The sequence below is a fragment of the Dipodomys spectabilis genome, unplaced genomic scaffold (genome assembly GCF_019054845.1).
Source record: "Dipodomys spectabilis isolate Male_0828 unplaced genomic scaffold, ASM1905484v1 ptg000234l, whole genome shotgun sequence".
In the NCBI taxonomy this organism is placed as follows: Eukaryota; Metazoa; Chordata; class Mammalia; order Rodentia; family Heteromyidae; genus Dipodomys; species Dipodomys spectabilis.
The window spans coordinates 15509333-15653511 of NW_024870911.1; the positions used below are offsets into that span (position 1 = coordinate 15509333).

At 40.0% G+C, this 144179-nt stretch overlaps 1 protein-coding gene and 1 non-coding gene across 2 annotated transcripts; both read left to right on the forward strand.

The window, feature by feature from the left end:
- The first annotated feature begins 34960 nt into the window (after nucleotides 1-34960).
- Lrig3 (leucine rich repeats and immunoglobulin like domains 3) lies at nucleotides 34961-90675 on the forward strand. The gene is made up of 19 exons (XM_042698812.1): nucleotides 34961-35532; nucleotides 41625-41696; nucleotides 41858-41932; nucleotides 67330-67461; nucleotides 68220-68363; nucleotides 69613-69756; nucleotides 70105-70248; nucleotides 70909-71052; nucleotides 71986-72066; nucleotides 72867-72938; nucleotides 75644-75715; nucleotides 76457-76620; nucleotides 80296-80616; nucleotides 82253-82534; nucleotides 83791-84243; nucleotides 85433-85591; nucleotides 87618-87761; nucleotides 87861-88136; nucleotides 90090-90675. The coding sequence occupies exons 1-19, from the start codon at nucleotides 35276-35278 to the stop codon at nucleotides 90332-90334; spliced, it is 3381 nt and encodes a 1126-aa protein (XP_042554746.1). The 5' UTR covers nucleotides 34961-35275; the 3' UTR covers nucleotides 90335-90675.
- A 53396-nt stretch (nucleotides 90676-144071) lies between these two features.
- LOC122124422 lies at nucleotides 144072-144178 on the forward strand. Its single transcript, XR_006150539.1, has one exon. It is a non-coding gene; the product is annotated as a U6 spliceosomal RNA (small nuclear RNA).
- The last annotated feature ends 1 nt before the right edge of the window (nucleotide 144179 follows it).

Below are 144179 nucleotides of genomic sequence, written 5' to 3' on the forward strand. Positions count from 1 at the left end.
CTTTACCACATGTCCAAAGACGATCCTGAAGAACAGCATCCTAAAGAAGTCTCTCTAGGGAGAGAGGCATTTCATCTTTAATCCTCACTTAGAAGAAAATACCTCCATGGTAAATTACACTGTTTGCAGTCCTAAAGTAGAAGAATCCAGAAAGATACAGAGGACCAGGGTTCATAAGTTTGAATATTCTCTTCTTTGCAAAAAGACATTGATCTGGCATTCCTTTGAAGGTATTCCTGGTACATTTTTATAGTTTTGTATTAAAAATAATCTACCCTTAGATGTCAATAGGTATCCCTTGTAAAAACAAAATCAAGAAACACTGTGTGAAGATTACACCAAAAATCCATACCTTTATCAAAGCAACAACAATGACAATTTTTAACAACTATATAAGACCAAAAATCATAATAAAACTTGAAAAACACTTGGCAGTTTTCATGAAATAGTAAGGAAATTAATAAAGAAAATAATTCAAGTCTGCAGATTCATGCAAAAGTTTGCTTTTAACTAAATCATTCATCCTATATCAGATTAAAAACACTTGCCAAGAAATTTTACAACATCATGTGTTTTCACAAGCCTATTAATTTCAAATGCTATTTCATTTTAAACATTAGAACTTACTTCATTAATTATAAATGATCACTGAAACATATTTTCCCAACATATATGAACTATAATTTAGTTATTAAAAGTAGTTATTAAATGTAGTATTAAAAGAAAATCACACTAAAAGTTTAAAGAAAAGAAATATGAGCACACGATATGTGTAGGCAAAATATACAACTTCATAAATCATGCATAAGTTAAAAATAAAATAAATACAGAGAGAGCAAGCAAAAATTAGAAAGTAATAGAAATTAATTACATTTTTACAGTATATACATTTTTCTTTTGTATCAAAGCAAAATAAAATGTAACTGTATCCAAGTCTGAGAATTATTCTCCCAGAGTGTAATAATTCTTTGTGATTCTGACTATCAAAGATTATCAAAAGCTAGCCGGGCACAGTGGCTCATGCCTGTAATCCTAGCTACCAGGAGGTTTGAGATTTATGGATCACAATTTAAAACCAGCCCAGGCAGGAAAGTTCATGAGACTCTTACCTCTAATTAACCACCAAAAAGCCAAAAGTAAAGGTGTGCCTCTGGTAGTAGAACAGGTCCCACCTTGGATGAAAAAAAGAAAAAAGCCAAGCAAGAGTTTGAGACCCTGAGTTCAAGTCTCAATACTGGCACCAAGCTATTGAGCAAAGCAGAATGCTTAGAGTATTTTACTCTCAACAACAATCCCTAAGTCTGGCTTAACATTTAGAAATGAATTAATATCAAAGCATTTAAATACTGTTCCATTTGAAGACAGTTCTATGATCACTTTCAACGAGAAGGACCTTCCTGGAATAAGGCATCCTTGTGTTGATTTGGTATTATTGCTTTACAATCTTCTTATACAGGATTTACTATGAAGCCATTCAACAGCTGCCTGGTCACACAGAAAACACACTGCCTGCCCAGTGCTGTGGTGAATCTGCTTTGGACCACAGGTGTCAAACATGACAAGTGACCACATAGTGAAGAGTTATAACATACCTACACTTGAAAATGGTGCTGGGGTGGGAACAACTGGTAAGTCTTTCACTAGTACGTAGACTTTTACTTCAGTAAACATTGTCATCCTGATCTGTATTTTGAATAACATTCTATCATGATTTTTTTGTATCATATGAGACATCTCAGTGGAAGGTTTACATTCTTAGCATCCCCAAAGCCTTGTGGTCAATCCCCAACACCCCAAAAATAATCTCTCAGAGATAGGCAACAATGTGTATGTATCTGAAGAAACCCAAAGCATGGTTTTGAAAGTTTTGTTGATCTTTAGAAAGGTTTTTTTTTTCTTTTTTTACAATTGACAAACAAGTTCACAACCCAGCTCAGAGACTGGGAAAACAGAATTCTGTTTGCTGAGTCAAAGTCTAAAATGATCACAAGTCCAAACATGGGCAAGTACAAGAGAAACACACAGCTAGGAGGGTGAAAGAAAATTCAGGAAGATCTCATGCCTGACGACTGTGTCCCCTGTGAGGGTAGCACTCCTTCCTGCTTGCCTGCCAATGAACCGTTGTCTTCCCTAGGTCTATGTTTGGCACAGCCCTGATGGCCACCAGTTTCCCTACAAGTGTTACAGATCCACAGTGCATTTCCAGACCACCTTGCTATGTATTCCCAATGGATGAAGGAGCTGAGCATCTAAAAGATCTCCCTCCATCAAATGGCTGGAGACAACCCTACCTTCATTTCGTGTGATTCAGTTTATTCACCACAAGGTGATCTTACAAAATCCAAAGGCGATCATTTTTTTTTTCTCTGCTGCTGGAAAACTTTAAAAGCGTCTCCAAATCGTGTATTTTTCTACCCTAAATATTCCATCCTTACCCTATTAGATGGTCTTGAGTGCCATGGACACTACCATGTGTTCCCTGTCACAATATTGATGATAATGTATCATTGACATTCATATCATACTTCATTGCCATTTGCCACTGCTAATTCAATGCTAGAGCACAGTTTCTAGCAGATGGTAAAGTACTCAGAATTAGTTATTGACTGAAGAAGTGGTATAAATATATCAATCTGGGCTACTAATGCTCGTTTCTGTCATATGGAAGTTATATTTTGGAAGGGAAAGGCAATACTATGAAGATTACTTTTCCACAAGTGTATGTAACATAAATAATATATCCTATTCTAGGTAAGCAAATTCATATACCAGGAATGGTAGGGTTTTTGCCATTGGGGCATCCATGGGAAACCAGAGCTTTTCCCTCTTGCCATTGTGGTCTTGTGAACTTGGCATAATAATGTAACCTTGATGAGGTATTACTTGGGCAAATGAAACTGCTGCGATTTCCACAAATTACCCCTGGTGGTATAAATTCACCTCAGTGAGGTTTTTATACCACTAAGAACTTTTTATAAAAGCAACATTATAACAGCATAAACACCCTTGCTTACAACCTTCTTTAGACTAATTCAAATTGCTAATACTAAACTGGGGGAGATACAAATGACTACATTTGTCAGCTTTGTAGTTTGGCTCCCCTGTTCCTTTTTACAACTACAAACAGAATTTATTTGTATTTGCCTTCCCACTCAAATCTCCTCTTTTTGCAAATCAATTTCCTTATGGTGCCTGTAGCCACAGGAAGACCTTCGGCTTCCCTAAGCATTCTGTGAGCTCCTGATTGGTACAAACTACTCCTCAGTGAACTACATTCTTTTGACCTTTCACTTCTTCCTGATCTCTGAACTGGAATCACTTACAGATGAAGCAAGGCTGAAAATTGCAAGCACTTGAGTGTTAGGACAGCAAACGCTCCCTCTGGAACAGAACTGTGCATCTGTGTTTTCCTGTCAACCACTTGATGGCTATGTGGTCAGAAGACTCAAAAGCAAAGCCTGGGACCTTATAGCTAAAAGTATCTTTTTTCTTAGAAAAGGAAAAGGATACTGTTGCAGTAAAAGTATTTCGGTTTGGAAAATTAATTCACATGCATCTACAGGTACAGAAATTAAAGTTCAGGTTTTTTTTAAAGCCTATTCTTATTTTTTTTAAGGAACTCAAGACTTCAAATAAACAAACTCTGACAGGGTCGCTAATGTGTGTAAATCGTTACACTGAGAACTGTGGAGTGAATGCAAACTAAATTGAACATGGTTGATGCTCTTTTGAATATTAGAGTCCAATAGTGAGGACAATTGAAGCCATTAAACTATTAAAGAAACTTATTTTTATTATTATTGTTGTTGTTTATATGTTTAATTTTCATGTTCTGTTGTCATGAGCATAGATGTATATAATTACTTAATCTTCTTGATAGACTAACCATTTAATCATTGTAATTGTTTTTATTGTTATTAATTTTCATTGTTATTGTTATTTAATTTTTAATTGTTATTACCAAGGTGATATACAGAGGGGTTACAGTTACATAAGTCAGGTAATAATTAACTTTTCTTGTCAAACTTGTTACCCCTTCCTTCCTTTTTTCTCCTATAAAACTTATCTTTTATAGAGCAACTACTGTATTGTAAGAGTGAGTATACTGGTAGACATACACACACACAAAATGCATGTATGAGTGCATATATAAAATTGTATTATATAGTCATTGTAGTACACAAATTATTGTTAAACCAGGAGGTTAAGACATGTGTCAAAGCCAAAAACAAGTAAACTACTCAGTGGCAGGCTAGCTAGGTTTAAGAGTTCAATCTCAATGTCAAAGTCCAGGCTTTTCACACACAATATCCAGTCGTTAGCCCAAACCAAGGCAGATGAAATTATAGAAGAAAACAACAAGTGGCTATCAATGTCAACATGAGGAAGTAATTGATGCTTATAAAAAATTAAAATACAAGAAAATCTTATAAGAAAGCAGAGGTTATTCTCACCTCTGTGTTTCAGCTTACACTTAGCATAGTTCTTCCTTCTGATTTAAAATGCAATGTTAACTAGCCACTGGTGGCTCATGCCTGTAAGCCTAGCTATTTAGGAGGCTGAGACCTGAGGCTCACTAGTTCAAAGTCAGTGGGGCAGGAAAGTCCATGAGACTCTTATCTCCAAGAAACTACTGAAAAACCCAGAAATGGCACTGTGGCTCAAATGGTAGAGTCTCACCTTGAGCAAAAGGAAGCTCAAGGACAGCACCCAAACCCAGAGTTCAAGCCCCAGGACCAACAAAAAAAGAAAAAAGAAAAAAAAAGCAACGTTAATCAGACATCAAATTTTTTATTTACATGTGACCCATTTTGGAATTATGTTGTATCCTATTGACACCTAACACCACAGTATTTTAATACCTATATTGACTCATCCTCTATGTTTTGGTATGGAGTAGGCTACTTCTTTTATTCTGTCCAAAAAAAGTCTCTTGTTGGATATTTTCTTTTTTATATCTGATGGGCTTTCAATTTAAATGAAAAGTGATTTTGAAATTGTCATGGGAATAGAGCTCAAGGGCATTGAAAGAATAGTTTGTGCAGAAACAGAGAAGTAAGAAGCAGCACAGAATGTTCAAAGCTCCAACTGAAGACGTGGTGGCAGGTAATGAATGTCAGGTGGTAAGAGTCAAGATGTAAGACAGGGTCAGCCCCCCCCAAGGTGGGCTTGGCCAGTTCCTCGTATTTTAATCATACTCTAGCTACTTGATTATTTGCTGGCACACATTTAAACCTAGAATCTCATCATTAGCATAAAATCACCATGAAAATATATTGCAGATGTGCTTTCAAATATAAAGATTCACAGTGCAGAACTGTGTTCTGGGTTAAGAAATCCACCCTAAGTAGGATGTGTAAATGAGCATTGTAAGAGAATAGAGAATGAATCCGGACAGACGGATAGGTTTTTCCATTGGTTGTAGAAATTAGGAAACAAAATGTTCACAAATAAGCCAAGGCCTTTTGATTTGTTTCGTCGGTGCTGGAGCTTGAACTCAGGGCCTACCTAGCACTTGCTCAGCGTTGTTGCTCATTGCTGGTGCTCTACCTCTTGTACCATTCTCCTAGCCCAGGTTTTTGTTTTTGCTGTCTATTTTGGAGATGGAATCTAGCAAGCTTTTCTGTTTGGACTGTCCTGGAACTCTGATCCTCCAGATCTTACTTAGCCTCTTGAATAGCTAATGATTTTTTTTTTTTACTTTAAGACTAAGACCAAAGAATAAGGGAAGGGCAGATTTCTCATTTCAAGAACAATTAAGGTAGTGGGTAATGTCAAATATGTCCAGTAAATTTGTTTTTCTTACTTCCTTCACCCCTGGGGAGAAAATGACTTCCTGTTCATCTAGCCTCCGTCTTTTCCTTACTCCAGCTGCTGCTGCTTCTGAAAACTCAGAGCTGAACAGCAGTTAAAATAATCATAAAGGGTTTTAATCAGGACTCTTCCTCTATTGTAGCCGAGGAAAAGATAACTTGGTGTAAACTGTCCTCAACTCTAATGTGGCAGAGACGAGGTGAAGGGGGCTGGGGATGTGGTTTATAGCCAAGGAGAAAGACAAGATATCTGAAAAGGAAGGGAGTTTCTAACAAAACCCCATCAATAGGAACTTTTCTGTTGCAGTGCAGTCCAGCCTCGAGCTCAGCTCCAGCTTCAGCCTCTCAAGTATGGCATTACAGGTACCTACAGAGAGCTCTTGGGCGAAAACAGATCAGGATCATCAGACATCCCCACGTGGGGATGGAGGAGGGAAAGGCACCAGACTGGGCAAGCAGATTTGGAGGCTGGGGGATCCTAGCTAAGCCAACTCAATTCATGAGGGTTCTTGCTAAAGAATGGATTTGACAAGGGATGCACAGGTGAACTAGGAGAGGCTGCCTCTGAGTTCAGAACGAAAAGCCCAGTCAATCAAGGAATCCTTCTTTATTTCTCCCCACTGCAGAAGGCCCTGGATATTGGCTGTACTCTGGGCTCCAAAGCAACCCAGGATCATCAAGTCACTTGATGAAATGGGCCCCAGAAGTGAATGGTTCCTTATCGCTGCTGCTACCCCTTGAGAGCTATTGTATCTCATCTCTGATCAAATGTGAAGGCTCAAGGACCTCAGGAGACAGTCTAAGCCAGGGAAGCTGTGAGCCTTTCTATAATCAAAATAAGCCAAAAAGCAGGGTGGCCCTAATAGGAACGTTTGAGGAGTAGTATTATCAAGAGGAAAAGACAAAAAAGCTGAAACATAAAACAGACACTGCCTTGCCTAATGGAGGACATCTGGTATCTTACCCTAATGCAGGCAATACATTAGACAAGTCCAAAGTACAGCAGGCTGCTGGCCAAGTGAACGTTGCCATAGGAGGCTTAACCGTGGAATTTCCTGTATTTGTATTACAATTAGAATTCATTTTCTGAGTTTAGTCTTCTCATTCTTCATGAAAAGAGCTGGAGAGGGAGTGCAGAGCAAAAGGGAAGGAAGGAAAGGAGGAGGAAAAAGAAAAGCCAAGGGGGAAAATGTCCAAAAGATTTCAAATGCTCCTGCCATGAAGATGGAGATGGGTCGATGATGGATTCATTCATTTGCTCTGTTGCAGAACCTATTTTACTATCTAGCTGTATGTACAACACCACATCCTGTAACTCAAATATGTCCAATAAAATATATTTTTAAAAATTTTCAATGCTAATATTTAAATGGTTGATCATTCTCACCCAAAATGAGGAAAAGAAAACCCGTAGCTTGAGGGAAAGGTATTTTAAATAGACATTTAAAAAATATTCGTCTGACAAAGCTTTATTTGTAGTTTGATTCCAGCAAACAACACGAAACAGAAGACCACCCTCAAAGAATTTTTTCCAATTCCAGAATTGTAGTTTTTCTTGCTCTTAGTTATACACATAACAAGTAAGGCTAAAATTAAGAGCCCAAAATTAGGAAGAGATCTGTCTATTCCAGAAAAGAGAGACAGACCAACAGAAACAGAGACTGAGTGAGCAGAGATAGAAAGGCAGTGACAGAAGTCACATTGTATAGTAAAGAGGAAGAAAGCCCTAGCTCTCCCTACTTTTCTTCGAAGTTGTAAGAAGCCGGGCTGGGTAAGATCTCCAGGCTACCCTTCATTCAAAAGTTAAGTAACAATCCATTCGTGGTAGTTTTATTCTAACTCATATTGCAGTGCAATCCTTGTGCATTTTCTAATTTTGTACAGGAGAATCCTTTATACCTATGTAATTTGGGATGAAAAATTACACAATTCGTAAGCACTCAGTTTTCTTAACACTGGCAGAAAAAAAAAAGCCTTATCAAAAAAGAATTAGAAGTTGATCTTAATCTGCTTTCCTACAGAAGTTATTCTTAGCCACGTTCAGCTATAAAAAATAAAATAAAAGGGTATGTCTGAAATTGCAGAGCTCGCCTGGCTGACCCAGGGAAGCAGGCATTTTTCTGTATGCTCATGGCTCTGTGGTCTTGAATTGCCACATGTAATGGGCATAATCAGTAGTATAGTAGAGTTGGCTAGCACTGGCTCCTGGGAGCTGCCCATACACATTTGATCCCATTTCATATGTAGGAACCACAGGAGCTTGAAATTAGCCATGGTGGAAGTATTTATACCAGAAGCCTGAGCAGACCCTACACATCTCTGTGTTTTAGCCTTCTAGCAATTAGTCCATTAGCAATTCATGGGTAGGGCTTGCTGCTAAATATCATCAAACAACAGAGCAAACCCACTGCATCCACAGTGAAATGTGTTGGAAGAATTATTGAAAAGCATGTGATTTTCCTGTTTTTAATAGATGATCATTGTTTTTACTTTTAATCAAGCAGTCCACTTAGTTATTTGAACACAGTTGATCATAAACCATTAGAAGGATCAAGACCATTGAAGACATATAAAGCTCAGCTCTCTGTGATTTTTAAAGAACAATTAAGCTCTAAATGAGATTCATTTCATTGAACATGTAGTGACATGGTCACTCATGACACATCTGGTCTATCACAAAGCTCCATTTATCTCTTGGTATATGGAAGAAAGCATCTCACCCTATAGTTTCAAAGGTTTGCTAGAAGGTACACAAAGGAGAAGAAGTCTGTGGAATGGAATTGGGGTTTGACTGGGTAACACACTCTCTCTTTGGTTGGCAAGGAAAATAGAATGAACTAAATCCTAGCAAACAGATACTGTTTTTGCTCAGAACTAAACAATAGCTACTTCTTTAGTGATCAGGGAAAATCTGTCAACAAGGCCTCCCAAAAAGAAGTGTGTACTTGAAAAACTACAGATCATACACTTGAGCCTGTTTCTATTAAGAAATTATTTTCCAGACATTATGTCACTTGATTTTCTTTTAATGTTGTTTGTGAACAGGCCTGCAGCTACAGGAAATATGTTGATTTTGCTTATCACAATGAAACTATTTTTCCAATATTTTACAACTTTCATGCTAATAAGATATCTTAGAACATCTTGGGCAGATAGACAATTTAAGCATCTAATTACATACATATTCATCGATGACATCATTTTTATTACAAATGTTACCAGATTCCACTACTAAGCTCTTCTCTCTGCTGAAACTAATGCAGTGATTTTTATCCAAATAAGAAATAAATAAAACAAAAGTTGGAAATTTTCAGAGAAATGATTAAACACATCATAAGATTTTTATAAGTTGCCTTTTAAAACAGTAGAAAAAAACAAATATTCTCTCCATTATCAAGGGAATTATCAGAAGAATGTATTTATAAATAGTAAATTAGTCATGTAGAATCAATTATTTTATGTATAGGCTAGCTGGAATCTCAAAAAATAAAATCAAAGAACTATAAAATTTGGAAAACAGATTCTTAGAAATCATGTCTAGTTTGCTAGTGTAACAGATAAAGAAGCCAAAAAGTGAGATTAACATGACTTGAGGCAGAAACTCTGGGACTAAAAGAGCCATCCTGTTCTCTAAAAGCATTTCCTATGACATCATAGGTTTCCAAGATAGGCAATGAACATTCCAACCCAGCATTTACAGAATAATTATGGTGCTACTATCTCTCCAGAGATACTTTGCCACATTTCTAATGAACTAGTTCATTAACTATCATTTTTTTCACCATTTATATAACAAAGCACTTTTATCATAGGAACAGTAGGCTGAAATACAGCATTTAGTCTAACCTGGTTACATTATATTTTGCCAATGGAAGGCATTTTATTTCTGGAGATACCTTTCGATTCCAATGTAAGGCAATATGATTATGATTCACAGTTACAGAAATTAAAGCCAACATAAAGATTACTTAATATATCCAAACCACAGTGATGGTTAGAGTGGGGTCATTACTTTCTTTCAAATTAGATTGCTTTCCACTTAATTACACATCAAGTTAATTTTTAGTAACAAAGAGAAAAACCACAAGAGCACCCAATGACTTCCATTACCCACAACAAACACTCTCTCAAAGTCTCTTAGGAAATACATAAGAAAATTCCATATTGAGGGAAGCTCTCGGCACTGTAGAGATATCACACTCTGAATGTAGTTTCCATCAGGAAAGCCCAAGAACTCTCTAAGATGAAGGTCACTTTTTGGGGGAGCTGGTTAGCTCTAAATGTTGGCCTTTAACAGATGTACGCCTGTGTCAGGTGTGACTTCCTATTTGTGATGTTCACTTGCTAGTTTGGGATTTCAGAATAGAAAGATGTCTTAAAGATCTCACGTGTGCAGGAATCCCTTCAGTGCTGCAGAGTCATTGGCTGTTGCCATTCATTTCATTAAAGATTTTCACCTTCACTGACAAACTGCACATCCCTCACGGCAAAAAATCTAACAAAGGCCCTTATGGAAGGTAGGGAGGGAGGGGATGGTAGGGGGGAAACAATGGAGGGGGTAACAATGTTCAAGAGGAAGTGTACTCATTAACTCACTCATGTAACTGTAACCCTCTGTATAGTATCTTTACAATAAAAAAAAATTAAAAAAAAAACAAAGGCCCTTATGTAATGCAACCAGAAGGGCATAACACCTCTGAAGTGTGTCCCCAATATTCAGAGTATCCATCTCACATGAGAATATGTGGACCACATATTCACAATGAACCACATGTCACAAAATACCTGGAAAATCCTTTTTTTAAGGTGTCGAGATGGGGCTAGAGGTATAACCAGAATGCTTGACTAGCATGAACAAGGTTCTGGGTTTGATCCTCAGCACCACAAAAAGAAAAAAAAAAGAAGGAAAAAGAAAGAGGAAAAGGAGGAAGACGAAGCAGAAAGAAGAAAGCAAACAAGCAAAAGAGAGAGAGAGAGAGAGAGAGAGAGAGAAAGAGAAATGGCCAACAGGTTTATGGTCTAAAGAGTGTTAAGGTTGGGATGGTAGGGGGGAAACAAAGGAGGAGACAACAATGCTTGATAAGAAATGTACTCATTACCTTGCTCATGTTACTGTAACCCCTCTGTACAGTATTTTCACAATAAAAAAACTTATATAAAGAAAAGAAAAGAAAAAAGAAAGAGAAAAAAAGTGTCAAAGTCATAAAAATCTAGAGAAAGAGTCACAGATTTGAGGAGATACAATGGCTATAAGCAATGTATTATCTTCAACTACATACTGGAACAAAATAGGTATCACATCTGAATGTGGCTCTCCCAACATTCATATGATGAACCCTAATGCCCAGTGCGAGAGTGTTAAGTGAAGGGACTTTTAAGAGATAATTAGGCCCTGAAGATACCTTCCTCCTGGACTAAGTTAGTGCCTTTCTGAAGCACATTGAAGGGAATCTCTTTGGTCCTTCCATACTATGAGACATAGAGAAGGTACTGTCTGTGAAGAGCACACGCATTGAACCTACTGGGGCCTTAACTCAGACTTCCCAGTTTCCTAAGTTGTCACCAACCCATTTGTGTTCTTTTATAAAGTATCAAAATCGAACAAATTGAGATAGTAGAAAATCTAGGCAAATCCCAAAGTTCATTTCTCCATTTTTATAAATATGCTTTGGTGACCCATATTTATCATCACTGCTACTTGGGAACTGAATTTCATTTGGTACCCTTCTAGTTTTGTATTACAAAGCAGTCTGTAAGGATTGTGATTAAAAACATTTCACATTGTTCATTTGTTCATTTTTATAAAAATGTTATGGTGATATAAAATGTTTATACCAGAGACAAAAGAGACAGTTTGGTTTAGGGTTCATAGAAACTCTACTGGCTTTATAACTGTCTTAAGCTTACAGTTATTTAAAAAATAAAGTTTGGCATAAAGATATAAATATGTGATCTCCACTTAATGAGGAAAAATAGATTGACTAAGATGCAAGTGTTGAAGAGGAAAGAGTATTTTTTATTATTTTTAATTGGTTTATTATTTTTGGTCATTATTGGTGGTGGTAGGGATCAAATTCAGAGTCTTGCACATACTAGGAAAGAACTCCACCAGTCCCAGCCTATCCACTATCCCTTTCCTATCTTAGTGCCTGAAGCAGCAACATTTTGTGAAGAGGTTTGCATAAATGCAAAGGTGTGGACTCTTGCTTGGAACTCTGTTTCTGCCACTCACAAACCTTGGCTACCACGCTCACATTTCCGTAAGTGGCACAATGACCCTCCACAAGAATGATTTGTCACCTACTGAATTCCTCTGAAAGCAGCAGAAACTAACACAGCAAATGTCCAGGCAGCCACTTTAACAGCAGCCAACAATCCTGGCTGAGCACCAAAATCAATTGGAGAGCTTGTGGAGACATAAATCCCCAGCCCTGTAGCATTTTTTTAAAATAAATCTCCCTAGGGGATTCAGCTGTGCCGCCAACTTTGGGAGACCACAGTTGCTTGGTATTTACAGACTCACCGAGAGAGAGTTCTTTCTGCAATGTTCCTTGAAAGTCAAGAATTTAAACCTTCGCCTCTGAATAAAGGACCAATAGATCCTTTAGAATAGGTAACATTATACATGGTTTTACCTTCCCCCAGGGAGCATTGGAAAGTGGGCATTTGAATGTTATTTAAGAGGAAGGTAGAACTGCAGAAACATAATCTGCTAGACAATCCTAAATGCTCTTCTATATTTATATATTCTTACTGTAATCAGTTTTTATTTAGTCCCCTGCTTTCATTTTTCAGCTTTTGAGAGCCAAGAATATGCCCTTTCCTCCAGCTTGAGTTTGCTCATTTGATTACTTAGCCATCATTTTATTTTATTTTATTTTTTGCTGGTCATGGGGCTTGAACTCAGGGCCTGGGTACTGTCCTTGAGCTTTTTCCTTCAGAGCTAGCAATCTATCAGTTTCAGCCACAGTACCACTTCTGATTAATTGGAGATAAGAGTCTCATGGGCTTTCCTGCCCCAGTTGGCTTCGAACCACAATCCTCAGATCTCAGCCTCCTGGATAGCTAGGATCAACATGCAAGAGCCACCGGTACCCAGCTTATTTTACTTTATTTTATTTTTTCATGACAAATTTAGACACAAGTAAGAAGAAAAACCTGTGGAGGATATCAGACAGCACAAACAAATAGAGATGACCAGAAATAACAAGAAGGCATTGGATAGTGATTCAATTAAAGGATTCAAATGATTCACATTTTCAGCCTGGAGCCAGGCCCTATTGGTTAATGAAGACCATACATTTATTACGTGCATATATGTGATTCTGACTCTTAGAGCCCCAGGAATTAGAGAACACAATGGGAATAATAAGAAAGCAATAAAAAAAAACAAACAGTAAGTGCAATGGTGTTAAAATTGGAGTTTGGTATCCCTAAACAGGAAGCCAGTGAAAACAGCTGGTTACTAAAAGAACCAAAACCCACTGAGTCTTGCCACAAACACCATCTTCATTTAGGTCCAGTCCTATCGCCAGTACTGGCTTCTACTTTGAGGATGGGGACATTTGTGGACTTGCCTTTATCTTGAAATGCCCTTAGTTATGATCACTGCTACTTGGGAAACAATTTCATTTGGTACCCTTCTATTTTTGTGTTGCAAAGCAGTCTGTGAGAATTGTGACTGCAAACAACATTTCAAGTTGCGCTTTTTAAGAGTCTGCGTGTGCTTTGCAATCTTTGGCCTAATTTGTCTCCTTGCTGTGTCCCCCCCCCCCCAACCCCCCCCCCCCCCCCCCCCCGCCCCTCTCCCGCAACTACCGCTCTGAGAACTCAGCGTAGTCACAATCGATGGGCACTGTGCTATGGATTAGCTCCAGGAGTTTCATCCAAAGATAAGGCGGTGGCCTACTAAAGGAACAAAGGTCAGTTGCGCATTAGAGAATCGCTTCCCTGTGGCTTAGCCTGCTGCCTTCTCTCATCCCATCATAAAAGTCTCCAGAGTTGCAGGTCCTCCCATTAACCCACTTTAGAAGAAGATTCCAAACTTGGGCATAGATGTATTTGTTTCAAGCAGACTTGTGCTCTCAAGAATTTAGGAAGGTGTGACATGAAAACGTCACCATAGAAGCAGTAGTTCCATCCTGTATATACAGATGTCTAATCTGGGAAGGGGAAGGGGAAGAACAAAATGCTGAAACAAGGACACAGGATGACCATCGCAACGAGGTTACGCACAGGACAGTATATTGGAAACGAACTTTACAACTTTGGGCGATGGGAGGGGAAGAGGGGGGATAGGAGTGTGGGAGGTGGGGGAAGGAAGGGAAGGGGTAATAATGATCGACAAGTAATGTACTTATTGCCTTACTCATGTAACTGCAACCCCTCTGTACAACATCTAAACAATAATTTTTTTAAAGAATTGTAAAAGAAATAAAACTAACTAAAATGGAATATTTCTGTCCCATTAAAAAAAAGAAGCAGTAGTTCTACTTCTAGAAATCTATCCCAAGAAAATAAATGCTAACACTGATGTAAAACTATGCATCAGAGTATGATTAGGATATCACACACTCTGCAAAGAATCAAAATGCCTGTTATGAAGGGACGAGGTATCAACAATGAACTACAACCCAATAAGGAAAAAAAATGGGCCCATTTAACTTGTGTTTATTAAAAAAGTTCTTAATGTAGGAAATTCTTAGGGCACACAGCTACACTGTTTCTAAAATACAGTTTGAGGTATGATTTAAATAATCAGTATGTATAATAAGTATTTATAAGGTATGATTTAAATAATCAGTATGTATAGAATTTACATTGAAATAATGTCCCACTTAACTTCGTGTGTTCTTGTCCAAGTCATTTAACGTCTGTGTCTCAGCTATCTATGGTTTAGGAAGAGCAATGCTACCTCCCACACAATATGTTCTGCTGAGAATTAGATGAAGACATTTATGTAGGGCATATGCAGTAGTAATTGATTTCATAGTTCTCCGTAAGTGTTAGTTAGTATTATAATTATTATACTATTGTTTTATTGTCAGTATTATATTGTTATTACTTTAGGTATCATTTTTATTGTTATTGTGAACATTCTTTACAACTTAGGGGGAATGGCTCAAGTAAAAGAATGATTATGGATGAAGTGTGAGGTCCTGAGTTTAATCCCCAGTACCACCAAAAGTAAATAAAAATTTAAAAATAAAACAAAGTCAAGAAGGAAAGAAAGCTCAAATGTCTACCGTGCTTACTTCTAGGTAGTGAATTCAATATTCGAGTGTTAGTTTCTAGCTATTACTTTTCTGTTGTATATATACAAATTTAGGTCAAGATGCAGACATGGCTTTTTTTAAGGAACTAAAAATACAATCACCCAATGCAAACATAAAATAAAAACTGCTGTGACAATTTTCAAACCTTAAAATAGCAGAGCATGCACACTGTAGGGATGCCCACAGCAAATAAGTGTCACATGTTACACTTCTAACACAATGGTGAGATTTCTAAGTCATTGACTTCAGCTTCTTAGATCAAGAAGAGTTTCTCCAACCTCTGAGCTATAATTTAAGCCTGCTCCTGCCCACATAATTGTTAAGATCAGAGGAACCCATTTGTATTTGATAGACTTCATTTATGTCTGGTCATTGAAGGAAGCTACCTACAACATAGTCAAGCCATGACTATCAGCTTATTTTTGTTGTTATGGTTGGTCTCTGTGTTTATCATCCACAAATATCATTGGAAATGAAAGACAAAAAGAAGGCCCAATGTATTAAGGAGAACTTCCAATTCTGAGACAAAATTGCATCAGCCTAAACTGAATCAGTAGGACAGTTAACATAGAAGAGAATTGGAAAACTATCCTGGGAGTGAGACACATCTTAATTTGTTTTACAAACTGCCACCTCGCAATTGTAAATACAACTTGATAAGACCTTTGTGCTTTCCAAATCTCTGATTTATTTGTCCCCTCTCTTCCCAACTACCTCACACTCTCTGAAGAGCTCAAATTTCTACCCTGGGGATCCCCATGTCATGTTTAATTCAATTGACATAGACTTCTTCTAAGGAAAGTTCCAAGGCTCAGTTTCAAAAGGATCTATCCATTCATGTGTTTTATATTTAAATCTATAAAACTTCATCTACCCAACTTCTGGGACAAATAATATACCAGTTCTAAGATAGTTTTGTTTGATTCTGATTTTGATTCTTTATTACTTAGGCATTATTTCGGACATGGTATATTGTGGCATGTGAATGTTCAAGCTGAAGAAGTCCTGCAAACTAATTCTCTTGACAAAAGAGATAATTACAAAATAAACCAATTATATTGGTTTGTAAAATCACAGATGAGGTAGGCGGAAACAGTGTTTTATTTATTTGGCAGCCAGAGCCCTGTTACATTTTCAGGTAGCAGAACTTTCAAACAGACCCAGATTAGATTGTCCAGTCAGGAAAGGAGGACCTGCTTGTGTGAAGACAGAATGACAAACTGCATGTATACATTAAAAGGAAAAAAAAGTGAGAAATACTCACATGCTTGCTGTCAATTGATGACTGCATGTAATGCTAAAGTCTCACATGAGGAAAGAATACCTCTCTTCCATTGTACTTGGCCAGTCCTAGGACCAGTCCTAAACTTGTTTCTTCAACCCTCTGGGCATTTTCTTTATTACAAAAACATGAAATTATATGGATAATCTATGAAAAGTAAGCAATATATGATTTAAAATGACAATGAAATTAACTCTTTTACTCTATTATTGCCTTATGAGTTAAGAAAAAACCTGGATATCAATGGCTCAGGCCTATAATCCTAGCTACACAGGAGACTGAGATCTGAGGATCATATTTCGAAACTAGCTAGGGCAGGAAAGTCTGTGAGATTTTTATCTCCAACTAAAAAGCAAGAATTGAAGCTGTGGCTCAAGTGGTACAGCACCAGCCTTGAACAAAAAAGCTAAGGGAACACCAAATCTTCAACAAAGCTCAAGTATTGGCATGCATATGCGCGCGCGCACACACACACACACACACAATCTAGGCCACCTTTTCTACCACCAAACTAAACAGGTAACACAGCTAAATAAATCTATACCCTACCTGCAGAATATTTTGAGGTGATTTCAAATGAAAGTTTCATGGAATAGTCATTTTAGGAGTCTGATAACAAAATAAGATCTTCTCCAACGCCAAAGGACTGAAAGAAAGTGAGCCAGTAAGATTATTTCTTTGTTGCTTTGTATGTCCCTCCCCCACGGTATAACCCCTGCTTTCACTGTATTTGATGTTGTTATAATTTGTGGAAAGGAAGGGAAAAAAACAAATCGTTTAACTAGAGATACAGGTGGACCCATTGCAACAATGAGACGTACAAGTCGTTATGTAGAAAACAAACTTTACAATTTGGTGGAGGGGGGGGAGGATGGGATGGGAAGGGTAAACAAAGGAGGAGGCTACAATGCTTGATAAGAAATGTGCTCATTATCTTGCCCATGTAATTGTAACCCCTCTGTACAGTATTTTCACAATTAAAAAAATTTAAAAAAGAAAAGAAAAGACAATCTAAAGTCTGAGGTCTGATTAGCAATGGAGCTCCTCCTTCCTCAGATAACTCCAATAGCTTCTAGCTCAAGGCTGAAGAGGAGTCGGAACTTATTAATTTGAAGATTGCTAATTATTTTTCTGGAACAATGCCAAACTTTTAAATTAAAAAAATAAAACCACCCATAGTGTGCTTACAGAGAAAGAGAAAGGGGAAGAACTATTGCTTTAATATATCTTTGCCAGACCCTTCTGTGTGGTCTTCTCAGAGCACTAGTGCTTGAGTAGCTCTTGCCAGCAATGGCTCCCAGCTCCCTCCACCTTGGTAGGACCTACTTTATCTTTTATTTCCATTGAAGGTCCTTTAAACCATCTTTCTTTGTTGGCTCTTTCTACATCTGAAAGACATGGCATGCAATTCTTTCCTACCCTAAGGAACTTTGCACCTTATTAGCTGTTATCAATGTCTACGTGTGTTATTGTCACTCTCAAAGAATCCTTTGTTCATTACCAGCCTGTTGCCATTGGGCTTTTGGTCCTATCTCCTCCCTAAAGTACTAACAGCTTCTTCTCAAACTTTGCCTTGGGCCACACCAGAGAAATTGATGGTAGTTGATCTACTCTTCCTTGGCATATGATACCTCTGCATGTTTTTCTCCCACCACATGGTTCTTTACTGCTTGCCCTGGGCCTCACATATGAACTCTAATCAGATCTACCAATGGATTGCCTATTTCTTTCTAGATGCACCGCAGGCACATGAGACTCAGAATCTAGACTCATGAATTTTCCTAAATATACTTTTCCTCTTGATCCCATGCATCAATCTGATGATTCCACCATCCATACTTAAACTAGTCGCCTAGAACTTATCCTCTTCTCTACCAGCACAGAGAAGGACTCAGAATCATAACCACTTGATTGACTTTTAGGGCAAGGTACACCCCAGCAAACAGAGGTTGACTCTTGTCTATATGACTCTCAAAAAAAAAAAAAAAAAAAAGAAAAAAGAAAGAAAGAAAGAAAGTGGAAAAAAGTGCCTATTTAGTATTTTACTCGTAAGTATTGAATAAGAGCTGTAAGAAATTACTTTGACTCAACATTATCAGATTGATCTTTCTTTAAATTCCTAAGCAAATTGACACCCACCCCCCACTTCTCTAATACTATAGTTTCTGTTGCCACTTATTTTCTCCCAGATTTGAAGTGAGAAAATACTATCATGAAATTTTTCTAGTGAGTAAGTTCTTTTTTTTTTGGGGGGGGGAGGTCCAGTAGTGGGGCCTGAACTCTGGGCCTGGGCGCTGTCCCTCAGCTCTTCAGCTCAAGGCTAGCGCTCTACCACTAGAGCCACAGCGCCACTTCGGTTTTTTTTTTTTTTCTTTTTGCTTATGTGGTGCTGGGGAATCGAACCCAGGGCCTCAGGCATGCAAGGCAAGTGCTCTACCAGTGAGCCACCTTCCCAGCCCCTCTAGTGAGTAACTTCTTATTTGCCATGAATATGTATCTGGTGTTTTCTTCTTCTCATTATTTATTTGAGTTGACATACAAAGAAATACCTACCCAAGAAGAACAAGAAAATGAAAAATTATAACTAAAGAAGAGTGAACTATTCTCACAAAGGAAAAAAACTCTGAAAAAGAGCTAACTATACACTTAGAAAAGCCTAACTTTTTGTGCTTTATAAAACACAGCAAACTAGCAACTAAAGCACAGGTTAATTTGGGGATTCATGTCTTACTATTAAAAGATTACAGTTACAGCATTTAATATATCACCTGCTTGATAAGTTGGAGAAAATAACAAGAGCTTTCTCTAGTTTCTACATAGAAGCAAAGTTTCCATCTTCTTTCCTTTAAATTTCCTTTTAAAATATTTCTAAGGTTAATTTCTTATAGTAGCCTTGTATAGCCCCAAGCTATAAGCCAGCTAATTCCAAAGTCAAGTAAAATTGAAATAGTAGCACCATAAAATATAATTAATAATTTAAAGGTAATATTTCAAGTCTCACCTTGAAGACTATATATGATTTTTTTTCTAAGGCAATGCATATTTTTAAAATCCTAAAATAATCCCCATTCATATAGGTAAGATATAACTTTATCATTTTTACTATTGAGTGAGAAAAAATAAGTTTTCACCTATTGAAGGTTGAATGTACTCCACAAAAAGTAATGCAGGAAATCTAATTATTCTCAGCTCAATTTGAGCTTGGAGCTGCTAAGGCAGTTGATTTTAAATTATTCACTCCAAACAGGGACATATTTCCTTCTTTTGTAAGGACTTGCAATTTCCTTCTACTCATTCACTATTTTCTTTACACTCCAAATTTCCCATGAGAAAAGGAGAAGTCCAAGAGTTAGAATTTAGATATATGTATGTACACCTAGATACTCTCTATCTACTGGTAAGGGGTATATGTTCAATTTTTATTTTTTCAAAGTATACATCTCAAATCATGGAAATAGGAGACAGGTTTTATAAGATCATTACTAACCTTACTGAGTGAGATTGCCCTTCCAAAAGTAGCAAAGTGGAAAGAAAATCTATAGAAGCATGAGCCAAACAAACAAATAAATAAGCAAACTAATAGATCCAACATATTACCCTTCATTCCCTTTGAAGTGACAGGAGACAGCAATATCAGCAATGTAAAGTAGAAAAGTCATGAGGTTCACATTTCTAAGACATGTCAAAACATTACAAATGGATCAAGAAAATATTCAAGGGAAAAAAAGCAAAACAAAACTTAGCTTAAATCAGGCTTCAGTGGCTCACACCTGTAATACCACCTATTCAGGAGCTATTATCTTATTATTAAAAAATATGCTGCTCAACTTGCCTTGCATATTTCTCCCACAAAATTTTGTTTTGTTTCTCCTAATTTGTGTTTGTTTAAGTAAACATAGACATGGGGTTAAGTTTTGATTCTTCAAAACTGAGATGAGACTATATTTTTAATGAAATGCACAGATTCCCTGAGCCCAAAGAACTTGACTGTGAAATGCAAGATATTCCACTTTTAGTCTACTTTTTTTAAAGGCAAAGAAATGGAGAGTTAGTAAAATGTAACAAAAATCAATTTAAAAGTGTTTTACATTGAGGTAAGACACATTTTAGAAAATCAGAGAACATAGATAAGGGGGGCAGAAATCTTCCAAATGCAATCAAACCCTCTATAGTCATCACTTGGATAGGTGTATTTTTAATCTTTTTTTTCATAGTTACTTAAACTAAGCATAATGAGGTTGGTACACATCTATAATGTTGAAGATTTGGGAAGATAAAATCATACTATGAAATAATAAAGATTTCCTTAGAGATCAAAATAGTCCTGCTGAGAAGGAAGAAGAAAAAGGGAAAGGAAGGAGGAAGGAGGAAGAAGAGAAGAGGAGGAGAGAAACGGGCATAGTGGCACACATTTCTAAGGGAGACAGAAGTAGGAAGATCAAAGTTCAAGCCTAACAAAAGCAAACTAAAAGGTTTGAGGTGTGGCTCAAGTGGTAGAGTGATTTCCAAATAAGGGCAAGACCCTAAATCCAATCTCCAGCACCACCAAAAGAGGAAGAAGAGGAGGAGGAGGAAAAGGAGGAAGAGGAGGAGAAAAAAGAGGAGGCTTGTAATTTTGTATATACTCAGCACTTTGCCTTGAATAAATATGTCTGGAAAAAGCCAAAACAAGTCATGCTGTTGGAAAGCAAATCTTCATTCCCACCACTATTAATGTAAGGCATTGTTCTAAGTTATTATTCAAGTGTAGTTTAAAGTCATTGAACCTTAGCTCTTTAATGCTATCATAAATCTCAGCTGTGTGAAAAAAGAAATCTGCCTACTTCTGCAACATCTTGACAAGTCGTTGGAAGGTGGTGAGTTAGTTATCAAAGGACTGTTCATTTACATGTCATCAAATTAAGTTGCGGCCATGGTTTCACTGAATTAACCAGTTGTTTAAGTATTGCATAAATACAGCCTTAGCTGTAAAATTAAGAACTGGCAGCATTTCTGCTGAAGATTGCCAAGTCTGGGTCTATGAAGTGTTGTCCCATCCCACAAACTTTCCACTTGTAGCTGTCAAAGATCTTTTTTTTTTCTTAATTAAACCAAAATAGCTTGATGTCTGGGCCACTTCCTGGTGGCAAAGTACGTGTCATGCAGGCCTAGAGACTGATCTGTGGAGTCCTTGGGACTTCCGAATCCTTCAGTAAGGAGAGCAGAAGGGGACACATCAGGATCTGCATGGAGAGAGTATGCAGACCAATGAGTGAATTCATGAGCTAGACTCACTATGGGAGTAAATGTGTCAATTCAGGATTTGTGGCTGTCCATCCCAGTTGTATAAACTATCAGGCCAACCTGGCTTCCAAACTCTGCAGACAATGCTCAGTATCACAGCAGTGTTTGCCATCTTGGGTCCAAATACTCATGTTCCTTTGCCCTGTTTTAACAGCCTAGCTCTTTGGGTTCACAGATCTGTGTTTTTCTGTGGAAATGCCCACTTGTGTACTTGTGTGTGTGTGTGTGAAGGAGGAGGTGCTAATAATGAGGCTTGAACTCAAGGCTTGGGTGCTGTCCCTTAGTTTTTCCCTCTCAAGACTGGTGCTCTACTATTGGAGCCACAGCTCCACTTCTGGCTTTTTGCTGACTAACTGGAGGTAAGAGTCTTCAGACCTTGATCCTCAGATATCAGCCTCCTGTACAACTAGGATTACAGGCATGAACTATCCAAGGTGAGCCAACACATTGCTTTTTAGATTTGATATTCAGCTTCCTGTTCATTTTCTCATTCTGTTTCTTCCTTCCTTTTGTGTTCATTTCAAACCGCATGCACAGGCACACAAGAAAGCACAGAGCTCTGAAGCCTGGAGGATGTGCCAAGCAAAAGGCATTTGATTGAGAGATGATGGTGACAATTAAGTTAGAAATAATTTGTCCATTCTGAGAGGTCCTATAGCAGAGAATACATAACAAAGGCTTTGTCCACACTCACTCTCTAACCTGGAGCCACTGTGGATAACCTTTCTACCCACAGGTCGAGAACCATTTTTAACTTTTATTGTCAAGGGTCATTTGCATATTTATAACATTATCCGTAGCCCTACAAAATTATCAGTGTGTGCAGATGGGCCTCGGGCAGCCAATGGGAAGCATCTGAGACCCATTATATGCCTGTTTAATCATGTATGTACCAAATGATGGGATATTCCCCACTTCGGCCAGCCTCAGTCCAGGAGCCTATTGGAAATGGTTCTACCAAACATCCTTCCTGCTAAACAGGACCCAGACAGATGTAGTTTGTGGCAAAGATTACAGTGTGTGTTATCAGTCACATCACATCGATGTTTGAGAAGCATTGCAGAATCTAAGAGAGGATTTCACCCCTTACACCAAATACAGCTGCTTGGTTTTAGGTGCCAATTGTTAATGCTTTCCCTGGGAAGTGTTCTCTCTTCAGTGAAAATTCAGTGGTGACTCATGGAGACCCCACAAGCAGAGCACTGTGCTCTGTGGGGGAGAATGCCTGTGGAGAGAAAGGCCACCGCAGCGCCCCCCCCCCCCCCCAGCAGCTTTGCTGCTCCCCCAGACCATCCCCCTCCATCAGGGCAGCTCCGAACCCAGGTTACTCAGAAGATAATGAGTCACTTTAATCCAACCAAATAAGGCCAGGCAATCTTAAAGCTTTGAAAGAAAAATCCAGTCTTACTTTGACCCAGGCTACTTTTCCTCAAATATTTGAGGCTCAAACATACCATGAGCTTACACTCTTGTCTCAAACCAGAAAAATCACCCTGATCATGTTCGATCGTATTTTCAGTTATTTAATTTGCAGACTTGCCTGCCTATCTATTTATCTACCGTCTATCATCTATCAATCATCTATCTTCTATCTATCATCTATTGATTATCATCTATCATCTAATTATCAATCATCTATCATACAGTGGATTTCAACTGGTGTATAATGAGTATAATATACATCAACTTAATTTCTGCTTCTTAACTAGGAAATACAATACTGACCTTGTTGGTGACTATCTTTCGCACCTATTTTCTATATTATTAGATGGCTAGAGATTTGCTGGAGTGAGATTGCAACAGGGATCCTGGCAGAATGATGCCCGTCTTTAGAAACACATTGCTCACAGATGTGCTGGAATAGCCCTCACTGAAAATCACAGCGCTGCATATTCCACGTCAATGACTTCATTGTTATAGTCTAACTCAAAGTCACATGTGGGAAGCACTTGTTTGCAAATTAGAAACTACCCCTTGACTAATTCTCAGGGGAGAACAGAAAGAGTAACACAAAATAATTATACAATTTGGTGCCTGTAGTTCACATGGTAATCCTGGCTACTCAGGAGGCTGAGGTCTGAGGATTGTAGTTCCAAGCCTACCTGGGCAGAAAAGTCCATGAGACTCTTATTTACAATTAGCCACCGAAAGCTGGAGGTGGAGCTGTGGCTAGAATACTAGCCTTGAGCACAAAAGCTCAGGGACAGACAGTACCCAAGCCCTGAGTTCCAGTGCTAGAACTGGCACCAAAATAACCCACAATTGTCTGGTGTCATTCACAATCGTCATTTGTTTCACTTTGCAAAATATTTTGGATAATACACTCAGAGGCCATATTTTCCTCCAGTGACAGGAGAGGATATTGTTGATATTGTTAAGTTACTTAGAGGTTAATAAGAACACATCTTTCCAAGAAACCAAAAACATTCCTTAGCTTTTCAGTTATACCAGGTTTTGTTCTGTGTACACTGTCTTTGTTTCTTTTTGAATATTTTTTATCATCTTTAAGTAGTTATACAAAGGAATTGCCATTCGCTGAAGCGGTTTATGAATACAGTGCATCTTGATCAATGTGGTGACAGAGATCAAGATTCATTGTACACGAAGCTGCTTTGTTAAATGGCAAAAAAAAAATCCAATACATAATCTAAAATTAAGATAAGTAAGGAAAGGGGTGGATTGGGAGGGATGGGTGAGGATGTTGAAAGGGGGACATTGATCAAGATGCACTGTAAATACTTTCTATTTGTTATGGTTGTGGTGGTGCATTCCTTTAAACCCATCATTCAGGATGTGTAGGCAAGAGGATATGGAATTCAAGGCCAATCTGGGCTACATATGGAGATCTTGTCTCAAAAACAAAATAGAATAAAACATACAAATTATTTTTTTTAAATTTCAGAAATGTGAGAAGGAGAGGCAATAGCTAGCTAAACCCTAAACCAATATCTTCTGAGAATCTGAAGAAATTGTAATGAGAAAACTATGAAAGCAAGCAGATTATTTTAGAATATTCTATTCTCACTCTCATAGGGGCAGAAAGAGATGGAAAAATGCCCATTACATATAACCTTCTGCTATTTTATTTCTCATACAGACTTTCTCTTATTTATGTATTTACTTATTTGTACCCGTTCTAGACTTAAACTCAAGCCCTGGGAACTGTCCTTTAGCTTTTCCTGCTCAATGCTAGTACTCTACTACTTGAGGAACAGCTCTATTCCTTGCTTTTTTCTGGTTAATTAGGGGTAAGAGCATGACAGACTTTTCAACTCAGTTGGTTTCCAACTTCCATCCTCATATCTCAGCCTCTTGAGTAACAAGGATTACAGGCATGAATGACTGGCACCCAGTTGACTTTTTCAAGATAATCTGAATGTGGCCAAATATCCTCCTTTACTACAAGATTAATATGCTGCTTATTGTACAGGAGACAATAATCCCCCAATTCTTTTCCCATTATGAACTAGATTGCTTTTGACTTCCTTCATTCAAAAGGAAAGTATAATTTTTTTTAAAAAATCTGTTCCTATGGGAGAATCTGGCCAGAGGAGCAGAAATGAGGACTAGTCAGACCCCCTCTCTCTGCAAAGTACATTCTACTCAAGGGGAAAAGCATCACAACCAGGAAGATGGCATTTCCCTGTTCACTCCTCTGGTCATTCTGTGCAGATTCACAGAGCTTTGATTGGGTGCTGGAGCTGAGGACTCAAGACAGAGTCCCATCAATGAGTAATGCTGTTTTGTTTTGTTTTTTCTACATGGGGTTTGGGGAGTAGACAGGACCAAAAGGCCCACACTCTGTTGAAAAACACACATATACACATACACAGAACACACGTATATGCACATACACACATGTTTTGTCACAGACATATACACAGGAACTTCCTCCTCTTTTGAGTTTTCTAGCGTTTATTTCAGTGCTTCTCCTTCAGCTGTTCTCATGGACCACTGGCTGGTCCAGCCTAGCGGGATGCCTAATGTGTCCATGTTAGGTGGTTGTCAGAATTTTAGATGGCACAACATTTCATGATAGCTATTTATCCTGTAAGTATCTATTACTTCATCCTGTGGAAGGGAGTCTCCTTATTCACATTAAACATATGGACAACATGTTTTCTAAATTTCTACACTGGTCTCACAGGCTGCCATGCTCACTAAGATAGAATCAGTGAATGTGAGCTACAAACTCTTTGAGGGAGCTGAGTGGGAAGAGGGGTTTTCAAACCCTCAAGGTCAGGGTTCTATCCCCTGTGAAAGAAAACCATAAGGACTACATGGCCATAGGAATTTCTGCCTCAACATTTCAGGCTAGCATCTTGCAGATTCTCAAACTTTGGAGGGTTAAAATGCAGACACCTTCAGAACCCACCTACACTTTATCCATTCAGCAAACCGGAGTCAGAGACAATGAGTTCTTAAGCCAGCTTCCTTCGAGTCACCCTTGATGCCTAAGTTACGCTAACCACCCAGCTAGGGAGGAACATGATCATCTTTAAGTTCTCGAGCTACCTAGGCTGGTGCTCTATCACTTGAGCCATGCTGCCAGCCAGCTTTTAACTGGTTAATTGGAGAAATGTCTTTTGAACTTGACACCTCGGGCTTGCTTTGAATATTGGTATTTAGAATCTCAGTCTCCTGCGTAGCTGGGATTACAGGCTTGAGCTCCCAGTTCCCTGCCAACTCCATCAGCTTTATTCCCTGCCTTCCGAGGTTTAGAGGAATCACATTTTTGTATAAAGTTTTGTAACAAAGTATGATGAAAGATGAAAGATATTTCAAAGCTTCTCTGACTAAGCCTCCTCTAATTCTTTTAAATATTGGAGTTTTAAGGAGCTATCTTTTGCCTTGTGCAAAATGCATCTGAAAGATGTACTTCTAGTTACCAAATATGGTTTGCCTTAGGATATTGAAGCTATTTGTAATAGAAGCATACAGGTTACATTTGAATGATTTTGTAAAAGCTGATATTGGAAAAAAAAAATAAACCCTGGGGCAAAACTTTTAAATAGAGCTTTTGTGGCTGTAATCAGTTTATTCAAATTATGTACAATTAGATTTCCATCATTCTCTTGGTAGATCCTAAGAAGTCAAATATAATTACTAACAAGAGAGAGCATTGCTCCTCACCTTGAGACATCTACCACATACTTTCCTTAACATCATAGGAAAGATCCAAATGACAGGCAAAAAGTATGTGGTGTGTTTCAGTGTTTGCCACCCAGTTTCCATGAACAGTCACAAACTTCAGTAAGTACTTATCCACTATCAATGCTCTTGACTCCTTTGGACATTAGATAAAGCTAATTACTCATGGAACCATTCCTTTCCTGAGGTCTACTTTCATTAGAAGATATAAATACTTTGGCCAGATTCTTGCATTTAATGTGTGCCTTTTCTGTTAGAAGCACTGACATGAGAACTGGGGTACTACTTTCCACTGGAAAAAGGTGTGCTTAGCATGTGGGAAGCCCTGAGTTCAATCCTAACACTAAAGTCTCCCCCCAAAAAACCAGTTCCAGAATTAATTACTTACATGACCTTCACTTTTAATAACGTTTTTTTAAATATATGGAAGCTACAATACACTTTTATACAAGTTACTTTTGTGTTTCTTTCTGGTTTTTTTTTGGTGGTACTAGGTATTACGATTTGAACTCAGAACCATATATACCTGGAGAGAGGGAGGGAGAAAGAGAGAGGGGAGAAGGAGGAGAAAGGATGGAAGGAAGGAAGGAAGGAAGGAAGGAAGGAAGGAAGGAAGGAAGGAAGGAAGGAAGGAAAGGAAGGAGGGAGGGAAAAAGAGGGAGGAAGGGAGGGGAAGGGGAAGGAAAGGAAGAGAAGGGAAGGGAAAGGAAGGAGAGGGGAGGGGAGAGGAGATTTCATTTTGGCTTATCTGGGAAGTATTGGCATGGTCCTTACTGCGATTGTAACAAAATTTCAAAACCAGGCCCCATGAGCACAGTGGATGCATCACATCTGTAATCCTAGCTACTTAGAAAGCTGAGGTCTAGAAGAGTGAGGTTCCAGGCCAACCCAGGCAGAAATGTCTGTGAGAAGACGTGGCTCACGTGGAAGAGCACCAGCTGAGAAAGCTGAGAAAACTCCTGCACTGGAAAAAGAAAAAAAAGAATTCAAAACCAAGTCTGCCAGACCAATTGCTTTTTTTTTTTTTTTCCCAGAGCTGAGCCCCAAACTCAACCCAGGGCCTTGCACTCGCCAGGCAAGCGCTCTTCCGCTAAGCTAAATCCCCAGCCCCACCAATTGCTCTCTATTTGAAAATACTTGATACTGTGAGCCCTGTGGTTTAGTGGCCCTTAAATTTAAGCCCTTAAATAGAGGCAGAATATTGCATACAGGGACTTGATTCTAAGACTATTCACAACAAAGTCACCTTAGTAATTTGACAGGCCTGAGTAAATGTAAAATGTGTGAGAAGATGAGCTTGTAAATAACGGCAATAAATAACTCCATTCTAAGTGCTTTCACAATGCAAATTAGTTCATAGAATAGCATATAGACCAATTGTTTGTCCAGGAGGTAAGAGATAAACCCTGGGCTGTTCCCAGTTAGGAAGTGAATGTTTTTAGTAAATGCTTTCATCTTGTTTTTGACCTCCTGGCATAAATCATAACAAATTGAGTTGTGCATAGCTACTTCTGATGATATACTAAAACATCAGGATAAAGCCAGATGCCAGTGGCTCATACCTATAAACCTACTTATTCAGGAGGCTGAGATCTGAGGATCATGGTTCCAAGCCAGCCAGGCAGGAAAGCCTGTGAGACTTATCCACTTAGCCACCCAATATCCAGAAGTGGGAGCTGTGGCCCAAGAGGTAGAGCATGAGCCTTGACCAAAAAGAAGCTTAGGGACAGTGTCCAGGCTCTAAGTTCAAACCCCAGGACTGGTGAAAAAAAAATTCAGATGCCAGTTGCCAGTAGATCACACCAATAATCCTGGCTACTCAAGAAGATGAGATCTGAGGATCACAGATCATGGTTCAAAGCCAGCATAGGCAGAAAAGCCCATGAGACTCTCATTTCCAATAAACTACTCAGAAAAAGCCGGATAGTATAATATGCTGTCAAAACACATATATTTAAGTTTAATTGAAGCTGATAAGATTATTTTTCTTTTCCATTTTAAAATAAATATAACTTCATAAACAAGAATTTACTGGGTCCCAGGATCTTCCCATGGTGACTCAGCCCAGGAGGAAAATGCGTATAGTCTTAACTCACTTGATCCCCCTGGACAAGGGGAAATAAAAGATTGCAATCTGGAAGATGAGAGATAAAATCTAGACTCCCTATGAGAAATTCTTAGTACAACTTTTGCTGTGCAGTTACATTTTGTGGACCCATTTTCCAGACAAGGAACATGGAGGGCAGAATTGTCAAGTGAACCAGTGTTAGAACCCTCTGCCTTCTGACCATCCTGTTTCTTCTGGACCCTTTGTGACTGACAGGATGGGCAATTTTACCAGGGTCAGGATTTCCAAGTAAACTCTTAGGATTGATGAGGATCAGTCCTAAGATGGAGAAGGGAAAGCACTGCAAGTTCTTCACATAAAGGAGGAACTGGGACTCACTGAAAGGATCTATCTGTTGCTAGGAAAAGACCTGAGCACAGCCTGATGTGGGTCTAGGCGCCCTGGGATTTCACCCCTCCCCCAGCCTTGCCTGAACATTCCCAACAAATCCTAGCTACACAGAACTATCTGCAAGGTATCCGGCTTTGTCTGTGGTATAAACTTTCCTTGAAGCATGCATCACTCTTGCCTCACCATCTAGGAGTGACAATTATGCATAAATGGATTATATGTATATATTTAACTTACATCCAAATGAATAAAAGGGTATGTGTGTGTGTGTGTGTGTGTGTGTGTGTGTGTGTGTGTGCTGGCACAAAGGCTTGAATTCAGGGCTTCAGTACCCACTGTCCCTTAGCTTTTTCTCATAAAGCTAGTGGTGTTCTACCACTTGAGCCACAGCTCCACTTCCTGATTTTTTTTCGCTGATTAGTTGGAGATAAGAGTCTCAGGGACTTTCCAGCTCTGGCTGGCTTCAAACTATGATCCTCAAATCTCAGCCTCCTGCATAGCTAGGATTACAGGTATGAACCACACCAGTTGGATGATAACTGTGTTTTCAACTGAAAGAACATCACACAGTTGGCTGACTGGAAAGAAGCAGGCAGATGAGTGGCTGTTTTTTGTTTTCTAAATATTTTTCAGTGGAAGACTGTTCTCCTGGCCTCCTGGAGCTTGGTGCTCTGTGTGTTGTGTTGTCTATGTGAAAGGAAAAGGGTTATCTACACCTTCTAAAATCCCTTCGGGAATGGGAAAGATCCGCTCCTGTTCCCAGAGAGCAGGGACTTTTGTTTGTGGGGGCTTTCCTTCCTCTTTTACCTTATCTAGTTCCCCTTTTCACAGTTCACAGGACCATTCATTGTAATGATAAAACAAGGTCTGAGGAGTGGAGCTTTCATTCCCAGTCCTTCCCTGTTAAAACTGACAGCTTAGCACCTCTATTACTTTTTATCTGTGAGTCATTGGCCTTGCCAGCACTCAAGATAAGAAAGTCTCACACTTGCCAGAAACAGTTACACACACACACACACACACACACACACACACACACACACAGAGGAAAACTGAAAAGAGCCCTGGGTCTGGGCTCCACCGACCAGAGGACAGGGGCAGTAGGACACTATTTAAAATGGGGCTTGTCCTGGCCCTTCAAGGGAAATCATTTATAGATGAGAGCAAGCTGGCTGGATGGTTGAGGTCATTTCCAATGGAAAGCCAGTTTTCACCTACCAAGTTAGCCAGGGTAACCTGTAAAGAGTTGAAAAACCGTCTGTTTCTCTGCATTTAAATGAAATGTTAAATAATCCCTCTCAAAAATGAATGTGACTACCTTCCACTAAATCCTTATTCATGAGACATTAGCCTCAGAATTCAAGACATAAACAATGTCCCTTGTACTCTGTATGCATGCTCACCTGTGTGTACACGTGCAAATGTCTGTATGTATGCCATCCTGAATATGCATGTGCACATGTGTATGTGCATGCACTCCTGCAGTGCATGTGTGTGCACCTGTGTAACCACGCATGCGCGTGTGGGCACATGCATAGAAAAATAACATTGTCAGAGGATCAGTGACACATGAAGTCTATTGTGTCTGGCTCACAGTCATTTATTGATAAAAATTTGGGAAGTAAAACAGAATTTTATATTCAATTTTTTCAGTTTGTTTTGTGCTTCTGCAACAGAATACCTGACAGCAAGTAATTTGTAAAGAACAGAGATATATCTCTTACAATTCTAGAGCCTGGGAAGTCACAGGGCTCATATCTGATAAAGACCTTTTCATTGAATGATCAAATAGCAGATGGCAGAAAGGTAAGAGAAAGTGCACCTAGCAGAAAAAGGGCCAAGCTCAACTATTATCACACACTCCCTGTCAGATAACAAGCCCACTCCTGTGATGATAGCATTAATCCCTTCTCAGAGCAGAGCCTAAATGACTTCCTCACTTCCCAACACATTTGCAATGGGGACAAAGTGTGCAGCACGGCAATCTCAGGAACATTATCTTAAAGCATTGCACTGTTCAAAAAGAAATGTACTCATTACCAACTTATGTAACTGTAACCCCTATGTACATCACCTTCACGATAACAATAAATCATAAATAGAGCATTGCACTTCTCTTCCCCACAGGCCATCTGCTCTGGCACTCAGTTTTCATACTTATTTTCCATGCACTACAAAGGAATGAGCTCAAGGCTAGAGAGGACTTCAGGAATACTCAGTCTTCTGTCATTGTTGCACAGATGGAGGCCCCACCCCAGTACAACTTCTCTCGGTCCTTTGCTTCATGAAGGTTTAGAAAGCCTGTGAAAATGTTGCCTTGGTTTTCATGTAGAGGGTCCCTCTTTGTGCTGACTTCAGGGTTAAAGACATCTCGTGTGTGTGTGTGTGTGTGTGTGTGTGTGTGTGTGTGTGCGCGCACGCATGTGCGTGTGCGCACATGCTCACGTGCATGTGTGCGCACACTCGCGCACATGCACATGAATGTGCTAGTACTGGGGCTTGCAATTCACAACCTTGAGCTCTTTGTTCAAGGTTGGCGCTCTGCCACTTGAGCCATACCTCCACTTCCAGCGTTTTGCTGGCGAACTGGAGATAAGAACCTATAGACTTTCCTGCCCAGACTGGCTCCCAACAACAATCATCAGATCTCAACTCTCTGAGTAGCTAGGATTACAGGTGTGAGCCACTGGTACCTGGTGCCCAGCGTTATTAGTAGGTTTTTACAGAGGGAACAGAGCTTGACAGTAAATCCAGGAAGCTGGCAATTGGAAATCAGAAGTTTGTATTGTATTCCCAACTGACTGACTGAGAAACTGGACCCAGTGCATACTGGTTTCACTGGAAGAAAGTGGAAGCAGAGTTAGGCAGGGCCTAGGGAAGTCTTTGCTAAAGGAAGAGTGGATGCTAAGGAGAAGGCTCAAATCCACCAGGCAGAAGAGGGACAGAGCAATCAGGACTGGGAGGGACCAGCCATTAAAGAAAGCAACCAGCAGAGATCCAAGAAGAGAACTGCAAATAGTTCCTAGAGTAGAAGGGAAAGGAAGAAGTAGGAGTTGAAGGGCTAAGTAGAGGGGAAAAAAAAGTAAAGCTGGATAGATCACTCTAACAAATGTGAACTTTACTCCCAGGACAATGGCAACTTGTGAAAGGAATCAGGTAGTTGAGTCATGAGCTCAGATTTGGTCTTTGCAGATATCACTTAGATGCTTTGTGGAGAAAGGATTGGAATGCCAGATAGAAACTCAAGCAAGAGCCCACTGGGCGTGGATTTGCAGGTCCAAGGAGATAGGGGTAGAGAGGCACGTAGGTGCTAGCTTCTTAAGGGCTTGCTGGTTGCAGGTGGAGGAGATGGTGAGACTCAGGCCATGGCAAGTTGACTCTGTGGATTGACAGAAGCAGTTAACCATGGGGAGATAGACATTATTCTTTTAGATAATGAATGCAAGGGAAAGGAGCTAAGTCACGGGCATGGAAACCTCATTCTACACACATTTGAACATCTAATTTGAGATGACTTGTGGCTGATTGAATGTGTGTATGTGTGTGTGTGTGTGTGTGTGCGCGCGCGTGTACTGTTTAGGAGAAAGATATGGACTGGAATATAGTTGTAGTAAATATAAATGTAGATTTGATTGGTGGAAAAAGATGAAGTAACATAAGGTGAATGGAGAAGAGGAGAAGAGGAGAAGAAGAGATTGTGAGATTCTTTTTATTTTTATTGTAGAGGAACTGAGGAACTCAGCCTCCCCCTGCCGCCTCCCCCTCCCTCCCTCTACCGGCTGTTTACCATTTGATCCACACCTACAAAACACTTTCTTTTTAGGTTGATTACTTTCAAGGTAGGGCCTCACTTTATGTCCTAGCTTGATTGGGCTGTGATCCTTTCCATGTGGATGTGGATGACAGGTGAGCATCACTGCAGTTGACCATTGTGCATCTCCAGGTAGCTCAGAGAACAGGTGTGAGTCACTTATGCCCAGGCTGGCCTGCAATCAAAATATCCCCAATCTTCGGCTCCCAAGTATCTGGGATTACAGGTTAACTTGCTTGATATTTCTGTCCTGTGGGTGATACACCTCAGATGTAAGCCACCATACTCATATCACAATTCTCACACACCATGACATGTACAATAGCCCCTTCTAAAAAACAAAACAAAACTCCAAGGCACTAAGCTTGGTTTGCCTCATGAAACAGATGGGTGATCCTGAGCTGGAAAATTCTTAGTATGACCAGTATATCTTTTCCACCTCTAAGCAGACAAATCATAATTTGAAACTGAAGCACCCTATCTATAATTTCTCCTATATACCTCATGGAAAAACCAATCATGGTGGGTTGGTGTGACAGGCAGTTGAAAAGAGGATGGGCTATCTTATCTAAAACAGGGTGTGCCCACTTGAAAGTGAGTTCTTTCCTTTCCCGTGACTGGCTACTTTCTACTAGTAATTTGCTACAATGGAAATCAGTGGGTGATAGAGTCAGGGTTAAAGTCTCAACTCCACAAACCACGGACACTCCTGAATAACGAGCAGTCACAGAAGCCCTGGGACTGACAACGCGTGGGTAGAACAGCATCCAATAAGCAATGCATCCATGTAGATGCTTCAAATAAGGTTCTCAACCTGCTCCCCACCTTCCTCAAGCAAGTTACAGACCCCCGTGGATCTATTACTTTGCCTTGAAAACAGGTTAGACAGATCATCTCTGGGGTCTCCTTCAGTTTCAGTACCCTGCGGTCCCAATCACTTAGGAATCTGTGGGACAGAAGTCAGTAGGAAGTCCTGAAGGCTGAACTCAGCCTCATTCCCAAAGACAGTCAAGAACTTCTCATCTCCAACTCTCAAAGACCAGCAAGACTAAGGCACACATCTACAGTTTTCCCTCCAAGATCCTCGTGAATATTACTGTGATCGCCCTTCAACGATTCTTGGCTGTTGGCTGAAATTTTAGTAGAAGGCCAATAACACTCCACCCTCCCCTCGGCTGGATGGCAGGCTATTTGTAACTCCACATACCAGTTCCAAAACCCTGACTGACTTTTAGACTGTCATTCTGAGTGCTGATTTGTAAGGGAGAGAGGGGGGAAACTAACACGCATTAAATTTAAAATAACTATTTTCATAGAAACCGTCCTTGATCTTGTGCGGATGGTTAAAATAAGGAAATACATTTCTGCCACTTGGGATTGAAAGGTTTCCTGATTAACAGAATTAATTTTACTTTACTCCTCTAAGTTCCCCTCCCCCCACGCCCTAAATATCCCTGAGTTCTGAGCTCAACAAGCCTTCACGACTTAGCTCACTCCCTTCTTCCCTTCAACTCCAACTAATATACGGTTCCCAGGACGCAGTGGAGACTTCTGGCTAGAGAGGCTGGAAAATGTTAACTCTGAATTTCCTACAATCTCGGCTCCCACTTTCTCCTGTGCTCCCGCCGGGGGAAGGGGCGGGGAGAAAAGCAAGGGAGAGGGGTATGTGTCTGTGTGTGTGTTGGGGGGGCGGGGGGGGGGGAGGTTGGAGCCTTGTTATTGTCACGTGGTCGCGGAGTGGATTGGGGGCAGCCTGGCGGGCCAATGGACGCTCGCCCTCCCCGCCCTCTCCACCCGCCCGGCCCCGCCCCGCCTCGCTGTTCCACCGTGCGCGGACTTTGCGCACAGTCCCCGGGACCCAGGCGGAAAAGTTTCTTAGCTGGCAAGCTTTGGAGACGTTGTTCGAGCTGCAAGTCGGCCGCACTTGGCCGTTCTTTTTGGTTGCTTTTCTGTTGTTGTTGGAGGCGGAAGACTACGGAAGGGTTTCGCTGCTGAGACTTAAAAAGACTTTACCCGAGAGCTCGAGAGAGGAGCGAGCACGCGGCCGGGATCGGGGCGTCCACCAGCGGCAGCAAAGTTTGTGCCCAGCCCCAGGAGCGCGCGGGTGGCGTAGCGCCGGGCAGAGAGAGAGAGAGAGAGAAAGAGAGAGAGGGAGAGAAAGAGAGAGAGAGAGAGAAAGAGAGGGAGACCGCGGGGACCGCGATGCGCGCGCAGAGGCTCCGTGCGCCCGCGGCGGCGCTGGGGCTGCTGCTGTGCGCGGTGCTGGGGCGCGCGGGCCTGGCCGCAGGCAGCCACCGTGGCGGCCGCGGGGCACCCGATCCACTCTCGGCACTCTCGGGAGGGGTGTCCTCTGAGCGCCCCTGCCCTGCTCCCTGCCGCTGCCTCGGGGATCTGCTGGACTGCGGTCGCCAGCGGCTCACGCACCTTCCCGAGCCTCTCCCAGGATGGATCTCTCGGCTGTAAGTACGCCCTAGCTGGCGAGGTGCTGTGGGACCTCTTAACATTTGCGGGCGTGGGGGCTTGGGGGGGTATTCAGAGCTGGCGAGGGCCTGCGCGCTGTGGGCGCGGCGTGCAGCTCCTTCGGCTTCAGCGCTTCCTTGGTCCAGGCCGCGATCCGCTCCCTGTGGGAGTGGAAAAGGACTGGGGGTTGGTGCGGGGGGGGGGGGAGGGGGAGAGGTTCAGCTTTACTCCTGCTGGTTGTACAGGTGGACATTTGGCACGGCTCAGGGATTGGGACTCTTGGCAATTGCCAAGGGTCCGGCTCCTCTGCGCATTTCTTGTAAGGCCCGGACCAGGACAGATTAGGTAACCTGTGGGCGACCTGACTTTTCCGTTTCTTCTCTGGACACACAGACTTGGTTTCGAAGTTGATCGGGCTCTTTTGACTGTTACCAGTCAGTACTTGCCAGCGCGCCTTGGACGTGGGAAGCCCTCCCTCCACGCATCCCTTTACTTTTCTACTCTCCTCGGGGCGTCACCATCACCTTAACCGACTGGGTCACATTTGTCGCACGACCTGCTTCCCTTGCGAAGTTGGGTGTGGGAAGATTGAGAAGTAGATTATGGAACCGAAGGAGCTAGAGGGTTTTTTTTTAAACCCTCTTTCGAGGACGTTAATTGGTGCAGCTTAGCTTCTCAGCAAGCCAGGACGGTTTGAGCGGGCAAAGAGCTCAATTGCTATTACGCAAGGTTTTTGGATTTTATCGGTGAAGTCTGGTAGCATTGCCAAGGTCACGAAAGAAACGAGGGAGAAAAATGTCATTGACTTGGAAACGACGCGTCATTAGCACATGTCAACTCTCCTTATAGCTTCTCCAAACCCCTATTTTTGTTTAAATTTCAGGAAAAGCGGTAAGACATAACCCCCAAAGCACAAGATACAGGTATCTTTTTCTAAAGAAGATATAACTTTGACTTCAAAGAGATCATACTTGTAGATTTGGGCCTAGCGGAATTGCAAAGAGACTCCTCAGTTCTTAAAACAACAGTAGTGGACAACTCGAATATCAAAACACTATGTGGCCGAAGATTTAGTCAGATAGACCAGTCAGTTGTGTTTTTAAGTCCTCTTCTGATCTCAATCCATTTATTTGCGAATTGTAGAATTGCTAGTCATCCATCAGCCTGTTGTGTGTGCTGTTAATAAACTTGTTTAATACAGAAACAGAATGGAGGAGAAATGGCTGGTATTTGCTTAATCGCCAAGCGTGGCACGTCCTATTTAGTAGTTTTCTTTTTCTTTTTCAAATTATTATTACAAGTGAAGAAGGAGATAAGGGCTTTAAAACCTAAAGCAGGAAGACTTTCAATTAGTTGTGGCTAATTCCATTCAATTGCCTCTTGTGGAGGTCCTGCTGTTGCATTCATGAGACTTGAATGGCTCTATTGTTAACATCTGGAACTGAACATTTGAATGACTGGAGGTGAACACCTAGGAATAATAGATGGAAGAGAAAGAAAAAGTAGTCCAGGACGTCCTGGAGTGTGTTTTAGAAAAGCTTAGATTATTCACCTAATCTAACTTGATTCAATAGTTTCTCAATGACAAGGGACCATTGGAATCCTGCCAGTGTGCAGTCTGTAGGTACATATTCAGTTTAGCTGTCTGAAAAAAAAATAATAACCGTGCAGCTCTTGATTAGAAGTTGAGTTGAACCCAAAGGGATTCGATACCTATTTAAACATTGTCTTAAAAAGTAGCTGACCTAATTAGGATTTTGTTTTGCAGATAATTTGGTGGCACACTAAAAACAAATTACAGTTTATTTGGTTAGCACAGTCTTTAATTACATTTCCGCCAGCAGTAAATTGTCTCAATACAAGTCCACATTCCTTAAATGTATGTGAAAATAAGTTCCACTTGTATAAATAAGCACTCTGTCTGCTGTCAGAAACCCTGCTGGGATCACTCTGAGCACAGCCCCGTCATTCTGCTACTTCACTGACTGATTTCTAACCCTCTTTGTAGGTGTCACCAAGCCATGTGGCCTAACTTCTTTATTGTAAATGTTTCTTTTGTCTAGGCCACAGGCTCTGAGAGATCTCTTCTCTATCTTTGAAAGGAGGGGGAAAAATAATGTGGAATTGAGTTTTATGTTTTGATCTTTGGTATGTTGGAATGGGGATGCAGAGACTTCAAGAAACTGCTACTTACATTTTATAGAATTAGGAAAAAACCATTTAAGTAGATCAAGAGGTCAGGAAAGAGAAGTAGAAAGATGCATATTGTCCTTCCCCATTTCTTACCTTTCCTTATGTAAGAGAAGGAAGAAAAAGTAGTCTTGGAAGTCAGAATTCAAAATCAGTTTTTTCATTTGTTGCATTTGCAGAGTGAAAACTATGTGTGTGTGTGTGTGTGTGTGTGTGTGTGTGTGTGTGTGTGTGTGTGTGTGTGTGTCCCATTGTTATTAGGTTGTGACTTAATGGTCTAGGAGCCTCATTCACATGAAGTTGAATAGTGTGAGCTGTAAAGCAGTAATACTGTACTCATTTCTTTCAGAAAGTCACTTCTAATGCTTTAATGCAAGTGGTTAGGATAGTAACTTCTGGGCCTTGGTTTTTAGATCTGTGCTTACAGAACTCTGGCCCCAAAAGCAGTAGTTGGTAGAATATTTTAGCCCAAAGATAGGAAAGTTTGATGTCCAGTGAGAGCCTCAAGTATTACGAGGTTCTCTGTGGAAACTCGTAATTATTTATCTTATCACATAGCAGTGTATGAGCTCTCAACAGGGCTTAGGCCCAAGTCTGAAAGGTAGTGTGTGCTAGTGTTGACTTTAGTGTTAGCCTGTTATAAATCTTCTGGCCTGTACCAGAATTGGGGGTGGGTTGCGGGGGAAGGGGGGGGGTTGTATTAGTCCTTATGGTTTTCACAGCTGTTTTCCTGTATTTTCCAGACGAAGACTCGAACATAGCAGGCTGATTTATGAGTCACTTTGGATCAGTGTCTTAAAACAGCGCCAGCCTGGCTTTTTTGTTGTTGTTGTTCAACTTGCTTTCCAGATTTCTGCTGAATTAGCAGCTCCCCAAACCCCAGTAGGACTGATTAAGAAGTTGTGCTGTATTTGCATTTTAAAATTTGACTTGGAAGTCAGATTTCCAAATGCTCGAAGGAAGGAAAGGATAGTTGGAATCAAAAGCTTTAAATGAATTGTTTTCATATACCTTCATTGTGTTGATAGGAATGCAGCAAGAGAGACATCCCTTGATTATAAAGAGCAAGGTTAGGCTGCCTTCTAGAGATATCCTCAAGGAGAAAAAAAAACTTAAAAACAGTTTCCTGGGGGAAGATGTCCATTCACAGAATTCTTTTTTTTTTTTTTAATTGTAAAGATACTGTACAGAGGGGTTACAGTTACATGTGTAGGGTAATGAGTATATTTCATATAGAGCATTGTTACCCCCTCTTTTGTTTTTCCCCTACTATCCCTTCCCTCCCTACCTCCCAACTTCTTCCCTCCTCCTCCCCCAAGTTGTAAAGTTCATTTTCAACATAGTGTCTTGTACTTCTCATTGTTACAGTGGGTCAACCTGTAGTGAAGAAACTGTGCGCCCTGTTGAATGTTTTCTGTTTAAGAAAACATAGGCATTATATGTCTTGAGTATCACTTTAACCATCTAGCCATAAACTCAAAACACGTAAGGAAGATTTGGGAAAAACGTGATTTTCCTGTAACTGGAAAGTAATTATTTCTGAATTGTAAATTATATTAAAATCTAAATTTAGCTATATTACAAGTTTCGTGGCTTTAAGTATTTAGCAGTAAAAGTCACTGGAGGGATATTTTTTTTCTTCTCCCACATATAATAATGGTTTTACTAGTACACTATTTTATGAGTAAAATAGTTCAAGTTGCCAGTCCTGTTTCTGGATCAGACCTGAGTGCTGTCTGCTTGTGTTCTTGTCTCTCAAAGGAGTTTCTTCTTTTTTTTTTTTTTTTTTGGGTCCTGTCGAGGGGCCTGAACTCTGGGCCTGGGCGCTGTCCTTCAGCTCTTCAGCTCAAGGCTAGCGCTCTACCACTTGAGTCACAGCGCCACTTCTGGCTTTTTTCTTTTTGCTTATGTGGTGCTGGGAAATCGAACCCAGGGCCTCAGGCATGCAAGGCAAGCGCTCTACCACTGAGCCACCTTCCCAGCCCCAGGAGTTTCTTCTTTTAATGGTCTTTTGCTGGAGGATTTCCTTTTATCACCCACGAAACCAAGTGAAACACTGAATCCCATTTGCTCACAAGATTTCCTCATGAAATGTGAAATAATCCTTACAATGGAGTGAAGTGTGTGTGTGTGTGTGTGTGTGTGTGTGTGTGTTTTGATTTAGAGGAAAAAAATCACCTGTAATACATGTAAATACCAGATTTTGGTTCCCCTTTGCTTTGGGAAGTAGGAACAATGAAGGAGGCAGGTATAGTATACTGGAGTCAAGAGAGTCCAGCGAGGCCTGTGTGGTTTTCAGCTAAACTCCCCTGCCAAGGCCTTGGTTGTTTCTGAAGTCATATAGGAAATCTGTGACTGTCTGGGGGTGCTCAAGGCACACAGGTTTGCTGGAATCCTAACGAACGGTGAGTTGTTGGGCTCACGGTTTCCTTGATGAACTCCAGATGGATCTGAGCGGACGGTGAGGGAAAGTGTCTGGCTCCAGCCGGCGTGGTAAGCATGCACCATGGTGCTTGTAATTGCAAGACTTTTATAGTTTCAAGACTGTGCCAGATTTTTTTTTTCATGTTATAACTCTACCAGAACAAATCTACTCATGTGTGTTACTGTCTGGTAGGTCTTTTTAAGCAAACATATATCAAATAAAACCATTGCAGATTTTTTAAAAAATAGCTTAAAGGTTGAATACAGAAATCCAGGTGTACTCTTGAAATCAGAACTCAAGACTAAAAGGATCTACTCGTTCACAGAGAACGATACACCACAACTCCTCCTTGTGTGCAATTCTATCTATGTTTACGCATGTGGGAAAAGCCAACTTGTGCATGGGATAGAATTCATGCTTTGCTTCAGTCACTTTTTACTATCTAAGTCTTGGGTTATTTTCAGGCCTTCGTTTTTAAACACCGAAAGAATTGTGTTAGGAAGGTTAGCTTGCCTCTCAGAAGGGAGCGTTGAGCTATCGCTATCCATTTGCCTGGTTTCTAAGGAGTCCCTCAGCTTTTGCATTTTCTGACACCATCTGAAGGCACATACACATGTGTGAAGCAATACAACCAAATGCATTCGCTGGATTTTTGAATCTAAATACTTAGGTAATTTCCTCACCTGCAGTATTAATATGGGTAGGAGTTTATTTTTATTCGTACTGGTGTCCTGTGGAGGTTGTTATTACTACATTAGATTGAGTCTTTGAGTAAGCAGCTCACTTATTGTAGTAACTGAAATCTGTTCCTAGGGGCCTGGACAGTCTGTTAGGTGGTTGGTGTGGTTTAATTTGTCAAATTACTACATGTGGCGATTTGGGGAATCAAAGCAGAGGGTTCAGGTTGTTGTGTTTCCTTTTGAACGTGCACACACACACACACACACACACACACACACACTAACTTTGAACACACATGTGTCCACATACAAACATGTACCGTACTTTATGCAATATGCTTGACAAGTTATTTCTGTTCTCTTTGCAGTAGGGATCTTGGTGCTGACTTTTGTGATTAAAAACCTTTCTGTAGAGACTGTCATTTCGTTGACCTGCCTAATTAGCCATGTTTCATGGGCCATGATGTCATCGTATCAAGTTGAGAGTGGGGAGATGGGAGGGTAAAGCAAAACTAGCCGTTCACAAAGGACCTGTTCACCATGTGCCAAAAAACATCTCTTAAAATGTTTGTGGGCTTAAAGTATTTCAATCTGCCAGCCTGTTAAACTAATTTTGTCCTCCGAGCTTAGAGTTTGGCATTTTGGTTTCCATATAGTTTGTGGACAGAATAGACCAATTAGTTTTAGGGTTGTCACTCATGTGGATTGAGATATTTCATCAGCACATTGTTTTGTGCATATCATGAGGCACTATTAGTGTGTAGCAGCTACTTATCATTTTCTTCTTTCCTTCCAGGGACCTAAGTCATAACAGATTATCTTTCATCAAGGCAAGTTCCATGAGCCACCTGCAAAGCCTTCGAGAAGTGTAAGTCTTAATGTCTTTTATACTTACTAGTCACTGTATGAATATTTAAAGCTTTGCGCATGGGAGATGTCTTTGAAGAATGCTTTGTAAAGTTCTCACCTCTGTGAATGACAGATGACCTAATTAGCATCTTTTTTGTTTGTTTGTTTTTGCATTTGTAGGAAACTGAACAACAATGAATTGGAAGCCATTCCAGATCTGGGGCCAGTCTCCGCAAATATTACATTTCTTTCCTTGTAAGTAAATACCAGCAGTATTTCCTAGGTACATTTTCAGGAGCATAGGCTAGTAGGTGTTCCATTTGGACTAATTGAGAGATCTAAGAAGCCAATTTTGAACATGTCCTCCAGAGTCTGATAGAGAAAGACTTTTTGAATTGATTCACTGGTTTTCCAGGCTATGCTGCCATCCTTAAAAATTTAAATTTATGTGTATGTACTATGTTTTGTTTCTCCTATGCCGGAGCTGGGCAGGTGTTTCTCCATTGAACTGCATTCCTAGTCCCCAGGCTTCCTAAAAACAACACATTAAATGCACTTTTCTGTCATAACTGAAACTCCTCTCCAAGATTCCATCAAGTTATATTCTGTAGACAAAGACTTTAATCCTGGCATTGCTCCATGACTGCCATTGTGGGTGGGAGAGGAAATCTATGGATCATACGTTAATTATGTAGTTTCTTTTTTCTTTCTTTCTTTCTTTTTTTTTTTTAATGCCAGTTCTAGGGTTTGAACTCAGGACCTGTATGGTCCCTTAGTTTTTTTCTGCTCAGGTTTGGTATTTACCATTGAACCACAGCTCCATTCTACGTTTTTTTGTTCATTAAATGGAGATAAGAATCTCACAGACTTTATTGCCCAGGCTAGTTTCAAACTGGGATTCTCAGATCTCAGCCTCCTGGGCAGCTAGGATTAGAGGCATGAACTACTTGTGCCTTGTTTATCACTCTTTATTTTTCTGAGGACAGATGCCTACAGTGGAAATCAGGCTTCAGAAGCCATAATTTGGTGTATCAACTTGGGCAGGTAAAGTCAAATCTGTGATTAAAAGTCAGAAAAACCATTACATGCTAGTTTGCAAATAGGGATTTTCAAATGCAATTAAAATCACGTTAAATATTTTGGGGGTAGATAACAGGTTTATATTCATGTATTGAGTAGCTTTGAGAATATTTTGTCTTTGCGGCATTTAAAGATAGCATTTAAAATGCTTCTGGCTTAATTTCTAGAATTAAGCAATTTCACCATCTTATCTTAATTAAAAAAATTAAATCTCTGATGTTAAAAACACATTCTTCCCATAAACAACTTATGAAAAAGAACCACCATTGTTCCTTGCTTCTAGTAAAGGTGTTGTTGGAAGGGTTGAAATTATACAGTAAATTTCAGGAAAGCTTTTCAATTAATTAAAGTGATCAGTACCCAATTGCTCACATCTGGTGATTTATAGAGGTTTGTTTTTACTGAGCGCTCAGGTCAGCCAAGGCACAGTGTAGCCGCCGTGTCTGCTTTCTTCTGTTTTAATAAGAACCAAGTGACATTTGATCCTGATGTGGTTTCTTCCCCCCCTCCCCACCAAAAAAAAAAAAAAAAAAAATCAGAAACAGAAAGGAATGAAAGAAAAATCAGTTGGTATTTGACACATAAACACTGAACTTAAAAAATACTTTACACTCTCATTGATACCCATTCTTTCTGCTTTTCCTAATCGCTTAAAATATTTGAGTCGAAATGGAGAATACTGGTTTGGGCAGTTTATAACATCGTATATATATAGTTCTTCTTGTTTGACCAGAGGAGCCTTTTCTCTGCTGTCCTTGTGCTGTGCCATATCTGTCAGTGTGCTGGAGAATCTCAAGAGTCCTGGCATAAGTGAAGGCTGAGGGGGTCTACAATCTGGGGAGATGGGGGAGAGGGTTGGGCTATAGTTTGGCTGGGATGGGGGAAACGTCTAAACTTTGGCTTTGTGCTGGGTCACCAACATGAGAACCGGTGAGGCTGTGAGGCCATTCTATTGGAAACAATGTAAAAAATAAGTAAATAGTAGTGATGGTGTCCTGTAAAGTTGTCACTTGCCACCAGAAAGCTAGGATGACTAGAAACCTGAGTTGAATTCCCTTCAGATATGGGCCCCTTCTATGGAGTTGTCTTCATGCGTGATTTGCCTTAGGGCGTGCTGTGTGTCAAGCCAGTCTCAGGAAGGCCCCTTTCTTTGCCTTCCTCTTATGTGGTGTTACTGCCAGTGACTGCTTTGTCAACCTGTGTGATGGCAGACCCAGCTATGGCCTAGATTTCATAGCCTGGGTGCTGAGCCATGGAGGGGGATGCATGTGCAGTATGGAGTGGGAAATTGTTTCCATACCTGTGTAACACCTTGTCACCTTCACCTCTTTCTGTGTTTCCATCTGGAAAAGTTTGGATTTTCTCATGCAGGCGCTTTTGGGAATTATGTCATCATGGCTCCTAGAGCCCTAAGTTTCTGCTTCTGTAGAGTAGGACATTTTCTTTCAGATTGAAGCTCTTGAGAAGAACCAGAGCCGAATACAAGTACTTGCATAGATTTTTTTTAATTTAAAAAAAAAAAAGTTTGTTGTACTACATGGCATGATTCAGATTAGAAACTTGATGTATGATTAAATCTCATATTTTTCCAAATATTTTTCAGGACCGTTTGATCTCTATTATCAGGTTTAAAAACAAATTCTTTGTTTACAGTTTGCGGAGGCAGCTGTTTTTCTGGGTTATTGACACAGGTTGAATAATTTGAAAACTTGAGTAAGGGAGAGGAAGGGATTGAATACCAGGGATTGAACACAGGGCCTCTTGCTTGCTTGCCAGGCTTCCTTCCGCTCATGTCAAGACCTTTTTTTGTTTCACGTATTTTTCCGATAGGGCTTTCAGTGTTGCCCACACTCGGCCCAAGACCCCAGTCCTCCTGCCTATCCTCTCATGTTTCTGGGATTATAGACAGAGGATACCATGTTTGAATTATTTGTTGAGATGAGGTCATACCAACTTTTTGCCTGAGCTGACCTCTATCTACGAGTCTCCTGTTATCTACCTTCTAAGTAGGTGGGATAACAGGCAAATGAGCCACTGCCTACAGCCCCAGTTGGAGGCTTATATGTAATATTTAATATCTGAGCTTTGTCCAGTTACTTGCTTTAAGTGTGTGTGGGGATACTCCCAATTGGAGCCACCAGAAGAGATGGTATGAGATCTTCCTTTTCTGTTAACTGGGTGTAAGATACAAGAGCTAACACTGGGTTAAATGGCACCCCATGTCTAGAGATGAAAAAAAAAAAGTTAAGGATTTGTTTTAAAGCCTGGGGAAAATACCAGATAGGCAGGTTGCATACCTCTGGAAATACCAATATTAACAAAGCTCACCTCTAACATTTTATGGGATCTTCTAGAATGCAAAAGTGCCGAAGAGCCCTCTTTTCAAATGAATCACAGACGGGAACCAGAAATCACAGGTGGCTTCAGTGTGTATCATTTTATATTTTTCCTCTCATAATTTTATAGCTGTAACAGCATGGTATTTTTTAGAGAAAGAAATGGAATGATCTTTGGAGTGAGCATATCTTATGGAAAAACTCTTAACCTGGCTTAGGTTATTTTATCTATGAGCCAGTTTGCTCAGGTGTTACACAGGATTTGCTCAAACATTGGTCACTTTTGAAACCTGTGTCCTGGGTTATGGACGTTTGAGTCTGTAACTTATGTAATATTGTCACTGAACAAAAGAGGCCTTGGTGATCATTAAATAAAACTGGTTGGGTCTTAGCCTTGACGCTCAATTTATATAGTACTTACCAATTTGCAGGCATTTATATGGTGTCCTGGAATGGCAAAGTGGTAGGCCAGTTACTTTTTTGGCAGTCGTGGGGCTTGAACTCTGGGCTTGGTGCTGTCCCTGCGCTCTTCAGCTCAAGGCCAGTGCTCTACTGCTTAAGCCATAGCACCATTTCCAGTTTCTAGTGGTTTATTGGAGATAAGAGTCTCATAGACTTTTCTGCCCAGGCTGGCTTTGACCCTCGATCCTCAGATCTCAGCCTCCTGAGTAGCTAGGATTACAGGCGTGAGCCACTGGCGCCCGGCTGCCTTTTGCTTTTATTGACAGTATTGAAGTTAGAATTCAGGACCTTATACTTACTAGGCAGGTGCTCTATAGCATGAGCCACACTCCTAGTCTCCTTCCTCTCTCCCTTCCTCCCCTCTTCCCTCCCTCTCTCTCTGCTTCCCTCCCTCCCTCCCTGCTTCCTTCCCTCCCTTCCTCCCTCTTTCTTTCTTTCTTTCTTTTTCTTTCTCTCTTTCTTCCTCTTTATTTTTCAATTAAGGCTTTGGATTTATGCCCAGGCTCAATTGGGCCATGATCCTCCTATTCATATTTCTTACATAACTGAGATGACATATGTGAGCCATCATGTCTGGCTGTACCTGGAAGTTCTTCTTAAAGATGGGGATTTTATGACTTTATCCCGAGAGACTCACAATGAATGCATTAGGTGGGGCTTGGAAGTATCCATTTTAACACATTTAACATTGTTTAGATAGAGTGTTACAACTAATGATTATGTTTTCTGGTAGCACTCCAAACTATGCTCTCTACCAGTGGAAAGTCATTGTGGAGGTGTAGCATAGAGCGAGATGATCATATTTGGTATTTAAAAGTGTCTCTGTGGCTTTAGAATGGCCTGGAGGTGTCCAGAGGGTGGCCAGAGAGGGGCAGGTACTTCAGGGGTTCAGTAGTGGTGGCAGCAGCTCCTTTGCATAGACTGTCTGTAGTTCTACAGGGATCAAGTAGAACATAAGGCCGGGGTGGAGCTTGGTGGTAGAGCATGTGCCTAGCATGCATGAAGTCCTGGCTTCCAGCACCAAAAGAAAAAGAAATAAAGCAAGAATTAAGTTAAATGGCCCCAGGATTAATTACAGTCTTCACCCTTTGCTGAGATTGTGACCAGGATTGAGTTACTGGGTCTATAATTGTCTTTTTGTCTATTTCCTCAGCTTGCTTTATTTATTTATTTATTTATTTTAGTAAGTTTGAACTCAGGGCCTGGACATCTCTTTTAGAGTTTTTTTGCTCAAGGCTGTTACTCTACCACTCAAATCACAGCTCTGCTTCTGGCTTTTTGCTAGTTAATTTGAGATAAGAACCTCAGATTTTTCCTGCCCAGGCTGGGTTCTAATCATGATTCTCAGATCTCAGCATTTTCAGTAGCTAAGATTACAGCACACACCACCAGTGCCTGGCTGTTTCCTCAATTTTAAAGTGAGATCAGAGGTCATTATCTCTCAGAGTCCTTGTGAGCCATCCCAAGTAAAGCTATCAAGCGCCACACATGGGAATCACTGAGTGAATGTGAGTAATTTGATGATGGTGGTAGTAGTTTGTTCAACTAAAATTTATTAAATATCTGTTATGTGCCAGGCTCTGTTTTAAGTGATAAATAGTGGTATAGTGGAGAAAGGCAGCCAAACTCTCTCTTATTGTAATTGGGGGGGGGGATGGGGAGGGAGTAGGGGGAAAGATAAGTCATTGGTCATTGAATAGAAATCTCTGCCCTCATGGAGCTGACCTTCTCATGGAAGGAAGGAATCAGAAGTGAATAAGAAATGTCTTCAGCAGAGGGTGAAGGCTAGTCAGGGTAGGACATAATGCAGAATGCATGTGTATGAGGGATGTTGATGTTATAAAGGGAAACAGGGAAGGGTAACTGGGGTGATAACTTTGGTCAGGGCTGTGATGTGTGTCTGGGTCGAAGAGGTCATCTCTATACCCACCTTACCCTGTCTAGGCCCACCTTGCCTTGTATATTCAATAGTCAGACACTTAGGAAATATTCTAGTTTGTACTTTTCTACTCTCCTAAGTTTGGAGCCTCTGTGGCTGACTCTTCATTCCTCCAGCTCATCATGAGGTACATAATGTCTAGTTAGTGCTTCATTAATGTATGACTTAAGGAATATTTATAGATAAACATGCACATAGCGTAATTCAGATAGATCTCCTCATATATACTTAGTCTCGACTTGTGAATAAGTATTTACACTGTTTGTTTACAGTAGAGACAGTGTACAGGTATGTATAGTTGGTAAAATAATAATGAATCATATCAACAGCAATAACACTAATTCAAAGACTAGGGAAAAGAGCAAGAGAAGTAATTTAAGTAGCTCGGGGATGGATTCAGCATACTGCTCTAGCCACCTTTGTTAAGTTTGTCCCAGATCCCCACAGGTGATTTGCCATTCAGAAATGGAGATTTATTTTCACAGCCCTGGTGCCCTCTCACACTTGTAAACTACTGCATCAGGTTCAGAACTCAACATTCAGATTGCAAAGCAACACAAAAGTAAAGTATTGACACCTTCCCCACACAATCAAACTGCCAGCACTCTGAAAGAAACTGGCCCTGTTGGATTCATGGAGCCAAAGAGGAAGAATTTCCTCACAGGGTCCTTGAAGTATTGTAAGGACCTGCAAGGGTGGTGGTGATGATGGATGGCTCTCTTAGACAGTTGGAGCCTAACTCAGATGAAAGGTGGTCCTATCACTTCAAATCACACCATGTGTCCTTTTCTCTGAGACGATGGAGGGATATATCAGACCACGCACTTCTCTCAGGGGTTCCCAAGTCATCACATGCACTGCAGAGATGACTAGGGAGCCAGTAGTACTGGCAGTGTGTGGCAGGAACTATTGTTTTTGTAGAATTCTTAGAAAGGTGGTGATTGTGGTAGGCAGGCCTTTCTTGTTGCTTTGGCAAGATACCTGAGAAAAAGTTGTTATGGGAGGAAGGATTTTGGCTGATTGTTTCAGAGATTCAATCTTTCCTGGAGGGGAGGGTGTGATGGGACCAGCTCATATCATGGTAGCCAGGAAACAGAAGCAGAGAGAGAGGGAGAGAGAGGAAGACAAAGAGACAGATACGGGGAATAGGGGTGGGGAGGAAGGGATGGAATAAAGGAGAGAAAGAAGAAGTGAGGGAAACAGACAAAGAGAGGTTGAGAGATCTGGCCCATCCATCGTATGGGATGGTACAAGGTCTTCTCCCTTTAATTAGGCCTTTCTGGAAACATCCCTACAGACTCACTCAGAGGTGTATTTTACTAATTTCCTAGGTGCTTCTCAACCCAATCAGATTGATAACTGAGACTGATCATCAGTTTTAATTTTAATTTTAATTTTTTTTTTGGTTTTAAAATTCTCACAGGTGCAGGATATGTGGTCTCTAATGACACTTGTGACATTCCAGCAGAGGACTCTTTTCTTCCTGAGCTGTCAACACTCCCTTCAGCAGCCCAGTACACACCCAAGCACATAGTAGGCATTTATGAAGAATCTAAGAGAACAAGAAGAATTGGGGGCCCTTGTGCAGTAGGGGAGAGAGCCCTGAGCTAGGAAGAGCATCAGGCTTTTGTCTCATCTTACATTAATAGCCAGTCTGACCTCGGGCAGTCTTAATGAACTCTTCTCTGTTTATCTGTATAAACAGTCTGTGATGTCTGCCCATCTTTCTCCCATGCTTCCGGCAGAGGATGACATGTCATTCTAAACGTGAAAGGACTGGGTAGAGTGGGAGTAGCCACAGCTGCTGGAGTTGTAGTGAGGTGGCCTTAGCAAGCAACTAAAAACTGCAGACAGTGGGCTGAAATAGATTCTTGAGCATAAGGGTCGCAGGCCAAAATTGAAATCTAGAAACTATCCTGGCTACCAGAGATGAAGGATGGAGAAAGCACTTTGTATCTGGGGTAAAATAACAGGAAAACTTCTACTTTCATCAAATGGTTTCTTAAAAGAACACACAGTGACAATAAATATCTGACCAATATTTGTCGCTTACAGGCTTATGTATTTTGAGCCTAGCAATAGTGCCTGTTATGTGCCTTCCATGTGTTAAGTGCTAAAGAACAACTCCAAGTAGGATTTGGCCTCAGCTTTGGAGACAGGAAGACAGACAGGTTGAATGTAGGCCAACAGAGGTTATGCTCAGGATGGTGGAGATGTCCCAGGTGGTGGAGGTATGTAGCCACCCAGGTTTCAGAATATATGGAACAGGAGTACAAAGCAGCGTTTAGAGATGAAAGGAGACTTCGGTACTTGAGCAGATGTCTGTGTGTGTGTGTGTGTGTGTGTGTGTGTGTGTGTGTGTGAGAGAGAGAGAGAGAGAGAGAGAGAGAGAGAGAGAGAGAGGGAGAGAGAGAAAATGAGAGAGAGAGAGAGAGAGTGTGTGTGTGTGTGTGTGTGTGAGTTGTGGGGCTTGAACTCAGTACCTGACTGCTATTCTTGAGCTTTCCTGCTCCAGGCTAGCGCTCTACCACTTTGAGCCACAGCACAACTTCCACTGTCTGGTGGTTAGTTGGAGATAAGAGTTTCACAGACTTTCCAACTGGACACACTTTAAATCACGATCCTCAGATCTCGGTCTCCTGAATAACTAGGATTACGGGTTTGAGCTACCAGAGCCTGGCATACTTGGGTAGATTTATCTTATCTTGAAGTAACTGACATACTTAGGTGGTTTGTAGTTTTAGAGGAGTCATTGAAGTCTGTTGTCCTTGCTTTAAGCAAGAGAATGAAGCAACACAGCACAGAATCTACTTTTTGTTTTTTTTTAGTCATAAACTTTTTCACTTTCAAAATCAAGTGGTACAATGTGGCTTTAGAGGATTACCAATTAATGACTCGCCAAGCATTTGTCTTCTCAAGATTCCCGGAGTTAGTTGTTCTGTACTCTTGAGCCTTGTGGTGTGGTAGGGCTTTTCCCAAAAGGGGGAAGGAAATCTGCCATGGGATGGAAGTCATACAAGCATTGCCTTCTGGGTGCGGTGGGGTTGAATGGGTAATGAAAAATTAGATTTCTGTACAGTCCACTTATCCTCAGCTTATGAAATCTTGGCTTACGATTCTTTAATATTTATGATGGCATACTCCCCTTATGATTCTGTTTTCCATTTCCAGTGTGGTATAACACATTACACCAGGCATTCAGCACTTTATTATGAAATAGGCTTTGTGTTAGGTGATTTTTCCCATCTATAAGCTGATGTAAGTGTTCTGAGCACGTTTAAGGTAAGCCAGGCTAATCTATGGTGTTTGGCAGGCTAGGTATATTAGTAAAAGCATTTTTACTTTATAATATTTTCAATTTACGATGTGTTTGCTGAGGTGTAATCCCATCTTAAGTCAAAGAGAATCTCCATTCTGTTTATATACCGAACCCAAAACCAGGCAAAATGAGCATTTCATTCATAAGTTTTATCCATTTCCCATTATGTTCCAAAAATTAGACTTAGGAAGTCAGTTTGGGAGATGATGGTTTAAGAAACTGCTGCTTGGTTGTAAGGCCCAGAGTTATTTTAATCATTCTCCAAACTCAATTTATAACTTTAGAAACAATACTGATTATTTTAATATCTTTGTAACTCTGAGATAAGGTCATGGGGAAGGCAAACATTATAACATCTTCAAGTCATAATACATACCTGAGTAACTTTGTCATTGGTGGTAGAGCCCAAAGACTTACTTTAATAGAAAACCTTTGCAAGTCAATATTGAAGTCATGAGTTTATCGTATGAAGTGAGAAAGTTGGGAATCAGCTTTAGCAAAAAAATTTATAACTTAGTTTTCTAAAGAGAAAGAACATAAACCATGTCCACATCTGGATGTAGCAGAGCTGGTGGGGTTGGATTGCTTTCACTGAAAAACTCATCCTGGTACAGGTGAATCATGTAGCCTTAGCCACTGCATGTCAGCCACACACTGTTGTATGTGAGAGAAATAAGCTTATGAACTGCAAGTCTCAACAAAATAAAACATCTCAACACATAAAACATCTTAGTAGCCAGGCTCTGGTGGCTCACACCTATAGTCCTAGCTACTAGGAGGCTGAGATCAAAGAGTATGGTTCAAAGCCAGCCCAGGAAGAAAAGTCCCCATGAAATTCTTATCTCCAATTAACCACTCAAAAACCAAAAGTGGCACTGGGGCTCAAGTGGTAGAATGAGCGCAGAGAGGCTCAGGGACGGCACCCCAGTCCTGAGTTTAAGCCCCACAACCAACAACAATTTTTTAAAAAAATCTTAATAATAGGTTTATTGGATTTTTAAATGTTTGTATATGACTTTCACACAAGAATTTACTATACACAGAGCTGTATTTGTGACACTGTTGAATTTACATTTGATCATAAAACCAGCCCATCTCCAGAATGTAAACCTAACTAAGGTTTTGAATTCTCAATTTAGAGTAACTGAATTAGAAACAGCAATTTGCCATCATTCCCATGGCTCTTTAAGAGTCCTCAGTGTTTTCGCCGAGGCTCTTAGATCAGGAGCAAAATCCTTTTAATGACTCAATAGTGAGTATCTCTTCCCATTGGACTTTCTCTGGAAGCATTCCTTAGCTCTAGAGATGGGCCTGGTCCCAGAAATCCTTGTATATGCTTTTCCCTGATCGATAGAATTGATTCTACCCCCAAATCAGACTTAGGTTTTGCTTTCACATTCTTAATCTCATTTATTATAATGATCATTATCATCATATAAACAATCACAGCTTAATTATATATTTGTGATTCTTCGATGTCTATTTCCCCTACCATAAAGAAACTTCAGAAAAGCTGAGATCATGTCTGGTTTTGTGCCTGCTGGAACCCTAATATGTAGCACACTGTTCAACACATTGTATTACGCTTGCTAGATGGAGAAAGAAGTGAATGAATGGATGGATGGATAAGTTAATATAACAAGTTACCTGGTCTATTTCTGCCTCTTCACATGCAAAACATTTCCACTTAATTCATAAAATTTGGGTTTTTCCAAAGTAACAGTAATTTTAACAGAGAGACCCACAGGGTAACTTCTTCCATTGGTATTTCTGACAGCCCATAAAAGTGACCTCTTCCTCCAGTCCCTTGAACTTGACCTTCTACAACAGCTTGTCACGGGAATGCCTGCATTATCAGCGTTTGTACAGAACTCTTCTTCGGCTTAGTAATAACCATTTTGAAGAACTTCTTTGAAGTATCAGGTATAACTCCTACCAGAATACTGAGTAAGGTTCATTCTGCCAAGACAGACAAAACAAAGTTACAGTCAGTAGCTTTTCATAATTGGGGCAGCAAGATCCAACGTGCCTCTCTATTCCAGTCTAGTTACTTTTCCTTCTCCTCCTTATTTTAGTTTCTTCACTGGCTGCCACAGGGCATGAGGTTGAGACCTCTAGTTTGGGAGACACCAAAACAATGAAACACAGTTCTAACCAATAGCATGCTTTCATTCTTTGCCTGAAAGTTATTGGTGTGCTAAATTCAAAACATGAAAGGAAAGGCAATTATAAAAATAAGCACCTCCTTTGGAGCACTAAACATCACCTTCTTGGCTGTCTCCCTCTCTCTTTGTATATCTGTAGCTACCAGATAGAGAAGTCTCTAGAAGATCGAAGGCAAGATGAGTGGGTTAGGTGATGTTCATGTTGTATGTTAAAATATGGCAGAGGATAAACATGTGATTGGAAAAAATATTTGTGATCTGTTATAGGATAAACATGTGATAAACACTTGTGATCTGTCACTTTTACTGGGTATGAACAACTTTAGTTTTGGGTTTTTTTTGCAATGAGACAAATACATTATAGAATAGAGTCAAAGTGAGCATATATGTGGGAAAAAATAAGATGCTTTTTATAATTTGGTGACTGATTGTGGGTGTGATATCATGTAGGGGTTAGCTTAAGACAGAAGAAAGTATTCTGCAGTGGCAAAAGTGTGTTTACAGACTTGGAAGCATTCTCTTCATTGTATAGGTCTGTTGGTCTTACAGTGTCCATTAAGTATCAAAGAAAATGTGAAAGGAAGTAGAAATGGTTTGCTATGTTATGTAAGCCATTTTTGGTTACTAGTTTCGTGTATCTTTGTTCAATCCTAATAGCCTCAAATTGGAAGAGATGTATCTGACCATTCTCTTCTTTATCACTTCCAGGGATGAAATGCTCCTTTTGGGGAAATAGGACTCTCCAGAGTTCTAATTGCCATAACTTCTAGTGTGCTTGTATGTTAAGCTGAGCGCTGCCTTCCCGCAGCCTCTCTTTGGTGTCCCATCATTCTGAGGTGGGGAGGGGAACTTCCTTCCCATTCAGGCATCATACTACTTACAGGTATTAAAATGTCAGGTTTAGCCAGGTGCCAGTGGCTCGTACCTGATCTGATGATAACGGTTCCAAGCCAGCCCAGGCAGGAAAGTCCATAAGACTTATCTTCAATAAACTACCCCCTCAAAAAAGGAAAAAAAAAATCCAGAAGTGGTGCTCTGACTCAAAGTGGTAGAGCACTAGCCTTGAACAAAAGAAGCTCTGGGACAGTACGCAGGCCCTGAGTTCAAGCCCCAGGACCAGCACAAACATTAGATAGATAGATAGATAGATAGATAGATAGATAGATAGATAGATAGATAGATAGATAGATAGTCGGTCAGTCCGGTTTCTGACAGCCTTCTGTCCTGTTGTCCCTCTTGCTTATTTCTTGCATGACCTGTCCTGTCCAACAGTACCTTCTGTAGTGATATAGAACTCTGTAGAATTCAGTGTCAACCTGTGAGTCGGTTCAAAGGTGTGAGCACACCTGCATATGTGACCATCATCACCATGTTTTCTGTGTCTTGTTCATAAAGATGAAATCAAGAAATGCAGTGACTGTGCTGTTCCCATGGTTCATAAAACCACCTGAGATAATGAAATCAAGTCGTTTTAGCTTACTGCGTTCATAGCAGTGTTTTCTGGTTTATATTATCATTATAAGTGAAAATGCTTCTGATGGGATAATAAAATCCCGTACATACGAATCTGAGTGGAGTGATTTTTTTCAGTAAGAAACAAGTAAGGGTAGATTTTTTTTTTTTAAAGGAAGGTTTCTTTATTTGGATTTTTAAAGAAAAACTAGTGTTTGGTTGAATTGCTAGTGAAGACCTCCTACTATGGACTGAGTACATTCATTTCATTCTGTTCCTTCTAAACACCCTTAAAAAGAAAGTAAATAATTTTTTAAAGTATAGTACATCAGGAACAAAGGGAAAATAAAGAACAGAGATAGGATAGAGCCCAAATGAAAGATGCTGTAAAAATTTTGCAAGTAATGGAATAAGTAGTAGCTGACTTGAAAGAGAGAAAGTGGGCTAGCTCTGGTGGCTCACACCTATAATCCTAGCTACTTGGGAGCCTGAGATCTAAGGATCATGGTTCAAAGCCAGCCTGGGCAGGAAAGTTTGTGAGACTTTTTTGTGGTTGTTGTTGCCAATCCTGGGGTTTGAACTCAGGGCCTAGGCACTATTCCTGAGCTTCTTTTGAGCCACAGTGTCACTTTTCTGCTTATGTGGTACTGAGGAGTCTAACCCAGGGCTTCATGCCTGCTATGCAAGCACTCTAACACTAAGCCATATTCCTAGCTCCTTGTGAGACTCTTATCTCCAATTAACTTAACAAAAGTTGGAAGTAGAGCTGTGGCTTGAGTGGTAAAGTGCTGGCATTGAGCAGAAAAAGCCAACTGCCCAGGCCTTGAGTAGAAGCCTAAGAACCAGAGCAAAAGAAAGACACAAAAAGAGACAGAAAGAGAGAGAAATGGAGTTGACTGAAAAAAAAATCCAACCATGTGATTTTGTATACCCCCGTGTGTGTGTGTGTGTGTGTGTGTGTGTGTGTTGTGTGTGTGTGTGTGTGTGTGTGTGTGTACAAACCATCAGAGCGTCTCAGGAATTCAAAACCTCTAACAGCAGGAGTACAGAGCTGGACTGAAAACAGGGGATTAGTTCAAATTCTTTCAAAAGAAGAAATCTGACCTCCACATTCCTTTTCTCAAACTGGAAACCTCATGACCGACCATCCTTCTCCTAAGACAAAGTCTGTGCATGTACTTCCAGAAGCATGAGAACCAAAAAGTCTCTGGAATTGGTGGGATTGAGGACATTTTAGAGGAAATGGAATCCAGATCTCAGAGACGATATCTACCCTCCGACTTACTCCCGGTTAGACTTCTCAGAGAACTGCCATTCTTACATCCCCCCTGACTAGGGACACGTTTGGAGAGGGAGGACCCCGGGAAACTGACATTCCATCATAAAGCAAGTCCTTTCCTAGCCTCACCACCAGCCAAGTCCACGGCATGTGTGGTCCTCAGTGAGGTGTTCTGTTTGTTTAGATGTTGGAAAAAGGTTATCACTCTTAGCCTGGGCTGACCTGGAACTTTTGATCTTCCTGTTTCAGCCTTGCAAGGGCTGTAATTATAAGTATACATAACCCTGCCTGGCTCACCAGTGAACTGCCTTTAGTGTGTTACTTAAAAATACTTTCTAGAAATATTTTTTTTTGGGGGGGGCTGGGAAGGTGGCTCAGTGGTAGAGCGCTTGCCTTGCATGCATGAAGCCCTGGGTTCAATTCCTTAGCACCACATAAGTAGAAAAAGCCAGAATTGGCACTGTGGCTCAAGTGGTAGAGCGCTCGCCTTGAGCTGAAGAGCTGAGGGACAGTGCCCAGGCCCAGAGTTCAGGTCCCACGACTGACCAAAAAAAAAAAAAAAAGAAATATTTTTGGCTGCTGTTGTTGCTGTTTTTGTTTTCTTTTTGTCTTATTAGTTAGTTTGTATTTGGGAGGGTAGAGGGGGCACAGAAAAGGTGGAACAAAGGGTGAACAAATACAACAGTGATACTCACTAGATACTACATAGAAAATTAACTGTACATCTTGTGGGTAGGGATGGGAGGGAAAAACTGGGAGAGAGCGAGGGAAGGGGAGGCATGGTTCAAAAAGAATTGTACTCATTACCTGAATCATGTAACTGTTACTCTTCTGTATATCAACTTTACAATCACAATAAAAAAATGTAGAACAATAAAAAAAAATCAGCTGGGAGCCAGTGGCTCATGCCTGTAGTCCTAGCTACTAAAGAGGCTGAGATCTGAGGATCATGGTTCAAAGCCCAGCCCAGTCCATGAGACTCTTATCTCCAAATAACCACCAGAAAACCACAAGTGGCGCTGTGGCTCAAGTGGTAGAGTGCTAGCCTTGAGCTGAAGAGCTCAGGGACAGCACCCAGGCCCTGAGTTCAAGCCCCACGACTGACCAAAAAAAAAAAAAAATCATTTAGAAAAAAAATCTGTGACTATATTCTACATATCCATCAGTCAACAGAATTCTGATGAGGCTTCTAACAATCAAGTCACCATGTAAAACATAGGAACAGACACCCAGAGATAGCTGGGAAGGAGAGAGTTGACCCAGAGAGACAAGGACTGTGTGCAGGGACACCAAAACAGGGGAAAGATGAAAGACCTCCCCATCCCATCCCCCCTCAAAAAAGAAAGGCAGGCCAAGCTCTGGGAGAAGCTGCAGTTTTCATATGTGATTCAGTTATGTGAAGCTCCATAGCAAATAGTGCCATATATGGGGTTTGTTATTCAGATCTAGTATCCCAAAACATTAAAAGTGAGAAGAATCATTCCATTTCATTTCTCTCCATCTTCCGGATCTATCTCCCTCCATCTACAGGTGAGAAAGTGTAGTAGATCTGAGAAATGTAGTAAATGACCTAGGGCCAGGAATAGGATAACATCCTCTCTGAGCAACTAGAGTTGGAATTATTTTATCAGTGAGATCTTCCCTTTAGCAAGTTGCTTCATGTGAAGGAACCCCAGTTTATAGGTTTTACTTCTCTTCCTGACAGCTGTATGGGGTACGCTGTTTTCTGATGTACAGACAACATAGTCCAGGTTCCAGTACATCTTTCTAGGGCCGTCACAAGCTGTTTGTGAGTTTCAGAGCTAGTCGAGATTGTCCAATTGTATTAAACTCATTCATTCAATGCTGAGTTCTGGGAAAGCAAAGATGAGTTAATTAGCGGTTATCTCAATGGTTTCACAAGGGAATCACAGGTGAGTGGAGATTCTCACGAGTGTGGTCCCACTTGGACAAATGTCTCTGGAAGGCTTCTGCCTCACAAGGAGGAGAAAAATAAAGAAATGTTAAATTTTGTCACATACAAGAAGAGTTGCTTCTTATTGTACAGAAGCTAAGTTATTTCAGTTTAAGCTCTCTTCTCGGCATCTTTACCCTATGATGTCTTCCAGTGTTTGCTTTTAAATTGTTTATGTAGAGGACTAAATTGAATTTTGACTTGGGGATCAAAGAAAGGTTGTTTTGTATGTGGTATGAATGGGCTTTTGACCTACATTTCTTTTTTCTTTTTCATTTTTAGCATGTGTTAAAACTGGCACTTGAATAGGGCCCTGATTATTCCAGGACTTGTGGATTAAAATACTGTGTGGTAGCCATCTCTATCCTGTTTGTGATCCAGAAGATAATTATATTTCATATTTGCCTGACTTTCAGCTAGAAGGAACTAAGGCTCTTTGCTCCTAACACCTTGGCTCATTTGATCCTTAGTATCATTAGTTGTTCATCAAGATTCTGTCTCCTCTAGGAATTTCCACAGTTGGCTTTAGTCTTTGATGCCCCAGTCCTAGTGGACGAGTCTAAACATGTGTAACATGTGTGTTCTTTTAATGAAACTTCCTAATTATCTTTTTAGCAAAGAGATGAGCAGAGGCAGTTTATTTTTATCTGTTTGTGAGGAGTTCTTCATTTGTCAAAACTCTGTTTTAAAAAGCCTGATATTATGGGGTATTAGGTATTCCAGCCAGTCATTTGGAAAGGAAGCTCAGGAAACATTGTTTTATTTTTTTTTGGGGGGGGGGGTGGGCATGGTAGTATGTTTGTACAATGTTATATTTTCTCTTTTTTCTCTTTCTTTCTTTCTTTTTCTTTCTTTCTTTCTTTCTCTTTTTTTTTGGGGGGGTGGTCCGGTCGTGGGGCCTGAACTCTGGGCCTGGGCACTGTCCTTCAGCTCTTTAGCTCAAGGTTAACGCTCTACCACTTGAGCCACAGTGCCATTTCCAGCTTTTTCTGCTTCTGTGGTGCCGAGGAATCAAACCCAGGGCCTCATGCATGTGAGGCAAGCACTCTACCACTGAGCCACCTTCCCAGCCCCTGTAATATTTTCTTTTCTTTTTTTAGAAACTATAATTTTTTTTTATTTTTTTTTTAAATTTTATTTTATTTTATTTGAGAACATACTGTACAGAGGGGTTACAATTACATGGGCAGGATAATGCATACATTTCTTACCAAGCATTGCAGCCTCCTCCTTTGTTTACCCTTCACCTCCCTTCCCGCCTCCCCCCTCCCCCCCACCCAATCCTTCCCCCCCTCCCCCCCCCTTGCCCCCCCCCCCCCACCCTGCACCGACGTTGTAAAGCTCGTTTTTGACATGACATTTTGTACTTCTCATTGTTGCAACAGGTCCACCTGAATCCTTAAATGACTTGTTTTTCCCCATCTCCTCCACAAGTTATACTGACATCAAATATAGTGAAAGTGGGGGTTACACTGTGGGGGAGGGTGTAATATTTTCTTTAATCCATTCTTCCCTTCTTTCCTTTTGTGTGTGTGGTGTGTCTGTATGCGTGCGCATGCACGCACGCACTGCTTCTAGGGTTTGAACTTGTGGTCTAGGTGCTGTCCTTTCATCTTTTTTGCTATTTCTGGCATGCTGCCATTTAAGCCACACCTCCACTTCTGCCTTTTTGGTGGTTCATTGAACTTTCTTGTCCAGGCTGGCTTCACACTAGGATCCTCAGCTCTCAGCCTGTTGAGTAGCTAGGATTATAGGTATGAGTCACTGCTGCCCAGGTGTAATGTTTTCGTTAATAACTTGCGATTTCTTTATCAGTGGTGCTCAGCTAGCCACTTGCAAGATATTTGTGTGTGGCAGGGGTTATAAATATGTTTAGTATGTTTGCATGATGGCTGTGTGGAGCAACCACAGATTCAGCAATTGTTGGTTGAAGTAGTTGAGTTGGACTGAAGGGATATGATCAGAATGATCATAAAAAGATAGAGCACTACAAACATATAAAGCATAGTAATCCTAGATAGTCAGGAGGCTGGAATTTGAGGATTGCAGTTCAAAGCCAGCCTGGGAAGGAAAGTCAGTGAAAAACTCTTATCTCCAATTAGCCACCAAAAAGCCAGAAGTGGAGCCATAGCTCAAATTGTAGAGCACTAATATTAAGCGATAGAGAAGGGACAGTACCCGGCCCTGAGTTCAAGGCCCTTTCCCCCAAAAAAAATTAAATTAAAAAATTTTAAAATTAAATGTCAATGCATGTAACCTCTCAAAAAGGAAAAATGCATCATGCACATAGTTTCCGTGAATGGCCAAATCTGCACATCTTTTCATATCACCAAGCCAGACTTTGAGCTGCCTGTTATATGCAATAGATAGGAGATACTTAAGACTATGGATGGATGTATCTTGTTCATCAAGAGCCAACAGTCTGCTGGGTGCCAGTGGCTCATGCCTGTAATCCTAGGTACTCCGGACGCTGAGATCTGAGGATTGTGGTTCAAAGCCAGCCTGGGCAGGAAAGTCCAAGAGACTCTTCTCCAATGAACCACCAGAAAACTGAAAGTGGCACTGTGGCTCAAAGTGGTAGAGCACACCTTGAGCAAAAAAAGCTCAGGGACAGCATCTAGGCTCTGAGTTCAAGCCCTATGACCAGAAAAAAAAAAAAACAAACAAAAAACCAAAGGCCTGATTGGCTCAGGAATTTCAATTTCAGTGTGATTAAAAATAAATAAAAGCAATCCCCCCCACCCCCGGATATTAAGGATCCCTTACTAGTAAGCAAAAAACATTCCAATCTGGTTCTCCTTTCCACTTCTGGACATAAACTCGCACTGTTTCAGAGTGTGTGAGGGTTTTTGAACTACTTGGGATTTCTGGAGGTCACAGTGAGTCAACACCAATCATCTTTTTATCGAGCGGTCCTAGCACTAACCCCTATTCATCACATTTGACTCTCATGAAGGTACTGGCTACATGCAGAACAGATGTTCAGAATATCAGAGCAAGTGAGCACGTCTGATCCATGGCAAGGACACCTTTACCCATTTTCCTAGCGATTACAGACACTGGAAAATGCTTGTGTTGAGCTGCTCTGAGCCAGAGGGAATTCTAGTGTGCATGCCAGGCTTCAGGAGGGGTCTCCTACTTGAAACACAAATCACAAAGAAAGGGACAGAACACAAGGAAGTAACTCCTTGGCAAGCCAAACTTGTCTATGAGACCAGCACTTGAGAAACCTGGCCTGTATGCAGGAGAGGAAAAGCTCAGGGTGCCATCAGGAGGCCACGAGTAGAGTGATGCCCTGGTACCATTGTCCCATCTTGTCTTTGGCGTCAAATCAGTAGCTTCCCACCTGGTACCTCCATGTGCCCTCCACCCACTTCCTAGCCACTGTTCCTAGAGCAGGTTATTTTATTGTACACATGAGAAGTATCATTCCACCACATTCAAAACCCTCAGATCCCTCTCTACAGTTAACACAAAATGAAAGCCAGGGCCTAGCATGGTTTCCCCGACCCCATGTGACTTCTCCCTCACTCCCAAGTTTCATGCTTTGCCTATCTCTACCAATGTGTGATGTAGATATACTCCAGCTATGAAGGCATTACTTCATTTCCTGGAAAGGAAGAAGCCTGGCTTTAACTCACTTACCTGAATCCTGACCATGCCTTTGCTTCTGCTTAGTACACGGCAAGTGTACTCCCTTGCAAGCAGACTCCTTGGATCTTCCTGTAGCCCCTCATTCCTGTGGAAGGGTTCAATGACTTCCTTATTCTTCCCATTCTCCTCCATGTGCCTGTCCTTTCTTCAGCCTTTGCTCTCTCTTCCCTGCTACTAAGGGAATTTGCCACCCTTTTGGCCTCTCCCATTCATTCGCCTGCTCTTCTCTCTGACTGCAGATAAGGTCAAAGATATGTCTGTCTTCTTCATGACTAGATTTCCCTCCAACATCCTCCAAGTAAGTATCCTTAGACTAAAAGATGCGAATCCATGCTTGCCTCTAACATTGAAAAGATATTTGGCAAAATTGGCTGGCTGGCCAAGGTGACAACAGAGTGAAGCTATTGTGGTTGGACTTACAGAGCTAAGGCTAAAATACCTAGGACTCTGGTTTTGAAGGAACCAACCGTCCACATTCCCCACCAACCAAGCCCCCAGGTCTGTTTGTCCGCAAGAGACTAATTATATTTCACCTCAGCAGTGATTTGACCATGGAACTCCCTGTACTATCAACAAACAGAGAAGACCAAAATATTCCTTGTCGCTTAAGCTGGATTTGCATGAGGGCTAGACACCTCCTAATGCTTGCTGAGTGTTATGATTTCTCCACAATGGAAAAATGGCATTTCTGTATAACTGAAGTTACAGAAAAAAGTATCCACACAGATTTCGACGGTATAGTTGTTGTGGTTCAAGTTGTTGCACCTTTCCTGCCCCCAAACAGTTAATCAGCTGCAGTGCTTTTTAATGTGTCAATCAGTTTTGGCATTTATCCATTTTTGGAAGAAAAGGAAAGCTGCCACAGAATCAGGTCTCTGTCTTCTAGAACTTACTGTTTGTGACACACTGGATAAAATACATTTATTCTGAGAGTTTATCCCGATGGCAGAGCTTTTTAAGTCTACTTTTTCTGTAATTATCCTCATTTTTTGGCCCGTCTTTTGTGACATATAGCAGATTCGTTATTATTATTATTTTAATTTTAAACTGGTACCTATCAGGTGGTTATTTACCAGTTGGTCTAAGAGCTCCTGAAGAATGGCATTTGGGTTTAATTCAGTTCCATTAGGACGGATTTAAATTTATTTATTTATTTATTTATTGCGATACAGGAGCTATTATTCTGATAGGTGTAAGGGATTTTTTGTGCTGGAAGGCAGAGCTGACAAAGACCGCACTGTGCGTGCCTCCTGTATAAGTGAATGCTTTCACACAGCAATTTAGGAGGTGTGCAGTTCAGGAAATTGCTGGGTTTTGGCTGGAGCATACTTTCACTGCAAGGAAAATTTTATTCGTCACAGAGTAATTGGCAGGTTTAATACCTTGTTCATAATTACCTTATAAACAAACGCATGTATAAACCAGAGTAGATGGTCAGGTATGTCCCTTGCAGCCCAATAGGAGCGATAGGAGACACCTGTGCATCTCCTCTCCCCCACCCCCTCCCCTCCCCCCGAGAAAATAACTAGCTCCAGTTATCACTAAAATAATTTTATAACTCGAGTGTTTTCTTTCTGTTGTTAAATACGGTATAAAGGTAGCCATCCTGGCTTGCCTTAGACAGCTTGGGAGGCGGGGGCAGGGGGCAAAGCCAGATGGAGAGTTTGGAGGGCACTGTGGTAGGACAGGGCAGGGGCTGGAAAGGCAGGCACTTGGACACTTGTGGGTTTCTCCACTGTTTGTGGGAGGATATCCTGGTAATGCAAACATTGGCTTATGTATTTAAAAGAAAAATTTTGCCCCTGCAAGCGTGGTTTTGCTGAACCCACAAACCCTGACCCTAAGGCCTTGTGGCTTTGCTCTTGGATTGAATTCATCATTTCCAGGACTTAGAAATTGACTAATTGTCTTCCCTGTATCCTCCAAACCTCACAGCTAGATCAAGGAGCTGGTTCGCTGGCGAATCCGTATGTGGGCAATGGCCAGCATCAAAGGTCATGGCTGACTTGACTCTAAACAAAATCTGCACAATTTTATGGGAATCCGAGGGCCCTGATAACTTGGGACTTATACACAAGACTGCATTTGCTAACTCTACTATTATGAAAGTCAGGCTCTTAAGATATACATTGTCTGTGTTTGTCAACCTTGTGTAGGCTTACTTTTCGAAAGGGAGTTAGACGCTGAGACTGGGATTTCAAAGATCAGCAAAAGACAATCACTCTACATCCCTCAAAAGTAATACCCTGTGGGTTTTTAATAATAATCTAGAGAAGTGTTGTCGAAATATAGAATGAACTTCCTCATTCTTACCCCTACTCTTCTTGCTCATGGACAAAATGGCACCAAGATGTTTGCTAGTATTCAGGAAATCAACTTTGTAACTCTGGTGGATAAAGAACACCCAGAAATCCTTGAAGATCCATCTTTCTCTTCCCCCCAAAGTAGGAGGGAACCCCACTTTCTTCCTTAAATGTTGGCATGATGGTGGTTTCCTGAGCCATGATGGATTCCCATTTCTGAAACCAGAAGTTCAGTTGTTTTTGTTTGTCTGTTTTTGACTGAGATGTAGCAGACTTCTCAGGAGGTACATATCTGTTAAGAACATAGTTGCCAAAATACTGTTGATTTTTTTTATTTTATATGCCATAAACCTTCAGGGATTGCATTGGAATCAACCTGGTCTTACTCCGGGAGGTGATGCAAAAACAAATGAAAAACTCTGGATGCCTGATTTTTAATTTCTCAATCACACCTAATCTAGAGAAATTATTTTGGCATAATATATAAAAAGTGTTTAGCACATGGCTGGGGGGAACCTAATTTATATTCAATATTAGATTACATACCCATTCCAACACAGAGAGATAAAACTCTGCATTGACGATGTGTGCATTGTGGCAGAAGACTGGCAGTGTCCATACTATGTGAGAAAGCCCCAGTACACCTGACTCAAGAACCTTTTGAGTTGGGGGGGAGATGTGTGACTTCTAGTGAGACCGAAAGGAGAGGATCGCTAAGGTGTGATGCCTATGTGCATCTGATCATATAAAATAGTACTTATTGAAATGAACTCCAGGAAATGGCAACAAGAGGTTTCTTCTTTGTTTTATTTTTTGTTTTGTTTTCTTTTCTTTCAGTCTTGTTTGTTCATTTACCTATCTCTGGGAGGGGTAGGGGGCACAGAAATGGAGCGACAAAGGACGAACAAATGCAGCAGTGGTACTCACTACACACTGTGTGATAATGAACTATACAACCAACTTGTAGGTGGGGATGGGAGGGAAAAAACTGGGAGAGAGCGAGGGAAGCGTGACATTGTCCAAAAGGAAATGTACTCTTTACATTATAGATTATATATATATATATAATATATATATATATATGGAATTCTATGCCTTGTCATAAAGAATGACACCGCCCCATTTGTTAGGAGAGGAAAAGACTTGGAAAAAAATTATATTAAGTGAGCTAAGCCAGGCCCAAAGAAACATAGGTCCCATGGTTTCCCTTATTTGCAATAATTAGTATACATCTAGGATAATCTTACTAGACAAGTAGAAAAGGTCAAAAGCTATGTACATTTGACCATATAAGATGATGCTAAGTTAAATGAACCCCAAGATAGGGACACAAGAGATTTTATCTTTGTCGCTGTTTCTTTTAATGTACTATGTGATTTTTCTGTTTCTTTGGTATGTTCTTCCCCCATGGTATAACCCCTGTTCTCACTGTATTTGATTCTGGTGCCCTGCATCTTGTATATACATTTTCCTAATTTGGGGAGGGGAATAGAAATCACAAAATGCTGAAATAAGGATACAGGATGACCCATTGTAACAATGAGATGCACAAGACACTATACAACTTGGGGGTGGGGGAGGGAGGAGTTGGGAGGTGGGGCGGGAAGGGATGGTAGGGGATAACAAAGGAGGGGGTAACAGTGCTCAATGGGAAATGTACTCATTACCTTACTCATGTAACTCTCACCCCTCTGTGCAATAAAAATATATATTAAAAATTAAAAGAAATCTAGCTAGCTTTTGGAGAAAGAGGGAGGAGGGAGGGAAGGAGAGGGGGAGAGAGAGGAGATATTTTCCAAGAGAAATACAATCATGAAATATATCTAATCTTGTTTGGTAAGTAAAAGACCATACCTAGAAACAGCAGTGTGTGACTTGTATAAGTTACAGAGTTCCACTTAGAATATGCAGATTCTTCCTTCTTGTGAAGAGAAGACCTCACAAGATTTATAAAAGGACTATTATCTTCCCAGATTTTTCTGCTTTAACAGGTTATTTTTCTCTGATTCTAAAGCCCCATGGCTTTCCACATGGATTGCATCCATGTCCAAGATCTAGAAACTGACTAATTATCCCTCTCCCATCACCCTCCCCTCCATACCTCACAATTAGATCAAGGAGTTAGTACATTGGGGAATCCACATGGGGACACTGGCCAGAATCAGAGGCCATGGCTGAATCAATGCAAAGCAAAGTTTGGACGAACTGGGCTATCAGATTTAAGATGACAATTGAGATGGCTAAAATATCAGTTTAACTACTGTTTTCTAACACAATGGTCAATGAATACTAAATTTTTCCTTTGAGCTGCTGTGTTGATATCCTTTTAACTGCTTTGAAGCCAGGCTCAGTGGCTTTTGCCTTTAATTCTAGCTACTCAGGAGACTGATATAGGGAGGATCAAGGTTCCAGGCTAGACCCAATGATAAAATGTTTGTGTGACCATCTCAACTAGTAAAGAACTCTGTGTGATGGTGGATACCTATCATTTCAGGTACAGTGAAAAGTGTAAAACAGAAAGATCAAGGTCCAGGACAGAAAGCAAGACCCTATTTCCAAAATAATGGATGCAAAGAAACGATAGAGACATGGCTCAAGTATTGAGTGCCTGCCAAGCAAGAGTTCAGATCACACTACCTCACATTCCCCAAAAGAGATTTGACATGATCTTTCTCTTAAAATATTCTCGTTTTCCCCTATTTGAAGGCTATTAGCAATAGGAATCTGTACTGTCCTATCTACTAGGTACGTGTAGCAATTGAGCTCTTAAAATGTTGCTACTGTAACTGAGCATCTTAAGGAACTGAATTCTAATGTATCTATCAGATAGTCTAAAATCTAAATCTACCTAGCTACCTACCTAGGTATACATCATCTACCTATCATGTAGACTGGGTTTCATCATATAATCCAGGTTGGTTGCAAACCTGAAATCCTCTTGCCTCTGCCTCTCAAATGCTGAGATTGCAGATGTGTGCACGATGCCTAGATAACGTTTACTATAATTTAAATAAAAAAGTACACATGGCTAGTGGCTGTAGTCTATTGTTGATGACTGCTAATGTCAAACATACCCTAATCTGTGTCCAGGGATTAGACTGATGTGCTCTTAGTGTGACACCTTTATAATCCATCCAAACCCTGGGATATTTCTACTGCTCCAGAAGCCTCTGGCAATGCATTGAAACGTGTTAAAAGAACAGATCTCTTGAACCTATTTCAGCCCTATTTTGATGACTATGTCCAGATCTTTTACACTGGAGATATGGGTACTTTTCAATAGAAGACTTAGATTAGAAATCAAGGGGAAAGGAACAAGAAATTATTTCATCAGTTCCTGATTTGCCCACTGGATGCTGGGCATTTCATTATCCATTTAGTAAAATGAGAACAACTATTCAGAAAAGTAGCCTAAAGAAAAATCAAACAGTAGTCTTTAAGTGCCTAGCATTCAAGCAGTCATTGCTAAAGATTATCTCTACTTCATGTAGAACTGCTTTTCATATATTCTAATACCATGATTTAGGAGCCAATGAATACATCAGAAGTGGCCATGATATTTATGTTTCACTTAGAAAAGTATTGTTTCAATCACTCAAATGTTCCATAATTCTAAAGACCCAGTTAGAAATAAAAGATTTTTTTCCCCCTCTTTTCCATTTGTGGTATCATGAATGTGTCATTATCTGGACTGTCTCCTTAATTCCAGGGCTGGCAACAGGATTTCCGAGATAATTCCTGAGCATCTCAAACTATTTCAGTCCCTTGAAACTTTGGACCTGAGCAGCAATAATATTTCAGAGCTGAAAGGTGCATTTCCACCCCTGCAACTCAAGTTTCTGTAAGTGAACTCTTCTTTGCCAAAATTTTCATCTGTAATGAAAATATTATAACAAAAAAGAAAACAAGAAAACTTTAAACCTGTTATTATTGATGGACCAAAAATGAAACTTTCTCATTGATTTGAATTTGCTCTGGGACTAAAGAGCCACAATCTTCATTTTGTTCTTACATTTTAGATTATAAAATATTAGGGTTTTTTTTTTGCCTAAAGTAAAAATGAAAGTTAGGGCTGGGGTTGTGTCTTCAGTGGTAGAATACTTTGTAACCAAGTACAAGGAAGGCTCTAAGTTCAAACCCCAGTACTGGAAGAAATATAATAAAAATTAAACTGTTGCTGGTTTTTGTTAATTAACAGTAGCACAGAAAGTGGAAATGTATCCACAACAAATTTATCCACACACACACACGTACACACACGTTAGTGTGCACATGCACACCAGTACTGCGGCTTCAACTCAGAGCCTTATGTTTTTGCTTTGCCTATTTGCTCAAAGCTGGTGTGCTACCTACCACTTGAGCCACACTTCCACTTCTACACAACAAACTTTCGTGTCCTTCAGATATAGCAAGCACAGTGATTTTCTTCCTAGTCCATATGTGTAAATTAACAACTTTCCCATCAGGACCTAAACAATAATATTTGAAAGTGGTCATGGATGATTAGCTTCTCCAAAGAATCTTGATAATGCAGAAATTGAATGCACGTTAGCTTGTCTCTTAAAGCAGAAAGACAGCTCCTCTTCAAACTTTCCACAGGTATATCAACAGCAACCGAGTCATGTCTGTGGAACCTGGTTATTTTGACAACTTGGCCAACACACTCCTGGTGTTAAAGTTGAATAGGAACCGGCTGTCAACCATCCCACCCAAGATGTTTAAACTGCCACAACTGCAGCAGCTGTAAGTCAGAGTAGCTTCCTAGATACCATGTCCCATCTCTGCTAAAACCTAACCTGTGACAGAGAGGAAGTAGAGCCAAGCCTGTGACCACAGCCTTGCCTTTGAGAGCAGGAGTTACAGGATCTGAGTTGGAAAAATCCAACTGTCACTTAATGCCAGCGACTGGCTGACAAGACACGTTAGATTGTTACTAAAAGAGTGAATTGTATGATCATTGAAAGCCCCTCTTCCAAAGGTACCATTGTGGCACTGCAGAAATCCTGGGGCTGTCAGCAGCTATGGTTTATGAAAATAATACCCACAACTCCAGGAGGCTTCCATAGCCTAAGTGGCTATAAAGAACTGTCTTGTTAATAATGGTACACCCATCTGTGAGCAGGTTCCTGCAAGAGTGGCTTTCAACCTTGATTGCACATTATAGAGAGTTGGGGAGCATTGAAAAAAAACCTCACAGCTTCAAGGCCACACCCCAAACCAATTATATTAAAACCTCTGGGAGTAAGACCCAGGCCTCAGTAATTTTTACAACTTCCCAAGTGGTTACCGTGTACAGCCAAGGTTGAGAACTATTGCCTACAAGAATGCATTCTACCTGAAAAGAATCAGAGGAGATGGTGACAGGCTTTGTACCCACCTAGGTGAGAGATACCTTTGATGGCTTTGTTCTTGAATATACCTTACATATTAGTATAATGTCTAATTTCCTCATTCTGGGTCATTTAAAACCAAATACTGATTTGTAGGCTGCTATTAATTTGTAGTATGATATCGAATGGACTACTGTTTAGAAATTAAAGTGTCATCTAGTATTAGTATTCTTTATCTTTTTGTGTGTGTGTTAGCACTGGGGCTAGGCACTGTCACTAAACTAAGCTTTCTTGTTCAAGGCTGGTGTTTTACCATTTGAGTCACAGCTCCACTTTGGCTTTTTTTTGCATGTGTATGGTTAATTGAAAACAAATCACAATCCTGAGAGCTCAGCCTCTTGAGTAGCTAGAATTATAGGTGTCAGCTACCAGCACCTGACTATGTTAGCATTTTATTATTCCAAAAATTCACCCTGCCTTTCAGACATAGAGCCACTCTCTCTCTGCTAATCAAGAGATGTTCTTCTTAGTGAAATTTAAAATGTTCTATGTTAACTTTTAACACTGACTTGGATGAACTATATTGTAGCAGTGATATGTTTTATTACTATTTCCAGAATTTGTTGTACAAATTAACTGTTCCAATGTAATCTCCAACACAGTGAGCTAAACAGAAACAAGATTAGAAACATAGATGGCCTCGCCTTCCAAGGTCTTGGTGCTCTGAAGTCTCTGAGAATGCAAAGAAATGGAGTCACGAGACTTATGGATGGCGCATTTTGGGGGCTGAGCAACATGGAAATCTTGTAAGTAAGCAATGGTGGTGGGTGGTGGCCACCCTGTTCCCATTTTAGGCTGTATGATCATTCAAAGCTCAGTGAGTGAGAGACACCATGTCAAAAATCTCATAATGAACAATCTCATTTATAATTTAATATTCAGCTTTTCACCTTTCCTTCAGATAATCTGGAATTTACAAGCATATCCATTTATGAGAAAGACTTTGTAGTACCTTTTGCTGATGTCTCCAACAGAACTGGAAAGCTAAATCTCTAGTAACAATAGACTAAGGGCTAGGTGGCAGTCATCTGTGCCCTTTGAAAATACCAGATAATGAACTCGCTCCTTGCCTTTGATTCTTGCCCTGAATGCAGGCAGCTGGACCACAACAACCTGACCGAGATTACCAAAGGCTGGCTTTATGGCTTACTGATGCTGCAGGAGCTTCATCTGAGTCAGAATGCCATTCACAGGATCAGCCCTGATGCTTGGGAGTTCTGCCAGAAACTCAGTGAGCTGTGAGTCGCTTTTTATTCTCCTCAGGTTCGAGAACAGGGATCATGGCAGAGCATGAGCTCCTTACCACTGATGTGTGAAATTTTCATAACAATGTTTCCAAGGTGACAGGTTTTGGGGTTTCCCCACCCCCCACATGCCACCTTGTCACATTACTGCTGTGATAAATCGAAGCCAACTTGGCTGCTTTTATTTCCCTGGCCGAGTCAAAAGCAATCATGCTCTCATTATTCTTCTTCTCATCATTATCATCATTATTATTTTAATGTTACATAGTTGTACAAAGACGTTATGATTCCGTAAGTTGGGTTACAAATACAATGAATTTTGATCAGTGTCACCCTTTCTGTCATTCTCCCTCATTTTCCCCCTCTCCTAGTCCTATACTCAAGTTAACATAGTTCAATTTTTATATATAATGTTCTTGAATATAAAGACAGTGTTTTTGCTTAGCCTTCGTCCTTCCCTTTTTCTTAAATTACTGAGATTAAAGGAAATGTTTTCCTGTGTTATTGTTAAGTCAGAACTTAAAAATAAGGATTATTGCAGTTTTATTTATTACCTGCCTTGTAGAAAAATAGATCATTGTATTGAATGGAAAACACAAATAAAAGCTGCTTTTTTTTTTCTTCATACATCTTTTTTTTTTTTTTCCTTTACAGAGACCTAACTTTCAACCACTTGTCGAGGTTAGATGATTCAAGCTTCCTTGGTCTAAGTTTACTAAATACCCTGTCCATTGGGAACAACAAAGTCAACTATATTGCTGATTGTGCCTTCCGGGGGCTTTCCAGTTTAAAGACTTTGTAAGTTACACGTTTTTCTCTCCATCCACAGAACCTAATTGGTTCCTAAATGTGCCCACTTTTCTCCCAGCAGATTTCCTTTGTTGTTAAGGAAATGTGTATAGCCTCAAAAAGAGGGTCTTAATCTTTCCCAGAACAGTTTGATTAAGATGGATCCATTTCATCCATATGTGTTTCTTACGGGAATTAAAAAGGCTGGTGATCAGATTGTGGAGTGACTGTAGTTACCCTTCTCAGGATTTCTGGACGTTCCTAACTTCTAAAGAGATAAATAACTTTAAATCCACTCATGCTTCTATGAAAAATACAAATTAAAAATAACTCCGAGCAAAAAGGTACACAAAGAGCAGTGTGGGAAGACGTATGCTTATTGTGTGAGGTCTATACACAAGCTGTTCTCTGCCCAGTGAGAAAAAACAAAACAAATCAAAACAAAAACCGAGAGAGTTGAATTAATTGACCTTTGAAAACTCTCTCAAATGTGAATTGAACATTGCACAATGGGCTTTTGATTTTTTTGCCCTGTCAGAAATTGGTGCCGTTTCCTGTTGGAAGCGTTAACAGAATTGAAAGACAGCCCGTGTGCCTTGGCGACTCCTGCTTGTGTGGCTGGAACCGTGGGGGCTTTCGAGTTTGATGCATTTTTTTTCTTCCCAAACAAGTTCAAGCCTTCTGAATTTAGTCATTTTGATCGAGGAGGACCTCACAGAGCCCGAGAGTCAACTGTCTTGATTTGAAGCAAATCCTTACAATGTTATTGAGGGAAGAGTACAGAGTAAGAGCAATCTCCTGAAGAATGAAGTTCATTATTTGGAAAGGGGGGTGGAGGTGATGCAGGGATTAGGAGGAATTGGTTACAGATGTTATGCCACCTGGGTGGTGACCTTAGGTCTCTGGAGCAATCTCTCTGATGAGAATGCTTGTCTCTATTAGGGATCTGAAAAACAATGAGATTTCATGGACTATCGAAGACATGAATGGCGCCTTCTCTGGGCTTGACAAACTGAGACAGCTGTGAGTATAATTTGTCTCATAATGGGGCTCCACCTGCAAGAGGTGAGGAGTAGGTGTGGCATCCTGTTTGTATACCTTCTCATCTCTTCCTAGTGAGTGCTGGTGTCAAAGATGTATGCATGATAATTAGCTTCTTTTCCCACTTGTTTTAGTACCTGAGTATATGAACTTTAAGTAGTTTTGAATGTTTAGACTTTGGGATTATTCTATTCAAAAGTGAGGGCCCATACAAACTTCAACTCTTTGATACCTCCCTTCCCCCGCCATCGTCAGGTTGAACTTTAATCACCAGAAATTATCTAGAGACCATTGATAATGACTCAGCATTCATTGATAATGCCATAGGAGACTCCAAGAATACAGGACGAAGCATCTTAGGTTTAGCCATAAAAGAGTCTTGCAGGTGACAAGATTATGTTTTAAGCTGACAATGAAGATATCCAAGGAAGAGGAGAGGAGAAAACTTTCAATATTCGTTGCTTTATCTGTAATCACTTCCTTGAAATAAAGTTTCTTCATATGTTAAAAAGACTTGGAAGGAAAATACTTTAAAGTGCCCATCAAAGTAACTTCTTGAATACTTATTTTTGCTGGGTTTTCTGGCGAATCCTTTGAAAACCATATTGAGCTACATTAGTGAAATATAGATAACAGGGACACACTTAAGATAGATTGTTTAATTGAAGAAAATAGAATTATTCACAAATGATTTAAAGAGAAATTAGAGCTCTACCTCTAAACTAACTCATCAAAATTCACTGTTCCAATGTAATTTTTCTTCCTTATCCTTTTTTCCCCAGAATACTCCAGGGAAACCGGATTCGATCTATTACTAAAAAAGCCTTCACTGGTCTGGATGCATTAGAACATCTGTGAGTATCAGAAATTTAGTTACCCTGAAGTTCACCTTGCTGTTGAGAAAGAAATAGATACAGAAAGTGAGAGAGAACAAAGAAAGTTCCATTTAATCTTTATGAGAATACTATTCAGTAGTTTTCTTCATTTCTTACTAGGTGGAAGCCTTGAAGATTCACTGATTCTATTAAAGATCAAAGGCAACACCCACCATCCTTAATAGTGACATGGAAGGGTTTTCACACTATTTTGAGGGTTTTGTTGCTGCTTTTGCTTAATACAGAATGCACAATGTAGCTCTCCCTATTGTTCTCCATCCATAACAGGAAGACAGAAGACTGAAGGAGGCTGCCTTGGCCCTCAATATCCTTATGTCTTTAGCCTTAGCCTGCCATCTCTGCCCTTCCTCAGAGCTGCTGGTGCATAGTTCTGCAGTGAGATTTAGGGTGGAGGATTTTCAGCTGGTCAGAGAGGAAGGCTAGTTAATCTTGGGAGGACTCCAACACTGTCTGAGCACTGTGTGTTGACTAAGAGCAAACCAACTGTTTATAACCATGGCTATCCATCTTACACTGGTACAGTAAAGTTACAGTATAATAAGTAATATGTTCCATCGATTGCAAAAGGCTTGTAGCTGGCAGTTGTCATATGTGTTAACTTGGGCAGAAGAAGTTACAATGTAAAATTCACATTTGGTTTATATGCATTTCTGCTGGGGACAGAACGGGAAGATTCCTTTGCTACCACGAACCACTGTTATCTTCTGATTCCACCAGTTAGTTGGAGAGAGAGATGGTTCACTAGCCATCCTGACAGTGCAGTAGGAAAACTGGTAGCTGGATTCTCAAAGCTGCTCTAGAAGGGTGGGTCAGTATAGTTCTACTTCCTGAAAACAGATTATGTTTTCAAAGGAAAACTAGCCAAAATGGGCTTGTTCACTAGTAGCCCATTCTGTTTCTGGAAAAGTGGAATATGTGGAGCAGTGGAGTATTAACCTCTACTTCTATTTTCTTTTCTTTTCTTTTTTTTTTTTTGGTCCAGTTGTGAGGCCTGAACTCTAGGCCTGGGCGCTGTCCCTCAGCTCTTCAGCTCAAGGCTAGCACTCTGCCACTTGAGCCACAGCGCCACTTCTGGCTTTTTTCTTTTTGCTTATGTGGTGCTAAGGAATTGAACCCAGGGCCTCATGCATGCAAGGCAAGTGCTCTACCACTGAGCCACCTTCCCAGCCCCTACTTCTATTTTCTTTTCCAAGTCTGCTACCTTCACTCTTTACCTTCTGTTTCTCCCTGCCTTTTTCCAGTTTCCTTGTACTTCTGTGACCTCTGCAGAACAGCAGTGTGAACCATTGCTAACCATTGTGACCAGTACTTTCAACCAAACTGTTTATAATTGCCAGTGAAAAAATAAAATCAGTCTCAAGTAGTGTGTCATTTTATAAATGGCCTACCTGGAATGTTTATTTGTTCTAACAAGGACATCTTGTCTGAGCACCTACTACCTTTGTATTAGTGAGTTGTGTATGGTAGGATTTGGCAGATGTTTAAAAGCACAGATTTCTAGAATTCTAGAGTTAAAAATAATTGGATGGATTCCCACCTTCCCCTTTCAAGCTAAACAACGTGGTAGTACCATCTTCTTTTGAGTCACTCTAAGAATAAATACAATAAATAATAGATGTACATAAATCACTTTAAGGGAGTTTGTGTATGTATTATAGAAAGTAGTCTGTAAAAGAGGTAAAGCCAGGATGAACTGGTGAAAGTACTTCATACACACATATGAAAATAGAACAGTGAGCTGGGTGCTGGTGGCTCACTCCTATAATCCTAGCTTCTCAGGAGTCTGAGATCTGAGGATCGCAGTTCAAAGCCAGCCCAGCCAGGATAGTCCATGAGTCTCTTATCTCCAATAAACCAGAAAACAGGAAGTGGCGCTGTAGCTCAAGTGGTAGAGCGCTAGCCTTGAGCTGAAGAGCTAAGGGACAGTGTCCAGGCCCAGAGTTCAAGCCCCATGACCAACAAAAAAGAAAATAGAACAGTGAAATCTGTTGAAATTTGGTAAGACTGGGGCTTGAACTCAGGGCCTCTCCACTCATCTTGCTTGTTCTGCTGGTGCTCTACCACCTGAACAATGCCTCCCACTTGGCCTTTTGAGGCTATTTTGGAGGTAAAATCTTGCTGACATTTCTGCCCAAGTTGGCTTTGGACTTTGATCCTCCAGATCACAGCCTCCTGACTAGCTATAATTACAAGCATCAGCCACCAACCAACTTCAGCTTTGAAATTGTTTTAAGATGGTGGGGGGAGGGAGAGAGGGAGTGACTTTGACCATATATGGAAATACCACAACTACTATATGCTAATAAAATTGTTTTAAAAACGTTTTTTCAAATGATAATTAAAAGTTAACTAATAATTAACTAATTAGTACGAGAAAGACAATAAAGCAATGGGGTTGAACAAATTGGGCCATTAGGAATGATATAATATGGTGACCAGAAGTGACCTGGCATCTCTGTAACAGATGAGTTTTTGATAACAAGACTCTCCATTCTTCCACTCTTCTAAGAGATTACTCAGGAACTCCTATAGTCATGCATTTGAACACACAGACTACTTGCTTAGTGTATGGGTAGGGATAGGTAGTGTGGCCCAAACTTTGTCCCAAGACCCAAGATGACTGTTGTTTACCTTCCTGTGTGGTGTGATTGGCTGTTTTTCAGAGACCTGAGTGACAACGCAATCATGTCTTTACAAGGCAACGCATTTTCCCAAATGAAGAAACTTCAACAACTGTAAGCTTTTCTTCCCTTGAATTTTAAATGAAGCATCCACAAGAAAACTGTCTAGGGTTTCATCCCAAATTATATGTCTCTAAAAAGTGTCTAACATATTCTACACATTAGTTTTTTCTACCAGAAAACCAAAGGCATTGGTTATTTGTTCATTTTGTTATCCAATACAATAGGAGCTTTCTTTTCTTTTCTTTTTTCTGTTTGAATTTGCCACTTCAGTCTATGGGACCAAATATAGTCTGATGCCTAAATATAGTAGTGATATTTTAGTAGTAAGGAATTTTGTAGTTTGTTTTTTTTTTTTTGATATGGTCATGGGGCCTGAACTCTGGGCCTGGGCGCTGTCCCTCAGCTCTTCAGCTCAAGGCTAGCACTCTACCACTTGGGCCACAGTGCCACTTCCGGCTTTTTTCTTTTTGCTTATGTGGTGCTGAGGAATCAAACCCAGAGCCTCAGGCATGCAAGGCAAGCGCTCTACCACTGAGCCACCTTCCCAGCCCCAGTAGTAAGGAATTTTGATGCCTTACTTTTGGCCTTCATGTAGGACAATAAGAGCAAAAATGGCAGAAAGCAAATCCAGCAAGGTATGTTTCTTTGCATTTTAAGATGTTTTATAGGATGTTGCCTGGGTGTGTATTTGTTTTCCACACTCATTGCTTTGTTAATAGTTACTTAAGTTTAGTTTACTTGTAGAAATCTGCATTTCATACAAAACAAATTGAATGTAATTACTCTCCGCAGGCATTTAAATACATCAAGCCTTTTGTGTGATTGCCAGCTGAAATGGCTGCCCCAGTGGGTGGCAGAGAATAACTTTCAGAGCTTTGTCAGTGCTATTTGTGCCCATCCTCAGCTGCTAAAAGGAAGAAGTATTTTCGCCATCAGCCCAGATGGCTTTGTGTGTGGTAAGTATAAGTATCACCCACTCTTGGTTTTTATTTATTCCTCTCATTTGCCCAAAATAATGGTTTTGACTAGATTTCTACTCCTTTAATAAAGCTGTCAGTTCTGCTGAGGTAGATAGAATTGGATCTATAGCTTGCTGATCATTCTAATTCTTACAAATGACAACAGAGGGTTTTCTAAAAGCATTTTTTTTTTCATCTTTGTTTTGGCCTTGTGGTGGTCTGGTGGAAAGAGAATGAAATTGGATCTGGAGAGTACCGAAAACAGTCTGAGGCTCTGCTTCACTTTATTAAATTCCCCAGACCTTAGTCTCTTCATCCAGGAAGTGGAGACTCCTCTGGTGCTGCTTTTTGTTTGTTTGTTTGCTGTTTGCTTTGTTTTTATGAGCTCACATTCGTTATACACAGGAGGATTTCATTGGTATCTAGCCACACATGTTTATGTGATGGGTCAATCAATCTCTCCTCCTCCATCACTCTCCTGTCACTCTTTCTTGCTCTTCCCAAAACAATGCCAACAGGTTTCCTCTTCAGTGTTCATAGGTGCACATTTTCAACCACATTCATCATCTTTCTCGGAGGCTGCTCTTGAATGTTGGTTCTGGTGTCAGTGAATGCAGTATTAATAGCTGTCTTTGGTGCTGCTGATTATTGTGATTGATGTTTGTTTTCTTAATCTTACTGCTGCTTATTTTTGGAGAGTGTGGAGAAAATTGCAGTTCCTAATAGTGACATCCAAAGATGCAGTACATGAAGTTTTCTTAGCGGCTCTGTTCTTTCCCTGGGTCTTGTTGAGAGGCTTGTAGCAGAGAAAATGAAGTAGTTAAGGATTTATGGGCTGCTGAGAAATTAACTATTGGCAGGTAAAGCATGATACATTATAGAAAGTTTGAATTTATTGCAAATAATTTGTTTTTACTTTTTTTTTTTTTTTTTGCTGGTCGTGGGGCCTGAACTCTGGGCCTGGGCACTGTCCCTCAGCTCTTCAGCTCAAGGCTAGTGCTCTACCACTTGAGCCACAGCGCCACTTCCAGCTTTTTCTGCTTATGTGGTGCTGAGGAATTGAACCCAGGGCCTCATGCATGGGAGGCAAGCACTCTACCACGGAGCCACCTTCCCAGCCCTTGCAAATAATTTGTGTGTGTATGTGTATGTGTGTCTACCAGTACTGGGGCTTGAACTCAGGGTCTCATGCTCTTGCTTAGCTATTTCCCTCAAGGCTGGTGTTCTTCCACTTTAACTACACCTTCACTTCTGATATTTTTGGTGATTAATTGGAGATTAGAATCTCATGGACTTTTCTGCCTGGGCTGACCTTGAACCTCAATCCTCAGATCTCAGCCTCCTGAGTGGCTAGGATTATAGGCCTGAGTCACCAGAGCCTGTCTTATTACAATTAATTTTAAGATCTATTGATTTAGCACCCAAGAAACTTAGCATTAGCAAGTGCTTTCCTAGAATTCATACAACTAGACAGTATCATATCTTGATTTAAAGAAATAATAATATAAGGTGCTTGTTTCTGATGTAGCTGTCTGCTACCACATTGCTGTTGCCACTGGCTATCAGAGAAAAAATTTACAAAAATAGATGTGCATCTAAAACCTGAGATCAAAATTTACTTTTAAGTACCAAGTGAAGAGGGCAGAGTCATTTTTTTTACACTGGCATTTAAAAATTTACTGAACATTGCCTTGTCTACAACATACTATTTTTTTTAGGTTGCAGCATTAAAGAGTGCCAGCAGTTTCTGGAAATAAAATCTCTGGTGTGGCTTTTGGAACAGATAAGCTTTTGGCATTCATCTGTAAGGGCCTGAGTGAGCATTTGCTTTCCCATGATCCTTGTTTCTCAGCCCCCAAATCCCAAGATAGAAACTCCTTAGTAGTCTGATACAATTGCAGATATACATATGCTTCCATGGTGAATCTGAGCATAGGCAAACATTTCAAAGGATCTTCCAGGAGAAGCTATCTTGTTTACAGCACACAGGCCTATCCTGGAATGTGAACATCCCATGTTTATTCACACTCATGAAAGGTCGTGTGTGTGTGTGTGTGTGTGTGTGTGTGTGTGTGTGTGTGTGTGTGTGTGTGTGTACCAGGTCTTGTCCCTTACCCTTTTTGCTCAAGATAGGCCCTTTACCATTTGAGCCACAGCTCCACTTTTTGCTGGTTAATTGGAGATAAAAAAAAAATCTGCCTGGGCTGGCTGCAAACAATGATCCTTAGATCTCAGCATGCTGAGTAGCTGAGATTATAAGCATGAACCACTGTCACCTGGCAAAAGGTCATCTTTTTAAACTACCCAAATAATACATGTTGGTAGATCTGAGATGCCTCCTTTGGGGAAAGCTGAAGTTCAAAAAAGGTAACTTTTCCAAAAAGTAAGAGAGAACTAAAAATAAGTGTTTAGAATGAAAGAGTTGCTCAACTCATAATTATACTGTAGCTTGGGCAGGGTGGCACACAGCGTGATGGCCTGGCTGCCTGACTGCAGGTCAGGGCCAGCACCACACACGCAGAATCCAGATGCTTTTTCGTTCCAACGACAGCTTTCTTTTCCCTTTTCTTTTTTCCTCTGGCCCTGCCCAAAGTACTATTTTTTTTTAATTGCTTCTGTTTGGGGTAGATGGAGTAATTGTTATCTTTGCTGATATTGATGATTGTTGATTGATGTGTTTGCTTTCTTTGTGGACAAAATTGCATTTCCTCAGAAAAGAATTCTAAGATATCCCATGAGCCTTTGAAGTTTCTTAACTGTTTTGGTTCTTTCTTGTGCAGGTACTGGGGCTTGAACTCAAGTGTCTCATCCTCTTGCTTAGCTTATTTAAATGCTCAAGGCTCCCTCTCTGACCTTGAACTATACCTCCTGGTTTTTTTCCTTCCTTCTTACTTTATTTTTTGGCTGGTACCAGGGTTTGAACATGGGGCCTTGACTTGCTCAGCTTGCTTGCTTGGCTGGTGCTCTGCCACTTGATCTGTGCCTCCAGCCTGGCTGCTGATTATTTAGGGGATAAGAGTCTCCCAGACTTTTCTACCCAGAGTGACTTCAAACCATTGTCCTCCAAATCTGAGCCTACTAAGTAGTTAGGATTACAAGCTTGATCCACCAAATCGTGACTAACATTCTCATTTTTAATTGAAACCAAGTAATTGTATATATGGATGGGTACAGTGTGACATTTCTGCATATAAATATATGGAATGATCACATCAAGCTAACCAGCCTGTCACCTCAAATATGTACCATTTCCCTTGGAAGTCCTGTCTTGGCACTTCTGAATAATCACTTAATTGCTGTCAAACATAGTTGGATAACTGGGCATTGCTCACTTTTAAAATATTGTCTGATTTCCCCTGTGACTTCTTATCTGCTCTCTTCCATTTACGTGAAGCATAAGGCCTTTGGAATAAATAATGGGTTACATCTAGATTCAAGGTAACAACCTTCTCTCGGTAATACTGATGGATAAATGGGCCTGTTGTCTGCGTCTGATGTCCAACGTTCTCTGGGTACCACTTCAACATTGGGACTGCTTGTATGTGTCTGAAAGACATGGAGGGTCAGATCTCAGCTGCCATTCATTTTGCATTTGTTGGTGTTCAGATTTGTACAGCCCTTGGACTCTCGAGCCTTCACATTGTTTGCTTTCCTCCTCTCCATTTTGAACAGATGATTTTCCCAAACCCCAGATTACGGTTCAGCCAGAAACACAGTCGGCAATAAAAGGTTCCAATTTGAGTTTTGTCTGCTCGGCTGCCAGCAGCAGTGATTCCCCAATGACTTTCGCTTGGAAAAAAGACAATGAGTTATTACACGATGCTGAAATGGAGAATTATGCACACCTCCGGGCCCAAGGTGGAGAGCTGATGGAGTATACCACCATTCTTCGACTGCGCAACGTGGAATTTGCCAGCGAAGGCAAATATCAGTGTGTCATCTCCAATCACTTTGGCTCTTCCTACTCTGTCAAAGCCAAGCTTACAGTAAACAGTATGTCATCAATTTGCTTTTTGTACTTAACGATAGCTTTTAGATGCAGAAAACACTGTATGTGTCTTGTGCTCTCTCTCACGCACATTCTCTGTCTCTGTCTCTATCCTTCTCCTTCCTCTCTTTATTTCCTTTCTCTCTTGCCTCTGTTTTGCCCCTTTCTCTTTCAGTTCTCTCTCTTTTTCCTTTTCCTTTCTCTCTTTCTCTTCTTTTCTCTCCCTCTGTCTTTTTAATCTCTTTCCCTCTCTGTCTCCCTATTTCTCTCCTCTCTATGTCTGTCTTTTTCTCCATATCTCTTATCTCTCCCTCTTTCTCTGTCTCTCCAGGTCTGTCTATCACTCATCTTCTTGCTCCCATTCCTCACCCTGATTCCTTTCTTCTCATACTTTCCACTTAGCTCTTTCTTTCACCACCCTTCACTCCACAAACATCAGGATTCTTGGTTATTTAGATTGAAGGCCAGCAATTTTTCAGTTGAGCTCACTGCAGTGTGCTGGGATGAGGCAGGCAGGTATCTTATGCTCTGTGGGAGTTCACGATCAATCGTATTGATGTGGGAGGCCACAAAATATATTGCTAAAGCAGCACTCTGCCTTTAAGTCAGAGATCTGGGTGTAAATCCTGCTACCACTTCTTAAAGCAGTGTCGCTCTGGGCAGGTGAGTTAACCTCTCTGGCCTCTGACTCTACTTTGTCCAGTTAGGAATAATAGTCCTTACCTCATGGAGCCATTCTAGCCATGAGCTAAAACCCTGTGTATGAAGGGCCTCACAGAATGCTTTGGCATTTAGGTAGTACTGAGAAGACATAGTCACTGTTAGCTGTAGTTAATAAGCCTCAGCATTGTATCATCATCTGCTTTCTGAGACACGCATTCATCTTTACAACCAGCACCTCACCACTTTGGCCTCTCTAACCATTTGTGCCACTGTGTGGATGGATTTGAGAGCTAACAGCAGCGATGCCTGAGGTCTGGCACATGGAAGGTTAGTGTTTAGGCCCAAATACCTATATAAATTTAGAAAAATGGCAGGGCCTCCTTCCCAGGGGAACTGAAAAAGAGATGAAGTGAATGGGCAGGGTACCAAGAGATGGATTTGCCCAAGATCTCACAATTAATTCTCGAGGAAACTGAAAACATGGCTAGAAAGTAGCAGGGAGACCGACTGCTGGCTAGAGTATGGGGCAGTTGGTGCTTTATCCTGAGTTGTTCCCCTGTACAGGCTGAACCTGGCGCATTACTTACCACGCTCTCCGCCAGCCTTCTGTGGCAGGTACCTGTGTTAGAAATAACCCTGCCTTACCTTTGTCAGGGAACTTGTAGATCTTTTCTTAAAGTGTCTGTGGTATGGGTGGGTATATAGGCATGTGGTACGTGTTGGGGGGCTGTGGGTATGTGTATGTACGTGTCTGTGTGTGTGTGTGCCTGTGGTATGTGTGGAGTGAGGGTGTAGGTGGGTAGTATGTGTGTGGAGGGGTGTATGTGTGGTATGTGTGGTGTGTGTAGTGTGGGTATGGGGGGTACGTGTGTATATGTGTGTAGGTGTGTGCATGTGTGGTCATAGGATTTGGGAGGAGTCGAGCAAAGCTTGGATACACCCTGACTCTCCTGCCCACCTTGCTCTCTGGGATTGCAGTGCTTCCCTTTTTCACCAAGACCCCCATGGACCTGACCATCCGCGCGGGGGCCATGGCGCGCCTGGAGTGCGCGGCGCTGGGACACCCGGCCCCGCAGATCGCCTGGCAGAAGGACGGTGGCACGGACTTCCCCGCAGCCCGGGAGCGGCGCATGCACGTGATGCCCGAGGACGATGTGTTCTTCATCGTGGACGTGAAGACGGAGGACATCGGCGTGTACAGCTGCACGGCGCAGAACAGCGCGGGCAGCATCTCCGCCAATGCCACCTTGACGGTGCTGGGTAAGGGCGCAGTGCTTGTGAACGCACCATGCGGGCCGGGCCCGAGCAGCCCGGCTCACCTGCCGGCCCGTGATACCAGAAGGTTTGGGCTTGGAAGAGAGCAGATGCCAGGGATCCTGCCCTGTCTGGAGAGGGCCTGCCTTTTGTAAGCTGTGAAATGAAGGGAGTCAAGCAAAAGCTTTGGTGCTTTCCCTCCTCCACTGTACACACATACTCTTCTATAAAGCACGTTGAAGACAAGAAATGTATGAGGATTGGGCATAGTAGTACATGTCTATATAATTCCAGCACTCAGATAGCTGAAGCAGGAGGATTGGGTGTTTTGAGGCCAGTTTGGGCTAGGTACGTAAATACAAAACCAAAAGAAAAAAAAATGGGTGAAGCAGTCAGGCAGATCGAGGGGGAACACGTTTCTGTTTTCTCCCGTACCAATCTGGAAATCAGAGTTCTCTTTTGATGACCTAACACGTGCTTATTAAAACTGGAATGCTTTTTTCTCCTATATGTGTCTTTGAAAGAATGAAACGTATTTACCTACTAATACAAGGAAACTATTTTCAGAATTTTAACATTGGCCTAGATATCATGCACTAGACGTTAATTTGAAAAATTCAATGTACACGTTCTGATTTTTTTTACCATCCACCCACACATACTTGTGCTTAAAAATATTTTTACATATTTTTAAAGATGTTTTATTGCCCACCCCTACCACCACCAATTTCCTACCATTGGTAAGGGTGAAAGAGGTTGAAATAAAAATTGAAAACACAAACAAAAAAAAAAAACCCACTACATTTTATCTAGCCCCAGTGGCTTATGCCTAAGGTAATCCTAGCTACTTGGGAGGCTGAGATCTAGAGGCTCATTGTTTAAAGCCCACCCCAGGGCAGAAAAGTCTGTGACATTCCATTTCCAGTTAGTCAGCAAAATGTCAGACTGGAGAGAGACATGGAGAGTGCCAGCCAGATGCAAAGAAGAGAGAGCACAAGACCTAGAATTCAAGCCACAGTACCAGCACACCCACCTATAAAGTATGTTTTCTTGTTTGATCCTAAGCTCTTCTCATGAGTCCATGAAGGCAGAAAAATAAGATCTCAAGGACTGTTACACTTTTTTTGTTGTGAGTTGTTCTTGACCATACCTGGTACACTGAGGGAACATGAAATCTTACTCCTCGATCTGAATGAATTCAAGTGCTAGCTATGGAAACTAGCTCTCTCTTAGGAAAGTAAAAGGGTCCCTTGTCATTCCAGAAACACCATCATTTCTGAGACCTCTGTTAGACCGAACTGTAACCAAGGGAGAAACAGCTGTGCTGCAGTGCATCGCTGGGGGCAGCCCTCCCCCGAGGCTGAACTGGACCAAAGATGACAGCCCCTTGGTGGTGACCGAGAGGCACTTCTTTGCGGCAGGCAATCAGCTGTTGATTATTGTGGACTCGGATGTCAGCGATGCTGGGAAATACACCTGCTCCATGTCCAACACCCTGGGCACGGAAAGGGGCAATGTGCGCCTCAGTGTGATCCCCAGCCCCACCTGCGACTCCCCGCAGCTGGCCGCCCCCTCCTTAGACGATGATGGCTGGGCCACAGTGGGTGTGGTGATCATCGCTGTGGTGTGCTGTGTGGTGGGCACGTCACTCGTGTGGGTGGTCATCATATACCACACAAGGCGGAGAAGCGAAGACTGCAGCATCACCAACACAGGTGTGTACCCAGCAGCATGGCCTGGAATGCCCAAGTGGTGTGGATTTATGGGTGTTGCTGTCATTTTCTTCTACAATATGTATCGGCAGTCTGAGCCCATCTCCTAAGTGGTTCATTTGGCTCACGCTGAAAGAAGGTTAACCAAAAGTAGCAAAGCTGGTGTGTAAAGACTGACACTTCATGCTCAGACCTCATCAGATTGGCTGGGAAATAAACTACCCAATCAGTGAAACCAGTGTTACTCCTTCTCAAGATGGAGAACCAGGAGCCCCTGTGTCATGAGCTTTGCTTGCTGTGGGATTTGTGTGCGTTGAGCATGTGTAGGGTCCTAGTTATTCTAGTTAACTAGAATGTGCACACTCTGATACCAATGAACCCAAGTTTGATTTAAGGACTAAATTACTATCTGATGAAAATTCTTGAGTTTTATTTTTTTTATTTTTTTGTGCCATAATTGGGCTTGAACTCAAGCCCTTGTGCTCACACTTAGCTTTTTCCTCTCAAAGCTGGCATTCTACTACTTGAGCTCAGCTCTACATATGGCTTTTTGTTGCTTAATTTGGAGAGAGTCACATAGACTTTCCTGCCTGGGCTGGCTTTGAATTGAAATTCTTAGATCTCAGCCTCCTGAGGATGCCATGTTCCTAGGATGACAAGGCATCAGCCTCTGGTACCTGAGTGGAGTCTTTATTATTATTAGTTTTTGGTCATGGGGCTTGAACTCTGGGCTTGGACGCTGTCCCTCAGCTCTTCAGCTCAAGGTGACCGCTCTACCACTTGAGCCACAGCACCACTTCTAGTTTTCTGGTGGTTTATCAGAGATAAGAGTTTCATGGACTTTCCTGCCCAGGCTGGCTTTGAGCCATGATTCTTCAGATCTCAGCCTCCTGAGTAGCAAGGATTACAGGCGCGAGCCACCGGCACCTGGCTTTTAGTATTTTTTTTTAAGATACTTGTTATTACATTTTTTAGGAAGTGCATCCAGTAGCGAGGGATAAATCAGAAACTCAGCTCACACTTCTCAGAGTTCGAAGCCTTCATCTACCTCTCTTGATACTGCACTCAGGATGGCTTTGTCAGAGTAGCTCTTCACTTATTTTATGTGCACATAATGGAAGAAGTGTAGACTATTGCTCCTGAGAGTCTGGGAGGGACCATGGTGATCTTTCTTGCTGTTATTTGGTTACAGATGAGACCAACCTGCCTGCAGATATCCCGAGTTACCTGTCTTCTCAGGGAACTTTAGCTGATCGGCAGGATGGGTACGTGTCCTCTGAAAGTGGGAGTCACCACCAGTTTGTCACCTCTTCAGGAGGTGGGTTTTTCCTGCCACAACACGACAGTCCTGGTAAGTGTTTAAAAATGGACATGAGTGCTAGGTATGGTGATTGATGGTGTCTTACTCCTATAGTCCCAGCTGCTTAGAAGGCAAATAGGAACATTGCGACGTAAGGCCAGCCCAGGCCAAAAGATAGGAAAAGACCCTATTTCAACCAGTCACTGGGGTGTAGTGGCCCCGGCCTGCCATCTCAGCACCTGGGAGGCCATAGATAGGAGGATCATAATTCAAGGCTAGCTGCAGGGAAAAAGTAAAACCCCATTTGAAAATAATTACCTAAAAAAATGGGGGAGGTAGGAGCATGCTTAAGGACTAGAGCACCTGCCTAGCAAGTGTGAGGATTTGAATCAAGAACCCCAGTACTGTCCAGCAATAGGACACGAAATTGCATGACCATGGCTAAGAATTGTTTTGAAATGATACAGGGGAATGGACAGATGTAATACTATTGCAAGACATTGACACACTAGCAAGAGCTGGCCCAAGTCACTAGTAAAGTTGAGATTCAATAGTTTTTAATGTCCTTTTCTCAACTGCTAGGGGGGAAAAAAGAGAAATCTTCATTTGAGGGTAGTGAGGGAGGCTGCTTGACACAGTGGACAATGACAGTCTTTCCTGGCTAAATGTCTATAAGAATGTATTGAAGCTGGGTGCCAGTGGCTCACACCTATAATCCCAGCCACTCAGCAGGCTGAGATCTGAGGATGGTTGTACAGAGTCAGCTTAGATAGGCAAACCCAATTAAAGCCAGAAGTGGAGATGGCTCGAGTGATATAGAGCACTAGTTTAGGAGCATGAGAGAGGTGGGGGCGGCGGGAGAGAGGCAGGCAGGCAGGCAAGCAGGAAGGAAGGAAGGAAGGATAAGAAGGAAGGAAGGAATTTAGGAAGGAAGGAAGGACGGACGGACATAGTGTGTGGCACCTATTGAGAAGTCCACAAATGGAAGTTATTGGTGTTAGTTTTCACACAGTGAATCATCTTTTACCCCAAGCATTTATTGAGTGTTTGCTGTGTGCCAGCCTTCCTAGGTGGGGGCAGGTATACTTGTCTTCAGTTTCACAGGGTAACCAGCAGTAAGACAAATGACTTCTCGCTCAACAAAGCAGGGAGAAGGGGCTGTGCCCAGATTGATGAAATCTGAGCATAAAAGTGCACATTCTGCTTAGATGAAAGTGGTGGCAAACAGCAGAGACCTGCCCCCATTCAGGGTCATGGGTCTGAATTGACAATATTGCCAATCCCTGGACAGCAGCATCCACGTCTAACTGGCCTAGTACCTTTTGCATTTAATTGAACTATTTATAAGATGTTGTGAGGGGGTTTGTTTTGCGGGGTTTTTTGTTTATCTTGTATGCTGTGTGTGTGTGTGTGTGTGTGTGTGTGTGTGTGTGTGTGTGTGTGTGTGTGTGTGTGTGTGTGTGTGTGTGTGTGTGTACTGAGGTTTGAACTCAGAGCCTGGGCACTATCCCTTCTTAAGCTTTTTCTCTCAAGGATATTGCTCTACCACTTGAGCCACAGCTCCATTTGTGGGTTTTTGATGGTTAATCAGAGATAGGAGTCTCTCAGACTTTTCTGCCCAGTCTTGTTTTGAACCACGTTCCTCAGATCTCAGCTTATTGAGTAGCTAGGATTATGGGCATGAGCCACCAGCCCTTGGAGAAGTTGTTTTTGAGTATGCCTGTCTTTGAATTGGACACTGATAGGTCATTGGTCTCGTGCCAATTCCTGGTATAGTCACCTGTGACATCTTGTAGAAAGGGGCCAGTGCTGACAGATGGAATTCAGACTGTGTCTGCTTTGGCTGTTGGGGACCACACACAGAGCTGTTTCCCTTAGAGACAGGGTGGACCTGGCAGCAAGATTGGTCACCTCGCCCAGTAGCTCATCAGGTCCCAGATTCGCCCACTTATGAAGCCAAAGGACTCCATAAGTTTGAAAGAAATCCATCCCTCTGTACAATTTTGGTATCATGTTGTAGCTAAAACCACTTTCCAAGACAGAAAACATTTGTGTGACTCCGATGTATGTTTTAAAGGGACCTGCCACTTGGATACCAGCAGTGAGGCTGACGTGGAGACTGCCACAGACCCATTCCTGTGCCCCTTTCTGAGCTCCTCGAGCCCTGTGTATTTGAAGGCGAACGTGTATGGCCCGGATCCCTTCGAAGCCTATCATCCAGGTAACATGGTTTTCCTTGCCAGGAACTCATGTGAGTCCCAGGGAGACCACTGCAAGTGCTAACTCTGTCCTCTTCTGATGTGGATTTCACATTGCCAAGGTTGCAGTCCTGATGCAAGGACAGCTCTGATGGAGCACTGTGAGCCGAGTCTTCTGAAGAGGAAGGACTGCTATCCATGTCCGCCACCTATGGAAGAGTCTTGTGAACGGAGCTGTAGTAACGGAGCATGGCCTTCCCACGGGAGGAAGCTAATCAACCCCACGTACACCCAAAATGAAGGGCCCATGCTGAGAAGTCTATGTCTCAACAAGTCTTCTCTAGATTTCAGTACAAGTCTAGAACCAGCATCTGTTCCTTCCAGTAATTCTTTCATGGGTAAGTTTGTGAAAGTATTAGGTTTCTATTTTGTATCAGTACTGAGGCTTGCCAGTAATTAGGGCTTGGTCACTGTTCCTTAGCTTTTTTTCTTTTCTTTCCTTTTCATTTTTTTACTCAAGGCTGGTATTCTACCACTTGAGCCACAGCTCTACTTCCAGCTTTTTGCTGGCTAATTGCAGATTGGCTAGGTTGGCTTTGAACTACTCTCCTCAGCTCTCAGCCTCCCAAGTCACTAGGATTATGAGTGTGATTATATTTCTTAATTCTGGCCCCATCTCCCAGTTCTGAGTATTAGAATTATCAAACCTCTGAAAGTGAATTTTCCCTTAACAGCATCTTCACAATAACCTCTTCGTATGGCTGTTTCTGAACTCAAAGACAGGGGATTTTTACTTGATGATGGATTTAATCTGTAGCGAAGCCTTGGGCGCTTTCTGGGTAACACTGTGTGTGGTATCTGGGAGGCAGGAGTTGGGGGAATGACTTCGGAGCTGAGCTTGTCAGCCATGTGGAAAAAGTGGTTTGAGGCCCCAAACAGCCTTTGGGGTGGAGTTGCGTGTGTTGCATGACTGTGGTTTGGTGTGTCTGGTGGCTTCTAACTGAACCCATGGTGGGAGGGTGGAAAAGACCATCTTACCTAGCAACAGCTGCTCAGGCAGACAAGCTGGGCGACCTGCTGCCAGAGAGGCCTTCAGAAGTGTCCAGCCTAGTTGCTGGTGTGAGGCACTGGCTGACAGCACGGAGATTCCATTGTGCGTTTTTGTTTTGTTTTTTTTGGTCTAGTCTGTGGGAACAATGAGAATGAATGGAGCCATATGGGAAGAGGAGCCACAATTTGCCTTGGTGTTTCTTTCCCTTTTTTTTTTTTTAATTCTGTTTCTGTCGAATTTTAAACTATTTTATATCCAGCGTTTAAGAAGTTTTATGTCTTACCATGTTATTAGTTATATTTCTTTTTGAAACAACTTGAACCTATATTACGAGCCCAATGTGGTTAGCTCATGCTTGTGATCCTTGTTTTACTCAGGAGGTAGAAGCAGGAAGATGGCAAGTTCAAAGCCAGCCTAGGGTAGAGGTTTTTGGGAAGACCCTGCCTCAAACATGGAAGTATGTCAAACAGAACTTCAAGTGGTAGATGGCTGGTCTCAGTACCACAAAAAAATTAAATTAAAAAAAAATAAAAAGACAAGGAAGCAAAAGAGGAGGAGGAGGATTATTTTGGAATAAAGTTGTTGTTTTTGTTTTGGGGTGGTACTGAGCTCTTACTCAGGGCCTTACAATTTCTCTTGAGCCACTAGCTATCTATTCCTTTTCTGATTTATTTTTCAGATGGAGTCTTGTGAGTTTTGCCTAGGGCTGGCCTTGGACCATAATCTGTACATTCTAGCTTGGATGTTATAGAAGTGCATTTGTTGAGATGGGGAATCTCCCTAACTTCAAGGCCTGGACTGGACTTGAGTCATAATCCTCCGCGTCTCTGCTTCCCAAGTAGCTGGGATTATATTATAGACATCATTCCTGGCCCTTGAGACTTGCTATGTCTATGCACAATTAAACCCTCATATAAGATTATTATCCAAATGCCCTTTATAGAGAATCATAGGCTGTGAAGGCCTAAAGCAAGGAATTGGCCAACTTCATGAATGCATAGTGTAATGATTAATATTACGGTGGGTCATAGCAAGTGATAAAGAGTGGATGCATTTATTTGGGGATAAATAATAATAATAATAATAATAAATAAGAGGGAGTGGTTGACCTCCACTGCATCGTATAAGTATCTAATAGCATAAATAGACAGTCCTCTCCTATATGGGAGGACTGTCACATGCACTTGTAGGAAAATCCAGTGCATGCCTGTGTGGTAAGGTACCTCATCGTTTGCAGGGTTTTGTTGCACTAACATGTTGGTAAAAGGATCCAGGTCCTCAAGAGCTCTTGTTCTTTCAGGTACATTTGGGAAGTCTCTGCAGAGACCACATCTCCACGCCCCTCCCAGCTTTCCTCAGCCCTCAGATTGTCAGCCCAGAGCTTTGCACTTGAAAACTCCCTCCTCCCCCAACCTGGACTTCGGGTCAGAGGTTGGTGAGAAAGAAACTACAGATTTTCAAGAAGAAAACCACACATGTGCCTATAAACAGAGCCTGGAAAACTACAGGACTCCAAATTTTCAGTCTTATGACTCGGACACATAGACTGAATGGAACCAAAGGACAGTTTCAACATACTACCTCACACGGACCTTTATTTAAAAGAGACAGAATCTTATGTTTTTAAATGGAGTTATGAATTTTAAAAAGGATAAATTGCTTTATTTATACAGATGAACCCAAATTACAAAAAGTTATAAGAAATTTTATACTGGGAGTAATTTTCCTATAAGAAATACCTTTAAAAATATTTTATAACTTTGTTTTATGCAAGAAAAAAGTATCTTATGTAAATTAATGGTATAAATCCATGACTATTTTATGTATTTTTATAATGCCAGATTTCTTTTTATTGAAACATGAATACTAAAGCCTTTGAAATAGTACCTACCGCCTTGTACCTTTTTTGAATAGACATCCCTTCATTTTTACTTTTTTGCACATTACATTTAATAAAACATATCATTTTGGTGCCAAACCCCATTCATCCAAAAAAGAATTATGATCATTTTCAATACATTTTTAGACTGAATTAATTCATATTGCTCTGCCTCAAATTGATCAAAATATATTTAGCTCATTAAAATACAAGCAAAAAAAAAAAGCCAGGCTGGTGGCTCACACCTGTTATCCTAGCTACTCAGGAAGCTGAGATCTGAGGATTATGGTTCAAAGCCAGCTTTGGCAGCAATTCTAGCACACATACACATAAATAAACACATACACACACAGAGAAAAACAAGTAAAAATGACCATTGTCATACAGATTCTTGAAGTATGTTGTTGTATGTGAATGCAATCTATATAAGAAGCTACAGACATAAGATGCATTCATTTTTAAATCTGCAGATAGGAAAAAGATATAGTTACTGTTTGGTGCAAAAAAATACAAGCAGTGTCAGCCCAGGCTCCTTAGTTACAATACCTGCGCTTATCCCATTTCCCATTCCTGACTCCTGTTGTTGGAACAGCAGGTTGGCTTAGCTGGAGTTTCTACAGGCAACATGGTTCTAATGGGTGAATTTTCACCCTGGCACTGCTCAAGTCGCAGTGGATGCTGGCGAAATTCTTTTCTGTTCTTACTTCTTTTTTTAAAATTTTTTGCTGAATGAATGTATATGAATGGTTCTTCTGAACCATCATCATACAGTGTTCTTCAGCAATTAACAAAATACTTCCCTAATTTCTTCATCATTTTTCCTTGATAGTAGCTAAGAATTGAATCTGTTACTTAGCCACTCTTAAAATGTTTTTATTTTTGGTATGTGGCTGGGCAACAGGGCTCTATCCCTTTGGTTTTTCTCCTCAAGGTGTGTGCTTTACCACTTGAGCCACAGCTCCACTTCTGACTTTTTGCTGGCCAACTGGAGATAAAAGTCTCTCACACTTTTCTGCCTGAACTGGCTTCAAATTGCAAATCTTCAGATCTTAGCCTCCTCAGTAGCTAGAAATATAGGCATAAGCCACTGGCTCCCCATAAAACATTTGTTTTAAACAAAATTAAGTGGACATGCTTATACACAACAGGCCTGCATAGCGAGGAAGATGGGCTTAGTGCTGTTTTAAAACTGGATGACATAGTGTTTATGAATGCAATGAGCTTACTAAACTTGGTAATACACATGATAAGACTTGCCTTTTTTCCCTCAGGAATTTCTTGTTCATGCGTGTAGCTTGGAGAAAGCCCTGTTGCTCGAGATGAATTATCCTGAAAGAGGTTAAACAAAAATGAATACAAATAAATTCAATAAAAATAAATTTAATAATTGAATAAAAATAATCTGTACCTTCTCAAGTTGAAGGTGCAGATTTACGCCACTGTTGTTTGCACTGAATAGAAAACAGCTCTGGGCAATGTAGATTCTTGTTGGGGCATAGTTGGTGGTAAAGGCTTTCCTGCTTCGTGAATTCAGGCTGTGTTGTATATGAGCCAGGAGCCTGAATCTAGCCTACTGTGAGCTTCTTCCCCTTTAATTAAGATGCCATGGGCCAAGGCAAGAAATGGATCCTTCCATTCTCCACCAGCGATGAGGACACAGCAGTCTCCTATGCTTTGCTTTACCATAGGGTCAGATTTCCAACATTTTATTATTCATGTGTAACAGATGTGTTTTGAGCAATAAACTTCTTTCAAAGAACTTGGTTTTTCCAGACAGAAGCACAAAGATTTAAATCATTGCCCGAAATGGAAGAACAAGACTCGTCAGGTTGATTTCACCTTTCTACACAATTTATGAGTTAAAACTTACAGATTCGATGTCATCTGAATTCCTGTCACTGAACTTGATTTCTCTTTGACACTTAGAGGAAGAGAATACCTGTTGAGACTTTGGATTATTTAACTGTGTGAGTATGTGGGTATTAAGATAAACTAAAATAACTGAAGTGGAAAGCCAAGTGGAGGTAGATACTTGTGTCATATGTTTAGTTATTTTTTAATGGTTCTAGGGACTGAATTTAGGACCTTGTACATGCTAAGCAATTGCTCTAACCACTGACATACACTTCCAACCTTGTAATCATCTTGTTTTATGTATGAGGAAGAATGCTTGAAACTTTTAAATGTCCCATTCTATTAGACCACAGGACATGGACTTCATACCTTTATAGATATTCACACAACATAGGAAATAGTTCCTACATATTCATGTATATATAGTTTAGTTCATCCTGGTGTTTGAACTCAAGGTCTCCTGCATCCTAGGCAGGCCACTCTACCACTTGTGTCAATCCTCTGGCCCTTCTTATAATTGCTTATTTTTGAGATAAACATTTTCCCTGAGCAAGTCCAAATCACAGTCTTCCAATTCACTCTTCTTACCATAGCTATGATTATAGGTGCACATCACCACACTTTGCTTTTTATTGACTGTGAACTTTTTTCCTAGGCTGGCCTTGAACCATGATCCTCCCTATCTCAGCCTTCCAAAGAGCTAGAATTATAAGAATGAGCTACCATGACTAGCTTATATTATTCCCCCCCCCCCCCATTTCACTATTGACACTAATGATAAGATAGTTAGCATGTTTAATCTTATCTGTCTTTGGATTTCGGTAACCTTTTATAAAGATTAAGTACTTTAGGAACATACATAATTTCCATATCCTTGTCACTGAAGGAAATCACAAATCATTGACTCTCAGAAGAAACTCATTCATAGTACTTTTAAAATACCAGTCAAAAAAGGGAAATGGTTTAGTGTTTGTACACACGGAAGGATTTTAGTCCTCTTGACAATATGGTAGAAAGAATTTATAACCAATAGTATAATAGATGTTGCTACCCTGGTATTTTCAAAGAGAACAAAATCAAATGTCATTATAAAATGTCTTCTCTGTCTTTTCACTCGTGGGAACTATAGTGATTAGACTTGTCTAGAAGGATAATTTAGAGTTATTTTTTAAAGACAGTCTTCCATTAACACATCAAGTAACACAATGTCTTGCCAAAAAAGCTATTAGTTTCCAAAGTGAGGTGCCCTTTCTTTATGATTTGAATAATTTCAATACTCCAGAAATATCCACTTACCAGAAATATCCACTTACCAGCTAACCTCTAGTGAGAGAACAATACAATAATCTTTTTTTTTTTTTTGTCGGTCGTGGGGCTTGAACTCTGGGCCTGAGCGCTGTCCCTCAGCTCTTCAGCTCAAGGCAAGCGCTCTACCACTTGAGCCACAGCGCCACTTCCCAATACAATAATCTTATAGAATTAACCCAATAGTTGGGACCTTTATTTAGAAAAAAAGGGGAGTTCAATCAGTGCGTGGAAGATTTTTGGAAGATGTTTATTTAGATTTACACAATTTATCAAGTCTCTTCTTACTACACAATTTTAGATTGACTTGATTTCTACTCACTTGATGTCAAGAATTTGAAGTCTGTGCCTACCATTCAACATCCTTTAGAGAAGGAAACTTGACTTGCCCTTTTTCTCTTTGGGGAAGGCATAGATCTTCAAGAATTTTGATCACAGACAAGAATGTTAACAAATTTGTTTGTTTAATGCTATGCTTAAAAGCAGGGCCTTGGGCATGCCAAACAAATCCAACCACTGAGCTACTCTTCATCCCTTAGCAGGTTATTTTATGGCTTTGTTGGTAATAGATCGAAGAGATAAGGTTGGAAACAAGAACATAATTATGTGGCATTTCCACAATCCGGACAAGATTTAACAGTTGCTGAAGGTAGTGAGGATTATATTATTTCTATATTTTATATTTAGTCCACAGAATGTGCTGATAAGTTGAATGACAGACAAAGTAGAGTCATGGGTGACCAAAAAAATTGTTTGTGAAAGGTGAACTTCATCTCAGATGTTTAATGTCAGATGGGGAGCAAGTGGAAGGATCAAGTTTGTAGAAGAGAATGTCAGCTCCACTCTGCACAGATGTGTGAATTCTGAGTAATAATCTAGTGGACATTCCAAGCTGGCAGTTGAATACATGAACCTTTTGGTTTTAAATGCAAAATCTAAGATATGATTTGCATAGAAATCATATTTAAGCTGGACACGTGATTATTGCCTGTAATTGTAACTTATCAGGAGACTGAGATCTAGAGGATAGTAGTCAACCAGGGCAGAAAAAGTCCTCAATACTCCATCTCCAATAAATAAGCAAAAAGCAGAGCTAGAGGCATGGCTCAAGAGTGGCACACCAGCTGAATAAATAAGCTGAGTAAATGTGAGTCCCTGAGTGTAAACCTAAGTCCTGACAAAAGATAGATAGATAGATAGATAAATAGATAGATAGATAGATAGATAGATACTTCATTTAAGATATTTGGAACAAACTAATTCAGTGAGTACAGGCAGGTATCCAAGAATGAACTTGGGGACTATCCACTAATAAGCAATCTGGAAAATGAGTTTACTTTCACAGAGGACACTGGGAAAGCTAAGAAGTGTGCTAAGGAGATAAGAATTAAAAAAAAAAAAAACTTCCTAATAGATACAAATTGTATCAGACTTGACCAATGCTTCTTATTTATCCATGGAAACCAGCATAAAGAATGTCATGCAAAAAAAAAAAAAAAAAAAGAATGTCATGCAAATAGATGTTTACAAGTAAATGGAAGTTACAAGTCAAGTGTGCAATCTCAGATTCATGTTAGTTACCTAATAGAGCTACCTTACTAGCTCAAAGCCTCATACATTTGCTACATGTAAATTAGATATAACACTTGCTTCCATGTTTCTGTGAAGTTTGTACTTTATGTAATCCTAACACTTACATAAAGATAGTTACTACTATGATTTTATTCATTCTTATTATTATTGAACAACCCACATCTTACATAACCTGATTTTATATCTGCCAGTAAAAAAGCCATGGACAGATGATCTGTGATGGAACAATAAGACCTACTGCTATATCTACTTCCTTATTCATTCTGAGGTTTCAGATTTAAATGAAAAAACTGTATTTATGATCATCTTTAAGGATCATAGAAGAGAAAGATTTGGGAACTTATCCAACTTAAAACTACAATCTGAATCTGAGGGGGAGGGAGAGGGAGAGGAAGAGAGAGAGGGAGAAGAAGAAGAAAAGGAAGAAGAAGAAGAGGAAGAAGAAAAAAAGGGGCGGGGAAGGTGGCTCAGTGGTAGAGCGCTTGCCTCACATGCATAAGACCCTAGGTTTGATTCCTCAGTACCACATAAGCAAAAAAAGCTGGAAGTGGTGCTGTGGCTCAAGTGGTAGGCACTAGCCTTGAGTTGAAGGGATCAGGGACAGTGCCCAGGCCCAGATTTCAGGCCCCACACTGACAAAAAAAAAAGGAAAATATTATAATTTTTTTTAATGAAGTACGTACAATTTTTATCCTAGGCATATTGTGGGGACCAAGAAATGACAAACATGTGACCCATGCAGAACCCCGTCAAGGCTGGTAAGATCCCAAAGGTGAAACTGGATTCCCATGTTTCTATTATGATTGAGTTGACTCTCCCATAGGATGACTTTGAAGTGTTCTCAGAATCAGAAGAGACCTGGAAGATAAAGGACTCCACCTATCTCCATATGTATGTGAGTATCTATCTATCATCTTTCTGTGTGTGTGTGTGTGTGTGTGTGTGTGTGTGTGTGTGTGTGTGTGTGTGTGTGTGTGTGTGTGTGTGTGTGTGTGTGTGTGTGTCCAAAACGCCCACTTCAGCATTCTGAAGCACAAATTCTTTACCATGCTGTATAATTCTGGCTTCTTTTTCCATGGAAAAAAATTTACTTCTCAAGAGGAAAGATTTATTTTGACTCATGGTTGCCAAGCTTTCAGACCATAATCAAAAGCTCCATTGCTTTGAGGGCTGTGGCAGGGCAGTACTTCATGGCAGAGAGTATGGGGTGGAGCAAAGCTGCTCACTTCAGCGTGGTTGAGAAGCAGCTGGGGAGAGTTCCAGTACCTCCTTCATTGACCTAACTGCTTCTTTTGCCTGGAGTTGAGAGCACAACTGGGGATTCAACTCAGGGCCTTGTGCTTGTGTTATACCTTGTGCAGGTTACACCGCATGAGCCATACCTCCACCCTGTTTTTTTGCACTGGTTAATTTTGAGGTAGGTTCTTACTTCCTGCTAGGTTGGCCTGAGAAGAAATTCTCGGGCCTTCCCCATGTCTCTGGGGATGACAGGCATGAAGCACCACATCCTGCTATTGGTTGAGATGACATCTCACAAACGTTTTTGCCCGGGCTCATTTCCAACCAAGAGGCTACATCTCTGTCTCTGTAGTTTCTAGGATTACAAGCTTTACTGACTGCACCAGGTATAGGCCCCAGGTCTTAAACTTTCTGCCATTTTCTAATAGTGCCACAATCTTGGGGACAAAATCTTTAACACATGAGCCTTTGAGAGATTTAAGCGATCATATATGGATACTAATAATTTCAAGTGTCTATGATACCCTCTTCCCCCTCCCACAACAGTACCATAATACTAAAAGATTTTACTTTGTAACACAAGTCCCATTGTGACCAAAGCATCTTAAGACACACATAAACCATGATCTGAGCACACAGTGACCCAAGATACAGGGGTCAGGTACATGGTAGCCAGGCACATGGTGACCATCATGTATGATGTGACTAAAGCATGCTGGGTACTCTGTGACCCAACCACAAGGCATGAGGTGACCACAACAGCCAAAACCTATTATCATCCATCCACAAAGATCCAGACATGAGAAAGCCAGAACACTGTGGCTAAGGCACACTATGACCCTGAGGACAAGGTACTGAGTGAACAAGGCTTTGTGCCATGACCAACATATCATATGTCAAAGGGAGTCTTGAACCAGTATGTTGAGACTGCCATCTAGGAGCCAAGGAGCATTGTGGCCCACTGTGTTTTGATCAAGGTGCACTCAGACCAAGGTAGGCCATGACTAAGCTGCTATAACAGGCTAGTTTTGACCAAAGCACATGGCTCCCAAGGAGCAGCAGGACCCAGACATGCTCTGAACCAAGAGTAGTGTTGCCCACACACTTGGATCAAAGTAGTGTGTAACACTGTGTCTCAGCCTGCTACCTGACAGAGCAGTAGTTCTTTGGGACAGGCCGAATTCTCCAGCATCAATGCCACTAGTGGAGGTTGCCTTCCAGCCAGAGGGCCAGCTAAATCCATGTGCTTCCTTTCTTCTTGCAGCTCCCCTAGTCTCCACATTCATACCATGCCCATCTCCAGTATCACAGACCCCGCCCCTGTGGAATGCTTCAGAGTGGCAGTCTGAAACTCATTGAGCACCCACATATCTATAGAGGCCTGGCCGATCATCTAAACATGTGAATTGGGTCACATTTGACACTGAAGGGATTAGTAAAGACCATGGATGCCAGTAAGTATAACCCACATTGGCCAAGGCACAGCACACAGGCAACTCCCTACTAGCTTGCATAAGAGTGGAATGTGGAGTTTCTTGAGCACGTTTTTTTTTTGGGGGGGGGGGGGGTACTGGGCACTATCCCTGAGCTCTTTTTCTCAAGGCTAGCACTCTACCACTTTGACCCACAGCACCACTTCCAGTTCTCTGGTGGTTAACTGGAGATAAGAGTCTCACATACTTTCCTGCCCAGAGTTGGCATTGAACCATGATCCTGAGATACCAACCTTTTGAGTAGGATTATAGGCATGAGCCAGCACCTGACTATCCTGAACACTTTTACCAGGATCTTCTTTCATTGATTTCTTTGGGTTCTCTCAAGTTGGAACTAACCTCAGACTTATTTCTAAATAAGTGATAGATGTATTTTCTCATTTTAGAGAAGTAGGATTGAGGGATAAATACAAGCTGGAGTTTCAGGAGTTTTGTTGTTTTGTAAATGTAGGCTGTCAGAAGGAGAAACTTTGAAGGGATTTCTTGATTTCATTACTTCCATCCCTGCTTCAGAGAAAACAAAGCTCACCATTTTTCTTTATTGGCACTGGGGATCAAACCCAGGACATTACACTTGCTAGACAAGTGCTTGGCCACTGAGCTACATCCCAGCCCAAAGCTCATCTTTTAGAGTCAGGTGTTCATTAGAGTTAAGGAATAGCAGTAAGGCAAGGATAAGCTCACTATCCTTTTCAGAAATGATGAAGGAGTACACTGGTTTGGTTAACATCAGTCATTTTAAACACTTTGCATAAAAAATAAAACAGAAAGGATTTAAAAAATAGACCTCCCATAATTCTGTTGGCAAATCCCATTGGGTTTCCAAGTCTATGAGAAGCTCTGTGATTGGATAATGAGAAGTTGGCCCAGGCTCACCTCCACCCTCACCCTACCTTGCTCCTACAGATGCTAATATAAATCAATTAGGGGCTGACACAGCAATTGGCTGCCTGACAAATGCTCCATAATAATGCAGCTCAAGAAAATGTGGAATTTCTGAGGCGATGGTTATAACGCTTTCAGTATAGCTGTAAATTCCATGCCATGCCAGCACAGGTGGAAAGCTTGAGTCGTAAATAAAATGTTTCCCCAATTCCTGAAGAGCTCCCTAGATGATTGACCAAAGCAAGTTATGATTTAATTCAAGCACTTAAGAAAAATGTCTAAGGGTGGAACAACCAGACCTTCATCAGATTTAGACCCCAAAAGAGGTGGTGGGGATGGGGCGGGTGAGTGTCAGGGAATGTATATGTGTAGAATGGGAGAATGGAGAAAAGGAAGAAAAGGAAAGAACACTGGCAGCCAAGTGTTCCACTGAGTTTGGGCTACTCCAGATGAAGCAATTAGAGTCCTCATTATTTGGAAAATAGTAAAAGAAAAGGCTATGGCTAGACATGTGCTCAGTTCCATGGGAATAATTAAAGAAAGCATACCACTTCCCACCCCTTCTTTGGACCACAACATGTCAGGCAGGGACTGACTTAAATTTTCCACTGTATTTTAATGGCTAATGATGGAAGCATTTATGATTCACGTTGTTCTCCCAGACCCCCTCTTCCATTTGAGAAGTCTACTGGACTGAAGCCAATTACTTTCTGAGCATGGGGGATGGAGGGAGAAATATAGTTTTCACGAGTTTTCTCTGGGAACCTCCCAAGAGTAGACGCTGTTACTTTTTCGTGTTCTCCGTAGCTTTTAGCAGAATGACGAGAACATGAGGGGATCCCACCAATATTTTATACTGAAGAATGAACAAAATCAAAGATGGGTCCTCCAGATGCATCTCAAGACATTCAAGGTAGATAAATCAGAATTAATAAATTTAGTTGAATATCTACAATTTGAATAGTTCCCATGTGGATTTTTAAAAATAGGTATCATTACTCAATCTAATTTGTTCTTAATTCCCTATAGTTTTAGAAGGCATATGTCCACTTATATGTTGATTTTGTATGGGAAGGATAAATACCCACAAATACAAGTATTAAAATATTGCTGTTTGAATTTTCAGAGATATGCCTATATAGATAGTAATTGGTTTTATTTACGAGTTTTGCATTTTGCTTTTTATCTAGCCTCTCTGAAAAAGTTATGAGTACCTACACATGCACATGGTTGTGTGTTTGTAGAATGCTAATTATGCTCTTAGGACACTTCTATTAAAGATACTAAGTATTCTTTGTGTACCATTAAATTCTCTTTTGATGCAATAGCTTGAAAGGCACTGCAGAGGAGCTGAGAGCCATACAATCTATTATCTACAAAATTATAAATACCCTTTCTATTTGTGCACATACTTGAATTGCAAGTATGTTCACTGCTCTGTTCATAGAGCTAATTCTAACTTTCGGTTCTATTTGTTGGTTTGTCAGTTTCAGTACTGGGACTTGAACTCAGGGCCTGGGCACTGTCCTTGTGCTTTTTTTTTGCCCATGGCTGGCACTCTACCACTTGAGCAACAAATCATTTTAATTGTGACTTTGATTAGGGATATCAGTAATTTCCCATATATCTGAGTTTCACAGTATTTATAAGAGTTTGATGTAGGTGTCTTGTTTGTACATATGAACACATGTCTACATGAAATCCCTTGTACAATCAATACACATTTCTTTCTCTTTATTTGCACTTCCATAACCCTAACTCACCAGATACTTTGATGACTCATGTTGTCAGACAAGATGAAACTTGTACTGAATGAATACGAGTTTAAAATAATAATCTATTTGGTAATGCCTACCTGGACTTTCTACTGATGAGACATTGTGGACACTTGGAAGGTGTGAATGGTTGAACAAATGCTTCTCTCTTTCTCCCTTAGGGTGGAGTGTTAGGAAACATCTTATTTCTCTACTCTGCTGTCTCAGAAGATGTCCCACATGACAGAGCAGTTTGTCAGAAAGCTACAGTCAGCTCAGCAACCTTCTCTTGTCCTTTCTTTCCCACATCACCTCCTTCATTCTCCATGCTGCTTCCCTGGGATTTTTGTTCCCACTGAAAGGTTAGCTCACAGGCTTTGTTTTTCCTGGGCCCCCACTAGACACCCTCAGCCTGTGCACATTGTCCTCGCTCTACTCAGCAACATCTCTACAAGAATCTCTCTCTTCTGCATCACTAACTGTTCTCTATATTCTGTTTTTCCCTTATAAGGATACAACCCATTGTTATTTCTCATATTAAAAATAAAAATGTGAATGCCATCTGGATACCATTTCTTTCTCCATCTGCTCCATGTTTCTCCTTTTCCCCCCTGCATTTTACAAACTACAGAACTCCTGGAAGAGTTGTATCTAATTACTCACTTCCTAGGGTACTCATGAACCTACCCAAAACCTATATACCATCTCTTCTCTAAAATTGCCTCTGGTATGGTCACCTAGGCCTTCTGTGTGTTTATATCTAGCTGGTTGCTTAGTCCTGCCTCTTCCCAGCCTACCGTCACCATTGGAAGTTGACCCATCCACCTCCTTGAAACAAATTGATTTCTTACATGTAGGATAGTTTCCTGGTTTCATTCTTACCTCAAACACTCCTTTTTTTCTCTTCTTTGGTGGTTCAATCTCATATTCCCAGTCTCTTACATTATCATTGCGGGGCTCAGTCTTGGACCTCTTATCTATAGCCATGTAACTGTATCCACTCTTTAAAACTATTATCTTGTATCACCACTCTTAATAGCATCTGAATGCTCATTTTGCTCATCTCTACAGCCCAATCCTAATCTGTCATCTGTATTCCTTTATGCCCCCCTGTCTTCCTGAGATCTCTGTTTAGATATCCTTTGGAAATCTTGAATTTAACCTATCAAAGTTTCAACTCCTGACCCTCCCTTTTCCAGCAGCATTGCTCATTTCATTTAATGGAAACTCAGACTTTCCTCGATCGTATTTTAAAAGTATTAGTCACTTTTGAGATTTCCTGTGATACATATGTCCAATTCATTAGTAAATTCTGTTGGGTCTGCTCTTAAAGTGTATCCAGATCCCAGATATTTCTCACCTCATCTTTCTTGCCCACTTATTCCTTTTCATTCCCTGGATTACTTCAGCATGCTAACAATCGGTATTTCTTACCTATCATTGCAATGCAACTTACTCTCAAGAAGTCTATTATAACACATTGGTTTATGTTCCTCTCGTACTGTAAATGCTATAGTGACTTCAGAATGAAAGATAGCAACCTTTACTCTTGTCTGTGAGACCAAGTAAGGTCCAGATTCTGGAAGATGCTTCCAGCTTCTTCCTGGAAGCTCAAGACAGGCTCTCATCTCCAAATATTTGCCCTTGCTCAACTCTTGCTTCTGCCTACCTTTCCTCCTCCTCGTCCTCGTCCTCGTCCTCGTCCTCCTCCTCCTCCTCCTCCTCCTCCTCGTCCTCCTCCTCCTCCTCCTCCTCCTCCTTCTCCTCCTCCTCTTCCTTCTCCTCCTCCTATACATGTACCTCGTCACCTCCTCCTCCTTTTTCTTTTCTTCCAAAATATCTCTAAAGTATTCCCATGGCTCACTCCCTCCTCTCCCTCCAGTCTTTTATTCTCTTCTCTGGTAGGCTGCCTCTGCTCGGTTTTGCTTCCCTCACTCATTCTCTCCCTCCTCGTCCTTTTAAAATTTCAAACTGAAGGTATTTATTTGCTTTTATTCCCTTAGAACCGACCACTATGTAACTTAACTTGCATTTTATTTTATTTTTTTTGTCTGTCCTCACTGAATGTAAGCTCCACTAGGGCAGCGATTTGGACTGGTAAGGCTCATGATAGTACTGCTAGTGTGTGTGATTGTTCTCTGTGCACAGTCGGCACTTAGTAAACATCTAGCATACACTTCGCTGATGACGACGCTGGCCGTACTCGACAATGCGTGCCTGCATAATGCCACTGTCCTCACCTGAGTGACTGCGTAGTCAGGACAGGGGCCAACCTCTATTCCTTCCTGTCCTCTCTCTGGGATGTAACATGGTACTGACAAGGGATGGGATGCTCAACACACATTTGACAGAAAACAATGCAATTCTTCTATTATCCACCTATGTTACTCATTTATATGCATTTATATGGGGGATTTACTAACATTAAATCATGTCAGTGGAGATACCAAGAAGTTGGCTTTTGACTTCACCGTCTTTGTCTTGATGCAAGACTCATTCACAGCTGAGCATCGGAGGCTCGTGCCTTTCCATCCTAACAACTCAGGAGGCTGACATCTGAAGAGAGTAGTTTGAAGCCACCCTGGGCAGGAAAGTTTGTGTGATTTTTATCTCCAATTAACCACCTGCAGTTGGAGGTTCTGCTGAGCCTCAAGTGATATACAGCACTAGCTTTGAGTAAAAAATAGTTCAGGAATAGTACCAGGTCCTGAATTCAAGCCCCAGTAGCGCGCGCTCACACACACACACACACATACACACACACAATGCTTTCATTCCAGGTGGCTCAAAATACACTAGTTTTAGACAGCATCATCACTTAGATAAATCTCAGTGCTAGAGATAATGCTCCTTGTTAAGATGCAAAGCCTTATGAGTACTCAAACCCAATCTTCTAAGTGCCTGCTGTAGTATTTCCCATTCCTTCTTTGTCTTTAAAACATTTAATTAATTTTTATGTTTATTATTAAGGTAATGTACAGATGGGTTTCAATTACATAAGTCAGGTATTAAGTACATTTCTTTTTGAACAGTGTCATCCTCTCCCTATTTTCTCCCAGTTTTTCCCCTCCCAAAGCCCACCCCCCCCCCCCCCGCAAGTTGTATAGTTCATTTCCAGCATAGTGTCTAGTGAGTATCACTGCTGAATTGGTTCACCCTTTGTCCACCATTTCTGTGCTTTCACTTCTCCCCAAATCAGATAAACTTACATACAAAATAAAAGGTCTAGAAATCAAAAACAGCAATGAAAGAAAACAGTGACATCACAGCAACACATTTTTCTTCTCGTTGTTTCCATGATAAAGACACTTGTGAAGCTGTGGCAACTGAAGTTAAGAAAGGAAAGATCCTCTGCCAACCCTCTGTTCAATGGTAGCTCATATACGTATTATGCTCATGGTGAAATCTGATCATACTTCTACATTTTATTTCCCCACAAATGCCATGCATACAAATATAAACAGTACTAAATATACTATATGTATGCATCTCATGTATGAAACATATGTACATACTTTAAAAAACTACATGCAAAGGAATGTATAGCAGGCAAAACGATCAAATTCAAATAAAAACCCCATGTATGTCATAATTTAACTATTTTTATATTGTTTGATATGTAAGTTGCATATTTTTTCTGTAGTGAAAATAACACATTGATAAATGTTATTCATTTGCTCAGAAAAGATAACTTGAAGAGCCAATATCAGATCAAAGCCTACGTATTCTACAGCTTCCTATCAGTTTACCTTACTGTATATTGCATAAATAGTGTATATGAGGGACCAGTTTCTCAGCCTTACTGGAAGGATGGCAATGTGTACATCCCCTTCTCTGAGGTGTAAAAAGTAGAGTCTTAGGGTTGGAAGATAGCTCAGTGGTAAAGTGCTTGCCTTGCATGCATGAGGCCCTGGGTTGATTCCTCAGCACCACATAAGCAGAAAAATAAGCCAGAAGTGGTGCTGTGGCTCAAGTTGTAGGGCACTAGCCTTGAGCTAAAGAGCTGAGGGACAGTGCCCAGGCCCAGAGTTCAGGCCCCATGACCGCCCCCCCCCCCCAAAAAAAAAGTAGAGTCTTACTGTAACTTTCTTTTACTTAAACTTCTTCAGGGCTTATTGTGTGTCAAACACGTCTTAGAGCTCTTAAAAATAAATCTCATCGCATGATACTCTTAATAACCCTATGAAATATACACTATACCGTGATTCCTACTAATACCATTGTGCTTCACTCAAGAAAAGGCACAAAGATGTTAAACACTTTTCATGAGCTAAAACATTAAATAATTTACTCTGGGCTAATGAAAATTTCACCTTGTAGCTAAGCCAGGATTTGAACTCACATTGCCTTAACCTAGGGACTACTTAGATAATACACATCGTGAGATCACACTACGTCATACAATATTGGGTTTTTCTATGAATAAGTGAATTTACTATTCCAGGTATTTTCTCACTGATGTTTCAGAGTATTAATCTTTTATTGGCAGTTGCTATCTAATTTTATATACAAACTACCAAGTGCTTTGGATAAAATATGTTTCTCAGACATTTTGTTTATCCAAATTCTACAGATAGTAATTTGCATAAAAACAATTGTATATGTTATATAATCATGGCTGCTGCAGCATTGTGATATTTAGTAATTCATCTCCTTACCAGAACTGTATCAATCACCATCTGTATATTCACCTGGTTCTTCCACAAATTCACCTTGCACTTAAGTTATTGGCCCATTTGGAATTTATTTTGATGTGAAGATGGGATCTAACTTTTTTCCAAATGATTTAACAATATCCTGAGATGATTTATTAAAATACTCATTCCTTTTATGCTTATATGAAATACTTCCTTTATTATATACTAAATAAGCATTTATGTTCAGCTACCATAGAATATGATTGTTAATTGGGCCATCACTTAAAACACATTAATAACACTCATGATGTGACTTGTTGAATTGAAACTCCTTTGTACATCTACTTAAAATAATAAAATACATGAATACTAGACAACAACTTGCTTCATTAAATTAATTTGAATAAAGGAGAAATAATTTGTCAACTCTGCTAGTTCTAAAGAAGCTCAGTAGGAAGTGGCGCTGTAGCTCGAGTGGTAGAGTGCTCGCCTTGAGCTGAAGAGCTGAGGGACAGCGCCCAGGCCCAGAGTTCAAGCCCCACGACCGACAAAAAAATAAATAAATAAAAAGAAGCTCAGTATATCCTGTTTTTTTTTTTTTTTTTTAATATGGAAGGCAGATCTTTTGACAGGGATATAAAACCTCCTGAGTTTGCTTATATTGCTGTGTGTCAATAATTCTATCCAGATAGCTGGCAGTCACCAGATGAGAAAGGTATTCTGGAAAAAGTCCTGACCTGTCATGTTCCCTAAAGTTTTGGCCATAACCATGCAATTGCATCACCTACTAACTTATGACAACACTTTCTGGTTGAGCAAGGAACCTCTGGAAAGGGCCTTAAACCCAAATGCCCTTTTAGGCACTATGACAAAACCAATTAGGATATATGGTGCTTATGGCTTCACCCTAGATGCAAATGCTACCTTATCTGAAGCACATCTCACGTGAAATTTCTCTCACACAGGTTAAGTATATGCTGTCCTACATTAGTGTTATTTGTTCCAGAGGTCTCTAGGTACCCAGAATAAGATCTTTAATATGCTTTTACCTAACATCTTTCATCACCTAATGCATGTGATTGGTTGGAATAAAATCCTGTGCAAGAAGGAGGCTATTGAAACACATAAGAAAATACATTCCCAAAGTTTACAACGAAAGGTAAGCAGGTGTCAATGGCTTACACCTATAATCCTAGCTATTAAAAGGGTGAGATCTGAAAATCATGGTTCTGCAAGTAGGCTGAGTACTGGTAGCTCCTGCCTATAATATTAACTACTCAGGAGTCTTATATATGAAGCTCACAGGTATGATGCATGAGGCTGAGACATAAGGATCATAGTTCAAAGCCAGCCCAGATAGACAAACTCAAGAGAATCCTATCTCCAATTAACCAGCAAAAGCTGGAAGTAGAGGTTCAGCTTAAGTAGTAAAGTACTACCCTTGAGTGAAAAAGCTAAGACAGTGCCCAGGCCCTGAGTTCAAGCCACAATACCATCACAAAGAAACAAACAAAAGAGAATAGTAAAAAATGATCATAATTACAATTTTGTCTTGAAAAATCACTCAAAGAAAAATACATTTATTGTTATTCAACATTATCCACTCTTAGTCCCCAAAGCATCTTCAGGCTGACAAACAGAACCATGAGGAACTTATCATAGACTGCTGTAAGCCTCATTCTATGGGCCTCAATCTCTCCTTCATGTACCAAATATTGCTCACTTTAAATCTGGACGTCCTCTCCTCCTTTTCTCCCTCATCTGCCTTCTCCTCCTCTTTTTCCTTCGCTTCCTCCTCTTTTTCTTCCCCCTCTTCCTTCATTTCCTCCTCTTCCTTCTCTGACTCTTCCTCTTCTTCCTTATTCTCCTCCTCCTCTTCCTTTTCCTTCTTCTGAGTCTTGCAAAGTAACTAGCCTGGCCAGGCTAGGGTTTTACCACCCTATACACCCTCAGCTCCACAAATGTATTTCTTTAAAATGTAGACACAGCTATATAAGATGATGCTAATTGAAGTGAACCCCAGGATAGAGACACAAGAGGTTTTATCTTTGTTGCTGTTGTTTTTAATGTACTTATAATGTACTATGTGGTTTTTTTTGTTTCTTTTTGTAATAAGTTTTTTATTGTAAAAATACTGTACAGAAGGGTTACAGTTACATGAGCAAGGTAATGAGTGTATTTCTTATCAAGCATTGTTGCCTCCTCCTTTGTTTTTCCACTACCATCCCTTCCCTCCCACATCCTCACCTACATTCCTCCCCACCCCCCTAACCCCCCCACTTAAATTGTAAAGTTCATTTTTCGACATAGCATCTTGTACATCTCATTGTTGCAATGAAACAATTTGATTTTTCCTCTCCTCTCCCCAAATTATACCAAAATCAAATACAGTGAAAACAGGGGTTATACCATGGGGGAGGGACATACAAAGCAACAAAGAAATCATCTTATAAATATGTTAGAAACAATAGCAAGAAAGAAAAATCCACTTGTGTCCCTATCTTGGGGTTCATTTCGCTTAACATCATCTTATCTGACCTTTTCTGCTTGTCCCAGACATATACAGTGTGTTCTTCCCCCATGGTATAATCCTTATTTTCACTGTATTTGATTCCAGTGCCCTGCATCTTTTATGTACAATTTTTTTATTTGGGGAGGGGAAGGGAAATAACAAAATGCTGAAACAAGGCTACAGGATGACCCATTGTAAAAATGAGATGTACAAGACACTATGTTGAAAATGAACTTTACAACTTGGGGCGGGGGAGGGAGGAATTGGGGAGATGGGGCAGGAAGAGATGGTAGGGGAAAAACAAAGAAGGAATAGGAAATGTACTCATTACCTTATTCATGTAACTGTAACTCCTCTGTATAGTATCTTTACAATAAAAAATATATATTAAAAAAGGAAAAAAAAGCAGTCACATACTTTCCACTGTTGTCCCATCCCCAGATGTTATGACTTTCTTTACTTGTTTGAACTAATTTATCTGCTGATATTGTTGGTAATTTATACGTTTGGACTCTGTGTGCATAGCTGGGACCATTAGTTCTTTGAAAGGCTATGTCATATCTGTGCCTTTTTAAAAATCTTTTAAAACAGTGTCAGTGGTTCAATCAATTCTAAATGGATGATTACTTCATTAAGTTGCCTTCCAAGCATACCTAAGTATGTCTGAGAGTTTGATAGGCAGCTTAGAAACTCCAGAACCTGCCCTTCATTTTATCATTCAGTTCTCCTTTCTCTTCTTCCATTGTACCCAGGGGCTGCTCAACAAATGTTAATGGCCATGATCTTTTCAATCAGCAATTTGTAACGTGGGTGGTTATTGTCTATAACTGACGAGGGAGATACTATTTTCTGTTTTTGCTAATAAAATACTTGACTTTGGAAGACAATCTCTATAAACCACTAATGGCAATACTAAACTCCTTCCCTCCTCCAAAGCAACTAGGGGGCAGATTCAAGAGGAAGAGTGACACCTATCGTTCAGGAGATTCTCGGTATTTTCTGTTTACTCCTGCATTGATTCAGGCCTGTGCTAGCAACCCCAGCTGTAGACAGCAATATGTCTGATGCACTGTTCATCCAACTTGCCTGGCCTTGGTAGCATAGGACATCAGACACCTGTCTGAGCATTTGGTTGTCAAGGATGTTGTTGGTTTTCACATACAGCAGCTGTATTTTAATTCTTGCCCATTTACAGAGCAAATCCTAGCCGGGCACCAATGGCTCACATCTGTGTTCCTAGCTACTCAGGATGCTCAGTTCTGAAGATGCTGGTTCAAAGCCAGCCTAGATAGAAAAAAGTTGGAAGTGGAGGGGTGGCTCAGGTGGTAGAGCACCAGCCTTGAGCACATATCCAACTGAGAGCATGAGTTCAAGCTGCAGTATCTACGTGTTTTCATGCACACACACACACACACACACACACACACACACACACACACAGAGTAAAAGCAAGTCATTTAAGAGGAGAGAAACAATGTATAAAGCACCCTTTTTATATTGAATTATAAAGGAAAAAGTTCTTTAGGCATGGTGAAATATAAGTTCTTTGTATAAAATTATAGCTCTGTAATTTCAAGGAAAAATGAAAACTTTAATTTTTTATGTTAATATGACCTACATAAAAATTACTTCTCCTAAAAGGTCATTGTTAATAGACAAGAGGGCATTAACTTCTATGTGGTCAATCTGTTTAACAATAAAAAAATATGGAGAATGACCTGCCATCTAGCTTCAACACCTCAGGTGGAAGACATTTTATTACAGCTGTATGACATGGCAATCAAGGCCTGAGCCTTTTGTTAAATGTTGTTAAACAGAGCTGAAGGTAAGATGTGTATGAAAGCATTCTGAATCTGTTACTACTTTTACAGTAAACACTATGTCTAGTCAGAATTCCAGAGGTAACTGTTCATCTGAATAACTTGAAGCTGCCTGTAAGCACGCCATGGTATATATTGAGAAATCTACTTGGGGTTGCCATTTCTTAACTAAGTTGTCTTTGAAGATGCTAAGATAAGGTTTCCCCAAAGATAATTTAAATGTCCATGAAATGGATTTTAATCAGCATTGTAATTTCAATGTATATATGTTTTATAAATTATAAAGTTATTCATACATCACCATCTACTAGTTTATCTAGGTCTGTAACTTCAACAGATTCTTACAATTAGCTGATTTAAAACAATATAGGATGAGCAAATTTGAGAACAGAAAATGGATGACTTATCCTTAAGTTGTAAAAGAAAGAAAAAAAAAACATTTTAGCCAGGCACTGGTGGCTCACCCCGAACTAATCCTAGCTACTCAGGAGGCTGAGATCTGAGGATCGCGGTTTGAAGACCAGTCCAGGCTGAAAAGTCTATGAGATTTTTATCTCCAATAAACTACTCAGAAAAAGCTGGAAGTGGAGCTGTGGCTCAAGTGGTAGAGTGTTAGCCTGGAGCAAAAGAAGCTCAGGAATAGCGCCCAGGTTCCAAGTTCAAGCCCCCGTACTGGCAAAAAAAAAAAAAAATTCCAAGAGAAATTGTTAACAAGAATATTTATGCGTTAATCAGGTGAAAATGGAGTGCACATGACAAAAAGCCAGAAAACATATACTAGCCAAGGAACAGCATGAGCCAAAGCCAAAGAACAGAGAATAACTTCTTATGGAAGGACTAGCTGACAAGAGAGGCAGAGCAGCAACTGATGTGATGGTCTAGGAATGTTATTGTTTTGTTTGACCATATTGAAAGGCACAAAGGTGGAAATGCCTTATGCACAAGTGTCGAATGGAATGATGAAGATTAGCTGGGGAAGTGGGTACAGCGTGAAAGAGGAGGTGAATCTGGTCTGGGTGTTTTATACACTTAGATGGACATTCAAAATGAAATTGCCTTGTAGAACTAAGTAATGTTTATTTTTTTAAAAAAATGGGGGGGAGGGGAGAGCAATAAAGACTCAAAGGAAGGGACCAGTGAAAATCTAACAGTGTCCAAAATGGAGACAGTATACAAAGGAGATGGAAGACAAGAGCATGGAAGACAAGCACTCAAATTAAGATAGAATTGAGTTGTAAATATAAAAGGGACATTTTACCTTCATGTCTGATGACTAAATTCATGGAAAGACAAAATCCAAAGAAGTACATATCTGGCTTTAAGGCTGTATGTTCATTTCATTTACTTTCTGTCAGTGAGGTATAATTTACAGAGGATTAAATTCACCAGCTGTATGAGTATATAATTTGAAGTGTCTGTACAAATACATACTTTTGTGACCATGCTATTCACAGAACATTTTTAATCACCTCCAGTATTTTCATCACATGCTTTTAGAACCAATCCTTTCACTCTACCTTCTGACCAGGAAGCAACTGATTTGCTTCCTAGTGCTGTAATTTTACTTTTCTTTCTACTATAGAACTAGAAGTCTACTGCAATAGCCTCTTTTGGCTGTCATCTTTTACTTGAGATGTAGTTGTGCTAGTTGCACATTTCAGTAGTTCATCCATTTTTATTACGGAGTAGGTTGCCTTATATGAACATAGCACAATTTTTTTGATTCGTCATTTAACAAGTATTTAAATTCTTTCAAGTTCAGGGCTGTCTAAGTGAGGTTTCAATAAATAACCAATGTAAATATTTTGTCTGGCATAGATTTGATGTTGCTTACATACATACCGTTAAATGGAATGGTTAGATCATGTTAGGTATATGTATCAGTTTCTTCAAAACTTCCAGAGGGCTCTAAAATATTTAGTAACAATGAACAAGCATTTCCATTGCTTATCACTAACCTTTGATATCATTGGTTTTAATAATTTGAGAATTTTAGCAGGTGTGTAAGTGGTACCTCATTAAGATTTGTTTGTGTATATTTCTCTCATGAGAAACAAAGATAAACTTACAAGAAGTTTCTCTTCATCGTCTGATCATTTTATATAGGTTTATATTGTGGATTTTGGAATTATATATATTGTGGATATGGGTTCCTTTTCAGATATGCAATCTGGAAATACTTTATGAAGTTTGTAGTTAATTATTTTTGGAGGGTAGCACTTTTTTTGGTAATACTGAGGTTTGAATTTGGAGGCCTTATGCTTGCTTGTCAGGCACTATACCACCTGTGCCATCTTTTTAGTTATTTTTTGAATAGATATTTCTTGCAAGCTGTCCCAGACCACTATCCTACTATTTATATTTTCCAACTAGCTGGGATGATCAGGCACCAGTACAGGATTATTTTTTCGGAGGGGGGGGGGGAGATCGGTCATGGAGCTTGAACTCGGGGCCTGGACACTGTCCCTGAGCTATTCTACTTAATGCTAACACTCTACCACTTTGAGCCACAGCACCATTTATGGTTTCCGGTGGTTAATTGGCAATAGGAGTCTCAACAGCCCTTCCTGCCTGGGCAGAAATCACAATTCTCAGATCTTAGTGTCCTAAGTAGCTAAACTTACAGGCATGAGCCACCATCGGGCTTACATGCAGATTTTTATTGATTGAGATGGAGCCTCAGAAATGTGTTGCTTGTTTCAAACCATGATTCTCCTGATCTCCATCTCCTGAGTAGTTAGGATTACGTGTATGCGCCACCATGCTTGGCTCTGTGGCTCTTAACCCTTAATGGTATATCTGTCAAATAAGCCAAAGTTTTGAATCTGATAAATTTCCAATTTCAAAATATTTCTTGTATACCCCACACATTTGGTGTTAGAGTTAACAATATTTAATCATTGATCATATGGAGTGTCTCAGGTTCTTTTCTAGAAATTTTAAAGTTTTACATTTTCTTTAGATTTATGAAAAATTAGTTTTTTTGTGTGGTGGTATAAAAATAAATATATGGGATATAAAGATCAAGATCTGCTTTTTTTTGGGGGGGGGGTTGGTTGTGGGGCATGAACTCTGGGCCTGGGCACTGTCCCTCAGCTCTTCAGCTCAAGGCTAGCACTCTACCACTTGAGCCACAGCACCACTTCTGGCTTTTTTCTTTTTGCTTGTGTGGTGCTGAGGAATTGAACCCAGGGCCTCAGGCATGCAAGGCAAACACTCTACCACTGAGCCACCTTCCCAGCCCCTAAGATCTGCTTTTTTTTTTTTTTTTTTTTTGGCTTTCCAATAATTTCAGCACTACTTACTAAAGTATTGAATTTTTTTATAGCAATACACAATCACAGGGACAGAGCCTCTGGCTGAATGTGTCAATGTGGGTGCAATGAGACTTCCTTCCCACAAGAGCAGATTTGTTGCAAAAATGAGTTCAGATCCCTCCACTTTGTCTCATTCTACTGACCTTCTGTCTTCTACATGGATGCATACAGAAAGGCCCTTTGTCAGATATAGAACTCTGGATCTTAGATTTTTCCAGCCTCCAGAATTATAATAAAACTACATTCTTTACAAATTACCCAGTCTCAAGTATTCTGTTATAGCATCAAAAAAAGCATGCTAAGCACTGGTTCCTTCTCATTTTTTTGTTGAAGTTCTTCTTTTAGCTTTAGGTATTTTTTTTCTCATATACAGGTACTGGTAAGTACTCAACTGAATACTTAGTTGGAGGGAAAGTCTCACAAATTTCCAGCGTTCTTTCTCTGTACAGTTCTCTTTGCCCAGGATTCTGCCCTGTGAATGCTACTTACCCTTGCAGTGCAGAAATCTAGATACATCTTGTTAACTCAAATGGACCATCCAGCCCTATTGATATTTACCTTTACATACTACTCCCTAGAGATATCCAGGCAGTAATTGAGATTATGGTCAAGCCCACCTTGCGGATTTTCAGCTCCCATGATTTACTTTCCTTGGTTGCCTGAGAGTTAATATAATGAAAATCATATACTTCAAATATTTTTCTAGTTCTCCCATTGTTTCAGTTGAAAGGGTAAATCTGGTCCCTGTTATTCTTGTCTGGGTATTAAAATGAACTGAATATTTCATTATATTTAATTTTAATTAATTTAAATGTTAAGTGGTCGCATGTGGCAATATTGAATGGAACAGAAGATGCTGATTAGAAAGGTATTCACATTGCAAAACATCACTGAACTATGAGTTTAGAACGTATTCACTTTTGCACATGTGTAACACTTGAAGGAAAATATTTTTGAGGAACTGAAATCTTTTTCTAACACTTACTTATCAAAAGCTTCTTTTTTTGCAGATTGCTAATTAGAAAAGCTGACAAAGTTGTATGTGTGTACCTTTATCATAAAATGTTGGCAAGGATGCAGTAAACAAATAATGTCCTCATTCTCCCACCCCCTTTTCAGGAAAGTTGAAAGGCTGAGCATTAGATTAAGCATGTCCATTTAAACTACATACACATATATATATGATAAGATTAAGAAATAGTCAGCCAGCCAAGTGGCAGTGGCTCACACCTATAATCTTAGCTACTCAGGAAGCTAAGATCTGGAGGATTGTGGTTTGAAGACAGTCCACAGGTAAAAATCCATGAGATTCCATCTCCAAACTAACCAATAAAAAGCTGGTCTAGAAGTATGGCTGAAGTGATAGAACTCCAACCTAACAAGGAAGTTGAGTGAGGGTGAGGTCCTGAGTTAAAATTCTTCTAGCCTGAACAAACAAATGAACAAGCAAAAGGTACTATATTTAAAGTTCCATGAAGTGAAATCCTACCTGTGTGGTGAATAGAAGTCCATCATGAATGGGAAGTCAGGAGAGTTTATAGAATGTTGCAAAAGTTATAGAAAGTTGAAAGTTCATTGTCAACATAGTGTCTTGTACATCTCATTCTTACAATTGGTCAACCTGTAACATTGTTTCAGCATTTTGTTATTTCCCTTCCCCTCCCTAAATTAGAAAAATGTATATACAAGATGCAGGGCACCTGAATCAAATACAGTGAAAACAGGGGTTATACCATGGGGAAAGAACATACCAAAGAACAAAAAAAATCACATGGTACATTATAATACATTAAAAACGACATCAAGAATGATAAAGCCAGTTGTGTCCCTATCTTGGTGTTCATTTCACTTAGCATCATCTTATATGGCCATATGTACATAGCTTTTGACCTTTTCTACTTGTCCTAGACATATACTAGTTATTGCAATTAAGGGAAACCATGGGAACTACGTTTCTTTGGGCCTGGCTTACTTCACTTAATACAATTTTTTCTAAGTTTTTCCATTTCCTAACAAATGGGGTGGTGTCATTCTTTCTGATGGAAGCATAGAATTCACACACACACACACATACACACACACACACACACACACACACATATGTACCACATTTTCTTCATTTCTTTTTTGGACATCATGAAAATACCCTTTTTTCCCCCTTCTTGCCTGATTCCTTTTCTTTTTTAAAAAAAAATTATTATCTTTAGGAAGTGGTGCTGTGGCTCAAGTGGTAGAGCACTCTCCTTGAGCTTGAAGAGCTGCAGGACAGCACCCAGGCCCAGAGTTCAAGCTCCATGACGGTCAAAAATAAAATAAAATAAAATAAGCCAGGCAGGCACTGGTGGCTCACACCTGTAATCCTAGCTACTCAGGTGGCTGAGATCTGAGGATCACAGTTCAAAGCCAACCCTGGGCAGGAAAGTCTTTGAGACTCTTATCTCCAATTAACCACCAGAAGAAAAAAACAAAACAAAACAGAAGTGGTGCTGTGGCTCAAGTGGTAGAGTGCTAGCCTTAAGCTGAAGAGCTGAGGGACAGCACCAAGGCCCAGAGTTCAGACCCCACAATGGATATAAATAAATAAATAAATAAAATATTGTCTTTAAAATAGTTATACAAAGGAAATTCAATTTAGCATGTCAGTTTATGAGCACAATGGACTATGGACAGTGCCAGCCCTTCTATCATTCTGTTCCCATCCAGCCCAACCCCATCCAATCCCTCAGGTTATCCAATTCCATTTCCACATATGCAGACTGAATATTATGACTACCCTTTCACCATTTCCTGCATTTATCAGCTTCCCCCAAGTCCCACACCTACAAACCCAGTTTTAGCTTCCCAGTATCCATTTTGTTTAAAAGAAATATGTATCAGTTAGTTGTTCGAAGCCAAACCGTGGATGTCCACTCCTGCATACCCCATATTTCAGTCCATTTGATTGTGTATATACGCCTATGACCGCGAATAAGTGTTTCATCTATGTTTATATTGTAGATATATGTTTCACATATGAGAAAAAAACATATGCTCTTTGTTTCTTCTAAGCCGGACTATTTTCCTAATACAACTTCTTTGAAAAATATCAGGCTATGGAAATCATAGGACACTCTGAGAAAACCAGCATTTGTGTGTGCTTGGGTGAGCGTATATATGTGTATGAATGTGTGTGCATTTATGCACATGCACACGCAAAGGCATTTATAATTTAAAGATTTTTTTATTAGTCAAAATGTAAATCATCTTAACAACATACCTGCCAGAAACAATTTGAGGTGTGAAAGACTTATTTTTGGCTGATGACTTCAAAGGTTTCTTTCCATCTTCAGGGCAGGGAGAAAGTGATAAGCAAAATAGCTCACATCATGCTGTCTGAGAAGCAGAGACAGAAAGTGTGTGCTCATGGGCTCTCTGCTTTCTCCTCTTTTATTCCATCTGGCTAAAAGTCAGTTATTAGGTACTGACTCCTAGGTCATGTCTTCTTTTTTTTTGTTAGTCCTCTGAAAACAACCTCAGGCCATACCTAGAGATGTCCTTTACAGTCTTCTCAATCTGATCATGTTGATAATCAAGAGTAATCATTATGGGTATGAAGGGCAGTTTCTGTTTCTATATGTTTTCTTTTTATTGTGAACATACTGTACAGAGGGGTTACAATTACATGGGCAAGATAATGAGTACATTTCTTATCAAGCATTGCAGCCTCCTCCTTTGTTTACCCTTCACATCCCTTCCCAGCCTCCCCCCTCCCTCCAGCCTCCCCATCCAATCTTCCTCCCCCCCCCCAACCAAAGTTGTAAAGTTCATTTTTGACATGACAATTTGTACTTCTCATTGTGGTTTACTGCTGTCCCAGAAACAGAGAGCTCAAAACCGGTCTTGATAGGGAAAAAAAAAAACGAGTAATTTGAGTTTTATGGAGAATCAGGAGTTTAATCCATTTTGATGTTCTGTGTAAATAGGTGTCATAGTTCCCTGCCGTTTCTCTTTTTAATTAGACAAATGAGAGCATTTGTGACAAACTGGTAGTAAATTCTTCCTAGAGATTCACTTATCTAACATTTTATAGACATGTTTATGACAAAATTATTGCTTACAATGATTCTTACTAACTCAACAGGTTTGTTTTTTTTTTAATCAATGCTATTTTTGTTGTTGTTTAATTTGAATGTCTTAAGAATATTGTAGGGTAAGTGTTTCATCAGAGAGACCCAATCATATAGGGTAACTCATTTCCTGTGAACTTCATTGCCTGAACCTACTTTCTCTAAAATCCTTGCACCCTCTTTCCATCCCCCCAAAAGATAATTTTCACTATATAATGGAGTTATTATCATGTAGAATCCATGAATTTACTTTCTCGAAGAGATTCTGACTGCTGATCTTCACCCCTCAAACTGAGGAACAGATAAAACTACTGCATAAAACAATGACTTTTGTGTGTGTGTGTGTTTGCCAGGACTGGAACTTGAACTCAGGGCCTTGCACTATTGCTTGGCTTTTTTGCTTGAGATTGGTGCTCTACCACTGGAGCACACATCTAGTTCCAGATTTTCTATGGTAAATTAGACATAACCATCTCATGGACTTTTCTGCCTGGGCTGATTTTGAACCATGATCCTCATATCTAGGATGACAGGCATGAGCCATCAGCAGAAGGCAAACAAATATTTTAATAAAAGAGAACATTTTTCATGTAACAATATAACATTTCTAAAAATGCACATTAACTTGCATTTATTTCATGCTTCAAAATCCCCTCTTAAAAGTTTGTCACTGTCTGTTTTTTACCCAGAAGCAAAAAAGAAACTTTATGAAAGATTAAATAGACAAAGCACAGTGGTATAAATTAGAAGATACAAGGGTTTTTTTTGTTTTGTTTTGTTTTGCATGGATTGGGAATTCAACCTTTATTTTATGATTTTTGCATCTAGTAGCATGAACAATTTGCCCCTAACAAAATTAAAAGTGCCTTCAGGACTATCACAATTACATACCAGAACAGAATTTGCCAGCAAGAATTTTATTATGAAATAGGATTGCATTGCAAAAAAATACTTGTTTCAACTTCAAATAAGAAAATAGCTTCAATTAGTTCTCCAAGGAACCTTGATTTATGTAGATTAGGTGGCAAATCATAGGAGCTTAAGTTACTGGATTTACTAAATTCAATTTAAGGTACTACTTTGGGATATCACATAAAATGCTTTACTCAGTAAGTATTTATTAGTGAGACAAAATGAAATAATCACTTTATGCTTCTAGAAACTACCATGATTTTATGCCATCAATTGGAGAAAAGTATAAAATATTCAAAGCTGACATATACATAATATGAATTGGAATCCATAACTGTATTAAAAGTTTATAGAGACTACAAAACTGATATATTTGATGTTAACATTTAAATGCTATATATATTCTCAAACAAATCAACTTAGAGATACCTTAAATAATCCAGACAGACATATTTCCGTGCTTAGTCTTCTTTCTTTTCAAGTTTCAGCAAGAATTAATTTTAGTATTATCAGGATAAACTAGAGAAGACACATGGAAAAGGGGGAGAAATATCTTCTGCTTCCCAGGACCTTACTTTCTTCTAAGGTGAGTTTTCTTCCATGTCACAAATATTCTAAAAGCTTCTAGTGAATAAAAAGACCCCAAAAGAAATTGCAATAGACAGGATATTGCAGTACAAAGGAGCATTTCACTCTGAATTTGCCTTCCTTCTGCAAAAGGTGAAATATAAAAAAGACAGCACATTCCCTAGGATAGTGTGAGGGAGGAATGAGAGCAGAGGTCTCCTTCTCCTCACCCTTCCACAGAACTTGGTATGAGACTTGGTATTAAATGTCAAGCAACATTACAATAGGGGACCTCCACCTACATGTAAGAGAAACTCAAATCAAATGATTTCAAGCACAAGGAATATTTATTATATCACAAAGCAAGAAGACTGGAGGAAAGGCACTTAGTAAATAGGATTTTTTTTTTTTCTTTTTGGTGGTACTGGGATTTGAACCCAGGGCTTTGTGCTTCACTTGAGCCTCTCCACCTGTCCCTTTTGTGTGTGTGGTTTTTGTTTTGTTTTGTTTTGGGGGGGCAGTCCTGGGGCTTGAACTCAGAACCCGAGCACTGTCCCTGAGCTTCTTTTGCTCAACACTAGCACTCTACCTCTTGAGCTACAGCACCACTTCTGACCTTTTCTGTGTATGTGGTACTGAGGAATCAAGCCCAGGCCTTTGTGCATGTTAGGTAAGCACTCTACCACTAGGCCACAATCCCAGCCCCATTTTTTGGTTATTTTTAAGATAGGGTCTTGTTTCATGCCTGGACTAGAATGGGCTATGATCTTCTTATTGGTCCTTCTTTTTGTTGCTAGGATGACAGGTGCATGCTGCTGTGCCCAGATATTTTGCTTTTCTCTTAGCTTAGGATGACAGGCACACACCACAGTGCCCGGCCATGGAAAGCAGTGGATTCTCATGAACTTTTCTGCCCAGGCTGGCCTTAAATTAAGAGGATTAAATAGAATAATTTCATTTCTCAAGAACATCAACCAGGAGGCAGGTCCTTTCTCATTTACCTATCTCACTTCTCATCTGTCATCTTTACTTTCAGACACAAAACTCAGCAGAGGAAAAATATTAGTAATTGTTTATATATATACTCACACAATGCTACTATATATTATATACCATTATATATACAATGCTACTATATATATCACATAACATATAATATATATACAATGCTACACTATATATAATATCATATGATATACAATATATTATATATGTATATAGATATAGATATATCTTAAGAGAGTAAGAAACTTTCCCCAAAGCCTCAGACTGTCTTCTTTTACATCTCACTGGCAATTACTGATCATATGTCTTTCCCTAAACCAATTAGTGGCAAGCCATTATTGTCTGTGGGTGGGCAATCTTTCTCAATGAAGAGTTCAGTAGTAGTACATTCGGCCTCTATGTCAGTGGCAACTACTCATCCTTACTGATGTAATGTCAAAGCAGCTGCACCAAATATGTGAACAGATGGACATCATGGTGTTTCAGCAAAACTTTGTCCATCATAAAAAGATCTCCTTCCAATCTTTTCCCCTCTAAAAGAAAGGCATTTTATTTTTTATTTTATTTTTTAATTGAAAAGGTGATGTGCTTCTGGTCATGGATCAAAACGAAGCAACTCAATGGCAGCAATAGGAGGGAGGGAATGAGCAGCAAAGAGGGAACAGCTGACACTAAGCAAAAGGAAAGAAATGTGCATATCACCCAAGAAATAACTGTATTGTCAAAACTCATAGAACTCAAAACTTTGTAGACCATGATAACGACAAGTTGCCCCATGAAGGTTAGAAAGTGTTTGTGACTTAAACTAAGTATCACTATCCCACAATACTGTGAAATTTATGTAAACACTTAATCATAATAAAAATTGCTATTAAAAAAGGTGATGTGCTGGTGGGCTTCAGTTACATAAGTAAGACAATAAGTACATTTGTTTTTAATCATCATTACCCCATCCCTTTTTATCTCCCACTTACCCTTCCCTATCTCCCCACAAGTTGTAATGTTCATATCCCACATAGTGTCAAGTGAATATCAATGTTGCTGTGGTTCATCATTGTTCTGCTGCCTCTGTGATTCCCTTTCCCTTTCCCATAATGGACAATGCATTGTCTATTACGCAAAACATGAGGTACAAAAAGCTAAGAGAAATGAAGAAACAAAAAAATAGAGGAAAAAGAATGAATTACATATGTCCTTCCAATTTTATTTTTAGATAAGCATGTATTTTTGTAGCAATGGGGCCTTAATCATGATAAAGTTACAGAATTTGCATCCAATTAGACTCCAAAGTTGTAAGTTCATTTTTAAAAAACTTACTATTGTAAGTTTTCACAAGTTCCTTCATTCTTAACTCTTCTTGGAGTTTGTGTTCTGGATAGAAATTACCCTTCCTGAGAAGTTTTGCCAAGCTCAGTGTAAATCTACCGTATCTGGGCAATAAAACAACCCCACAGGGATAATTTTGTGTGACCATTTCAATCTTGATACCAATTAAATTGGTATAATCTGTCTCACCACCATCACAAGAAATAGGATTCTATACCATCTCCTCTCCTCTTGCTAGAAGAAAACCATCAGATTTATTTGGCCCCGTTCAGATGTAAGATCATATATCTTTGCTCAGAACTTTATGGCTTCTAATACCAACGTAAAGTACTGAAACAAGCCTATTTTTGTGGCTGCCTTTCAATCAATATGTAACACACTTTCCATTTTGTCTTCCCCAGAAATAAATGGTACTTTAAATCCTGGCCCTCCTTACATAGATCAAATATGTGGGATATGATATCATCTCCTAAATGGAAAGTTCTTGAGATGGCAGTTGTTAGGAAGACTTAAGAAAGGTATTTTGCAAGGCCATAACATAATTCTAGAACAGGTTTTATTGCCTTAGAAGATTCCAGCATCCCCTTTGAGAGGAAGAAATTGCCATAATTGCTATGTGAAAGAGTAGGCAGAGAGATAGTTTTTGCTGATAAACTTTAAGGTGCTTTAGAAAAGTAGGACATGCAGCCTTACATTTACCATCCTCTTCCCTCACTGCTAATTGCCCAAACCCTGCTCCTTCTAACCCTCAGTCTTCTCCGTCAGTTCACCAGCAATTCTTTGTGATAGAACTTCTTTCATGCAATTGAGTCACATGGAGCATAATTTGCCTTCATAAGGACACAAGCATAGCAACTAGCTTCATGTACCATTCTGGAGGACCATGGGGCTTTGTGAGTTAACTTCTGAACACAGAAGAAATATGCCTTGTGGCTACAATTTATGCCAGGCCATTTAATCCCTACTCTACACTTAATGTTTAATTAATTGCCTTTATCAGGTAGGCTCACTGGAAGCATTCTCCCTCTTGTTAATAGCTGCAATTCCCATAGTTTTCTTTAGCACTCTCTGAAGACTGCCACTCTTGTGTGGTAAATGGGCTTAATTTTACAAAAGAGCAACTAAGGCATTGACACCCATGTATGCAGACCATTCTTGCTTTAAATAAATAAATAAAAATGTAAAAAAACTCAGGTAAGGACACCAGAGCACTTGGGGTTTTGAGAAAATCCTAACCTTGGAAGTTGAAACTAAAACACACAGAAGCAAAGATGGCATGATTTCTCTCATTACTCATTAGTGGTAGATGGAATGTGCTTTTAAATCTGTAAGTAAATACTCTGGTTGGCACGCCAGCAATTTCAAATGAATTGACTGAATTATAATAGACAATATGGAAAAGTTAAATAGTACAATTTTTTAAAGAAAGACTAAGTCAAAGCCTAACAAAATAAGCACCAAGAAATGGGTAATTCAAGAAAACTAATAATAACAGATATTGACAGGGATGTGGCCAAAAGGGAACTCTATTACACTGTTGGTGGGAATGTAAACTCTGGAAAACAGTATGGAGGTTCCTCAAAAGACTTAATAGACAGCTTTCCTATGTAATCTCACTTTTGCGCATTTGTCCAATAGACCACAACCAAGCCCACACTAAAGCTACCAGCACAACCATGTTCGTTGCTGCATTGCTTACCATAGCCAAGATATGGAATGACCCAGATGCCCCTCAGTGGACAAATGGATCAAGAAAATGTGGTATATATACATAAAAGAATTCTAATTATCCATCAGAAAGAATGATATAGTATCATTTGTAAGAAAATGAAGACTTGGAAAAATTATACTAAACAAAGTAAGCCAGACCCAAAGAAACAGGTTGTATAATTTCCCTCATTTGTCATAATAAGAATGTGCTTATAATTCTACAAGTTAACACAGTGAATGGTAAAAGACAAAAAAAATACACTTGGACTTGATAAATTATACATGTCTCTAGGTATTTACCCAGTGCAACTAAAGGAAGATATTCTTAGGAGAGGATCACATAAGTACAATAGCTATGCATATCTGATGATATAAAATAATATTTATTGAAATGGATAGTAAAAGACAAAAAATATACTTGGACATGATAATTTAAACAGGACTCTAAACATTCATGCAGTGACACCAAAGGAGGATATTCTTAGGAGAGGCCCACAAGGGCACAATAGCTATGTGCATATGTTTATATAAAAAATGATGCTTATTGAAATGACTCCAAAAATTGGAACAAGAGGATTTTTATTGTACTATTTTCAATTCTTTTTATTTCCTCTAGTTTTTCCTTTTGTAGCTATTTTTTATTTCAGTACCCTTTGTTTGGCATATAAGTTTATATGATTTGGAGAGGGGAAGGGGAAGCACAGAAACAGTGGGACAAATGGTAAACTAATTCAACAGTATACTCATTAGATACTAGGTTGGAAACTATACAACTTGGGGGGAAGAGAGTGATGGGGGAAAACTGAAAGAAAATGAGAGAGGGGATGACACTGTTCAAATAATGAACTCATTACCTGACTTTTGTAACTGCAATATTTCCTTACATAACCTTTTCAATAAAAATTAATTATAAAATTTAAAAGATAGTTTCAAAGGTAAACAAAATAAACAAATGGGTGCATGCAAAGAAATGGGCCAAGGGGAGAAGGGTAGACAATGAAGGAGGGATAGGGAGGAGAAAGATTCAAGAATTGATTGCATGTACTGCAAGACTGAAATGTAGGGAAGAGGTGAGTCAAAAGGGGATGAGATTCTTTTGAAGGGGGGTGACACAGCTTAAAATGCATTGTATTTATATACTGCTTTGTTAAATGACAACTCCCTTTTACAACTACTTAAAATAATAATAAAATATAAGTTACAAAAGTACTCTCAGGTGAATTGCTTTTTATTAGAATTTTGTGGGAAGTGGTGGAGTGAAAATATGGCTGCAGAAGGAAGGTTCTGGAACAAAGACTTGGTGTGATGACCTTTCTGGGTAGGAGATGGTGGCTGGGGGTGGCAGATGGAGTGGAGCAGTAGGGTTGTGGAGAGAAAGGAAAGAGGGAGCAGAGAACTCCAGACATGCCAAACTCCACAAATCAATGGTGATCTTGTTTCTGTCTTTGCTGGACTTGGTAACTCCTTTTTGAGAACTGATCAAGACCGACTTGTCATATTGACCAAATATGTCTCATGGCCTAGAACCCAGATCAAACTGTATCCCTTCATCTTTGGAAGAGAATCTGAGGGTATTAGCTTCCCCATGGAAAGTACCATTGTAAACTGGTTGCTGAAAATAATTACACTCTCCTTAATGTAGAACTCTGTAGATCTGTGCATCCATTTGGAGGTAAGTATGCATCTAATTCCTTCACTGGGGAAAAAATAGTTGAGATATAATTCATATTCCATGTACTTGACCTACTTAAAGCATCCAAATTCAAAGAGTTTGTAAAGTATTTTCAAAGTAAAGCAATATTTACCACCTCAATTTTAAAAGATTTTCATCATTCCCTAACCCCTAAACCTACCAGTCACTCTTCATGTTGACCCACATACTTACACACTTTAAAAGGGAGTCACATAGGGCTGCAAATGTGGCTTAGTGGTAGAGTGCTTGCCTAGCATGCGTGTATCCCTGGGTTCCATTCCTCAGTACCATATAAACAGAAAAAGCCAGAAGTGGTCCTATGGCTCAAGTGGTAGAATGCTAGCATTGAGCAAAAGAAGCTCAGGTACAGTGCCCAGGTACTGAATTCAAGCCCCAGGACTGGTAAAAAAAAAAAAAAAAAAAAAAAAGGAAGCGGGGGGGGGGGTCACATAAAGGGTCACATAAAGCAGAGAGAAATGACTTGTGGCTAATTAATTTGAAAAGATTGAAAGGAAAGCTGGAACCCTGTCTGGTTTAGTCATTCAATAAGTCTTTTTTTAAAAAAAAAATTTGCCTTTATCTTTATTTGCAGGGATGTCATCCATTTCTCTCTCTATATTTGTACTTCTTCAAGTAAGTGTCTGTTTAGTAGCTTTGCCCATTTATTGATTGGGTAATTGAATTATTGATTCTTTGGGTGCTTATCTTCAATTTAATTTTATTTATTTAGCTTTTGCTGATGCTAGGGCTTACACCCAGGGCCTTGACCTCATAATGAGCTTGCTGGCTCAGAGGTAGTGCTCTTCCACTTGAGCCACTCCTCTAGTCTGGCCCTTTTGATGGTTAATTGGAGATAACATCTCATACTTCTTTTTTTCAGAGGCTGACTTTGAACCATAATCTAGATTTCAGCTTGCAGTTAGGATTACAGGTATGATACATCAATTCCCAGAGGGAGTTTAAGTTTTAAGCTCTCTCTCTATTCTGGTTATCAATCCCTTATCAGATATATAGCTGGCAAAGATTTTGTCCCATTAAGTATGCTATCTTTGCAGATTTCTTTTTATTATACGAAGACCTAGGGAATCAACAACAATCAGTGAAATTATATGTAATATTTATAGGCTATTTTTTAAAAATTTAAGTCTTGTGTTCAGGAACGGTCTATATAGTTGTGATTGCCTTGCCGGCTATTCAAAGGAATGGATTCTTACTTGTGGAAGACTTTAAACTTTTCAAGGCTCAGTTTCCACATCTGCAAAACAGAACATAGGATGTTTGTGCAAAAGGATTACTGGAAGACTGTTCTATGTATTTAAGATTCCTTTGATGCTGGTATACAACACATGCCATTTGGGTAGGTAAAAAGATACAACTACTTCTTATAGCTCTAAAAGAGAGCTGTGGTTGGCAACTTACCAAGAGAGCAGGATGGTGCTAGCTAGGTTTCTCAAGCTTTCAATGGATTAGTTATCTTTAATATTTTGTGTATGTGTGCCTGCCCTAACGTTTGAATGCAGGGCCTTGCTCAATTTCCAGATTTTTTTGGTAGTTAATTGGAGCCAGTCCTGGCTAGCTTCAAACCATGATCCTCAGATCTCAGCCTACAGAGCCACTAAAATTACATGTGTGATCCACCGGTGCTTGGCTCTGCAATAATTTTTAAACTCTGGGGACTGACGTGTGCCCATAAATCTTATCCAGTTTTTCTGCACCTGGACCCAGGGTGATCAAGCCTGGGGCAGTGTCCTTGGGTATGAGTGCATAATCAAAGGGGATAGCATAGGGACCCAGTCAAAAAAGGAACTGACCAATCTCTCTCCTATGACAGGAAAATGACTATCATCTACAGAAATTAAAACATAGTATATCATAATCATGTGTGCTTTCATCTGTAAAATTTTGATGCTAGGGTAACAGATTTTGGGGGTTTTGTTGTTGTTTGCTTTTCCCCAGTACTGAGAATTGAACCCAAGGCCTTGTGTATGCTAGGCAAATGCTCTATCACCTGAGCTATGCCACAGTCCTGTAATTCTTAACATCATGAAGTCTACAGTCGCTAAGAATACTTTGAAATCTATGGTGAACTTCCCCTTTTGCTAGGTGTTTATTATATGCTATAAGTTGCTCTGGTTGCATATCCCTAGTCCAAGAATTTAACATCTGGAATGCTCCAAATTTCAAAACATTTTCAGTATTGACATATCACTGTGAGTGGAAAGTATTCTGAAACTAAATTCTTAAGATTGATAAGGATTAGACTTGCACCTAAACCCCAGAAAACTTGAGAGAGAGAGACGAAGAGAGCTAGACAGAGAGAGAGAGAGAGAGAGAGAGACAGACAGACAGACAGACAAAGACAGAGAGAGAGAGAGAAAGAGATCTGATTCTAAGCTTTTCTGATTTGCGATGCTCACCTGTACACAGGTGCTACAGCAGGCTCGTAGTTTGGTTGTTGTGCCATCCTGCCTCCAGTTTCTTTTCTAGCAAAACAGTTCTGCAGAAAGACATCGCTGGCCTTCCACAAATCCATGCAAGTTCCTATAGAGCATTGAAACAGCCTGACGAAATGAGCAGAGCTGAAATTGTCCACCTGATAACCCAGGCCATTAATGAGCCTCCCTTGCTTTTTAAAAGGCTCAGAATGGACTTCCTCTAATCTGAGGAGAAGGGAAAGTATTTCCTCAAGTTCAGCCAAATACATATACATTGAGACTTTTCTTCTGAAAAATCAGGTTTGTGTTTTTTGTGTTTTTTTTTTTAACATAATAGAAAAAAGTATGTATTCCGTTTCCATTCTTTACAAACTTCATGATAATCCCTTATTTTTCATGGAGGTGATAACTTCATAGCCATAGACACGACTAGTTCTAGATAACTGGTAAAAGTATCAGTGAATGCTGGTGCATTTATAGTAGTTAATTTAGCAGATATGTATGAAGCACACTGTATATCAGGCTCTCTATTAGACATGAGATGAGGGAACGAGTGAGCCAAGAGAGTGTGTGGAGTGCTCATCTCATATCTACCCAAATAGATAAATAAGTCACACTACTGGACATTTCAAATACTCTGCCCAGCCAGAATGTCCCCTGATTTTTCTTCATTTTTAATAATCCAAAGACATTCATTCATTTCTACAATGAATTGATGTTTCCAGGACTGTCATAGAACTGTATTTCTGAAATCATCAAAATTTACTTATCTAACATAAATACCAAGCACCTCCTAGATGCCACCCTTTGGAGATGAAGCAGAGAACAGAGATCCAGTCCTCTGCTCTCTGGAAAGTTGTGAAGGGAGCAAGCTATGAAGTACCCACATGTGGAGACATTAGTAATCCCATCTAATGTATGCTAAAGGAAAATGGTACATTTGCCAATTCCTCTAAGACCTGCTTCAAACGATTAAGTGAAATATTAGCAGTGCTGGAGTGCTTGATGGAGACAGAGCACAAACCACAAACCAAGCCACAGACCTCTCCTACTTCCAAAGCATGGATTCCTTGAAGACTCTCCAGATGGTTTTCTATCTTCTATTTGGCCATACAATAAAAAAAAAAATTAAGCTTACAGAAAACTTCACTTCTGAATGTAGACTGAGAATTATCTATCACACTTCTAAAAATTCTTCTTTCCTCCTAGTGTATCATTGCATAGGAACCACCATATTTCTGTGATATCACCCATCCAGTATTCACAACCCTTAGAGTAAGGGGCAGCCATTGTATCTATACTACACAAAGAAATATTTCTCTGGATAATTTGGATCTATTAAGAAAGGGGTATCAGAATCATTTGATAAGGGTCTGTTGTCTTAGGTCTGAAGGTACAAATCAGATTCTGCTTTTACTCTGATTAAAATCATGCCATGTTTTTACCAGATAAAATCCAACTCTTCAGCCAGATGTTGTAGCTCAGTTTTATAATCACAGCTACTGAAGAAACAGAGATAGAAGGGAGGCTTAGGTCTAGCTCATGCAATAAGTTTATGAGACTTCTTCTCAGCACAGAAGCCAGGCCCAGAGGTAATCCCAGTAATCCCAGTGATACAGGAGGATAGGCAGGTTCTAAAGCTCATCTGTGTAAAAAAATCAAAAGATTTTTATCTGAAAATATAACTGAAGCAAAAATATCTATAAGCATGACTTGAGTAGTAGCATACCTGTGTAACAAGTGTGACAACTTGAGTTAAATATAAATAAATAAGTAAATGGTGGGACAAAAGGTGAACAAATACAGCAGTGGTAATCACTTGACATTATGTAGAAAATGACTATGTAATTTATGGGTGAAGACAGGAGGGAAAAAATGAGAGCAAAGGAAGGGTGACATGGTTCAAAAAGAAATATATTCATTACCTGACTTACGTAACTGTAACCTCTCTGTACATCACATTTATAGTAACAATACAATATATTAAAAAAAAACAGTACTGCCAAAATAAATACATAAAGTAATGGATGATAGGCAAATAGATGTTAGGTAGATAGTAGATAATACAAAAAAAAATTAGATGACAGATAGATAGATAGATAATACCTGGAAGATAGATAACAGACAGACAGATAGAAATTAATTTCCCAGGGCTGGGAAGGTGGCTCAGTGATAGAGTGTTTGCCTTGCAGGCATGAGGCCCTGGGTTCGATTCCTCAGCACCACATAAGCAGAAGAAGCCAGAAGTGGCTCTGTGGCCAAGTGGTAGAGCGCTAGCCTTGAGCTGAAGAGCTGAGGGACAGCTCCCAGGCCCAATCAGGCCCCACAACTGGACCAAAAAAAAAAAGAAATTAATTTCCCTATATATGCATGGCTCTTCAGTAATGCTTCTCCCTTCTTTCTGGACTTCATTTTTCATCACTCTAATTTGATTTTATCTAAAATAGAGAAAGCCCATTCCCATCTCAAAACACTTTATATTTGTTTCCCCTGACAATTAAAATAAGCATCCCTCATTATGATGACAAGACTCCTCTTAAAGCTCCAGCCTCCTATTGTGACTTTATCTAGAGCACCTTCCCGCCCCCTCCCTCAGGTCACATTGGATCTAACAAAATCTGTCCTAACAATGGGGCACAATGGCTCACACCTGTAATCTTACCTACTCAGAAGGCTGAGACCTGAGGATCACAGTTCAAAGCCAGCCCTGGCAGGAAAGTCCATGAGACTCTTATCTCCAATTAACCACCAGAAAACCAGAAGTGGCACTGTGGCTGATGTGGTAGAGCACTTGCCTTGAGCTGAAGAGCTGAGGGATAGAGCCCAGGCCCAAAGTTCAAGACCCATGACTGACAACAAACAAACAAACAAACAAAAACTGTCCTAGCATCTTTATTGCTACATGGTGATAGGTTTCCTCACTTGCTTACTTCTGCTCCATTAGAATATGCTTTCCTAAGTGATGAGCTCTTGGAGCCCCAAGACCTAGGGGAACACTTGATCACATTTCTTTCATTGGCTATTTGAAAATAGTTTTCTCAAAATAAATTGACAGCCAATATTTTATTCATTTATATCCCTAGAAAATTCATCATGGCCAGGCTTGAGTACAGGAACTACTAAGAAATGAAAAAACAAAATGATTGAATCTCCTATGGGGAAATCTTCCAAAATCTCAACTTCTAATGTAGTTATTGAAGGACACTTGTCATAGGAAACTCAATAAACTAAGGAATTCATTCACTTCCAAAGAAGAGAATTGACAAGTAGATACATAAAGTAGTCATTCATTTCCCTATTTACTCACCAAAATATACTCTGAATCAAGGCAACTTTTTTAATAATTTCAACCAAATATTCATCATATTATAGTTATGCTGCTTTTACTTTCCCACCATTGATTATTAAAGGCACTACATGCTGTAAGCAATCATATGTAGTATAGGAGATGGAATAAGATGTGCTGGGTGGTGCTTGGAACCCATCTACAGAAAATTGTCCTGGTCATTACTTCACAACATAGGGCAAATACATTGTGAGACACCAGAGCATTTGGGGGAATTATGTGCATGAGAAAAATTATATGTGTATCAGGAGGCCAGGGGTGGGCAGTATATTTTCATGAAGTTGTACTAGGAAATTCTGATACCCTTCTAAGAATGTGCAGTACCCCTTCCAACCACGGCAGTGGACACAGATATGTTTACAGTGCATACAGTACATACAGTGCATATCTTAGCTCCATTCATCAGCAGTAGGTACACACCTACCCCAAGAGGCCAATAGAATTCTAGCTGCGGAAATTTGGAGCTGGGATTAAAGAAAGATCAGATTTATCCTGCATTGCTGAATGTATTTATATTATAAAATAATTATAAAGTTTGAAGTTCATAATTTCTATCACCATATAGAAGATAAATCAGAAAAGTGTTGGAAGATAATCTGCAGAAGACTTCAATATAAATGAGGAGGAATTCACATAATAGGAGAATATAGAGTTCAACTAATATTTAATAGTTCTTGTTCTATTTTCATTCTGAGGCCCAGGTAACTTCTTGACCTTAAGTTGCCCTGGATAACACAAGTCTTCATGATTTCATCTTGGATGTGTAGTGGGGTTAAGTGCCTGATGGTTATCCATTGACAGAAGTGTAAATCTCCAACACTTCTCAAATTCAGCTTTTTTCTCCTGAATCCCATATAGTCTAAGATCCATTGGAATCATACTTGAATGGCTTTGTGCTTCTTCTGCGAAGATGATTGCTATTCAGAAGTATGCTCCATAACCTTTAACAATGAAAGAAAAACCAATGGATCTGTACATTTCAATGTACCATGTATTTTCTTGGACATTTCAAAATTGAAGTCATCCCCAAAATGAGCAATCTGTAATTAGATATTTATAGTCATAATTTGAATGATACATTTTCTTAATGTTTATTAAATAAAAATTATTATAGGCACCATAATATGACAACATGGATAAGCATATGGACCTAATTCACAGAACTGCCTCAAGCCATTCTCCAATTGCCTTAATATGTACTTTAATAACTCAGCCTCATTAATTAGACAAAGCATTTGTCCACAGGATTATTTTCAATGTAATACAAACACAACAAAAAGGAAATTCATTTAGAATAACCCTGAACTCTATCCTTCCATCTCCTTAGAGGCTTAGAGGATCTGTTTTTCTTTCATTATTTAAACCTTCACTTTAAACACCAAGTATTTACCAGACCCCAAATGACAAAAGACAGAAAAAGAACAAGCACCTACTGGTGTGGAATATTACTGAGAATTGAAGTTTGAGGGATGGAGGAAAGGGTCTAACTTGAGTCACAGTCTTACTCTACAAGTCTCACACAAAATACAGGAGACTCTATAACTCCCAGGTGTTGGCTTGCTTGCTTCTCTAGTCTTTGTATTTGTGTCAGTACATCCTCAGGTTTCATCTTTAAATGCATGGTTCTGCTAGGCACCAATGGCTCACAATGGCAATCCTAGCTACTCAGGAGGCTGAGAGCTAAGGAAAATGGCTTGAAGCCAGTCTAGGCAGAAAAGTTGGAGAGATCCTTATATCTAATTAATTACCTAAAGCTGGAATAGGAGTTGTGGCTCAAGGGATAGAGTGCTAGCCTTAAGCAATAAAGTTAAATGATAGCACCCACACCTGGAGTTTTAGTTCCAACATTAACAGGTAAGATAGATAGATAGATAAATAGATAGATAGATAGATAGATAGATAGATAGATAGATAGATAGATAGATAGATAGATAGATAGATAGATAGAGATAAGATAGTTTATCTTTTTGGCCTAGACAATTGGAGAAGAGCAAGGAAGAGCAATTCCAGTTCTTCATGCATCATTCCATTTACCTGTGATTTCATTAAGAACAGTGTCCAAAATTTCTGCCTTTCTTTTTCATAGTTCATTTATGTTCAACCAAAAACATAGTAAATGTTTACAGACAATGCCAACACACTGGTGGAAGTGAAGTGAAACCATTGTTATTTGTTTGTTTATTATTAGTGCCAGTACTGATCAGTGTCAGTACTTGATCTGAGTCTCCTGCTCTCACTCAGCTTTTTCATTCCTGGCTAGAACTAGCTAACACCTGAACCACACCTCTTCATCCCTCCCATCCTCTCCCCTGGGTAATTGGAAATGAGAGCTATAGATTTGTCTCTCTTAGATGGTTCTAAGCCTTAATCCTTAGATCTCGGCCTCCTGAGTAGCTGGGATTAGAAGCATAAGTTACTGGAGGCTGGCAACCTCTGCTTATGGTATTATTTAAGAAGAAATATTCCCAAGTTTATTTTCTTAAACTCAAGAGTAATCCAGCTAATTGTTTTCTGAGTAGCAAGCTCTCACCTACTGATTTTTCCTAAAACAGAAATTAAGCAATTCTCATGAATTATTCCAAGCACATGGAAATCAAGCATCAAAGGAAAAACACAGGAATGATAGAAGACAAAGATGCAAGCAAGTGCCTTTCTTTTATATAAGGAATATTTAATTTCCAATTGTTGCCTGTCAGAAAACCCCCAAAATGTCTGAGAACTAGTTTCCATCCAATCCAAGACTTTCCTCCCTGCTGCTGCTGCTGCTGCTGCTAGCCAGTGCTTCATTTCTCCTTGTTACCACCTCTGAGCTTATGAAAAGTTAAGAAAAAGAAGAAAAGAGTCCAGGGGATAATCCTTGTCTTCACACTCAATTTCTGACATTATTACATACGGTAAAACTGTGTATCCAGTCTCTGGAACACTATTTTCTTGTTTTTGCAGTTTTATTTGGCCTGAGTTGAGATATTGAGAATATGAATCATTGTAAAGTGGGAAGAAAATGCTGTTCTCATGTTACAAAGAAAAAGAAAAAAGAAAAAAGTCTATGGCAACACAAAGAGGTTCTTTGGCCAGGTTTCTAAGCTCCAGATGAACAGACAGTGATCTAATGTATTCAAGACCACACAGTTTCTCCATCTTCAAAAAATCAGGCTGACATACTTTCTATTTGCTGCAAATGGGAAACTCAGATTCACATCAAGCAGCAGCTCCAGCCTTAGAAATCACTGGGACCAGCACGATGGACGTTACAGTGTTGTCTGAAGATGCAACACAACACATGGACTCAGAGCCTTGAGTTCGGCGGATGTGATTGGCTGTCTCAATCAACCTCCGGAAGCCTGAGGTCAGAGAGGGTCACTGCAGGACCTCCCAGCAGAAATCCCTTGCTGGCAATGCCAGAAAGGATGAGGCTGACGGCAGTAGGAAGTTATCAGCAAGTCTTTCTCCATTGTTGAAAATGCCTTGGCATCTTCCGTGTTCCTGGTTTTATTTCACAGGAAAATAACAAACTCTAGTACTTCTTGCTATTAAGAATGGATCTGTGTCACCACGTTGCTTTTACATTTACACCATCAATCCCAGCTTTAGACACTATGGAGAAAGCAAATGGTATAAAATGGTTTAAGAAGACTAAGTCAAAGCTCAACCAAATAAGTACCAGGAACTGGATACTTCCAAGAGGGGAGGGTGGGGCCAAGAATGAAGGGGGAAGTGTGAAGAATGCAAGCGAGAATTCACAGTATATATATATATATACATATATATATGTATATATATCACAGAATGGAGAAATATGAGAAGGGTCGGGTTGAGGTGGCATGAAAGATACATCGTATATACAAAACTGTTTTGTTAAATGGCAAAAAAGTTTGATACATAACTTAAAATTAAGATAAGTAGAGGAAGGGGTGGGTTAGGAGGGGTGGGGGAGAATGTTGAAAGGGGCGACATTGATCAAGAGGTACTCTATTCATAAACTGCTTTGGTGAGTGGCAACTCCTTTGTACAAATACTTACAATATTCATAAAAACTGAGGAAATATGTATTTTCTTTGCATCAATGGATCTTTGCAGCAACTCTTGAAAATAACCTGCACAAAGAAGCAGCAGCCACACATAAAACAGTAACCAGGCAGATAAAGAGAGACTTAAGTTAGGCAGCTGCAGGATTCTCAAAAATTAAAAAAAAAAATTAGACGGATTTCTGACCCAAGTGTTTGCCAGAGGAGCAGATGTAGATTCCTAGATGTATCCTGGGGCTTTCTGCTGCCAGGAATGTTTTCTGGGTGGTCACAGAGCTCATTAATCACTTCTGTGTGTTCACTAGCTTGGTGGCAGGTTGATGTGCAGAAATCTAAAGGAGCCAGTAAACCTGGCAAAGCCAGTAAAATGACCTTGTCATTTTATTGGCTGCCTAAATCCCTTCAAAGCCCCAACTCTTCTGCATGGCACATGAGGCATTTCCTGATCTTACCCAAACCCCTCTTCTATATCAACCCTGATTAATCCCTTCGTCTTCTGCTAAACCATAGACTTTGCTGGGCCCAGCGTCTCTGTTTTTGTGAATTCTTCATGGTTGCTTGCTTGTAATATTGCCCTTCCCCTTGTCATTTTACTCAGCTTTTAGACCTGTGCTCAAGCAGCACCCGTCTGATGGAAAATTTCCTTGCTTTATTTTAGCAGCAGTTTTGTGACTTTGGTTTCTTATTGTAACTATTCTTTAATGTTGCAACTACTCCTTACTATAAATATTATTTACTATTTTAACTGTTCTTTTAGGGCAGGAAGTAACTCATTCATGGTCATATCCCAAAACAATGTCTGACAAGTGTTTAATAAAAATTGATGAATAAAACATCCAGCGGAAGGATGTCTGAAAGGAAGAGGACCAGCAATTCCAAAGCCAGCTACAGAGAATCAAGAAATCCATCACTTTCAGGTGGTGTCACTCCCAAGTGGCTGGACTTTGGCTTTGGAAATAAAGTCAAGAAGCAATGAATAACAAAATAAAAACTTTTAAAAAAAGAAGCGATGAATATCTAGACAAATCCAAACAGAAAGATGCATACAGAAGATTCCAAGTCAGACTCTGGATTTTTCCAGAGTGAGAATGAAAGCAAGTGTGTGTGTGTGTGTGTGTGTGTGTGTGTGTGTGTGTGTGTGTGTGTGAGAGAGAGAGAGAGAGAGAGAGAGAGAAGAAACAGAGAAATCTTAAGTCAGATCTGGAAACCATAGTGTAACTCAAGGAGAACTGAATGAGGAAGATAATTACTGGCAGCAAATAGTCCAAACTAAGGTCAGGCCCCAGGAGTCTATGCATGCACAGCAGGGTGATGACAAGCTTGCTTTGAGTTTAGAAGCAGAAAATTCAGCCACCAAGGGCAAAAAATGTGACTCTATTCCCTAAATATCTTGGGAACGATGTAATGGAATAAGGAATAGATCAACAAGAATATCTCATGTTGACTCATTCGCCCATGTTTCAGTGTGTGTGTGTGTGTGTGTGTGTGTGTGTGTGTGTGTGTGTGTGTGTGTGTGTGCGCGCACGCGCGCGTGCACATGTTTTCTGCCAAGGACAAGCTTGTCATATAAAAGTTCCAGAAAGCCTACCCACACCTGTAGGATGGTGCAAATAGTGTCATACCTTAAGCTGTGGAGTCAGACTTCCAGAGCTGAAAACCTACCACTCTCTTGTTCCGAGGCGATGTTCTATCACCATGCTTTGCATTTCTTAGCTCTAAAATGGAAACAGTGTCTACTGTATAGGCCGGAAGATGATGTGAATTAACCCATAAGAACACTTCACTCAGAGCAGGGACGGCTCAGTGTGAGGAGCCAGGTGAACCATTATACTTTTAGAGAACTTCATGGAGAGGAAAGATACTTAAGTATTATGTGGATAGCCCAAAGAGATTTGCTTTTCATTTATGTTTCTATAAAGTACTTACCACAGTCTCTTCTGAAAGAAACCAGCTTGCCAAGAAAAAAAAAGAATAGAGATGAATAGAAATAAGAACATAGAGATATAAAGCTAGATCTGAAGTTTTGTCACAGGGCTCATTTTATTTGCTAGTTGATGTGTTGGATGAATGGTGTAAAGATTTGGTTGCAGTCTCCTTAAGCTTAGATCAAATGGAACTGAATTTTATACATGTGGCACACACAATTGAGGATTGTCTGTTCACTGTCCTCTGGACCCCGGCTGTTCCCAGCCTTGCTTGCTCCCTCCCCAAGGTGACCTATCATGGCCTTGGGAGCTGATGAGAAAGTTCTGGTGATTTTTTGAGGATATACTTTATCTTTAAGAACATACTCATACTATACAGTCATATGTATATAGCTATTGAGCTATTCTGCACATCTGCTAAGGTTATCCTTGGTGTACACTATTTATTGCAAATAAGGGAAACCATAGAACCTATGTTTCTTTGTGTCTAGCTTACTTCACTTAATATGATTTTTTCCAAGTCTTTCTACTTCCTTACAAACGGAGTGGTGTCATTCTTTTTGATGGAAGCATAGAACTCCATTGTGTGTGTGTGTGTGTGTGTGTGTGTGTGTGTGGCGCGTGTGTGTGTGTGCGTGTGTGTGTGTATTCACACACACGCACACGCACATTTTCTTGATCCATTCATCACTGAGGGAAATCTAGGTTGGTTCCATATCTTAGTTTTGGTGAATAATGCTGTGATAAACATACTTGTGCTGGGTACACATGACTATATAAGATGATGCTAAGTGAAATGAACTCCAAGACATGGACACAAGAGGTTTTTCTTTGTTGTTGCTGTTTTTAATGTACTATGTGACTTCTTGTTTCTTTTTTTAAACTTTTATTTTATTGAAAAGATGCTGTACAGAAGGGTTACAGTTACAGGAGTAAGGTAATGAGTACATTTCTTGTCAAGCATTGTTACTCCCTCCTTTGTTTTTCTCCTATTATCCCTTCCTTTTCCCACCTCCTCCACCCCACCCCCCCTGAACTTGTAAAGTTTATTTCCAAAATAGTGTCTTATGAGAATCATTGTTGCAATGGGTCATCCTGTGTTCTTGTTTCAGCATTTTGTTATTCCCCTTCTTCTCCCCAAATTAGCTAAATGTATATACAAGATGCAGGATACCAAAATGAAATACAGTGACAACAGGGGATATACCATAGGAGGAAGAACATAAAAAAGAACAAAAAACTACATAGTACATTAAAAACAACAACAATAAAGAAAAACCTCTTATGTCCATATCTTGGGGTTCATTTTACTTAGCATCATCTTATATGGTCACATGTACATAGCTTTTGAGCTTTTCTGTTCATCTTATAAGATTATCCTAGACATACACTAATTATTGCAAATAAGGGAAACCATGGAACCTATATTTCTTTTGGTCTGGCTTACTTCACTTAATATGATTTTTTCCCAATCTTTCCATTTCTTAACAAATGGGGCAGTGCTATTCCATACACACACACACACACACACACACACACACACACACACACACACACACACATAACTTTTTTTGACCTACTCATCTACTGAGAGGTATCTGGGTTGGTTCCATATCTTAGCTATGATGAATAATGGTGTGATAAACATAGTTGTGCTGGATACATACATATGACCATATAAGATTATGCCAAATGAAATGAACTCCAAAACATGGACACAGACGTTATTCTTTGTTGTTGTTGTTTCTATGCACTATGTGACTTCTTGTTTCTTTTTTATGTTCTTCCACTATGGTATATCCCCTGTTGCCACTGTATTTGATTTTGGTACCCTGGTATTGTATATATGTTTATCTGAATTAGGAATGGGAAGGGGAGACAAAGGACAAGGAGGAAACCAATGCAACAGTGATATATACAAGACAATATGTTGGAAATAATCTGTACAACCTGGAGGGTTGCAAGGGAGGAAGAATAGGAGAAAAATGAGGGAAGGGGTAACAAGTTTGTCCAGAAATGTACTTATTACATTACTTATGTAACTGTAACCCCTCTGTACATCACTTTGACAATAAAAAACATAAAAAATAAACAAAAAGAACACTCCTCACAGTCAAAAAAAGAGAACATATTCATACATTGCCATACTGCCTTCTTATACTTATTACTGAACAATTCTCAGACATGTTAGTGGAATGAGTAGCAGGAGAATGAGAGACATATAGCCTGTGTTTAGGAAATATGCCCAACTAAAAAGAGAAAGCTATTATTAGTGTTAGTGTTAATGTCTTCATGTGGACTCAGAGGTCATCTCTTAACTCTATTATGCATGAGGGAATGTGTTGGCTTTAAGCTTGAAGTGAGTTCTCACTTCATTCTCCCTATCTTGGTGTTTTGTTTCAAGGTAATACAGATTAGTCAGTTAGTTTCTGAGTAAAATTGTTTTCTGTCCTTGCCAAATTATTTCTCAGGTTAGGAGTCTAATTTCTGAATTGGAAATACTGTGTGTGAAATGTGTACTACTTCTAGACTTAAAACCACAGGACTTTCACCTGCCTCTGTGTATCTGGTTCACTCTTTGTCCCTGCACTCTTGCTATCTGTTATGGTCTCCTAGTGTTTCTGGCAAGCAAACCCTTAATCATTCTTCACAGCCCATCTTTCAGGGCACTGTGATACTGGTCACATTAGCTTTGTTCTTCTTTGTACCCCAACTCCCAGACCCCCAATGGCTTGTTTTTCTTACATTAGGGTCACCCTAGGTACTTGCTTTCATGGAGATTTGAACTCCTGCCTTCTCAAGCTGATTATGAATGTGATGAGGAGACCTGTGTTCAGAAGTATTTGTTCAATGAAAGGCTAAATGGATTCTTCCCCTAATATTCAATTTAGGCCTTATTCAGGGATAAGCGTCTTTGATAACAGAAACACAACATGAATACTAGTAATCGCACTTATACACACAGGACCTTCTCTGCTTCGTAAAGAGAGGAAAACCACCTGGCAGAAACGCCTCACTTTTCTGCCATCAGATCTATAAACTTGGCAGCATTTTAATCCCATACTTTCTCTTTTCTTTCCCTCTCATCATAGTTCAGAAAATAACCCTCTGTCATCTGTGTTCTACTTCCTATACCCACCCTCCCCTAACTTTTCTTAGAATCTAATACTCTTGACCCTCATTTGCTTTCTCTTTCTTTAACCTTTTTTCTTGTTGTTTTATAGGTTAGGTGGTTTTGTTTTGTTTTGTTTTGTTTTTGTCTGTCGTGGGGCTTGAATTCTGGCCCCGGGGCACTATTCCTCAGCTCTTCACCTCAAGGCCAGCAATCTACCACTTGAGGCACAGCTCCACTTCTGGTTTTCTGGTCCTTTATTGGCGATTAGCTCTCATGGACTTTCTTGTCCCAGCTGGCTTTGAACCGTGATCCTCAGATCTCAGCCTCCTGAGTAGCTAGGATTACAGGCGTGAACCACTGGTGCCTGGCTAGTTTTTTTGTTTTTTGTTTTTGTTTTTGTTTTGGTCGATCGTGGGGCTTGAACTCTGGGCCTGGGCGCTGTCCCTGCGCTCTTCAGCTCAAGGCAAGTGCTATACTGCTTGAGCCACAGCTCCACTTCCTGTTTTTTTTTTTGTTTTGTTATTAATTTGGAGACAGTCCTGCTATGCAACCCAGGCAGGCCTTGAACTCAGATGTTATACATCCCATATGTTATATAGGCCAGGTTGGCTTCAAGATCCCAGTTCTCCTGCCTCAGCCTTCCAAGTACTGGGATTACAGATATGTACCACTATGTTCAACTCCTTTAACTTTTTACCACTCTACTCTTCCCTTTATATAAACATATCTAATTAATTCGTTTTTACATTTTAAAAAGATCATCCTATTTGGATTCAACTTTCATTTTATGTTTTGTTGTGTTCCCTCTCTCTCTCTCTCTTTTCCCCCCATTTTTGAGGCTTGAACTCAGGGTCTGGGCACTGTCCCTGAGCTTCTTTTGCTCAAGGCTAGCACTCTACCACTTGAGCCACATCACCAATTCTGGCTGTTTCTGTGTATGTGTTACTGAAGAAATGAACCCAGGGCTTCATGCATGTGAGGCAAGCACTCTATCACTAAGCCACATTCCCAGCGCCCCCCCCCCCCCCTTCTTCACAAGGAGGTCTTGAAAAGAATGCCTGAACTTAATCTCCCTTGACTTCTCTACTCCCTCCAAACTCTCTCTCTCTCTCTCTCTCTCTCTCTCTCTCTCTCTCTCTCTCTCTCTCTCTCTCCTCCATTCACTTGCCCTTTCCAACAATAAGGTGAATATTCTGCCCACTAAGCCAAAAGGCATGTGTCTCTCTTTTATATGAACTCCTTCAGCATCATTTAAAGACATGTATCAGTGATTCAGGTAACAATATTTAATTGGATATTTTCCTATTAAAAAAAGCTTACAGTAGAAGTCTGGTTTTATGATGAATTGTTTTTTTTACTTCTGCAAAACTTTGTTACACAAATATAAAAGATAAATATCTGTGACTCATGATTTCTAGGACTTGACCAAAAAAGCAAAGCTCATATAATCCACTACTGACCCTTCTTCTTCTTCATATATTCTGGTGAATTCTATTGAGCTACCAAGGGCTTTGGGGACTTGCACAGATCCATATCAACCTATTTTATTTCCTGTACACAATTTCTTGCCTTTGATTCCATTTCTGCTTGCTAATGGGTATTTATTTCTCATTAACTATATACCCTGTCAAGCCTAACATAATGAAAACTAGTCGCATGAACTCTGACAGCCATCAGTCAGTCCTTATCAAGTAGCTAAAAGTAAGGATACAATTTTGAATTAATTTATTTGCTGAAAAGAACAATTGACAAGAAGATTTTAGCCAGAAAGCTCTAAGAAGAACACATTCAGGTCTCAGAATACTGTTAGAAAAATATGGCTTTCAAAAAAGACAGTAGAAGAAATAATCTTACCCTTGGATCACAAAGAAGAGTGAAAAAATTACCTATCAAAAGTAGCAGAAGTCCAAACAATTCACTATCAATTTTTTAACAGGAAATGCAGGAATTATTTTACAAAGATTGCAATATGATATGTAATTGTATCTAATAAGAAAAAGGGCTTAAAGTTTTAAATAATAAATTACAGAGACAGTTTTGTGACACTAAAATTACACATTTATAGGTGGTTCCTATTTTAGTTAAAATCACTAGAAGAATGAGCCATACTTCATGTAAATTTTGATGTTGAAAATAAAGGTTGTAATTATTAAAATGGGAAAAATTCTTCTGTTAACTCATTATGTGATTTTTTCCCCCCAAAGGGAGAGCACAATGAATAGTTAGGAAAGATAGAAGTAATTGCTATGAATGTATTAATCAAGGATTGCTGGTAAAAGAGCATCAGTGAAGACAAATCTCTAAAGCTAAATTAAAAAAATACTTTCTTTAAGTAACTAGGAAACTTATTGGAAAATTACAACAGTTATTACTCTTCACTTTGTCATAAGCAGCATCATGATCTAATTTCAGAATATTTTCATCACCCACAAAAGAAAGCCCCACACCTATTAGACACCATTTATTGCCCCTTCCTGCTCCAACCTTTGATAATTACTAGTCTATTCTGACACTGTTTCTTTTTGGAAAATCATATAACATCACCAAGTGAAGAGCAACCTTTGCATCTAGAGTCATTCAGTTGACATAGTATTTTCATGACACAGCATGTTTCAGAACTACATTCCTTTCGTATGACAAAATAATATTCTATTAAATGGATATATATTGATACATCCATTCCTAATTTGATTTAAAAAATGTCAAAATATCTCTATTTGGGGGACTCAGATTTTCTTAAAGACCAGTGGTGTTGAGTATCTTTTCTTGCACTCCTTGGCCATTTGTATATCTACTTTGATTAAGTTATTTGGTTATAAGAAAATAATTTGAGTATTACATATCGTACTATATATAAGTTCCTTATCAGAGGTGTGACTTGAACATTTCCCTTGAATTATGTGAATTATATTTCCACTTTCTTGATAGTATCCTTTTCATGAGTAGAGTGTTAAATTTTGCTTGAGAAGTGCATAATTTTACTTCTTTCTCTGTCATTTGGGTGCTGATTGTTCCTAATTGCTCTATTTAGGATTTCCATTACTCTGCTGAATAGAAGTGATAAGAATGGGCCCCCGGTCTTAGCTGGAGTATGATTCTGTCTGGGGGGCTTTTCACACCTGGCCTTTACGTGCTGAGGCATAGTCCTTCTGAATGCTGAAAGATTGGTAGATTTTTGTCAAATGAATTTTCTGCAATAATTGGAATGAGCTTATGATTTTTGTCCTTTAACCTGTAGTGTTCAATAGTCATTGATTTGTGGAAATTGACTTGTCTTAGCATACCAGGAAACAAAGCTCACTGAATGATATGGATCATCTTTATATTCTATTGAATTATATCCATCCAGTCCCCTTGTATCTTTTGATTGGTGAACTCAGTCCATTTAGATTTAAGTCATTTTTTGGTAAATAAGGGCTTACTATTGTCATTTTGCTGTTTTTTGTATACTTTAGAGCTGTTCTCTTCCACTCTTGCTGTCTTCATTTGTGCTTAAATAATTTTTGTAGGGGTACACTTCGATTCTTTTCTCATTATCTTTTTGTATCTACTAGAGTTATTGTTTGTGTTGGTCATTAGACTGAGGCTTCCATAAAGATTCCTTTTGCTATTATTGTCTGTTGTAAGGTACTAAATTCAATTGCGTACAAAAAACAAACTCCACATTTTCCTTCTATTCCCACACATTCAATATTGCTGATGTCAGAATCCACTTGCATATTCATTAACAAGATTTTGTGGTTAGAATTATTCTGAATACTTTGTTGTTCAACTTTAATCCCAGGTGATTTGATGTAAGTAATTTACATTTCTTACAGAATTACTTTTTCCTGTATTTTTCTGTGTGTTTACCATTACCTGTGAGATTTATATTTTCAGAAGCTTTTATGTTTCTGGATAATGTCATTTTACTTATTTAACTGATTCCCTTTAACATTTCTGGTAGGGCAGGTCTAGCAGTGACAAACTCTCTGGTCGCTACTTGTCTGGGAAAATAACTCTCCCTCACTGTTGAAGCCAATTTTGCTGGATTTAGTGCTCTTAGTTGGCAGAATTTTTTTCCTCCCAGCTTACAAGGTTCCTGTTGAAAAGTACTTTCATGTATTATCATGATGGTGGTGATGAGGATGCTTCTTTCTATGAGACAAATTTGTTTAGCACTTGCTACTTTCACAGTTCTCTGTCTTTGACTTTTGACAATGTCATTTTAATGTATCTCAGTATAGACTTCTTTGGTTTAGCTTTAGGGGAAAGTTTTTTAAATTTCATTTTATTGTAAAGGTGGTGTACAGAGGAGTTACAGTTACATAAGCATGGTAATGAGTACATTTCTTGTCAAACATTATTACCCCTTCCCTTGTTTCCTTGTACTTTCCCTCCCCGCCAAGTTGTAAAATTTATTTCCAACATAGTGTCTTATGAGTATTGCTGTTGCATTGGTTCACCCTTTGTCCTTGGTCTCACCATTTTGTTATTCCCTTTTTCTTCCCCAAATCATTTCCATTGTGTATATATAAAACATTTTCTTGATCCATTCATCTACTGGGGGACATCTGAGTTGGTTCATATTTTACCTATGGTATATAATGCTGCAATGAACATAATTATGCTAGTAGCTTTAGTGTGGCCTTCGTTGTGATCATTTGGGTAAATGCCCAGGAGTGGGATTGCTGGGTCATAGGGGATGAGGGCAAGTTTTGAGGCCTTGTAAATTTCTAGATTTGGGGAATTTTCAGCCATTGTTTCCTTTAATGCATTTTCTGCTTCTTCCTCTGTTTTTGGACTTCCAAAGTGATTAGCCTAATGTACTCACAAAAATCATTACTCACATGCTCAATTCAGCAGCATATATGCTATAATTGGAATAATACAGAGAAGATTAGCATGGCCCCTGCACAAGGATGACATGCAAATTCGTGAAGCGTTCCATATTCTTA

Excerpts from the sequence above, each read along its gene's own strand:
- Lrig3 (XM_042698812.1), top strand. The coding sequence starts at position 35,276 with ATGCGCGCGCAGAGGCTCCGTGCGCCCGCGGCGGCGCTGGGGCTGCTG. Across the intron at positions 76,621-80,295 it reads CCCAGATGGCTTTGTGTGTG|ATGATTTTCCCAAACCCCAG; the intron begins GTAAGTATAAGT and ends CATTTTGAACAG. Across the intron at positions 88,137-90,089 it reads TTCCAGTAATTCTTTCATGG|GTACATTTGGGAAGTCTCTG; the intron begins GTAAGTTTGTGA and ends TTGTTCTTTCAG.